At 41.8% G+C, this 144,179-nt stretch overlaps 1 protein-coding gene across 1 annotated transcript; it reads right to left on the bottom strand.

Annotated features, from left to right (window-relative positions):
• Window positions 1-82,885: 82,885 nt before the first annotated feature.
• On the bottom strand, window positions 82,886-119,220 carry CRLF2 (cytokine receptor like factor 2). Its single transcript, XM_032773314.2, has 8 exons — window positions 119,102-119,220; window positions 98,887-98,998; window positions 97,753-97,928; window positions 96,300-96,439; window positions 93,365-93,524; window positions 90,339-90,450; window positions 86,356-86,440; window positions 82,886-84,882 (listed from the first exon to the last, which is right to left on the bottom strand). Exons 1-8 carry the CDS (start codon window positions 119,175-119,177, stop codon window positions 84,625-84,627), a joined length of 1,119 nt encoding a protein of 372 aa, XP_032629205.1. The 5' UTR covers window positions 119,178-119,220; the 3' UTR covers window positions 82,886-84,624.
• Window positions 119,221-144,179: the final 24,959 nt, after the last annotated feature.

The raw sequence follows: 144,179 nt of genomic DNA, 5'->3' as shown, positions 1-144,179 counted from the left end.
AAATGAATTAGAAAAGTTTAAAGAGGGTAGGTCTATCAATGGCTATTAGTCAAAATGATCAGGGACACAACTCCATGGTTTGGGTGTCCCTAAACCTCTAACTGCCGGATGCTAGGACTGGATGACAAGGGATGGATCACTCAATAATTGCCCTGTTGTATTGGTTCCCTCTGAAGCATTTGGCACTGTCCACTGTCAAAAGACAAGATACTGGGCTAGATGGAACATTGGTGTGACCAGTATAGCAATTCTATATTTTTATGTTCTTACATATAGATAATATCCACCTAAATTATTCCTCAAATGCATAATGGAATTTACTGCTCTCTCCTAGATCTAAAAAATGTACCATATAATAGCAGAACAAGAGGGGGAAAATTAAAGCATTTTCTAATAACGATTAAGTGTGGTGATAATATATAGCTAAGTTTTTTTCTTTTCAGTCTTAAATTTGCATTAGCCATCCTTCATTTATGTGGTGACATTTTCAGATTGTTTATAGCCAATGGACAGCAGGATGAAAGGCATAAGTGAAATAAGAGGGGAAAAATTGCATAATTAACTTTCTAAATTAATTCATGACCCAGTTTAAGAGGACAAGGAGCGGGTTAGTAATTAATTACGGTGGGAAACCCTGTGGGCCTGTGAGATTTGGAAAGTTTAAACTTACCAGCCAGGTTAAAAGGCTTTCTAAGGGGATACTCAGCCCTTACTGAATCTGGAGTATAACTGATAATCAAAGGCAAAAGAACCAACAAAAAAACCAACCAAACAAAAAAAAACCATTTTAAATGGGTTTCAGAAAAAAAATCTCAAAAGCAGAAATGTAATTAGGAGGAATCCTAATGAATGCTTCCTCAGAATGCTAGAAAGGATAAACAATAAAGGCCAGATTCTTAGCTGCTGTAAAACCATATAGCTCTGTGGACTTCAATGAAGTTATGCTGATAAACACAGGTGGTGGGTCTAGGCCTGAATATTTAAAATAATATTACTTAGGCCCTATGAATTTCATAAAAACCAAATGATTATTAATTAATTATTATTATTATTGTAATAATAAAGTTATGTAAATAGAATTTTCCACTCTATAGAAACACTGTAATTGGGAAAAATAATAATTACATTTCCTACCCATGTAGATATGGATAGATATGGCTCATATTTCAGTCTCCAGAAAATCACTTGATGATGTTCACATGGAGCTCCCAACATTCCTGGTGTGCATGCTAGAATAAAGCAGCATTTGGAATGTGCTCGTCTATATTTGAGTCCTTTTTAAAAGACTCATTTCAGTTATAGTGGGTGCTCAGAGACTACAGAGAGGGGTGCAGTGTAAGAGCTCAAGAGAACTGAATAAAATAGACTTACTGACTTGTTTAAAAAAAATCTTAGCTTGTTGTTCCCTTTCTTCTAGCCTCAGCCTATTTGTTTCTCTGTCCTTAGACTGTCAAATCGTGATGGTTAGGAACCATTTCTTCATGAATGTCTGGAAAATCCCTAGCACATTGTGGGCACCAACATAAACAAACAAATAAACAATAACCCTCATCATATGAATCTGTGAAATAGAATGTTGTTACTGCTCACTGGCAGTATTATGTTTGAAGTGGAGCACATGGCTCACTGTTTTATTTAGTCAGTTCCATATTTGGATCATCTGTTGCTAGATATCAAGATTAATAGATTTCAGCTGACTTTTAATGCCACCTTCTTTTTGCAGCTGGTATTGGCTCTGTGTCTCTGTCTCTCCAGCATTTGGCAAAGTCTCAATCAGAGTTCAAATACAGTCATGTTGGCTGTAATTATACAGACAATCTTTACTTTTTCCCAGTTGTCCTCCCTGGAATATCAAAGATTTAAAAAAAAAAGTCAGAAGAAAGGAAGTGAAAGTGGTACTACAAACTTTTAGAAAATTAAGGGAAAATGAAAATTTTGATCACTGGAGACAGGCTTCTGCTAATGGAATTTGGGTCTTTTTTTTTTTTTAAGTCACGCTAGCTGCGTTCTATTAATGTTCCCTTCGGCAAGTAGCAATCTTCATTGCTTTATGCTTCTTTTTTTCTTTATCATACTGCAGCATTTTGGTGTTAGAAGTTTAAAATTAGATCTTCTTATTGTGCAGGCAGGATGTCCAGTTTTATTCTATCAAATGCCACAGAAACAAAGGGTACAATCCATTTTTCCTGATAGAAGCCAACAGTTCGTAAGAGGTTTGAGATGAGTGTGAGGATACAATTTGCCTAGAGAGTGCCTGAGGATCAAGACAACCTGACTTTCTACGGAATGAGTCTGTCAGCTGGCATCTTGCAGTAATTGCTTCCCATGGCAGGACCTTACTAGCCAAGGGAGGACTGCTCTCGTCAACCCAAGAATCAATTTCTACAGGAGCAGAATGATAATTGTTTGCTAAGGCTTGGGGAACTTGTTGCCAAGTCTGAATTGGGGGCTGGAGCTATGATTGGCACTCATTAACCTGGGATTTGGGTTTGATCATTTACCTTATTCAAAGGAAGGGGGGGGCAGAAGCTCTTTTGTTTGGAGGAAACAAATGAGATCAGCTACAGAATGGGAATCTGAATGTCAAGCCTGAAACCAAATAGCTAGCTTTATTCACTCAAATGGGACCAAATAGCATGCAATGTGAGGTGATTGCATGTTTTTCTTCAAGTATAAATAAATATGTCTTTGGAATTTTGTTCTGAAATATTCTATAGTTTGTTTGTTTTGTCCATTATGGTAACTAGATCATCACACTGACAGCCTGAAGTTGTATCACTTGGCTACATGAACAAAGAAAGAACTAAAAGACACGTCACAAATACAGAAGACTAATTTTAGGCTGCCATACACATACAACAAGCTTTAACTTTCATATACCTTTATTGTCTATACTTGTAAATCCAGTCCACTGCCAGAAATATTTACTATGTCTGAGCATAGTCATCTACAATCGTATCATCTGCCAGTGCTGAACACAGTTTGTCCTGGTGTAACTAACCCCCAAACTATGTTCAGTCCAGGATCAGTTAACATGATTGTTAATAATCCTGTTCAGACATGATAACATTTTTGTAGTGCAGATCAGACACAGGGGGGAGATTTTATGGTAACAAAATCTCTGTCTTTGACCTTAATATTATTTTCCTATTTTCTGGTAGAATGCTACACTACTTCTTGATGCCTCCAGGCTGGTACAACACGTTTTAGTTCTAGATTAGAACAATTTAACATAAATCTTTCTAACAGGTTTAAAGCAGGAGGAGGGCTGGTTATGTGGTTAGGGCACAGATGTGTGCTTTAGGAAACCAGCTTTCAATTTCCTTGCTCTACAAAATTCTTGTGTGACTTCAAGCAAATCATATAGGGCTAGACTTTCAAAGGTAGTTAGACACCTAGTGAGATTTTCAAGAGCACCCAAGAAATGTAGATAACTGAGTCCCATTTTCAACAATGTTTTAAAAAGTGTTAATTACTCAGTTTTGTGCTGCTGAAATCATCTGCATAGGGAATTTGAGGTCTACGGAAATGCATCCATTCAGACCTGACATTGAAGTCATACAGCACACTCAGTATTACTTAAAAGGATGGAACTAACCACACTATTTTGTGTTGCAACTTAAAAACATATGCCCCCTATTTCATAACTCCAATTTCACTGAAACTCTGTTCCTATTGCTCTTATATTCATATGCACTGTTGACCTAACCTCTAGCATTACACTATGACCCTGGAAATGTACCAACTTTTTAATTCGCTTGCTCATGGTTTGATCAAATCTTTTCATTTGCATTGTTTGCATGTGCTCTATTGCTCAACTTTCCATCTACATTTCATATGAATTTAAAATACAGTAATCAGAGCTGTTTGAACTGGCCCACTTGAACCAAGAAAGTTATGTGATTGGCCTTGGTGCAATTTCAAACTCACAAACCACTCATGATTTGCTCTAGGTTTTTTTTCCAGTCTACAAAATTTACCACACCTCACCACACCTTAAGTTGGAGGGATGTTGTCCGGGCTTGCCAGAAGTAGAGTAGCAGCAAGGAACGCTTGAAAAGTGGGAAGCCCAGATGAGAGAAGCCCTTTCTGTACACAGCAGGTGAGGCAGCACTCAACCTCCCTTCCCTTCAGGTGGTAAAATACCAGGTTTGGGCAGGATCTTCCATGGGCATCACGCTAGCTGCTCCTTTTAAGGGGAGCTGGGAAGGAAATTTTCCCTCACCACCAGATTGGCCTAAGTGGAGTGGGGGGTTTTCACCTTTCTCACAGCGGGTTCAGGGAGGGCTTGTTATGGTGAGAAGAAAAGGGGGTTAGACTGTATGTCGCAACTCATTATGTGAGTGTGGGGCGGATGTCCACTGCAGGTACGCCATAGTCATCCAGTGACCAGATAATGGCTTGGTAAAGGACTTTAAAAGAAGGTGTTGGTTAAAGGAACAGAATGGGGGAGAGGAGGTTTGGGGCTCCTATGAATGGTACAGCAGAGAGCCAACACCCCTTTCTTCTAGCGCACCTTACCCCTCTTATGGGAGGCAGGGGGAGTGTGAATGATAAGATCTAGCCATGGGTTGGCTGGGAGACCAGGATGAAAAATGAAGTGGGACTGGTAGAAGCCCCTCTGTAGTTATTGAATGAACATGGAGTTGTCTGCACTGTACACTTGTATCTGCTGGGTAGTCCCAGACATCTAATAGTAAAGTTGTGGCCTGATTAAATGCATATCAAGTGTCTCCTGTCCTTCTTTTGGTAGAGCCGGACACTTGCATAGTAGCTTATTGAGATTTTTTTTTTATATTAGGATAGTTTTTAATTTTATCAGGTTGCGATTCAAGATGAATTTTGAGTTCAAACCTGATTCACTGAGATAGATCACACGATGGAGGTCCTGTGGAAGTTTTCCACTTTCCTGTGCGCGGTGGTGGCTTGACACTCCAATGGTGGATGAGGCACATACATTTAGGGAGCTAGATTAGCTAGTCAACTCAGATAAGCAGAAGGCAGCTTAACTTGCTTTCTAGAGAAAAAGGCTGCATTTACTTGATCTCTGAAAATTCAGCTTAAAAATAATTGTTCCAGCCCCTTTGTCCTTCTGCGTCTGGTAGGCAGTGGCCAATTATACCACCAGTTTTTTGGAATTCTCCAGTTATCATGCACTGCTTCATTATTTATGTTTGAGCTCATGTGATAATTATATCTCAATTTGATATTATGGAAATTAATTTCCTCTTCTAAACATTCTGTTGTTGCATGAGAACTGCATCTTAGTCCCAAATCCAGTGATGCAGCAAGTTAGCATGAATGGACATGAAGTCACTTAACCCAAGCCTTGCCTATGGACTCAATAAGCTTCAGTCATGAAACCCAGCTTTGTTAGAATGGTTAACCTTTCTGAGTGTCACATCCAGCAAATCCATTTAAATTAATTTCACACCAAAAAAATCATAGCCCCCTTGCTAGCCAGTCCTGGAAAGAGTCAGAAATCTTAAACCAAAAGTTCATATTCTTTAAGGAAGAAGGCTTTCAGTCTAAATCATACTGTCTGTCTCTCAGTATATGGACAACCAAATGATGCAATGGTTTTTAAACAAACAATACTTTCTTATGTATTTACCCATATGTCATTTTCTACTCCCTCTGATTAGATCAATATATTACTTCACATAGGATACTGAAGATGACTGATTGTTGTTCCTTATTGTGGCAAGAAAGACTCACACTTAAATTCTTCTCAACATGCATTCAATGCTTCAGATAGTTTATATCAAACAATTAATGCAAAGTTTCCTTTCAATCTGAGAGATGTATTTGATACTTAGTGCACTAGACCCAACATTTTCAAACTTGGATCCTTGAAGCTAGGTACTTAAAATCACATATAGATGCCTAAATGATTATCTTCAAAGGCATTATGCACCTGCAGCTCCTACTGAATTCCAGTGCCTAAGCAGGGATTCAGGCACCTAATTGTAGGATCTAGACCCACAAAAAGATTTAGGCACCCAAATCCACAAATAATGTGATGACTTTAGGGCCTAAGTCCACAATTTAGATTTTCAAAAACACCACTCAGCTGTTGCCTATCCCACAGTTGCCTGAATTCCTTAGACAACTAAGTTTCCACCAGTACAGTCACCATGGCACCTGAAAATCTGCCTACGAGCATGCATACAGCCACCTAAATCCTGACCCCCATTTCTTGTCAAAGCCCAGTGAGCTCCTTAAACTAGACACTCTCCTGCCTATCTCAGCTGCAGGTCCTAATCCACGAGGCATTCTCCGAGGCTGCCTAATGGGCAGGGGGAGGAGGTGATGGTTCTATTTATACAATTATAAAGAAAGAAAAAGTTCTCATGGAATGCAAACTTCTGGCAGCTGAAAAAAATGTTTAACCCCCATAAAATAAGTGTTATCTTACTCCTCGTGGACAAGAGTGTGCAGGGCAGGAGGAAAGGATACATGAATGTATATCATCCTTCACTGCAGCCAGTGAAATGGATCAACTTCTGTAGGATACCACTATGACCACATTCCCCTGAGCTACAGGAGACACTATCTACATCACATGACATATGGGTTAAAGTCACAATGTAGCCTCAAATTAACATCATATAGGTCAACATTTTCAAATTTGGGAACCTCCCTACTTAGCATGCTGGCTTTTGCGAATCCCATTCTTGGGTGAAACTCTCCTCATGCATTGTATGCATAACTGGGTGCATAACTCAGGGCTGTGGATTTCCCTAGGTGGCAAGGCACCTAAAGTTAGGCACTACAATAGTGATTCTAAAGCACCCTTTGTGATCCAGACCAAATAGTTATGCAAGAGCCTATTTATGTTTCCAAATTTTGCATATGTGACTATGGATAGTTAATCTAATTGAATTACCTGCCATAGCTAATTTCTGTCTTGTCATTCTCACTGATACCTGTCCCCATTGGTATAAGCCATCAGCAGGGTAATATTGTAAGGACTGTAAAATAAAATAATATAGGAAAGACTAGGCATATAATTGTTTGTAAATGGCGATGGTCACCAAGAATTTTCAGGATAAAAAAGAGTCTCCAGATCTTCCGTTTTCAGGCTGCTTACTATTGGTTAGATTCTGCCCCTGTTATTTAAATTGAACAGTATCTTGAGTATTCCTGTTCAGAGCAAAGTACTATTCATTCTGAGTAATGGGAACAGAATCAGATCCTGCGTGACTAAATACATTCAGATAACAAGCAAGCTGGAAACTATGGAGTAATACTGCATCTACCCACTTTCCCCCATCACTTGCACAGGGCCTCTGGCTCTGTGACATCTACCCAGCCTGCTTTTGGCCCACCCACAACATCACCTCTAGTCCAACCTATGCTTGCCACACAGAGGGTGTGGCAGCTCTTCTGTAAGGCTACTGTACCAGTGTTTCCCCATCCCAAGGCATAAGTAGTGCAGAGCCCTGCACCCCTTGGCCTTCCACATTGGGGTGAAATCACCCACCGTGTGTTCCCCAGGATTAGTCAGAAAATAATGTTGTATTTCATTTTTAAAAAACAAAAAGTCAGACACTTCGGATACAAAGTATGTGAAGAGTATTTAAATGTTTGGGAAAGGTTTATTCCAGTCTATTTCACTGGAAGGCTGCCAGAGGCAGCTTGGAGCCTGTGGCGGGGAAGTGTTTATTGTGGTCAGTGTGGTAATATCAGAAGCAGCAGGAGCAAAGCAGGATGGAGATGCAGCAGAAACAACTTGATTATGGAAAGTGCAAAAGTCAAAATAATCAGCCTGTGAGAAGTCCAGAGTGAGATGGATACAGTTGGTCTTTGGATAAACTGAGAGCTAATTTAATGAGCTTGGTGGCTGTGAAACAATTTAGCTGTGGCATGGTCTTTGTGCCAGAAACATATAAAGAGGACATGGTGCCCCATCCGAGTACCAAAATAGAGGCTTAAAACATTGATGTTTCTGTCTTCTCTTCTTATATCAAACCTGCATAGTGTGCCAAACCTGTGCCCTCTTCATACAAACCATACGTGCCCTGCGAAATGGTCTTAATGCTGTTTTTCTGCTTCCTTGTAATTTCTTATTTTTTGTCTTATTTTCCTCTTTCACAATGGAAAAAAAAAAGGTTAGATTAGAAAACTTCAATTAAGCCTTTAAAAAGACCATCTGCTGAATGCTGACTGGGGTTTCATGTAAACAAAATGCCTGCGCTGGTTACAAACAAATGATCTTATCTATTGTATTGTGTGACAAATTAAAATTAGATTAAGCCACCTACATGGTACCTCTGCTGAATCTTAAATTTCTTATGGAAACTGAATGTTTGCTGCAAGTATTCATTCGGCCTGATGAGAGCCTCATTATTTTTGTACCAGCAGTACACACTGGGTATAGCATAATCAAAGCCTGGGGGTACGTATTAATTATCCTTTTGAATAGTGATGAAATTTTAAAAAGATCTCCTTTAGGCTCACATCATCAGCAGATGAAACAAAGCTTTGCACAGCTTGTGAGCAGTGGCTCACATGTGTTTTTACATCTGTTCAGGATATTTCAATTTGAAGCGCAACAAGCCAAGTCTGGGATTAAAGACCAGGATAAAAAAAAATCTGCAACAACAAACAGGCCACACCCCTTCCCATCTAAAAGCGGGGGGAGGTGGGAATTAACTTGTTAAAAATGCACAATTCCAATGTTTTGTATTAGTGTTATTTAAAAGAGGGATTTAACATTTAGAGTCTGTCATGTTGTCTACGTGCCAGGGCTGATTAACTGGTCACCTGTTATTGTTCCTTGATCGTTCAATATAGCAAGATTCTAGTTCTGTGCTATTAGCACTAGATGTGATCATGCTAGCACACTGCTGTTTTCCTCTTTATTATACATTACATTAGAATTAAAGGGAAAGGAAGCTTAGCTCTTCTGAATTTGTGCAGATCAGTGTTTTTCCTGCTTACAATAAGAATGAACAAATGATTGGGAGAGAGCAGAGCCCCTTTGCTGAAAGACTTTTATTATCATCTCTGAATTATGTTACAATTACATGGTAATTGCTTTGAATGAATATGAATGCATCAGATACAAAATATTTTAGTTGGCAATGTAGAAGCTGTGAGTGACAGAGAGCAACAAAATGCATGATTTAACTCCTACTGCTGTGATGGGGAAAAACCTAACTGTTCACTAAGGATTGAGATGTGTCAGCCTTTATCTTTGAATCTCCTGTTTGTTTTGAGTGTGTGATACAATCATAGGGCCAAATTCTGCAATGGTAGTGTAGACAAGTTCCACTGCAGGGAACTTTGCCTCTATAAGGACTGCAGGATCAAACTGATAATATTTTCAAGTCTAAATGTCCATTTTTTTTGTTTTCATTCCATTTCTTTCTCTCTCTTTATCACTTGAAAAAGGTGTAAATACCATTAGAGCCAAATTTTAATGAGGAATAAGTAGGTAGAATTAATGGCATTCCATCTGCTTACACTAGGTCTAAATTTGGATCATTATATTTACCTATGACATTAAAAGGTTCATTTACTTTTTGACAATACATAGGGCCAAATTCTACTCTTGTATACACATGCACAGTTCTCAACAGAAGTCTCATGATTCTTCCCATGGAGTTAACAGGATAAATTAATTTTTACTCATTGCCTTGAACAAAGGCTGTACACATATACATGAAGGTTAAATTTGCCTTTAAGCCTGGAAAAAAATACCTTTGAGCTCTTATGATATCAAAAGTATTTTGAAAAGGTGCACAGTAACACACAAACCACCAGGAGCCTGTAAATATATTATTTGAAATGCACAGTTCTTCAGTATGTTAGAATGTTTTGAAGCTGTGTAATATTTATAGATTTTTTTAAAGGCACATATAAGTCACCTGGTGGATTGGGCAAAAAGGAACCATTGCAATCAGGAGGGTAAAAATATCTAAATACATGATGCAAACAAACAAAAAGCATCTTCGTAATAATTCAGTGGACCATTTCAATCCATCATGCTAATGTCTATTAGTGTATATTCTAAAATGAGCAGGATTAATGGAATCATCTGATTGGAATCGGAACCTAAACTTAAGGCAAGGTGCTTTGGTTTGTGCATGGATCTCTTGTTAAAGTGAGTGGAAACCTCACAAGCATCTGAGGACAGAATTTTGCTCACAGGTTGAAATCTCAGGGCTTTCTCCTGTTCCCGTTGGTGTCACTGGTTGTTTTGCCCGAGTAAAGATTGAAAGGAGCAAGCCCATATTTAGTTATGATATATTTTTCATGCAAAGAATGAAGGCTGCTATTATTAAACATTTACAATGCTAATAAGTGGAATAACATACTCCAAATTGTGTGGTTATAGTGAGAGAACAGCTGTTGGCGTTTTTGCCTAGGTGCTGCAAGTCCTATCATTTACTGTTCTTCACAAGATCCATAGCATGAGCCATAAGAATACATGCTTAAAAACATGATTAAAAATAGTTACAACATATGGATAGTAGCCAGTCTGCAAACATGAATAAAAGCTAAACTATTTATTTTTTTTAAAATGTAGCACGGCTTATATAAAGCCTGTAGAATTGAATAATGAAACTTTTTCTGAGTTAGAAATGACAGTGTTAAAAACTGCTTTCCTGTAAAATAAAGTGACCAAAAGTATTTTTTTTTCATATTTATAAAATAGTGCATACAGGCTGACACTTTGCATGCCAAGTTTCAGCCTAAAGCGAATTTTAACAGCTGACTTATAAACCCCTAAAAATAGGGTTTTGTAATGGAAGTGCTGACACAACTTTATCTATCACAGTGAGAATAGCATAGCTATAATTAAAAGCACATAGTGTACTTTGTCTTTGACTAACATAAATAGCTACCAGGATCGCTTGCAATACAGTTTCTTCATGTTACATTGACTGCAGGACAAGGATAAACTAATTTTTATTTTTGCCCACTGCTGTGAATTATTAAAAGTTAGTGTGTCCATTAATTTCTCCACATACTTATATGCACACCCCCCTAAAAATCCCTACAAAGTGGTGGACACAATCCAGCAATTGGAATAGACCATGACACTATTTTAGCACAATACTGAGGTAGAACAGGGTTGGTTTACCTATCTGAATGATAAATTAGAGGTTTGGTTGGCTCCAATTGAAATTAAAATTAATGCCCATTGACTAGTCAAAGTCTTTGGAGTAAAGAAGCCATAAAAATGCAAAGCACTGTTGTTGTTGTTTTGCAGTGACAATTTTTTTTAAATTATATTTTACTCGATAAGTGCTATGTAATTAAACCGAAATGACCAATTTTGATTTCCCAACACATTTCTTCTTTCTTGTTTCTCCTTCCCTCCCCCCATCTACTATGCTTATATGTCCCTAGCCTCTTCCCTGGGAGTTCACTTCTCCCTTCCTCTACCTCACTCTACTTTGCAGGCCTCTCCCCATTTGTCTGCTTCCCCCCAAGTGCTTCCAGTATTTATCAGGTATAGATTCTGTATTCCTTGCACATCTAAAATTCCCATTGAAATCATTGAGCATTTTGGGTACTCAGGGGAAGCAGCATCAGGCTTTTTGTGCCTGTCTCTACTCTCCCTTTTCTGGGAGGCTTTGCAGGTATAAATTAGGTAGTAAAACAAATGTAAAATCCAAGGCCCTCATTCTGCAAACACTACATACATTAATAGCTTTACATGAGTTACTGTTCACTTGCATAAGTGCTTGCAGCATCTGGCCCCTATGTTATAAAGTACTTTTAATTCAACTATTTGGCAAAGACAGAGTAGAGATTGTGCCTGTCCCTGACATGAAAGTACCTCTGTGAGCCACTGGTCGACACTGCCATTTTCCAAAAGCAAAAAAGTGGGTTTTAAAAGACAATTCTTCCAGGAAAGAACATACTCCCAACAGAACATACCCAAGCTGGATACAAGGGGGATGATCCTCGGCTGGTGTAAACTGTCACAGCCCCATTAAATTGCCGCAAGGATTTTTGGAGAAGGATTTAAGAGAGTGAAATGGGAGGTACAGGAAGAAAAGACAACTTCCTAATCAGGATACAATAAAAAGTGGAAAATAGATAATAAAGAAAGAATAAAATAGATAATCAAAGACAGCCAAACATTTTTGGATGAAAAACACCCTTTTTCTAAATGAAATATTTTGTGGAAAACATTGTTTCTTTCTAAATGTCCTGTTTTTTTTTTAAATTAAAGACAAAAAAATGAAAATTATGGGAGGGTTCAAGATAGAAAACCAAATATTTTTCAGTTCATACTAAAAAAAGTTTGTTTGTTTTGTAGTTAAACAGAAAAATGTCCATTTAAAAATGAAAATGTTTCACTTCTTTTGAAATTTTTCATTGGAAAATATTTACCAATCCACTCTAGTGGAAAATAAATATGAAAAAAAATAATTGACAGAGGCATGTTTTTATTGCTTATAATTTAATTTGTGTACAGATCCTTTGGGGATTTTTTTAGGGGCATAATTCTTTTCTTGTATTCCTAATAATATTTACACAGGATAATGCTAAAAATACAATTTATGCTGGGACATCTCTTTTCAGGTGGCTTCGGTGCTTTTATTTCGGCCTCATGCCTAACACAGCCCACCCAAGGCACAGCAATATCCCAGTATAACACAAACTTGGTCATGTCTTGTTGCTTAAATAACACGATAAGGAAATTAAAAGGCTTGCTGGATATGATTTTCATTGTTATGGCATATGTAGCCCTGAAGATTTTTTTTTTCAGTACCTATAGCTGAAAAAAAATCCTCTTACTAAACTTCTTTTGATGTTAATACAAAATACTTATCCTTGTCCATCTTCAGAGATCTCAGATCATGCAGCAGTATAAGCACTTTCATATTTGTCCTAATGTAATACAGCAATAGTGTGCCATTTGTCAGTTCTAAGGCTGGATCAGTGTAAGTTTAATGCCCTCTAGTGGGAGAATCAATAGGTTAAGTGATTTGTCTTCAGATCTCTAATCACTAGTGTTGGAGCCTTAGAGATATGGTTACTACAGACTTAAAAATAAAAAGTGTTACTTAATTCACCAATTTAGTCCTTTCACCAAAATATAATGGGGGTGGAAAGAGAACAAGGCTCTAATTAATACCAAAATTCTTTCATGAAACTGCAGTGCCAGTAGCAACAAGAAAAGAATAAAGAGCACAGGATGCAGTTCGACAACCATGCTGTTTTAATGCAAAAGCATTCAGAAATAGTGAATAAGGCCTGAACCCTCAACATATCACTCATGGGCAGAATCCTGTCCATGTATGGAGCCTTACTGACCTCACTGGGAGTCTGCAGGAGTGCAGGAGTCCGAACATATGCAACAAGTGGTAGCATTGTGAAATTATTGTGCAAGTACTTTGTATGGTATCAATACTCATTGACTGAATATAACATTTCTGTCTGATTCCTTGAAAAAAATGTTGGTTACACATAGGAGTTTGCTTAGTAAATACAGCTTTAGAAATGTGCAAACAACCAATTTTTCCATTTGGGAAGAGAATCAAATAATCAAGAAAAAATTAAATTCAGGCCACTCTGAAATTATTTTTTTTTCAAATTTTGGAGAACCAAAGAACTCAAATCTTTTTTGTTTCAGGTTGAAAGAAATGCTTTGTTTGACCCAAAGGAAAATGTTTTGGCTTTGAGGGATTTTTCTCTTTTCTTTAAATGAAATTGAATTTAAAAAATTAAAATTTGAAATTAAAAGTTGATTAGAATAAGAAAAATGTAAAAACTTGGTTTTGAAAATGTCAGAACAAAACATTTCAGATTATATTTTTCTGAAACAATTTAGCAAATTCAACAAATTCACAAAATATTTCAGTCAACTCAAATTTGCAGTTTTGGGCAAAAAAGTTTTTTCTGACAAATTTGACCCACGTGATAGCCAGCAATAAAAAAATCTGCATTTAGTGGCTGGTGTAGGCAACACAATTGCATAGTGATCTCTGTATTGACATTCAGGACCTTCTTATATTCATTCGCAATTTGTCCTTCACTCCCCAGGCCAGGAAAGGTAAATAAAGTTGGGAAGGCTGACTGATGGGTTAGTTCCTAAATGGAAAAAGTGGCTCCCATAGTTCAGCAATGACCCTATCGAATAAGAGCTGTGGAGGTCAATGAGAGGTGTTCATTCAAATCCTTTAGCTGGGAGAAGGATGATTGTATGGCATATCAGAAGGCCACATAAGTGGAAGAAAAACATATGACAGGAAAAAAAGGAATAAAAAAATTGGGACGAGTTTCTTACACATTGAGAAAGGCAGTACAGCTTCACCTTTGCATCTTCACTCTTCACCTTGCAATGAGTTCAATGGGAGTTTTGCATGCAAAAAGTCTGTGGAATCTTTTTTTCCAAAACAGATTAGCATTAGGAATCATTAAGAAGGAGATCACAGATGAGAGGTTTTCCTTGTGGAATTTTCTGCTAAATTGTTTAATCAACTGGGGGAGGGGAAAGGAGTTGCCTTCTGACTCTGAAAAAGGGTGTGGGTTCCACAGAGAAACCTTAGGTATTCCTCTAGAATCTGAATGGATTCTGAGAGGCCATTTAAACAGGAAAATCCAGCCTTTGCACTGACTCCCTCCCTAAGTCAGTGCACTGTGCTATGTAATGTCTAGGCACTACTGGGTGGGATACAGAAACTGTTTCCACTTTACCTCTGAATTTGATCACTTGCATGGTCTTAAATTAAACCCATAGTGATCTGAGTGGCTATTTTGTGCTTTAATTCCCTTTGCTTTTCCACAGCGGTAATTAAATAAGAAAGAAAGAGTCAGAGATAATTGATTGAACTGATTCCAGAAGAAAATGTTCTCCTGTTCCTCTTTTGCTGTATTTGGTGTTAAAAATAGATCTAGGTGAATACTGCCAAAAACAATTCTATGAATATTCCTTTGATATTTTTTTAATGGATTAACTTCAGCTGTGTTCATTGCCCTTTTGTGTGCACTTTTCATGAACATTTGAACAATCTAGTTTGCTCATGCAAAGAAAACATGAAGCTTGTATGTTTGAATCGTCACAAAAAGTGAAGATGAAATTGGTTTCTATGAGCATTCATACCAGATGCATGTTTACAAGGTTTATGCATATCCAATAAGAGAGCAAGAATGGTGCCATGTGACATATGTGACCAATCAAAACTAAGAATATGGTTCAAGTTCACAACAGATTTTAGGGAGATATCTATTAGAACTGCTAAAAAATATTTTTTCAAAATTTTGATTTATTTTGACAAAAATATTTGCTGATTTTCAACCAGGTTATAGAAAAATTGATTTGTTTTTGAAAATTAGAAATTTTAACTTTTATATTTTTGACCAGCTGTACTATTTAGTGACTGGTGTGTAGTGAATACCTATTTGAATACTTGGTGTTTGGGATTGAGTGTGATTGTCACATGGTATGGCTTCTGTTCCTCCACTGAAAACCTAAACTTTAGAAACAGAGGAAGTGACTGAAGAAAACATTGAGATGTAGGAAACATATTAGTAAAATAGAGTCAAAAAGGAAATAAGCTAGCCTAAGAAAATTTTGAGACATTTAAAATCTTTTACTGTCTTGTTTTGCTCAAGACATAGTTAACAATATAACTGAGCCCCAGATTAAAAAGTAGCTGGTTCCTTGCACAATGGGGGATGGGATATTATTGCTAACCTAAAGCATTAAAAAATCATGAGTCGGGCCATATTAAATAACGTGATCTTTAAAAATAATAAATTTTAAGTTCAGTTTATTTGTCTTCTGGTTTGTGAGCTGCTAAAGTATAGTCAAGTCATGTTTTCAAGCTTTGCTCATGAATTATGAAGGCCAGAAACTTACCTATAAAATATGAATGCTGGGTTTTTTATCATAATCCTGGGAATCCAGGTCCTGGGGCGTTGATAAAAACACGAGATCATATGAGATAAAATCATGACAGCTGGTAGCACTGTGAAATGTGTCTGCAATGTGGAATGTTGTATGAGCCCTAGAATCCCAGTACATCTGCAACTGGCTGGAATGTTGGTGGGCAGAGCCAAGGCACCACCTCTTCCTTGTTGCTGCTCATTCTCATCCATATGAGCAGGAATGGAGATATACAACCTTGTACAGGTTGCTTTTTTTCCTCCCACCCCATGCAGTTACACTGTTCTGAGTAGGCAGCACAGAGGGGAAAAGGAGAGTCTCATATGTTCACTTCATCCACTGAATGGGCATGTAGGATGGGTCACACTCTAGTCTTACAATCACATGACTGATGGTTATTTCCAAAATGAAAGTGTGGCACAAAATGGTTACATGAATGTTTTCAGAAAAGTGAACGAAAAAGGGAGACCAAACATAGTCAGATCAAATCATGTCTGCAGTTTAGAAGTGATTGCTATCTTTGTCTGTTTGTCTGTCTGACTAGGACCTCATTATCACAATATCTGATTCCTACCTATGGGCTTACAGTTCTTTTGAGGCCAACGGGAAATACCGCCATATCACAGCCTCAATCTAAATAAGCATGGAAAACAATTGTTATTTCAGGTGGTGAGATTCCCTGGAGAAAATAACTTTAATTAGTTTATTTTTCTAATTCATAAAAATGCACCCAAACTGACCTCTAGGCACACATGCAAAAACTGTAAAATCAGCTTCCTTCATTAATGAATGGACACCGTGTCAACTAATATGGAGGGGAGGGGAAAAAATAAAACCTCCTCCCCAAATACAAGCAAAACTCAAACCACTTCTCAGAAATAGCCTTTGTAAATAGATAGATCTGGCAACATGCCTTGAAATTCATCAGTCTTGGATGACAGAGAGAATGGATTCCATTGTTGAGAGGTCACTGGCCATATACATTGCCATTCTTTTTTTTTTTAATTTGATTTTTTAGCCATATGTAGTCACTTTTTTTCTTCCTTTAATCTTACCTCCTTTTCTCAATAATTTAAATCCAAAATAATAACATTTTGAAAAGTTGATTGGAGAAGCAGTGTGGCCTACTGGAAAATGTGCAAGGAACTTTTGGTAAAAGGATAAATCAGTAAATCAGAAATGCACTCAGGATGGGAACATGCTGCTTTATTCAATTACTAACAGAGGGTGGGGGGAGACAGGGAACACCCACTAATAAAACCAAGGAAGAGATAGAGCCTGGCTCCAACCCATAATACTCTGAGTAACCAAGTTAACCCCTTTACTATCGCACTGGACTGAGAAATTGAGTCAGGAGACCTGGATTCTATTCTGCTTTCACAGGTGTGTTGCATCAGAGCCAAAATGCAGGGAAAGTATGGGTTCAGAGACATACCATTACAACAGCTAGCACCAATCAGAACAGGGTCCCATGATGCTAGGCCCTATACAAACACAGAGTAAGACAGTCACTACTGTGAAAACTCACATTACTTCCATTTTCATTCGTCTTGCCTTGTGATAGCCAGCTGTACTTGGAGAGAAATATTATTTTCAGCATATGATTTCTTATTCTTATCCACATTAAATTGGCCATTCTGTAAGATACAGCTCTGCAGCGTGCGTATTGAACTAATGCTTGATGGAGCATATGAGAGAACCATGAGTTGCTCACCAAACAACTGAGACCTAGGCTGAGGAATTACCCCATAAGGTCATTTCAAAACTGGACTTGGAAAAAAAATGCTTTAACGCCTGGACTGCACTGTGCTAACCCCGGTTCAACAGCACTGATGCAAGCTACACTGGTAGTCCTCCTATGGGCAAACTCCTAGCTGCTGCCAACATTTTAACACTGTGTTATGGAACCCTGCTCCAAGCAAGCCCAACAGAGAGTGTTAAGGCTGCCAGAGTCTGGCTACTCTAAAGCTCCCAAAATTACTAACACCAACAGTGGGAATTTATTAGAGGCGGCATAAGGAAGAGAGAGGTGACAGGTGAAGTGATCCATATGGACCCAGTCCATCTCCCATTGAAATCCACTGCAAAATTCCCATTGATATTATTCAGGTCAAGTCCTGTATACTTTTCTCATAGAGGTCTCAGAGCCTTAAATAAAAAGTGCTATAGAAGTTCAAATTATTATTATTATTATTTTATCAGCAACTGTGGGTTTTCTATTAGTACCTTCTTGTTTTGCATTAGAAAATAATGTAGCATGGCATACTTTATAAATAAACATATTTGAACATGATGGAATTTCAACTGCTATGTGAGCCAATTTTTCAATATTAAGAAAGAAAGTTTGTGTCTGGGCTTCCCATATAAACCCCTATTTATAACCCTGTGAGGAAAAAATATCCTTTGGGGCTGAAACCTAGTATACAAGTTTGAACAGACCAGGTTCTGTTCAACCTGGAGAGTTTCTGCTGAGATGAATGCAGATCAGTGCAAAATTTCTTTAAATTTTTAGGCTGGGGGGAAATCTGTTTTTCCCTACAATTCTGCTAAAATAGATCTGAGATAGTTTTTTCTTATTGTTGTTGTTGGCAAGGAACAAAAAACACAATGGGTTTATGTAGTTCATTTTTTCTTACTTCTATTTGAAAAAACATAGAAGAATTTTAAAAAAGTCTAACTTGACAAAATTTATGGCCTATGTATATGCATATGAGTGTGGTGGACCCCAGCTCCAGGATTGTGTAATCATATGCTTACCACATGGACAGCTATTTATGCTGTACTATCTCTCTGATCTTGTATTAGCTTTCACACCCTTAGTATCGTTCCCAGACCTGAGGAAGAGCTCTATGTAACACAAAAGCTTGTCTCCCTCCCCAACAGAAGTTGGTCCAATAAAAAAAATTACCTCACTCATGCTGTCTCTCTAATATCTGGGTCTGACACCGTTACAACAACGCTGCGTACAACACTGACAGCATGGCATAGTAACTTCCGAAAGGGAAAGAGAGATTTTATCTGTTATTTATATTTATCCCAAAATAAACATTTTTTTGTTAAAAACTAGCAACATTTGGAACTTAGTCCATCTCAGTGTCTTTTGCTGCTTGTTTATTAATAACTGAGAGACTGATATTGACGATCATTTTTTTCAGCTGTTGAGCATGTTATCTGTTGCGCGTGGGGAAAAAAAAGCATCCTCAAACATTGACATGCATTTTTGCATATGACCTGAATTTGCAGCTGCACGTCAAGTAAGTGCATGTATAAAGTGAAAGTCGTCTTGTGTGCACAAATGCAAGTGTATGCATACAAATTGTTTCTTCCTTAAAAAAGAGCTTTCATAATGGCTGCTGTGCAAGTTTAGTGAAGATATCACCGTATTTAAGGGTTTAAGGGTTGAACGCAAGAAAGGAACTCTACTGAATCAAGATTTCCCACAGATTTCACTGGGATTGGACTGGCACATTGCTAATGCTTCTCAGTTTCCTGCGCACTTCCACAGAAGCCAAATTGATTTGGAAAGAGAGGATCCAGTTTGAGTATGAAGACATCTGTAATCTACTAACATAATATAACCTGAGGACATGTATGCCCTAAAATTATATTAAACTAATATAGAGCAAAGAAATGCACCAGTAACAGGACAGTATATTTCCAGTACCAGCTGAGACCCAATAAATCTGTTCAGTACATGCCACAGTGCCTTAATAGTACTGGAGGAGATGCAGGACGTTTTCCCCCTCATAGTATACTTCTTTGCTGTGCATCACATTGTAAACACTCTTTTAAAGATAGTGGTTTGGTTTTGCATAGATAAGTAATTTTTGTGCCACGTGTCTGTAAATACATCATACTGTGTATGCTACTAATGTGCTACAGAAATCTCAGCCTATTCTAGCTCCCTTCTTCTATCGTGTTAGCATCTGTTTGTGGTAGGCTGAGATGATGAGGTGCTAATATGATACAGTGAAGGAAGTATAATCCCTGAACATTTTTGTGTCACATTTGTATAATATACTACACTGATCTGACCAGACTTTCATGTGCTAGTACACTAAGAATGCTATTCCAGCTCCCCCCTCATCAGTCCTTTGAACATTCGTGAGTGATTTCCTGTACGTATTCCATGTAAGAATGTGCACACATTCTTTTCCTGGTCAACAAAGGAGGGTTTTCTATGGCCATTTGTTTTCAGGGTAATGACATTCAAAAGTGAATTGCACTAAAGAGGGAAATATGTTCAGTGTTGTTCTTTTTTCCTGTGGGTCAGAGGTAGAAGAAATAAAAGGTGCAGACTCTCCAATATACTCAAACATCTATTCAAAAGGCTTTGTGCAGCTGTCGGGAGCAGATTTTTTTTAAATGTTAGATATGAATCTACAGATTGCAGAACAAAAACACAAACTAAGATGTCTGAGTAGTCTGTGGGACATTAATTATTCAAAAAGCTGTATGGACCAGTGGACTGGGTAACAAATTGAGTTGTGAGAAGGCCTGGTTCTAGTCTTAGCTCTGTTGTTGACTTGTTGTATTGACCTTTGGCAATTGTATGTTCTTCCTTTTCCCATTCCACACTTTCTTTGTCTTGTCTATTTAGAATGTAAGCTCTTCAGGACATGCAGGCAAATTATACATTTAGAGTGTATCACTTCCTCTGTGTCTGTACACAGGGCTTAGCACAATGAAGCCTTGTTCTTTCATATTACAGTAGCCTCTAGTTGCTACTGTAATATGAAAAAAACCCAGCACCCCAGCATCTAACAAATAACATAATATAAATAAACTGGATAGTATTATATTCATTAAGTGTAGTAGGCCTCATCCAGCAGCCTTTACTCAGGAAAAGAATCCCATCTAAGAGAGGCTAAAAGAGACAGGTTTAAAACTTCGGAAAGCTTCTCCTGATTCAATGCAGATTTCTCCTGTCTATGCAGCCAGCATGTAAGTTAGACACAAAAACCAGATATATAATTGTGAAAACTGACCTCACCGTAAAGGCTCAGTGGTGGCGGGAAGACACAACTCCATCATGTAGGTAATTAGGAAGTGCAGGCAGGAGCAGAGCGAGGGATTTTGGCACCCTAGGCGCAGGGCCGGCTCGCCGCTCCCGTGGCTCTGGTGGACCTGCCGCAGGTGTGCCTGCGGATGCTCCACCAGAACCACGAGACCAGCGGACCGTCCGCAGGAATGCCTGCGGGAGGTCCACCGGAGCAGTCTGCCGCCCTCCCAAATCCTGGTGCCCTAGGCGAGCGCCTAGGTCGCCTACATGGAAGCGCCGGCCCTGAGTGCAGGCACGATATCTCCCAGAGCTCTGGAGAGCCCAGCTTTCAGAAGGGGTGGTGTGTGCACCTCCTCCCTTGCAAGGGGTCGGGTGGAGTGGCTGGTGATGACCCTTACACCACTTTGGGGAAGCTTTCCTTGACCATTTTTTATTTTTTATTTGAACAACTGGAATATAATCTGCCTGCACGTCTGAGCTCGGAATCTGAACTCCTGCCTTTGTCCTTTAAAATTAAAGAACAACCTCTTTATGAAAGACTGTCATATGTTTACTTTGGACCTGAACCTGCAAGATTCTGAGCTCCTTCAACTGCCATTAAAATAGTGGCCTAGAGATCACTCTCTCTGACAAAAAGCCCCAGGAAGCAGGGGTCTAGCAAAGGAAATCTCAGTGAGGATCCCCCTTATCAAGAACAAGAAAAGGTGTGGCCCCCACCCAGTCTATATGCCCTCTACCTGGTTTGATCTTGTGATGTGCTTAGTATCCTCAACTCTCTTTGGGTAGAAGGAACATGGCATCTTGAGGGCTCCTCAGCACTCTGGAGCCTTAAGTCCCCTATGTGGATACCAGACCCCAGAGAGAGCCCGCTCTTCAGTTGGGAGCATCCCATTGGGGGCAAGGGGAAGCAAGAAGGTACAGAGTGGTACAGAGCATGGGACCCCTGCATGGCAATGAGCAGGGGTGGCCGAGGCATGATGATGGAAAGCCCGGTGAAAGGTTGGAGCTGGGACTGGGATAGGTTCTGTAGAGTTTCTCTACCTGTGCTCCATTGTCTGGGGAGGAAAATTCCTCCCTTTGCCTCTCATAGCTTCACAGACTTCATTCCAGATACTCAGGTGGCCTCTGGGATGTGGGTTGTAGTTGTACTGAATAATTCAAGGAAGGCTAGTGGAGGACTTTAAAGTGTTTTGGGGGGAGGAGATTGTTTCTTTTGATGTATTCAAGGTCATCCATTGGATACTGTGGAAATAACCACACTTTCTGAAACATGAGATGGAAATTAGCTCAATATCTCTGATAGTTCACTGATCATTTAATTGTATATTCAATGTATTTTAAGAACTTTGCTTTGAAATGAGTTTGTTTGCAAAGTCCACCGGTTACTTAATTTTAAAACCGGGGCCTATAGGGGGGAAAGGACATAATATAATTGCTGGGGGTAAACCCAAGTTCTTTTCTCTAACTCTTGCAGCACCGATTCAGTCCTAAAGGCTAGACTTGCTAATAAAAAGCAGTATCCACCTTTCACAACTCTCCTCTCAATGCTGCAATTCTGGCCACTTTGGGTCACCATGGAACTCATATATATAAAGTCCCAATTATTTAAAAAAAAAGGCACACAGAAGGCCCATACATTATACCCAGCTGCTAGATCTGACTTGAAAATACAACATTAATTAATTAAATAAACACATTACAGTGTAGCATATTTGGTAGCTTTAGACTGAATAATCAGCACTTGTGTTAGTCATTGAAGAAAGAGCATATTAATAGCTGGGCTACCTAAGGTGTTATTGTTAAATAATATATGGAGGGGGCTGGTAACATTCAGGCCTATGTTTAGACTGACTCAGAATACTGATATTGTTTAATGTACACACACAAAGTGACATTTACAGTAATCTTTGTTTTAAAAGTGTGGTATATGTTAAAGTTATTACCCGCCAAAACAAATTATCTGGTACCAAGTATGAGGGAGAAGCCATGTTAGTCTGTATCCACAGAAACAAGGAGGAGTCCAGTGGCACCTTAAAGACTAACAGATTTATTTGGGCACAAGCTTTCCTGGGTAAAAAACCCCACTTCTTCAGCTGCATAGAGAAGAAGTGGGTTTTTTACCCATGAAAGCTTATGCCCAAATAAATCTGTTAGTCTTTAAATAATCTGGTGTTACCACCTGTTGGGAGAAGTGAGCAGTGGACACATTTTTCCGTGTCCTGCATGCTGTTCTAACACAACCTACTATATTGTAAGGGAGAAACTAAATGCCAAAAGATACAAACTTGAAGTTTGATTATCCAAGCTAACTGGGGACAAAGGTTGTGTGATCTGTTTAGATAATCAAGTGCCAAGGAAATTACTATTCTAGTATAACAAGTCGAAAGTTTTCAATTTATATTCTGTAAATACATGCAAGACTTCAGAAATTGGTCTTATGTGGCCATTCCTATAATAGAGCAATCCAGATAATTGAGTTTGTGCAGTAAATGAAATACACTGTAAAGAGATAGATTGTAATGTATACAGTCTTTATTGGTGTAGATAATGTCTGCTTGAATGTCTGTTGATAGCTCCACACTGCCTATAGGAAAAGGGACTCATAATTGAAATTTAAAGAGACACAGTTCAGACACGATGTTACCATGGCTTCCCTTAGAGCAGTGTTTCCCAAACTTGACAGGCCGCTTGTGTAGGAAAAGCCCCTGGCGGGCCGGGCCAGTTTGTTTACCTGCCATGTCTGCAGATCTGGCTGATCGTGGCTCCCACTGGCTGCAGTTCGCTGCTCTAGGCCAATGGGAGCTGCTGGAAGCGGCGGCCAGTAAGTCCCTCAGCCTGCACCGCTTCCAGCAGCTCCCATTGGCCTGGAGCCGGCGACCGTGGCCAGTTGGGAGCGCGTTATCTATATATTTATACCAAGACATAAACTTGAACCAATCTGAGCTACTCACCAAGTTATTTCATGACCCATCTAACCTTCTACAGACTATTGTAATGACAAGAGAAAGGAAATTAAATTCACTTGCTTTCTTACGACTTTCTATTTTTAAAAAGCATGAGGGAATTAATATCAGATTATGGATCGATTGGTGTGTTCATGGATGCTAGAGATTTTTTTAATTACCACATAATAAACCAGGGGTCAGGCAACCTTGGCACGCGGCTGCCAGGATACGCACCTGGCAGGCCCGGCTTAGTTTGCTTTACTGCCAGTCGGCAGGTTTTGGGCGGACCGCGGGGCTTCCACTTGGCCGTGATCACCTTCCCAGGCGGGAAGCGCTAGGGCCAAGGGATGTGGTGGCCATGGCTTCAGCCTCCCACATTGGTCTGGGATGGCAATATGGCAGTGGGACCACAGTCAGATAACTGCCGATGCAGAGTAACGAAACTGGTCCGGCGCCAGGGTCGCTATACCCTGGTGAGCCAGTGCCAAAGTTGCCAATTCTGATATAGCTCTGCCTTATCATTAGGTACTTTTTAGAAATTGTCTTATTGAGCATTCTGTGCTGGGCATCAAGGCCTCAGTAAATAGAAATGCTTTCTTTTTTATTACTAAACAAGACTGAATTGAAAGGAGAGTTTTTGGGCTTGCTAGTTCACTCTTTACAAAGTAATCATATTTTTTTCATATACAACATGGTTGGTTTGTGTTGTTACGCAGGTCAGGATGAGCTGTACCCTGACATTGGTGTGATATGGGGAAGTGTGGGCAGAAAGTCTCGGAATGTGAAATCTCAAATATTTGCATAGGCACGCTACCCCATCCAGATGCCGAGCTGTGGGACTGCTTGGTGCAGAATAATGACTTCAACTAGTTGGATTACATTGCTAGCAAGGAACATGGGTTCCAAACCAGTGAAGGAGAGAGGTTGGGAAGGTATTTGTGCTCTGGTGGGTGCAGGCTTCTCTTGTGGAACAGAGCACCGTTGCACGCCTTCCTCTCTCCACTGTGGCATGTCCGAGTGATTTTTTTTTCCCTTAGACTTTATAGTGCTGAGCTGAACTCCTTTGGAGCTAGGTTGCACTAGCACTGGCTCCCACTGCTTATGTGCTGAAATCACAAAAAGAGCTGAAATACTGAGCTGGGAGACGGAGTACTCGTGCTATAGTGGGGGCCTGAGCTATACTGTGGAACAGAGCAGCTGGGTGGAGTGGGCAGTATTGTGGGATGGCTTGGGAGCGGACCACGGGGACGGCTGGTGGAGCGCGACGCGCCTGCAGAGCGGGAAGTAGCCTGTGGGGGTGCTTGGAGCAGCACAGAGCGAGCGGAGCGAGCAGTTTGCGGGCACTGGAGCGTCTAGGATGGCCGCTTTCGGTGGAAGCGGCAAGCAGTTTGTGAGGACGCATGGAGGGCAGTGAGCGGCTTTGGTACAGGCGAGCAGCTTTGGAGAAGGCGGAAGCAGAACCACGGAGAGGCAGGCATGGCCCTGGATCAACGTAAGTCCTTCACCCAGGCTGGGAGGGACTTAACTAGACCTCTTCGCTTCTGGCGTAGCATTGCCAGAGACTTTTGGGTTGTTGGACTTTGGAAGTGATTGGACGGTATAGACCTCAGGGATAAGGACTTGCAATTACTTGGAGGTGGTATGGTTTGTGCTATAATACTGTTTGTCGGTGTTTCCCAATGGATGCCGCATTTGATTCTTCCTTTAAAAAGATTTCGCTACACTCACCGGGCTGCAGTAGAGGGGACGTATGCCTCCAGGCGCCTAGCGAGTGGGTGTGTATGTAGTGTCCCAGGTCACTGGGGGGGGGCCGAGCCGTTTTAGCGATTGGTTATGAAACGACCCTGTACTGAACCTGGGCCTTGTTGCTGGCCACTCAGAGGCGGCAGAAGGGTTACTGTCCATGATACAAGGCAAATTGAAACGGATTAGTCTCGTCTGTGAAGTAACATGGCACATGCAACTCTGTGAACTAGGCAATATACATATAATAGTAATGCGTTTTTTTGCTTTTAGAGCTTATAAGGTACGGAAAATATCAGCCAGAGTACCATTTCAGAAGTATAATCTTTACAGTAATTTTTTATATTTTTTCTTTTCCCAAATTCATTATTTTTCTTTGACTGATAAATTATACAGACAACAGGGTTCAACTAGAAATATGGGGAAATCCTGGCATTCAACAACTCAGCGCAGGACAAGCTCTCTAGACTTTAAGAGATCTACTCCCTGTACATTATCAGGGATAATCCTGTCATGCTTTATTAGACTGTATACTATATAACTATTATAATTATATATATAGATTATACCAGATGGTTTGTTCCAGTACCATTATCGTGCAGTTGTTTTTTTGTGTGTTCTCGTTCTCACCACATCTGGCACGGACTTGTTAATCGGGAGACGTCCGAGCCGGCATGACTCTCTTACTTCGTGTCATCTCAATTGGGTGCAGGTGAAGCATTGCGGTCTTTTGCCCAAGGACCCTACTGGACAGTTGGGTACCACCAGGGGATTGACCCGGTCTCTTTCATATCAAAGGGCAGTTCTCCGACAAGCAGCTATTCTAGCACACACGACCGTATTCCAGTCACAATCCCCACCTGCAGCTAAACTTCACGCCACCTCTCTCCATATGCAGAGCACGCAGCTCATTATGAGGCACAAGATCATCGGAGAAATAGCTACAGCATCTCAATGACCATTACAGGCTCGTGGAGAAGTACATCAGAGTAATGTAGATAGTGCCACAATAGCGCCTCATGACAATCTACTTCACCATACAGCTCAATACCAGAACTGGTATCACGGCTTACAGCCCTGTATTCCTGGAGTATGCTTGGACTATACCGATCACGAAGAAACAATATGTTACCGCACCCGAATGAGGGTGAGGATACAGCAAGATGACTCGAGAGTTAGTCAGTGGTGGAACATCGAAGGGTGTAGAGATTAAGGATTAAGATCGCTACTGAAACAATACAAGGGCCTGACTCCTCTGAGCCACTCGACTGCTAACAATAGGCCACAGACTGGCTACAGGCTCAAGGAATACACTGAAGAGCATGAGGCTCAAAAGAAGCTACTGCCCTGTTCTCCAAAGACCACTCAAAGATGTACTCCAACTGCAGTGCACACCACCAATAGCAGCATGACGCCACCAGCAGCAGAAACTGAACAATACTGAAGACTAGTGGAGAGAAGATCTCAAACACAGTGCAAAGTGGGTGCGGACCTGAGAACAAGCACGCACTCTCCGAACAGTTAAACTAGTCACCATCAGTAGACACATCAGCAGCGGTCCAAGACTAGAAGAGCTGGACAGCACCTGAAGCCAGCTGATCCACACTTACTGCTAAAGGACTAACAGCAGTGCAGAAATCCTGCAGCACAGATGAACCAGCTGCTGGCATACCCAACCCTGAAACTGGCTAACCAAGGAGGACAAGTGCTGATCATTGCAATACCTTGCAAGGAACAGAGACTGTCCACAACTGCCTCCTCACAACATGGAAAGTCATTCAGGCATCATAGCCACAAGCTCCACGGACCATTGGGCCAGTACATGAGCACAGTTCAGAAGGGCATGGGGAACAACACCAGAGCTCAACAACACGTTGCTATAGAGATAGCGCAGCTCGCCAAGACTCAGATCTGACGACCAATCTGAGCACAGCTGGATGGACTCAGGACAGCCTATGACTTCAATTCGCACAGTGGATCTGTGAATGTCTGGCGCTTACAAAGTCAACAGCCACTAAGGACCTTCATCAAGAATCAAGAGACTATGAAAGACAACACTTGGCAAGTGACTCAAGGCAGCTTGCACAACGTGAGCCTCAATGTGGAATTACAAGGGATGCCACTGTCCCCGCTGCTGTTTGATAGGTCTAACCCCTCGGCCAGATATCAAGGACTGATAATGGGTACAGGTTTCAGGAGTGGAACGACCATCCAGCCACCTCCTCTCATGGGATGTACACAAGCTTATGCTAAAGCATGAACGAGAATCGACTCGCTATCCACCTGACGGGATCTACAGTGAGGATATTCGGGAGTGTCATTCGACTGGAGAAGTGTGGCTGGTGGGTACGTGAAGAGAGGAAGGTAGTCAATGAGATGGGGGGAACTTACCAGTGGGCCACATAGCCCATAAACATACAACAGACTAGCTATATAGTACCTTGCGTCCCCACAGTCACATGCGAAACCTACATGAGGAGGCAAGGAAGACAGCAAAATCCAAGTAGCTAAAGGATTAAGGACAGGTCTGAAGCAGCCGCATCAAGTGACGGAAACACATGATCCACGCCTATCAACAGATAGCCCTGCGGTCACCCTCAGATACCTGCGGTTATGCTGAGCTGCGCAATGAGACATTGGAAGCTGCCGATGTTGCAGGACCCGGAAGCTCTCGCATGCTGAGGTGCCCCCAAGTCCACACCCAGAGACTGTATACAGCCGAGAAGAGGGCGGGCTTAGTGAGCGTCAAAGCATTGTCCTGGACGAAACCGAGACATCCAGGAGCATTCAGTAAGATGGCCCCAAGATAGCGCTGAGAGATTGCGGAGGCACAGCAGAATGGAGGATGACCAAGCAAGGACAGTCAGCAAAGACAAACCTGCAATGGAGAGTACATCGACAGTAGTAGCGGTGCTGATCATTGGGGATTACATCTCAGGGCGGAAAGGGCTGATATAGACGCATTAGGACTGATCTAGCAGCCGGAACAGGCACTGAACCAGATCATTGAAGCGGTCTAACCACGACTAGAGAGACCCCAAGGTGCAGGACTGTTGCAGGAGAGCTCAGGAGCACAGCACAATAACATAGTGGGAGTGGGAAGATTGCACGGCACGGAACAGCTACATGACGGACACACGATGTCTGGCATTGTGTTACAGGAGCACTCGCAAGGTGATTGGGCCTACCTCTCCAGACAGACGGGAGTTCACAGAAGGTTGTGGAGAATAGCAGGCTAGATTCTAGGGATTCCAGATCCAGCATGGACATGGTAGGTACCGGACATCACCAGAATTGTGGTAATAGACAAGGACCAGCAAAGTCAGGTGGTAAAGATATAGCAGTGCCAAGTGAAAGCAACATCAGAAGAGGATATAGAAGCTGGAGACGTACATGGCTAAGAGGAACTCAAGAGGATGATGAAAAGTGCTAGGCCAAATGTGTCCAGTGGTTGGTAGGAGCACTTCGGGTGTATCCTAAGTCTGGTGAAGTGGCTTCCAACAGATCCCAGGAACAACATCAGAGCTCTCTGTCCAGAAGAGCGCAGTGCTAGGAACAGCTAAGATACTGCGCAGGACCCTCAAACTCCCAGGCCTCTGGTAGAGGACCCGAGGTTGAGGAAGACACATACCACCCATAGGGGTGAGAGGGGAATTATTATATATAGAGAGAGAGTTATAGTTATAGTTATATATATATAATGTCTGTATATGTGTATGTATATGCGTGTGTGTGTGTGTGTATAAATTCCCCCCATCTGATCTGTTTTCAATACATTATCCGAGGAAATTTATCTACCCAGACATGCTTGTGCTGATTATTTTTTCTTTCCTGTCCATCTATAAACATTTTATTTTATCCACTTGCCTAATGATTCCATTGACAGGTGACTTCAAAAGATTAGAATCAGTCTTCTTGTTGTACAGGATGCAAGAGGATCTGTCACATTCATCTAGCATCCCTGCCATGAGCCATTTATCGCAACAAAAGGCACTATGTTAACGACACAGCTCATCATCAGTCAGTCCTGGTGCAGGAGATGTCAAATCCATTGCTGAAGAACACGGATAATTTGGTCTTTGCTTTTTGAAATGGAGAGATGGCAGGGGCTGTGAACAAAGTCATTGGTAAATTGGTTGATGATTCCCTGCTTGTCTTCATAGAAAATCCCTACTGCTGACCTCTTTTTTTTGGAAGGCCCCTTGGTTTTAATAGACTTGGATATTTTAGTTTACTTCACATGTCAAATTTGAAGAAATTTTTATGTATATATATATATATATATAATTCCCTGTCCTACTGGGAGATGCTGCTTTCATGATGCTGAAGTTTAAAGAGCAGAGATTGGGGAAACTGAAGATAGTTTTATAGAAGTCTTAAAAAGCCTATGAGTCTGTCTGCTAATGACCTATTTCCTTTAATATTTTGGTCTTTCTATTTGTAAGTTTAACACTAACGTTAGCAAGAAAGCAGCTGTCAGTTCTACAAGGGGAATGATAGTTTTACCAAGTAAAAACAGCAGAGAATCCTGTGGCACCTTATAGACTAACAGACGTTTTGGAGCATGAGCTTTCGTGGGTGAATACCCACTTCATCAGTAGTTGAATTTCACTATGCTGTAACTAGAAGTAATTGTACAGAACTCTCAAGTACTTTTTGCTAGTCTTTTCCCTTAAGGACCGTATTTTTTTAAGGTTATTAGTGTCTAGGTATTGGCAACTCCTTTGTTAAGTCATGTGCACTTTCTTAATTGGATTACTGAACAAAATGGAACCTTATTCTCCACTGACTGCTCTGTGCATTTTTTAAAAAAAGATTTGAGGCCTGATGCAAAACTCATTGAATGCAATAGAAGTCTTTCCATTGACTTTATTGGTCTTTGGCTCATGCCCTGGATGCATTCAGCGTCCAGAGTTAATGGACTCATGCACAATAAGAACCCATGATTTATAGATCTGTTGTTGAATTACAAAATTAGGGCACAAACCTGCAAATGCTTAGACACATGCCTTATTTTAAGCATGAAAAGTCCCACTGACTTCATTGAGACTTAAAGTTAAGCATGTGTGTAAGTGTTTGAAGGATCAGGGACTTAATAGCTAAATAGAATAATGATAGATGCAATATATCTGCACTCTGCTATAGCATTTGATATATGCAATATAGTTGTAGCCGTGTCAGTCCCCAGATATTAGAGAAACAAGGTCCAATAAAATATATTACCGCACCCACCCTGTCTCTCTAAAGCATTTGATATGGAGTCTCATGAAAATTGGAAACTCAAAATTAATTCAGTTTGATTTGAATTTACATGCTGGTCTGTGGTTTGAAAACTGTTCAAAGACTATGACAAACAGTCAAGTTTCAAGTATCGAGGTTGCTTCACATGTCTAGTGAGGTTCCAAGGGGGTGTGTATTAGGTGTTATTTATTTTAAGTGTCATTAAAGAGATCTAGAAGAGGAATTCTTTCAGTGAAAGCCTATTAATGGAATGTTAAAGACCACATTTCAATTAAATTAACAGATGATACTACATTGGAAAAAGTTGCAAACAGTAGCTATCACAGAGAAATAATAAATAGGGGCATAGACAGAAAAAAAGATTCAACTTGCAAAAATGTGATACACATACCGAAATATATTGTAATGAAAAATATAGATAGTCAAGAAACCAGTAATTCAGAGATGCTTTGGAGTGACAGCGAATAGTTAAAAAGCCCTACATCACTTTGTACTACCTGCACAGAAATCATGTCATGAACCTTCTTTATATGTTATCTGTGTGATGATATCTTGCACATTTTATGCATTTACTGGAATCTCTCAATCAGAATGATATTGAATGATACATTGGATGCATGTCAGAGAAAAAGAACAAAAATTTTGTGAGGGTTGGAAGGCCTAGTTTACAAGAAAAGATTAAAAGTTAAATGTGTAAACAATGACTATAAGAGGAAAAGATAATGGTTCACCAATATCTGAAGGAAGGAGGAGTATTATTTTGGGCAGTAAAAGACAGCAGAACTACAGACAATGAGCTGAACTTAAAAAAGAGTAAATTCAAGCTGAAAATCAAGAAAATATACCTGATGGTAGCTCTTTGTGTCTATAGTATAGTATTCAAAGTAATGTAGAGAAAATCCCCATCACTTGGACTAGTTAAAACTCTAATCCTATATTACCAGGGAGATGGATTACATTACTCCCCTTTAAACGTTTATTCTGTTTGAATGATTCTACCTCTTGAGAGAATCTCACTGGTACCAGTAATATCTCTCAACAAAGAAGAAAGTTTTTAAGTGTGACCGTATCTTCTCCATCTCTAAGTTCTAGGATTCTTTGACAAAGATAATTCATTTTGTTAATCACTTTCCCCCGACGTATATAGAAGTGTTTCTCCTGCCCCCACCCTGATAGCTCTGAGGTATTCTTGGCATCACTTGTTCCATGGCATTGGGTAAAACTATACAGATTTTAACAGAAGAGGTTCATCTTAAATTCTGTTCAATAACACAATAATGAAGTCTCTCACTGTTGCCCAGTTTCCCCAAAGGGCAGTATGATTCCTGCAAGACATGCCCCTTGAGCTATAGAATAGATGCAGCTGAAGACAGTGCATATTGGTCACACCATATTTTAGAGCGATCAGGGAAGGACCTACCCCATTGGTGGGTAGACTGTCTTGAGAAGAAAGTATTCTATGATTGCCTGTGCCTTGCTAGTTGCAGTTGGAAATGGTATTAATGAAAGCTGTTGAGTAACTTGTTCAAACCCTGGAGACTGCTCTGTTGCCTGAAACCACAAAGAAAAATGAGCCACAATTTGAAAATAAACAGGCCATACCTGGGATGAAGGACCTCAGCAGGAGGTGAAGAAGATGACAAAACAAATTGGCACTTCTGACAGGATTCAAACAAAATGAAGGAAGACATGTTTTAATTGTTTAGGAACATGACATCAGCAAGAGCAGTGTTTCTTTAATAAGCTTCAGTCAGAGGGTCTGTATTGCTACCAGATGCTAATGGAGTAGGAAAACATGAGTTCTGTCTCTGCTGGTTCTGTGAAATTCCAAGTGGCCATGATAGGTGGCACAGAGACATCTGTGAGGCTCCTGATTGTTTGTGTTTGGATTGTAAGCTATAGCTTTAAATGTGGTGGATGTTTCATGGTCTTGGTTGCTGGCTAGAGGGCTCTGGAGCAAAGCATGTGAGTGGTCAGGATGGAAAGAGCCAGCTTAAAGCAAAGTGAGGTGAGTTATGCCTCTCTGCCTTAGGTGGCAGCCTGTTTTCTCTTTCACTGTTTTGGGATTCTTGTGTGTGTTATTGTTCTGAATTCTAAGAAATAAAGTAATATTACATGGTCACTTTCTAGCAAGAGTATTTATATTTTTTATCTAACTTCTGTGGGTGTATTCTGTCAACATAACACAAACTAAGAGCTTTCTGCTGAAACCTGTCATGTCCAAGGGGATGCTAGCACCTGGTGGTCATATGACAAACACATAAGCCAGCATTTATAGGACCCGATTTATCTAACCTAATTTTAATTAAGATAGATCTCTATTTTGCTGTCTGACATTTTCTGGTTTTCTTTCTTTGTATGTAATTTAATTATCTTCTTCCTACTAGGAACTTCTGATTGATCCATTACTATATTATCTATGATGCCATATACCACGGTGATTGGTGCATATATGCCACGTCTTCCCTCTGTGTCACCTAGAAGAAGACTGTGACGGAGTTCCCAGGATGCAACCTAGACTAGTTTGTATGTGCCTTAATCCAGCCTTGGCCATGTCTCAGGATTGTTTTAAAACATGGCATGCTGGGATCTGATAGCAATACTCAATGTAGTGTAGACCACTTTTCCTTACTACAGTAATGTTTTTATTAAATTAACACAAAATCAATATTGTTGTTGCACAGCGATAGGATTTAAAAATAGCAAATAGTAGTTTCTTGCTAGCTAGATAATGGTGGGTTCCAAAAAAGAGACAAAATGCAGTTGGTGGATTGCCTAAGTAAAAAGTTTGGGAACCACTGTCTAGGAAACATCACTATTAAAAGCACAATAACCAGTGCTGGTCACACAACTTATTGAGCCATTAAAACTGAAATGAATAGCAAACAACTAGACTTAGTAAAAGCATGCCTACAACTATTTTCTGTTCTTTTATCCCTTCTAATGTATCTGATGAGTGACAAAAAAATAGTGAGCATTTTCCTCATTATCCTTCTCTTTTCCTTTTCTTGGCTCAAAGGTCACCCCCAAAAACACAGTTTGCAGCTTATACATTATTAGTTCCTTTTTATGAACGTCAGCTTGACATCAACAGGAGAGGGATATTTTTCTTCAGTAAGTGACTACTAAGTAATCAGGAATTAGTGATGCCTGCAGTGATTAGACTGATTAAGACCTGCTAAAAGTAAAGATCTCATTGGATCTATACAAATAAAGACCTTGTCTACACTAGAAAGTTATACTGTTATATCAATATAAGGCACCTTTATACCAGAATAACTGTGTCCACACTAGGGCTTCTACGGGTATAAATATGTCAGCAATGGTATGTCTGCACTACGAAATTAGGTTGATTTTATAGAAGTCGATTTTAGAAATCAATTTTATACAGTCGATTGCGTGTGTCCATGCTAAGCACATTAAGTCAGCAGAGTGCGTCCTCACTACCATGGCTAGCATTGACTTACGGAGTGGTGCACTGTGGGTAGCTATCCCACAGTTTCCACCGTCTCTGCCACCCATTGGAATTCTGGGTTAAGCTCCCAATGCCTGATGGGGCCAAAACATTGTCACAGGTGGTTTTGGGTACATGTCGTCAGTCGCCCCTCCCTCCGTGAAAGCAACTGCAGACAATCGTTTCGTGACAGACAACAGGGTGATTAGAAGAGCACAGCAAAGAGTGTGGCGCATCAGAGAGGCTTTGAAAACCAGTTTCATGACTGACCAGGCTTCGGTGTAACAGTTGTGTGTGTTTCTCCTTGATGCAAACCCACCCTCTTGGTTGATTTTAAATCCCTATAAGCCAACCACACTCCCCCCTTCAAAATAAAGTAACTATTGTTTTAAAACCATGTATTCTTTCTTTATTAATTAAAAAAAAATGAGATAACAGGTAGCCTTGGTGAAGTGGGGGAGAAGGGAAGGACAAGGCCACGTTGCTTATTGTAGCCACACAAAAATCAAACTGTTTGAATGACAGTCTTCTGTTGCTTGGGCCATCCTCTGGAGTGGAGTGACTGGGTACCTGGAGCCTTTCCCCCCCGCCGCCACCTTCTTGGGCATCTGGTTGTGAGGAGGCTATGGAATGTGCGAAGGAGGGTAGGCGGTTATACAGTGGTTGCAGTGGGGGTCTGTGCTCTTGCTGGCTTTCCTGCAGCTCCAACAGACACTTCATCATGTCTGTTTGCTCCCCCATTAGCCTCAGCATTGCATCCTGTCTCTGCTCTTCATGCTCACTTAATTCTTTCCTTGCCTCTGCCACTGAATGCCTCCATGTATTAAGCTGTGCCCTATCAGCATGGGAGGACTGCATGAGCTACGAAAACCTGTCATAGCAAGTGCATTTTTTTCATCTTATAATCTGTGATAACCGCAGGGACGGAGATGATAGGGGGATTATAGAAACATTCTACGCTCTATGATTCTGGAGGGACTGTCTGGTCACCTGTGCTTCTGAGTTCGCCACGCTGACCAAACAGGAAATGACATTCAAAAGTTCTCGAGACTTTTCCTGTGTACCTGCCTAGTGCACTGGAGTTCAAAGTGCTGTCCAGAGCGGTCACAATGGAGCACTCTGGGATAGCTCCTGTAGGCCAGTACCGTTGATTTGCGTCCACACTACCCCAAATTCGACTCAGCAAAGTCGATTTTAGCGCTACTCTCCTAGCCGGGGAGGAGTACAGAAGTTAATTTTAAGAGCCCTTTAGGTCGACAGAACGGGGTTGGCTTTGTGGACAAATTCATTTTAAAATCGACCTAATGCGGCTAAATTCAACCTCACCCCGTAGTGTAGACCAGGCCTAAGAAGTCACATGCCTAACTGACATAGTTATAAGGGTATAAGGGTCAAGCGTAGGCCAGCCCTAATTACAATTTGCAAATTCATCTCTGGAGTAATTCCATTGACATCAGTGGAGTTGCATCTGTCATAAACAGATAGCTAAGGGTTAATGTCTCTTTTGCCTGGAAAGGGTTAACAAACAACACCTGACCAGAGGACCAATCAGGAAACAAGATACTCACAAATCTCAAGGGAGGAAGCCGTTGTTGGTTCTGGTTGGGTTTGTTCTCTCGGGTCCTGGACAAGACTAGAGTGCAATCCAGGTTTCTCATTCTCCCTGCTACAGTCTTATCTATTTCAGAATAGTGAGTAAGTAAAAAGGTGTTATAGTCTTTTATTTGTTTTTTTTCTTGTGTGCAAATGTGTAGTTTGCTGGAAATTTAAATTGTATTTTTTCTGGATAAAGGCTGTTTATCATTTTTTATAACTATAACCTGTAATATTTCTCTTGAATTACAGAGACAATTTTTTATGTTTTTTCTTTCTTTTATTAAAAGTTTGTTTCTTAGACTGTGTGATTTTTTTCCTAGTAAGGAACTCAAGGCGGATTGGTCTGTTGATTCACCAGGGAATGGTGGGCGGGAAGGGGAGAATCCTCTGTTATGTTAGATGTCAAGGGGTTTGAATTAAAGTATTCCAGGGTAACCTAGGGAGGGAAATGGTTTTTTCCCCTTTGTTGTGAGACTCAAGGAATCTGAGTCTTGGGGTCCTCAAGGAAGGGTTTTGGGGGACAGAGTGTACCAGGCACTGGAATTTCTGGTTGGTGGCAGCACTACAGGATCTAAGCTGGTAATTAAGCTTAGAGGATTCATGCTGGTACCCATTTTGGACGCTAAGGTCCAGATTTGGGAATTATACCATGACAGCATCAAGTATGAGTTTGGCCCAATTTAAAAAATATATAAATAAAAAGGTTTTAGTTAGATACACAAAAGGTTACGCTTTTCGCCCTCTACCCTGTTGTTCTCATTTAACTTCCTGAGAGCCTTTTTATGGAAATGAGAGTCAGAGAGCTTAAGGCCAAAAGGTATCACCAGATCATCTAGTCTGATCTCCTGTGCATCACAGGATTACAGTTGTAAGAAATTCATCATTTTCGTTTTGTGGAATTTTGTGGGGGAACTATTAATGATTTTATTTTATACATGTTGCAACTCCCTTCAGGTTCCAGTCAAAGAACTCTTTTTGCTTAAAGACATGTAAACTCATGAATTCTCATGTTTTCAATTCAAAAGCTATCTTGGCTTAAAAGAAACCTAGCCTATCTCATACATATTATCTAGCAAATAGATTCTATTTCGCTTAAAAATGAGGCCATTTTCTCTGGGAAAGAGGGCAGGTCACAATACTCATGACAATGAGATTCTCCATGCTACTGGGCCCATCTCTGAGGTCAAAACAAAATGCAATAAACCTTGAATTTAAACAGTTTTGCATTTAGCTATGAATATTTCAGCACCTCTAATGAGAACAATTGCATGTTTGTAGAACACTTCGAAATCCTCAGATGAAAGACATTAAGTGCAAAGCTTCATGCTACCACTAGAGTGTTAAAAATGTGGCCACTGAGGTAATTAGGAGTAGGATCAAGCCTTATTATTGTTTGAATAATCTGTTGGATTCTTAGAGGCAGGACTGTGCATAACAAGAGTACTATTAGTGGCTTTTGTTAGAAAGAAGTTGCCGGATGCCTGAAGCAGTACTGCAGAGCAAAGCCTCATAACTTTGACCTTGTTTAAAAAGGGCTCAGTCGTAACTTCCTCTGTGAAAAATCCATGGTAGGAAGAAAAATTTTGAAAGGTTCCTGTTGCAGAGTTTCCTCCACATTCTTTCTATGGGGTAAGGAGGGTAGACTTACCTCTCCTTAAATGAATTGGGGGGTTGACAACCAAGGATCTGCAGTGATTGGGGTGAATCATGAAAAAATCTGCTGAAGGCATAGAGCCACCAATGCGGAGTCCCTCTACTTCTGCACTGGCTCCTGATCTCCATTGGAACAGTGCTGATGGTGACTTTTCAGCCTGTAATTGTCCCAGGACCCATTTTCAGAGGGTTTCCCCTGAGTAGAGAAGCCTCAAAAGAATTTTAACACAGCTTCCTTTTTGAGCATTCCCTGTGAGACTGGTGGAATGAGGATGCAAATTCCCTTGATACATCTAGGCCAGCTTTCTTCCCTTCCTAATCATGGAAACCCAGACCTGTGAAAGCTCCTTCATGGTAAGTAGGGCACAGGGGAACAGTGGTAGTTGTTCCTTTTAGCATGTGTGGGATGAGTGGAGAATGTGTGGGATGAGTGGAGAATGTGTGGGATGAGTGGAGAATGCCTTGACACACAATTCTAGGGAGTACAATTCACCCAAAATTCCCTCCCCCTCCAAAAGAACCCGATACAAATACTCTTGAATTTTTATTTTTTAAATTCTGTATTTTGGGGAAAAAATAAGTTTCATGAAACATTTCCCTCTTAATTTAAACCCATTGTTTTCCAAGGGAAATTTAATTTGAAAAAGAAAATGTATTTCTTACTAAGTGGGAACAAGTGCTATGCAAACAAAGAATCCTGTGTAAAAGTAATTCTTGTCCTGCTGATAGGACAACATTGAGGATAATAAATAAACAAATAAACCAAAAATGTAGCATTCCAAAACATGTGTTTTGCCAGAACAGAAAGAAATTTGAACCTAAAGAATTTGTGGGCTAGATCCTCCGTTGGTGTAAATCAGTGTATTTTTTTGACTTCAAAAGAGTTACCCATGGCTGAGGATCTGGCCCTTATATTCTGTTTTAAATACAGAATTCATGACTTTCCAATAGGTTCTGAATTTGCCAATATGAATGAGCCATTTCCATTGCAGTCCATTTCCAATATGCTGAGTCAAAACATCCAAGGTACGACCTGAAAAAGGAATGTGAGTAAATGCATGATGTCTCTGAGAATAGGATGAAAAAAACCAAGTGCAATACATAGGCATGTAAAGGAGAGGAAAATGCTAGCTTCACCCTACAAAAGGTTGGAGAGAATCCAGTTCATGAAAACTGCCTTGTGAGTCAAGAAGTAGAGACACTAGAACTTGTCTCCCTAGTACATGTGTAGTATTTTGTATTAATGGACACATTATTAGGGCATTACAGATCAACTGGGATGGCCTTACACATACAGAGAAGTAATTTACTCCTTGACTGGTTCCATTCATTTCAGAAAAGTAGTGTAGCCTAGTAGCTAATGCGCTGGATGGAGACTCAAGAGACCATGGTTCTGTTCCCACTTGTGCTGTTGGATGACTTTGACCAAGTCACTTAATTTCTCTGTAAAAGGGGCTAATGATGAGATATACTGATTATTACTATATTGCAAAGTGGTACACAGAGTGAGTTAGGCTGTTGCAAATTGGCCATTAAGTTGCATTTGCTTTGCTGCTGCAGTGGGCACTCTTAAAATGTTTTCTTTTACCTTTTAACTCTTGGATAAAATATGACTGGTACTAGCAGTATTCCCAATTTTAAGAACAGGAAACATCTGCTTATGCCAGTAACAGCTTATCCCAAAGCTCAAAAGGTAAAAGAAAACGTGTAAAGGTTATCCACTGTAACTCATATGCCTTGCATGCCAGGAAAAATCATAATTATATTGGGCCAGATTATGATGCCATTATTCACGTTTGGTACTACTGTATGTTACAGTTCAGAAAAACTGCATCTGCATTCCCCCTCCATGATCCAGAAATGGCACCCATTCTCAGACTTCCAGCTCCCCAGCCATCACCTGTCTTAGGCAGAGACCTGTGTCTGTCTCCCTTCTGACTGAGATATTTCCAGGCTGGGCAGTTCCCTGCCTCCACTGAGAACTCCCCAGCAAGTCAGACTGCCTAAGCAGGCCTGCTATGCTTTTATCTTTTAAGGCTACAAACATTGTAATAGCCATGGTGATAAGTTACCACACAGCTCTTTCTAAGCAAGTACATTTATTGTTAAGATAAAAACATTACAGAGAAAACATATTAAAACAAACAAAAAAGCCTATATGCATGCTAGTAAGCTTACCAGAGATCGCCCCTCCACTCCCCATCTCCAACAAGGGTTCTGATCAATATCGTCCGTTCCCTTGGTCTGAAGGTCTTGTCCATTTGCTGGATCAGAACAAAGGCCCCGGGTCAATTTAAAATAAGGTTATTTATTCAAAAGTCCTTCCTTTTGTCTGTTGGTGTCTAGAGAATCCAGTTTGAACCAGTATATGCAAGTCTTTCCAGGTGGTGGGGCCACTCTGGAGATCTTACCACCTGAGTGAATTTGCCTAATCACCCACACTATTCTTAACTCCCAGAGTGCTGTTGGTTCCCCTCCCCCATGTAATTACATACAATCCCTGGCCCATAGTGACACATAAACTTAATTCAGTAAGATCTCCCAAAGATATTGCTGGATATTGCCATATCTGTCACTCTGTACTTTGTAAATACAGTATAAGCCCTATTATCCAAATAGCATGGGGGGATATGGAATATATTTAGATAATTAGAAGTTTGAATAATTGAACCATTCAGCAATGGGATGGCTTTCTATGTGCCCAGAGGCTTGTCCTCTTCCTCTCAGTCCTAGCCCGGGGTCTCTGCTGTGGGCTGCTCACTCGCTCCCATGAAAGCAGGACTGCAGATGGCTCCCTGTGCTGCTGCAGGGCTGGTGACACCCAATCCCTGCAGGTTCAAGGGGTGCGTGCGGCGGGGTGGAGGAGGCTGTGGTCCAGGCAGGACTGAGCAGAGACCTTTTGGTCAAGACTCTGCTCTGCCCCACCAAGACAGCAGCCTTCCCTGCACCTTGTTCCTGCAGGGATTGAGTGTTACCAGCTCTGCAGCAGCTCCACTTTCACAGGCCTACTCATTCACTCCTGTGACGACAGGGCTGCAGATGGCTCCTGGTGCCACCACAGGAGCCATTCAGCAGCAGGGTGGCCTCCCACTCAGCCATGGGCTTGTTCTCCTCCTCACAGTCCTCACCAGAAAAAGAGATCACACTACAGAGGGCTTGTATCTCACACTGGGGGACAAGGAAGAGATTTGGATAATGCAAAAGTTCGGCTAATAGAGTTTTGGATAAATGAGAGTACACTGTAGTCCCATCGACTTCAGTGGGACTTCATGTGGAGTAAGTTACTGCTGAAGAAGAGGACTGCAGTCAATTTTCAGTATTTCACAAATGTGCCAGTGCTCTAGACACAGGTAGAAGTAATTTAACATAACAAGAACATTTCAGGCCCTTATTTGAAAACAATAATATACTCTCCCAAACCTCCACCCTCTCTCCTAGGAGAAGCTTAGGAGAAAAATGACCCTTCCAATGTGACTTGAAGGTCCACAGATTTGGGCAGGAGACAAACTTTGTAATGGAAGATCCCTCACTGAGGCCAGGTCTACACTACGCGCAAAAATCGATTTTAGATACGCAATTTCAGCTACGAGAATAGCGTAGCTGAAATCGATTATCTAAAATCAATTTACTCACCCGTCTTCACCGCGCGGGATTGATGTCTGCGGCTCGCCATGTCGAATCCGGAACTCCGTTGGTTTTGGTGGCGTTCCAGAATCGATATAAGCATGCTCGGGGATCGATATATCGCGTCTAGATGAGACGCGATATATCGATCCCCGAGCAATCGATTTTAACGTGCCAATACGGCGCGTAGTCTAGACATGGCCTGAGAGTACCTCACTTCTGGTCACTTCAGAATTAAACCACAAGGTGTTATCTCAGGCATCTCAGATTATTTCAATGGCTATAATATCACATAAGGCAAGAGGCAAATTCTGAGGTAATCAGAACATTCCAGCGCTTTCCTACTTTCCAAGTCCATCACCCTTCAAACTCTGGATTTGGAAATCAGCACTTCAAAGGAACATTACCACATGCTGCCACAGCACAAAAACTGCAGTCATGAAAGAAATCAGTGCAGGTAATATGGCAGGAACCATTATGTTGAATGTCCTGATTTTATATGTGTAAAATCTAAACCATAATATGGCATTAGCATAGATTTAAACATTTAACATCCTTGCAATTTTTTCTTGAAGAAGAAGAAGTCTGATCTCACACTCTATGTAATCACTGAAACAAAATGGAGCTGTATTCAGTGTTGCAAAATTCTGTGATGTTATTGAGAGCCTTGTGATATCTGGTGTTTATCTGAGAGCCCCAGTTCCTGGAGTCAGGTGATAACAGGAGAATTTCAGCTTTTGTTTTTCAACAATGTCAGTTTCTAGCCCTATTGGCTCAGGAAAAGAGCCTGAAAAGACGAAGCCTCGAGGCTCAAAAACCAGCAGGCAAATAAACAGCAAAATGGTTTAATAATCATGAGGGGTTTTTTAAATAACACAATTTCATGATATTTTGGAGCCTGATTCATATTTTTGAATGCTTGGGGTTAGCAATACTATATTCAACCTGCAATGCTCCAGATTGATTGTGCGTACAGTGGCTCATACCTGCAGCATTACAGCTCATTGTGCTTTTCAAACGTTAGTAGAGTGCAGTGCAATAGGCTACTCCAAATGCTTCTACAATCATTATTTGTAAACTTTTTTTCCCCAAATATATTTTTTCACTAGTCCTCACTGAGGATTAAGCCTACAGCGAGCTTATATGTCTTGGGTCTGATTCTCATCTCTCAGTACTGTAAATCATGAAGAATGTGATTGGAGTAAATGGAGCTACACCCAGTATAAAACCAGTGTGAGAGCAGAAGCAGGCCTCTTATGTCTATTTTTTTGGATATGTCAATGTGTGTATATATGGAATGGAAAACAGATTTGCAAAATGTCTTAACTAGTGAAAAGTATAATCCCTTCCTCCTCCCATTCTAAACTGTTGGCTTGTGTTTTGTCTTTTTATTTGGTTGTCTTGTCTTAAGTATAATCTCATGAGGGTAAGAACCATGTATCTTTCTAGTTGTGGGAATTTGCTAGGCTCAGATGTAGAATACGACTATGATTCGTGCTTTTACTCAGATGTCACAGTGACCATTTCAGAAAGTTATTAATGCTTGAAAATAGGCTCTTGCAAAGGAAATGCTTTTTAGCCATAATTATAATAAAAGGAAATAATCAACATTCTCATAAACTTATACAGACATTTTGGAAAATGACAATGGGAAAAAGAAAAGGAATGATTATCATCATTGTCACTCAGGTCTGATCTGGAAAGGAGCAGAGGACTCTCAATTGCTATTGATTTCAGTGGGACCTGAGAGTGAGACACTGAACATCCCACACAATCCAGCCCCTAGCAGCTGTTTGTGTTTCTTCCATGCTCTGAAGAGATCTGTAACAACCCCAAAGCTCTTCTATTCCCAAGTCTTCCTCTGTTCTAGAATCTAAACTGTGTTCCTGGAGATATTCTCCTTTCCTGGCCTGCTAGCATTTTTGACCTCATAATGATGTTGTTTGCCCTAGTCACAACCTTTTGATTAAGAACAATCTTCTGTTAATTATTCTGAAAGGTTGATCAGTCTTCAACTACTGTATCTCTAGCGACTGACATTTTGCTTTGAAACCTCTGATGACAATTTGTCTATGTATAACTTTCCTGTCTGTTTTGGTGCTTCTTTGGGATTGTTTGCATTTTATTGAAGGTTCAGCTGGAAAATTCTCTCTGAATTAGTTTTTTTTTCCTCTAATATCATTTAGGATAATTAATACCAGATAGAATCTATTTCTCAAATATAACCACAATCAATTAAAATAAACGTTTTAACTGTACTATAATGAAATTAAAAGACCTCAGTATTAAAGGGCCAGTTTCTGTTCTCAGTTACCATATGGAATAACTCCATTTGAAGGAAGAGTTACCACTCCAGCTTATTCTAGTGCAGTGGTTCTCAACCTTCACAGACTGCTGTACTCCTTTCACAAATCTGAGCTGTCTTGCATACCTCAGTTTCACCTAATTTAAAAAATATTTGTTCACAAAATCAGACATAAAAATACAAAACTGTCACAGCACACTAGTACTGAAAAATTGCTTACTTTCTCATTTTGTACTGCCTTCGCTGATGCTTTTCATGCATCCTGTTGTAAACTAGGCACGGATCTAAATGGGTTGATGAACCCCCTGGAAGACATGTGCATACCCCCGGGTATATGCATACCCTTGGTTGAGAACCACTGTTCTAGTATAACTGAGAGCAGCTTCTGATCCAAAGGCATGCTGTGTGTGGGAAGACCAATAAACAAAGCTACTCAATATGATCGTCCTTCACATTGAGATCGATTTCTCTTATTCTCTTGAGTCAAACAAATTTATAAGGCACCTGTGACAAAGTTCTGAAGAGCAACAAACCAGGGCCTCCAAAATGTCCTGGTATTGGCTGTGTAGTAGGTAATAATATGGCTATGTACCATCACTGGAAAGCTGTGCCCTGCATTCTTCATTGTAATGTGCCAAATCCTAACTGACAAATGAGAAAGATTTCTTCTTTGCTACCTTGTCACCCATTGCTCTTTTGACCAAGATACAAACAGTGGTTCTTAGCTGTTGCTATTAGTCTTAACTCCCTAACACAATTCAACTGTCCCAAATCAGTTAAAAACTGGAAGTAAGATTCAACTTTTTAACAGTGAAGGAAATTAATCATTCAAACCGTTTATCAAAGGATGTTGTAACTTCAATATCACATAGAGTTCTTAAATCAAGATTGGATATCTGTTCCAATTTAACCATGCTTCTCTAAGCTGGGGAAATAGCATGGCCTGTGTTATGTAGCAGGTCAGACTAGATGCTCACAATGTACCCTTTTGGCCTTAAAAATCTATGAATCAACATTTGGTGAATTGGTTTATTTCAAAACAAACAAACCAACTCAAACAATCAGGAGCAGGCACTTCCCAGACAAACAAAGGAGGTTGCCTCACACACAAAACGTATTTAAAATATATTTTGACACCTAAGCCAAACCTAGAGAAAGAAAGCTTCCTTTCATAAATAATCTTCACCTTACACATAAAAAAAATCTAATCACAGATGAAAGTTTCCCTTTTAACAATAAACTATTTAGTAAATGTGGGTCCTTGGCTTCTCACCTTTACAACCAAATAATTAATTATGACCTCTTTAGTGCAGTTATTAAGGGTTTTCCCTCCCCTTCAAATTCTTTTCCTTTTCTAACAGTGTACCTTCTGTGCTGTTGGTTCACAGGCTGAAGCAGCTGTAACTGGTATGAAGCATCTACAGATCAAAAGGTGGGGAAAAGATTTAATGAAAAGGGGCAATGTGGCAGACAAAGGGAGGGGACAGAAAATTGAACTGGAAAATGACTTTTCTTTCTTTGTTGCTGTTGATTGAGGTTATTTTGTGGGTTGCTTTGCATGGGTAGACACATGGAATTTATCTAAATTTATGACAGGTTTAAATCGTGCAATCCTCTTCCTCCTTATGGTAGGATGTCTCTCTTAGCTCTGGTGGCACTATCACCTCTAGCTCCAAAGGGTGTGGGTTTGTCTCCAAATGCCAAACTGAAACCTGACGTAAGTGGGTTGCGATTCCCCTGAGATTAGCGGAGTTGCTCCTGCTTGCCACAGGGCTGCATTTGGCCCAAGGTTTTTGTGCAGTTTTAACACTGGAGTGCAGCAATAGGGGAGCCTGCACAATCGGGAGCCTTGCCCTGACGATGAGGTATTAAACTGTGGTTTTCTAGTGGCTGTCATGGTGAAAATTAAAAGATTGCATGAGAGGTTTTAAAGAATAAAGGGGAGAACATTTCCTCTCTCAACAAAACAGGAGATCCACGCAGAAATTCTGGCTGAAATTCCTACAACTGAGTGGTGCTCTTCCACCACAGGAAAAGGTGCAGAATGTGCTGTCTCCCATGCTGGATCCCCTCTAGTGCCACTTAGTCTAGAAAGTTCTTGTGCTCAGGGAGAGCAAAGACTACAGTTTGCAACCAGTCCCTGTACAAGCCTTCAGCCCAGTTTGGGGACTCAGCCAGGGCCAAACACAATCTGGCCCTATAGCTGGATAATCATCAATCCTGCCTGCTAATCTTGATGAAGAATTATTTTTAGTCCTCTGTGGATTCTCCTTGATTTTTGCTGAGGCACAAATGCTATTAAAATAATGATATTGTCATAAGGAAGCGATGTGAGATTCAGCCTTTTAACATTTGCTTGTGGGGTTAAAACTCAGCGATAGTGTCCTTGATACATTAAAGTTATGTACTTGTCAGATGACTGATCAGAGTCTTTCTTTTCTTTCCTAGCTATTGTGAAAAAAAGACTCCCCTTGGAAAGAAAATGAGGCAGAGATCTGCTGCCACCTTCTGGCAGTTACTGGGATGAAATGAAAATGTCAGCAAAAAAGCTCAAAAGTGGTTATATTTCGGGCAAGGGTGACAATATCCCTCTGTCTGGTGCATGTGCATGTATGTGTATATACATATGTATATGTATATATATATATAGTTTGTAATCAGTTTGTGAAAAAAGTTTGTGAGAACTTTTAGATCTTTGGATGAAGACCATATAAAATAATGTTAATGATGCTATTAAGAAATAGTGATTTTCATGTATGTAATCCATTTCATGATGAAAAATTACAAAATTCTATACAAACTGAGAATGCTCATTATCATATATTATTGTTATTTAGTAAGAAACTGCAGAATTTGTAAATCTTAATAGTTGACATGTCAGCGGTGGAAAAGAATGTGTGTCTAATGAGGTATTCCTGTTGATAGACTTTTTAATGTAAAGCACTCAGGATGCTGCCACTTTGCTGCACTGTAATAATTTTCTTTAGAATTATTCTGGAGTATAAATGCTGATAATAACTAATTATAATATATAGTGGCCATATACATATACATACACCGCAGTCATCAGTGAGAATAACTTCCAAAACCTTCATTACCAAAAGCACCCATCTGTCCCATCTGAGCTAAAGGCTCCTTGTCTACAAGAAAACAGCTAACTAAACAGACATAGCAAACATCAACAAGAAGGGCAGTGTTAAATGCTCCTCTATTAGATAACTGTATGGTCAACTGTTAAAAACAAATGAGGGCGGTCCCCCCAAAAATATGAGACTGGTTTAAAAATCATGGAGGCTCCCTCATCCACTGTTACCTGGAGGGCATTAGTAACAGGGCAGGAGTGTTGGGGAAGGAAAGGATGGGCTAGTGAGTCTGCTCTTACGTGGATCCACCAGCTATTGGCCCCTGTGGAATGGAGGCACTGGCAGCTTAGAAGCTAGGCAAAATGTCTCTGTAGCCTAGGAAGTAGGATTCTCTCCTTCCATCCCCAGCGAAGAAATCCAGTGCACAGCCATGCTGTTTAGGCTATGTGGTAATTTACATGATGTGGCTTGAATTGCAACAATGCCACGTGTTCTGCCCTGTCAAAATTAAGTGATAGTTCAGCTGAGGTAACTGCTGTTTCCTATTCACCCCAGTGGAAAAACACCTTTGGGGAACAAAATCTGGCACTACCAGAAAATGTACTGTGGACGCACACATCCAGGCTCCATACCTGAGGTTCAGCTAAATTGATAGAGACCTAAATTTTCAGTAATGATTGTTGATTTTTGCAGACTGCAATTTTTGGCCACCATCTTGAAAAATATCTTACAGGAGCCCAACTCTGATGAAAATACTGAGCACCTACCTTCAGAAAAGCAAGCCCCTTTAAGATGTCTCAAAGTAAGCGCGCCCCCACCCCCCAAATCACTAGTCACTATTGAAAATCTCAACCCAAGATTGTAATGACGATTAGCCTTATAACAAAGAGACAAATCATGATTTCCTATAGTCTGTAATATATGGATGAGGGTAAAGTAAATATTGCCTTTACAAAGTTACAGATTCAATTTCCTATCTCTTTTCACTAGGGCTATTGTAGGGAAACATTTGGGTAACCACATGTTTTACTGAAAAAACCCTAAACACCAGCAACATTTCCTTTCTAGGAAACTAGACATGTGAATGATTTAAAGCCTGATTCACAAATTGGCCCCTCCTTTACTCTCAAAAGCAACAGGGGGTTTTGTGGCAAAAATACATTGCACATTACCAGATTTCCAGGATTTTGCATTTTCTTATTCATTAAACTTCACATTGAATATGCATCACTTCTCCTCACATAGTTCCAACCCTAGGGAGTAGACAGTCCACATGTATTTTAATTACTTTATTTATTATTTAAATTAATTTAATTACAAAAAATAACAGTCTCTGCACATGTTTGAAAATGTCATGCTGTATAACTAAATCTTGGGTAATTGTTAAATTTCTTGCAGGCCTCCTGCTAGGAAGTACTGTTTTTCTTTAAAAGTGAGAACACTATTATATCCGTCAGTGGAAAGTTTACACATTGTATTTCTTCTTTCATATGCTGTTAAACATGAGACTCTTTCATTTCCCCCTTTCTTCAGAAGGCAACAGACCCATCTGGTAATATTCTGCAGATCAGCATTTCTTAAGGGCAGTATGATTTAAGTAGTGGTTTGTTGAAGGCAACAAAAAAGAAACTGACAAACCCAGGTTTCAGTACTATGTGACATCCTGGGATTAAAGTTATTCTATGCATATGCCATGCCAAAGATGAAGTTGTCTTTAAAATGCAGAAAATAAGAAAGCAATATCCCTGCTAATTATTCTCCAACTTTGTGTCAGACCAGCAATCAGTGAAAATATGTCCACAGTTTGTCTGGTCTCTGGGTTACAACAGTTACTTTTGATGTGAGAAGAGGAAAATTGATTTGGATGTAATATGTGTCTTTCCACATTCATGTGTTTGCCCAGTTTTAAAACAAAATTAAAACATACCTTTTTTGTGGTTCTGAAATTCATCCACAACTTTATTACTTCTATTTTCTGGCTGGCACTAGATCCACAGATACTAGAATATGAGAAGAAGGGTCTTTCCAGCTTCCTCCAGACTGAGAGACATCCCAGCAACTCTCCTTTTCTATTTGTCTTTGAACAATGTGCCCAGGATGAAGCATGTGAGAGCTGGGGACAAAGCTTTCTTTATTGGGGGATGTGGCTTTGGAGCAATCTGCTAGGCAAGATCAGGAGAATCCAAAGACTGGAAAAGTTGCAAAACCTTCTTCTTTGAGAAAGCTTTTCCACTACAAGTGGTAATCACAATAAAAACACCCCATTTTATTTCCAATCCGGTATGAAACCCCTCTTTCCAAAAAATAACCCCACTATCCATACCAGAGTTTTGATGCCCAACAGGGAGAATAACCAGAGACTTTGTGAAGTCTGCTAGGGACTTTGTTACTGCAACTGATTGGAACATGCTCAGATACTGTGATGATGAACAGCAGTATAACCTAAGATAGACAGAACAAAGTAATATAGGAATAGCTGTATCAGATCAGACCAGTGGTCTTTCTAGTCCACATCCTGTCTCTAACAGAGAACCAGATGCTTCAGTCTTGACTAATGTAATAATTATGCCATCTGCAAATTTTATCATCTCACTCTTCAGCCCCCTTTCTGGATTCCTAATAATTGTAATCATACAGAACACTGGTTCTAGACCAGAACCTTGGAGTGCACCAATCTTAGTCTTTCACAATGTTGAGCACTGAACATTTATTTTTACTCTTTGTTTCCTGTCACTTAGCCAGGTTCTGATCCATGATATGCTTTACTCCTCACTGCAAGACAACATGGTTTCCTAAACAGCCTTGTGTGAGGAATTTAGTCAAATGCTTTTGAAAATCCAAACCAATTCTCTTTACCTCTTCTCCTTCTATTATTTTGTTTACACATACATAGAATTCTACAGGACATTTATAGAGTCAGTGCTATTCATGTTTTGAGTTATTTCATTTTTACACTGGTGTAAATGCGAGGACATTCAAGATCTATGTGCCAAATTTATTCCTGGTGTAACTTCATTGACTTCACTGGAATTATATAGGGAATGAATGTGAGCAAATATATATTACATGGTAGAGTATTTATAGGATGTAAATCATAGAATCATTGAAGTGCAGGACTGGAATGTACCTCCATAGGTCATCTAGTCCAGTCCCCTGCTCTCAAGGCAGGACTACATAATAACTAGACTATCCCTGACAAGTGATTGTTTAACCTGTTCTTTAAAATCTCCAATGACAGAGATACCATAAACTCCCTAGGCAATTTATTCCAGTGCTTAACCACCCTGACAAGAAGATTTTCCTAATGTCCAACCGAAACTGCCCTTGCTGCAATTTAAGTCCATTGCTTCTTGTCCTTTCCTCAGAGATTAAAAGGAACAATTTTCACCCTCTTCATAACAAACTTTTATGGACTTGAAAACTGTTATCATGTGCCCTCTCAGTCTTCTCTTTTCCAGACTAAACAACCCCTTTTTTTTTTTCAATTTTTCACCCTAGGTCATGTTTTCTAGACATTTAATCATTTTTGTTGCTTTCCTCTAGATTTTCTCCAATTTGTCCACATCTTTCCTGAAACCAAGTGCCCAGAACTGGACACAATACTCCAGCTGAGGCCTTATCAGCATAGAGTAAAGCAGAAGAATTACTTCTCGTGTCTTGCTTATACTCCTGCTAATACATCCCAGAATAATGTTTGTTTTTTTTCGCAAGTGTTACACTCTTAATTCATACTTAGCTTGTGATCTACTGTAATCCCCAGATCCCTTTCCACAGTACTCCTTTCTAGGCAGTCATTTCCCATTTTGTATTTGTTCATTAATTATTCCTTCCTAGTTGTAACATTTTGCATTTGTCCTCATTGAATTTCACCCTATTTATTTCAGACCATGTTTCCAGTTTGTCCCTAGCATTTTAAAATTTAATCCTATCCTCTAAAGCACTTGCAACTCCTCCCAGCTTGGTATCATCCATAAATTTTGTAAATATATTCTCTATGCCACTGTTTCCCAAACTTGGGATGCCGCTTGTGTAGAGAAAGCCCCTGGCGGGCTGGGCTGGTTTGTTTACCTGCTGTGTCCACTGGTTTGACCGATCGCAGCTCAAACTGGCCGGGGTTCGCTGCTCCAGGCCAATGGCAGCTGCGGGAAGCGGTGGCCAGCACATCTCTCGGCCCATGCTGCTTCCCGCAGCCCCCATTGGCCTGGAGCAGCGAACTGTGGCCAGTGGGAGCTGCAATCGGCAGAACCTCCGGACATGGCAGGTAAACAAACCAGGCCAGCCCACCAGGGGCTTTCCCTAAACAAGTGGCATCCCAAGTTTGGGAAACACTGCTCTATGCCATTATCTAGATCATCTATGAAGATATTGAACAGAAAACCAGATGCAGAACTGATCCCCACGGGACCCTACTTGATATGCCCTTCCATCTTGACTGTGAACAACTGATAACTACTCTCTGGGAACAGTTTTCCAACAAGCTAGGCACCCACCTTATAGTAGCTCCATCTATTTTGTATTTCACTAGTTTGCTTATGAGAATGCCATGTGAGACAGTATCACAAGCCTTACCAAAGTCAAGATATACCATATCTACTGTTTTCCCCCATCCACAAGGCTTGTTATTCTCTCAGAGAAAGCTATTAGGTTGGTATTACTTGATTTGTTCTTGAAAAATCCATGCTTACTGTTACTTATCACCATATTATCTTCAAGATGTTTGCAATTGTTTGCTTGATTATTTGCTCCATTATCTTGACGGGTACTGAAGTTAAACAATTGGTCTGTAATTCTCTGGGTTGTCATTATTCCCCTTTCTATAGATGGGCACTATATTTGCTTTCCTCCAGTCCTCTGGAATCTCTTCCATCTTTCATGCATTTTCAAAGATTATCACTAAAGGTTCAGATATCTCTTCAGTCAGCTGCTAGAGTATTCTAGGATGTATTTCATCAGGCCCTGCTGACTTGAAGGCATCTAACTTGTCTTAGGCCATGTCTACATTACAAAATTATGTTGACTTACATTGGCATACAGCCACTACAGTTATTAATTGCTTGTGTGTGTGCACACATGGCTCACTGTGTCGGCCAGAAGTTATTGTATTGATTGTATTGTCAATGTGGAGCATTGTAGGACAGGTCCTGAAAGGCAGTGACAGTAAATGTAAGCAATGCAGTGTAGACAGCATAGGCACTGACTTTTCAAAGTGCCAGGGGGTGCTCGACCCCTAGCTCTGCCCCAGGCCCTACCCCCAATCCACTCCTTCCCTCAAGGCCTGACCCATGCCCTGCCTCTTCCTGCCCCTGCTCCATCCTCGCCCCCTTCTTCCCCCCCAGTTCCACCCCCTCCCCTGAGTGTGCCTGTCATAAACAGAGAGTTAAGGGTTAATGTTTCCTTTACCTGTAAGGGATTAACAAACAGTGAAACCGGGAACACCTGACCAGAGGACCAATCAGGAGACAAGATACTTTCAAATGTCAGTGGAGGGAAGTCTTTGTTGTATGTTCTTTTCTTTGTCTGTTGTTCTCTCTGAGTTCTGAGAGTGACCACACGTACCTACAGGCTTTCTAATCTTCTGTTCAAATTTAGTAAGTAAAAAGGTAGAAAGGCAGTTTAGTCTTTTTGATTGTTTTCTTTATTTGCAAATGTGTATCTGGCTTGTAGAGTTTTTAATGTGTATTTGACTGGAAGTATTTTAAATTGTATTTCTGCTGGAGGAGGCTTCTATCTAGTTTCTATAAGCTGAAAGACCCTGTAATATTCCATCTTGAATTTACAGTGATTATCTTTACTCTTCTTTCTTTTATTAAAAGTTTTTCTCTTTAAAAGACCTGATTGATTTTTTCCCCTTGTTAAGGCTCAAAGAAACTGAGTCTGTACTCACCAGTGGGAGAAGGGAGGGGGGGTGGGGCAGGTAATTCCTCTTTGTTTTAAGTTCACGGAGCTGATCGTATTGCTTGGTGGGGAAGGGGGGGAGGGAATGTGTTAAGATCCAGGGGGTCTGGGTCTTGGGGGTCCCCAGGGAAGGTTTTGGGGGGACAAGAGTGTATCAGGCACTCCAAGTCCTGATTGGTGGCAGCACTACAAGATCTAAGCTGGTAATTAAGCTTAGGGGAATTCATGCTGGTACCCCATCCTTTGGACTCTAAGGTTCAGACTGGGGAATTATACCATGACAGTGCCTTAACCCCACTCCTCCCCCGTCACTCCCAACCTCCCTGCACACCACAGAACAGCTATTTGCGGCACACAGGGGGCATGAGTAGCAGGGGAAGCGCTGATCCACTGGGCCTGTGGTGGGTGGGTGGCGCTGGTGGGATGGGGGGCAGATGATAGGGGGGCTGCCGGTGGATACTTGGCACCCATCATTCTTTCCTTGTGGATGTTCCAGCTCCAGATCGCCCATGGAGTTGGCTCGTATGGTAGACATTGTAGACCTAATTACCTCAGCCATGACTTTGCCACTCGGCGAGGTAGTATTATTACCTCGGCGTGGAGAGGCACTTATGTTGGCAGGAGCCAAATTTAATTATAAACACTTTCACAGCTAGGTCAATGCAAGGCAGCTTACGTCAACATAACTGTGTAGTGTCCATCAAGCCTAAGTAATTTTTAACTTGTTCTTTCCCTAATTTAGCCGCAGACCCTACCTCACTTTCAATGGCGTGTGCTCTGTTAGATGTCTAATCACTACAAACCTTTTTGGTGGAAACTGAAACAAAAAAATCATTTAGGAATGTTGCTATTTCCATATTTTCTGTATTATCTTTCCCCCCTCTCTGAGTAATGGGCTTATCAGTCTTCCTCTAGCTTCTAATGTATTTGTAGATTTTTTTTTTGTTTCTTGTTCTTTATGTCTCTAGCTAGTTTAATCTCATTTTGTGCCTTAGCCTTTCTAATTTTGTCCCTGTGTGCTTGTTTTGTTAGTTTATATTCATCCTTCGTAATTTGACCAATTCCCACTTTTTATGGAACTTTTTGGGGTCATATATAATTAGAAAACACTATTTATGAAAAGTATAAAGTTATTTGAAATGGCTCCTTGGCTTTGGTTCCTTATTTTACTCAGATTTTTTTTACTCCATATTCCCTTTCTTCATTTTCTATTTTCCCCTCTCTCTTCTCACGCTTTTTTATGTTCATTCTTTAGGACTTTTTATAAAGCTGGGTTGTTAAGAAAAGACATGAATTGGACTCCAAACATACAGAGCTCATTCTGGTCTTATCTGACCAGGTGTTCAGTCCATGGGCTAAGAATCAGCACAGAAAATGCTCTTGCTTCTGAATGTTTCACCTTCACATTGAAAGGCTGTCTCAGTGAGAGCAATTGTATGGGTGGTTTGCAGGCAGAGAGGTGACCTTTGTATAGCCTAGTTCCATACCATTAAGGGCTTTAAAGATTAGTAACAGGAGCTCCAGCTGGACCTGGACACCTCTACTTTCTCTCCTGATGATACTACAAAGATTTCCAATTCCACCAGACTTGCCACTCCTCCCCCAAAAGATGTCTGCACCCAGGCCTCCACCACATGATGTTAACAGCATACATGACAAGCTGGGTCCTGTTGGGGGTGACAAATTGTATTGGGATGCAGGGAGAACTAATCCTAAGTTTGGAAAGTTTATATATATTTTGGATACTTTTCTGAACCTAACCCCAAATTCTACACTGTGGAAGTTTATGTATATCATACTCCTTTCCTCTAGAGACTAAGTAAATGTAGATGTGCTCTATGATACATTTGGCTTCTGGGGAACATGGTATCAATGAAGTTACTGTTCATGTTAATCCAGGGGTGAGCAAACTTTTTTTTTGCTGAGGGTCACATCGGGGTTGCACAACTGTATGGCGAGCCAGATAGGGAAGGCTATGCCTCCCCAAACAGCCTGGCCCCTGCCCCCTATCCAGCCCCTCCCACTTCCTGCCCCCGGACCGCCCCCTCCAGGACCCCTGCCCCTTATCCAACTCCTCTGTTCCCTGTTCCCTGACTGCCCCAACCCCTATCCACAACCCCGCCCCCTGACAGCCCCACTGGGACTCCCACCCCCTATCCAACTGCCCTCTGTTCCTCATCCCCTGACCACCCCCTCCCAGGACCTCTGCTCCTAACTGCCCCCCAGAATCTCACCCCCTTATCCAACCCTACCTTGCTCCCTGTCCCCTGACTGCCCTCCTGACCCCTATCCACATCCTTGCCCCCTGACATGCCTCCTGGGACTCCCACTCCCAATCCTCCCTGTTCCCCATCCCCTGACCACCCTCCAGAACCTCCGCCCCATCCAACTGCCCCCTCCTCCCTGACTTCCCCCCAGGACCTCCCACTCCTTTACCCAAACCCTCCCCCATTCAGCTCCCTTACCAGCAGCAGGAGCTCACAGCCGCGACACCTGACCAGAGTCAGCTGCGTTCTCCACACTGCCCAGCGGGAGTGACGGGCTAGAGGAGTGCAGTGTGGCTGCAGGGGAGGGAGGACAGCAGGGGAGAAACCAGGAACTAGGCTCCTCGGCCAGGAGCTCAGGGGCCAGGCAGGATGGTCCAGCAGGCCAGATGTGGCTCGCGTGCCGTAGTTTGCCCACGTCTGCTTAATCCTATCAGATAGGACTGTACTTCAGAGGGAACTGTGTATTTGGCCTATCCCAAACAGAAGGAAAAAAGTCAGTGAAAGAGGCAGGGGAATGAACAGAAAAGAAAAAGTGATGACTCCACAAAAACTGAGTGGGGCTTTGCTACAATGAGACAAACCTTGGGTAACGTAATAAAAGAATAGTAACTTAAATTGATAAAATACCTTTCAGCATGCTCTCAAAGCACTGCACAGTTATTAAAATCTAATGCCAAATTTAGTACTACAGTCATAAGACAAAACAAAATCAGTAGAACCAGATACTGAAATACGCATAAAAATAATGCAGGAGAGTAACTATAAGCCCTGAAAGGTCTTTTTTCTAAGTTTGGAAATATGAAGTGATTCACAAGGCATACAGTCATTTTATGAAAGGGAACATGAAGAAATTAGGCAATGCCAGTTGTTGGGGCTGACTGTGGACAGAGAGCAAATTCATTGCACATGTTATGGGAATGTCCTAAAGCCAGGTATATAAGAAAATATGTATTCAGCATGGCTAGTAGAATATTGGTGCTTAAAATTAAGGTTACTCCAGAATTTGCCCTTTTGTGAGTAAGTAGAGGAAATGGATCCGTTCTTATGGAGTCACAAGTTATTGGGCTCGATGCAGGAATTACTGGGTGAAATTTTGTGGCTTGTTTATGCCAGAGGTCAGCCTAGATTATCACACACTGGTCGCTTCTGGCCTTAGACTATATGCATCTATTGTATAGTTACTGTTAAGACACTGGGACAATAAAAAGACCTTGTGGAGAGAATGGAAGAAATGAATGGCTGAGACGGGAACACTGTACAGTAATGGAAGGAAGATGTTTCTTTTTTACAGGAAGAATGGGCCAAATTCTCAGTTAAAAGACTGTTGATTTACACAAGTTGGCCATCTACAGGAGAGGTAAAATTTTAAGGCTTTAGGACTGCATATGAATGATTAATACACCAGGCAATACAGTGTAGACAATGTGATGAGATATGATTGAAATTCCTTCTTAAAAGGAAGAGGGGAGTGGAAGTTTTAGGCAATATTTTTAAACCTAAGGCACCTAAACAAAAGTCTGATTTTCAAAAGTGCAGACTACCCTCAAATCCCACCAACTCAGTGGGAGAGACTCTTTGAAATCATGCCAGTTATAATCAGGTACCTATGTTTTCAGAGTCTAACTTTAGGCACTCAGTTTTGGAAAAACCTGGTCATAGTTTTCTTTCTTCCAAAAGGGATCCCCATGTGAAGTGACTGATAAGTGTGTGACCACGTTAGTAAATGTCTGGATTCCAAAGATACCATCAGACAAATTCCACCTTTAATTACACCTGTGCATCCACAATGAAATCTGCTGTCCAAAATCTTCCCCAGCTTACATCTGGGGCAGTCCCACTGAAGTCGGCCAGTGGGAGCTGCGATCGGTTGAACCTGTGGATGTGGCAGGTAAACAAACTGGCCCGGCCCACCAGGGGCTTTCCCTGAACAAGTGGCGGCCCTAGTTTGAGAACCACTGGACTAGATGACCTCTTGAGGTCCCTTCCAACCCTGATACTCTATGATTCTATGTCTCCCTAAAATTCCCAGTGTAGTTAATCTTTACTCCTGTTCCTAAAAAGAAAACTGTTGCATACTATTGCTGATGCAGAATAGCTGTTGAATTCCACCCTAGAAATTAATAGGTTTTAGTTCTGGGTAAATGGTTAAAAATTACAGTGGGATCCTTCAGGATGAATAGTGTGATATAAATGTCCAATAGATTCTATTATTATTTCACATGCAAGAATTACTCATTCCCTGTGGGGGAAGGAGCATCACACAAGCAGGTATAGTACTCACTGAGGATGGGTAACCTGGATAAAACATTTCCTGAATTTACCAAAAATGGCTGAATAATATACCTGCAATCCTGTCTTATGCCACCAATCCATCCCATCCATCACCTTCTCTGTTAGCTTTTCAAGAACAATTCTGGAGCCTTAACATTCCTCCTGTCCTGCAAGATGAATTCCATTGAATAGCATTGAGTTCCAGTAGCACATCTGATAATCAGTGCCCACCTCGACCTGCTTCTGTCAGCAGTGTCTGACAGCAGCAGACTGGGGCTAAGAGCTTTCCAAGCACTGCTTTCCTGCCCAACAACACTTAAGCTGCCACCAACCAGCCAGGTGCTCCCCTTTTTCCTGTGTGTTGATGGGAGAGCACATATTCTGTTTTACCCCTCTGTATTCCATGCAAGCTACTACATACCCCAACAGCAGACCTTCAAGCCCAAAGGGCCTATAGATATTTAGCAAGAAGATGATAACTGGTGCCACCTATTTGCGAGCCTTAGAGGCCCAGGAGACAAAGTCCTTGCACCTGCAGATCAGATAAAGCAGAACAGCAGAAAGATGAAAAGGAAGTTTGGGTACATTGGTCCCCTTGGAGGGATGGATAGATTCTGGTTATTAGGACCCCCACATACATATATCATCTGAATCCACCAGTTTGCTCATCCTTGGTACCTGCTTTGCATCCTGTTTTCTTGGCAGCAATTGTGTAATTTTGAGAAGCAAATAAAAGCCCCTTTCCAATGGAAAAGCACGGCAACTTTCCAACTGAGAAGCCAATTGCAATAACTCCACCTTACTAGTATCAAATAATAGTTGGTATTGTTGCAAACTATTCAGTGATTGATGGGGGGTGCAATGATCTTGAGAAATACAGCTGCATTTCTAGAGCACAGATGTTGCACTTCAAACCCTGTTCACAACACTAAAGTTCCAAACAGATTCAGAAGACAGTTCCACTGGGAAGCAAACATCTTAAAGGAGAGGCCCTTCAAACAGCAGTATGAACATGGCCATAACATTGAAAGGAAATCCACAACAGAAAATTATAGCCTAGGGTGCTGTGTAATAACAACAATAAGACTGAAATTCCACGTCTGCTTCACATATGATATCAGTGAGTCCATCTGATCACTTTCTCCATGCTCTTAGCCTTAGCTTTCCCCTTTCTGAGCCAACCTGCCCCTGAAAGTCACTGGGCTACTTGATCAGATTTTAGCATTTCTCTGATTGGTTCTTCTAGGGAAAGCAACTCAAACGCTGCCAGTAATTTTTCTTTGTAGCTGTATCTTATAGCATTTGTAAGCATGCCAAGTTCTAAGCCATTTCTCTAACCTCTTACCCTCATCAGGGCAGGGTTCCTTGGTGACGTCTGTTACAATTAGCACTTCTGATCCCTCCCTAAAGTAATAGAAACTAATTCCACCTGAAGTAACAGGGGTCTTCTACTGGGATCAGAGACACTGGTCTGAGCCTAATAAACACTGACTCTGGAGCCTAATTTCTTCTGAACAGACCTGTTATTTAGGTTGATTTTTTATCACATCATCCATCACAAACGCTAGTTTTAGCTTGCTGTTGTGATTCAGTTTCACTGAGTTCAGGGACTGAACTAATTACATGGTTATATACGTACAACAGAAGTTTTGTCTTATTTGCCCATTGCTGAATGAACATTTTTTCAACTAAAACTCACTCACAGTCATCGTGTAACCTCTTGACAAAGGAAAAAATAATCCTATCCCCACTGCAAATTAGAAAATGGCTTTATTTAGAGACAACATGCCACTCAGTAAAGAATTGTTCAATAGATTTGTTTATATCTTATAGGGCGAAACGTCATATAAAACAGAAGTCCTCATAGTCTGAAGGGGGGAAACTCCACTCTGCACACTAAAGTGCGATTTAATCTGAGATAATTAGCTTAATCAGGAAACTCAATAAAAATTATATATTTCACATAGCATAAACAACATATTTAGCTTGCATACTGGCATCCCGTTTTGCAAGCTATCAGCATTTCAGCCCACCCTGCCTTTGTCACGTTTATATAGTCTTAAATCTATGTTGACAAAGGCCAGTGTTGGCCAAAGTGCTGAGAGCTCTCAGTATGTGAATACTAATACATAAAATAATGGTATTGTTTTCCAGTATAGGCTGGGTAAGTGTTATTAAGTTTGATGATTAAGTGAAAAAGTTATAGGGTGAAATTCAGTTGTGCATATTTTCTTTATTCAAGAGTATATCCATTTCCACCCAGGCAGTGAGGTAAATCATGCAAAGAGATTTTTCTAAAATGAGCTACATTAGATTGCCAGCAAAATAATTACATTTCTCAGCAGTATAAAAATTTAGGCTAGAATAGAATGGGGGTAAAAATTTCCAAAATAACTAAGTGAGGTGGGGGTCTAATCCTATTTTCAAATGGGAATTAGGCATTTGGGGGTCCCAAAAGATATTTAGGTGCCTAAAGATGCAGAAAGGCACCTAGAGGGATTTTCAAAAGTGCCTAAACAGGTTAACTCCCATAGATGCATTTGAAAATCCTGCTAGCCACCTTTCTGTATCTTTAGGCACCTAAATACCTTTGAAAATCTAGCCCTTAGGAGCCTAAGTCCCAGTGACTTTCAATAAAAAAATTATCCACAGTGACACTAGGGGGAGCTGTTTGAAAACCAAAAGAATGGTTGCCAGGCTGAATTAATTATTCAGAAAACATTTCTGCCATTACTCTGATCTATCGCTCATATTCCTCCCACCTTGAGCTCCTACTTGTGCCTCCTATATTTTTAAAAGTTCAGACAGAAGTTATTGGCATGATGCATAAATTATTGGATGAGGCTCTTAGGCTGGAGTTGCAGAGGAGATCAGACAAAGATGTTCATAATCAGTGGTCTCTTCTGGCATTAAGCTCTATGAATGAATGTATCTTTAGCTGGAAGCTTGCCAGTTGTGGGCCTGATCCGAAGCCCATTGATGTCAATGGCAGTTTTTCTATTGATTACAATAAGCTTTGGATCACGTCCTTTGAGAATTTCAGGTAGCTGCTGCTGAGCAGTCATGCTGGGTAGGAAGGACTCTGTAAAGGTGATTAGCAGCAAATCAACCACTGACAAAATGAGTCACTGACAAAATAGCTACATTTTTTTAGTGCAAGATATACTGATGATCAATGTATAAGAGATCTCAAAGTATCTATAGAGCTTACATAACTTTCACATTACAAGATTGCCTGACTCTTTCCATTATAAGCCCCTGTTTCCAGTGACTTGTAGCTTTGTCAAATTTTAACTGCTCACCCCCATCAGTCTGGATTTTTGGAAAGTTTCAACAAAATGGTTCTGCCATTTCTGAGAACAAGGTTAGAGAAAAATGAGGTGTTTTGCCCATGTCAAATAAAAATTACAACTGTTTCTTTGAAGAGCAGTTGCATCACCATATTTTGAAGCAGGGACTTGATATTTACTAAGGATATATTACTAGGTCTAAGGAGGGCCTTTTTTATTGTTCCCAAGAAAATTCACTCAGATCTGGCAAAGTTACAGGTCTCTGTAAATTTACATTTCAAAATGCTCGGTAGAATTATTCAGAAGCCTGCTGCTAATATCTCTGAACAATCCATGTGCTCTGTGCATGCTCCAATGCTGGAGAGCTCTCTGCAAACCCACTACACTGAGCGTGATCAAGCACTACAGAGTTTCCTATGTGCAAACTGAATTTAGTATGCTCGCAACCCAATGGAAACATAAAGATAGTGTCTCTAAATACTACTTGTGCTACAGGATCCTTGCTTCATTCAATGCACAAGATAGACAATGAATGAGACAGGGGAATTCAAGAAGTGAATGATGTTTACTTGTGCTTAAAACGCTAAACTGAGGTTCTACTCCTGACTCTACCTTGGACCCTCTAGGTGATGCCAGGCAAGACTTTTATCATGGAAATAGTGTTGAAAGGGCAATTGTAATTTCCTGTCTTCTGAGTGCTGGACTTTGCATTCTTAACATTCTTCTAACATAGCATTTTTTCATCTTACATATAATTACATCTGTGACGTTCTGTACTTCGGGGGAACACCCAGCACCCCCATGTTCATCCTTGTAAAATGATTGTGTGGTATCCAATGCAAAGTTTGTCACATCAAGTGTCTTAGGAAGACTCATGATGCACTGAGCATTGTTGTTATAGTAATTGTTGTTTTAGTAATGTTATAGGTTATAATTTCATGTATTAGTTATGAGGTTGAAAATGTATCCTCGTGGCTTAAAATAAGCCCAGGCAAAAACTCTCCAAGAGCAGAAAGGCAGTTCACACCTCATCAGGACAGGTATGGGACAAACCCAGCCCAGCCCTACAGGAGGAAAGGACACTGGCCTAGGCAGCAATAAAAGAATCTGTTGGACTTCAAGTGAGTCGCCCCCTTCCTTTGGCCACTTTGAGACTGCGATGAGGTAATGCTCACCTGACTCTGGGAGGGGGGGCAAAGACAAGAGGGAAGAAAGGACATGATAAAAGGGAAAGACATTTGCCATGCTCTTCCTCTCAGACACCACACCAAGTGATTGAAGTGCTGATCAAAGGAGAGAGCCTGACTGAAGAGCAACCAGCATCTACATTTGTAAGGGTTTTGAAACTGTTAAGATCAGCTTAGAATGTGTTTTGCTTTTACTTCATTTGACCAAATCTGACTTGTTATGTTTTGACTTATAATCACTTAAAATCTATCTTCATAGTTAATAAATCTGTTTGTTTATTCTACCTGAAGCAGAGTGTTTGGTTTGAAGCGTGTTAGAGTCTCCCCTTGGGGTAATAAGTCTGGTATATATTACTTTCTTTCTTAAATTGATGAACTAATATAAGCTTGTAGCATCTAGCGGGCATAACTGGACACTGCAATATGGAGGTTCCTAGGATTGTGTCTGGGACCAGAGATATTTGCTAGTGTCATTCGATTGCACAATCTAAGGAGCAGCTTACATGCCAGAGGCTGTGTGTGAATAGCCCAGGAGTGGGGGTTCTCTTAGCAGAGCAGGGTAAGGTTGGCTCCCAGAGACAAGGATTGGAGTGACCTTGCAGATCACTGGTCCAGATAACTCCAGAGGGGAATGTCACAACATCCCCAAAACCTCTGTTAAAAGAATGATAAGCTTACAAAGCCAAGCACTCAGAAGTTAGGAAATGTCAGAATTAAGGTGGCATATTATTTTTATTGTCATCATTCAGTATGTGGTCCTAGGTCTCATTTATTGCATACCATTTGAAATTTGCACTGAATATAGAATTATTAATTTCCTCATGAGCTTTCTTGTGGTGCTCTCATTGTACTGTATTACTGCATTACGGACATTAATGAATGTATCTTCACAACACCCCTCGTAAAGTGAGGGCTATTACTTTCCTTATTGCATACATGGGGAACTGACGCACAGAGATTAAAGCCAAAATGGGCAATTACAGGCTGGTAAACCTGACTTCAGTACCAGGCAAACTGGTTGAAACTGTAGTAAAGAATAAAATTGTCAGATGCATAGATGAACATAATGTGTTGGGGAAGAGTCAGCATGGTTTTTGTAAAGGGAAATCATGCCTCACCAATTTGCTATAATTCTTTGAGGGGGTCAACAAGCATGTGGACAAGGGGGATCCAGTTTTTTAGAAAGCCTTTGACAAGGTCCCTCACCAAAGGCTCTTAATCAAAGTAAGCTGTCATGGGATAAAAGGGAAGGTCCTTTTATGGATTGAGAACTAGTTAAAAGACAGGAAACAAAGGGTAGGAATAAATGGTCAATTTTCAGAATGGAGAGAGGTAAATAGTGGTGTCACCCAGGGATCTGTACTGGAACCCGTCCTATTCAACATATTCATAAATGATTTGGAAAAAAGGGGTAAACAATGAGGTGGCAAAATTTTCAGATGATACAAAATTACTCAAGTTAAGTCCCAGGCAGACTGTGAAGAGCTACAAAAGGATCGCTCAAAACCAAGTGACTGGACAACAAAGTGGCAGATGAAATTTGATGTTGATGAATGCAAAGTAATCCACATTGGAAAACATAATCCCAACTATACATATACAATTATGGGATCTAAATTACCTGTTGCCACTCAAGAAAGAGATCTTGGAGTCATTGTGGATAGTTCTCTGAAAACATCCACTTAATGTGCAGCAGCAGTCAAAATGTTAGGAATCATTAAGAAAGGGATAGAAAATATCATATTGCCTCTATATAAATCCATGGTATGCCCACATCTTGAATGCAGATGTGGTCGCCTCATCTCAAAAAAAGATATATTCAAATTGAAAAAGGTTCAGAAAAGGGCAACAAAAATGATTATGGGTCTGGAACGGCTTCTGTATGAGGAGAATTAATAAGACTGGGACTTTTCAGCTTGAAGAGAGACGACTAAGGGGGGATGTGACTGAGGTCTATAAAATCAGGACTCGTGTGGAGAAAGTAAATAAGAAAGTGTTATCTACTCCTTCTCATAATACAAGAACTAGGGGTCACCAAATGAAATTAATAGGCAGCAGATTTAAAACAAACAAAAGGAAGTATTTTTTCATACAACGCACAGTCAGTCGGTGGAACCCTTTGCAAAAGGATGTTGTGAAGCCCAAGACTATAACAGGGTTCAAAAAAGAACTAAATAAGTTCCTGGAGGATAGGTCAATCAATGACTATTAGCCAGGATGGGCAGGGATGGTGTCCCTAGCCTCTGTTTGCCAAAAGCTGGGAATGGGCGACAGGGAATGGATCACTTGGTGATTACCTGTTCTGTTCATTCCTTCTGGGGCACCTGGCATTGGCCACTGTCAGAAGACAGGATACTGGGTTAAATGGACCTTTGGTCTGACCCTATATGGCCACTCGTGTCAACTAATTTTGGGCACCCAATATGAGAAATGTATGGCCTGGTTTTTCAGTATACTTAACATTACATAGTACTTTATATGTTCAAAACACACTTCCCATTAACTGAAGTTGTAGCTGTCATTCAAGTGCTCAGCACTTCTGCAAATCAGATCACAAGTGTCCCACGTTTGGCATGCAGAAAAAGAGGAACATACAATGGCCACCTCTGAGAACTATGATTTATGTGATTTCTTCAGAATCACAAAGGAACTCTGTGGCAGAGTTCTTCAGGGCAGCATTCAACTGCCTTAACCACATGACCATTCTTTCTTTTCCTGAAGTTTCCTGTCTCATTCATTATACACCTTTAAACTTCTGCAAGAAGTGAGGCTGGGGTCCTACAGACAACAGCTTCATTCACAGCACAAGCCTGATTCATTCTCTGAGCACCATCTATTCTGTGCACTGAATGAGGCAGGAGTCCTGTGGGGAAAAAAGCATGTGATCATGTTATTAAAGACTATAGCATAATTCATACACACACAGGGACTGAATTACGCTTGCACAGGCACCTTTAATTCTGGTATTTCCTAACTGTGAGCGATTGCCTTTGCAACCTTAACATTCTTTTAACACAGTTTTTTGGAACATAATTTCTGACTTAAAAACAAAATAAAAAACAGAAAATGTGAACCCTGATTGTCCTCTTCCCCTCTCCCCGTCATCTTGAGGACATTAGAACCACAACACAATCCTCTAGCACTTGAAATGAGGACTAAATGGTAGCTGAAGAAAGCTTATTTTTTGTTTGGACCTGCCACTAGAGGGGGACGGAGGCACACAATTTCCCAGGAAGTTTCATAGTTATTTGCTAGACAGCAAAGGAACGCTGAGACTCTGGAATAATGAGCTCTCTTCCAGGTTCTGGAGGGGAGTGTTCTCTAGTGGTTACAGACCTTTATGCCCCTCTCTCCTCCCATCTCTCCCTTTCCTCTTCTACTCCAGCACCCTTACCCAGTTCCGGTCCTTGTCTTCCTGCTCTATCATCCTGTCAGAGATCCTGCTCCTACCCCTCCCCTCGATCCTGCTCCCTCCATCTGTGCCTATCCACTCCACCTTCCATGGGTCCTGCCCTTCTCTCCATCCTTGTTCCTGTCCATCTTCTGACCATCTCTGCTCTTGTCCACTGTTCTTGCTCCTGTTTCTAACTGCCTCCCTTCCAGATCCCTATCCCCACTGCCTCCCTAAATTTCCCCCTCCTGCATTCAAATCAGGCTGTCTCCTCCTTCTCTGCGATGCTTCCTGAGTGCCAGCAGGATGTACTGAGCACACAAGAGAGAAAGGCTCTCTTCTGTCAGTTTTGATGCCTTACGCCACCTTGGCCTGCAGCAGTCAGGAAGAACAATAGCTGTTAAAGTTTTGCTAGGCCCCTGGGATGGATTATGCTCAGCTGCTCTATGGAGATGACCCATACTGTTTGGTCAGTATGTAGGAGCTGTGAGAGGATACCACATAGTCAGTGCAGACAGAATCTTTGGTGAACTTAGTTGCCATGCTAACAAGTCAGCATATGTGAACTGAGATAATTTTCAGTTCTTATAACTGAGCCAAATTTTGGCATATTTTCACATAGATGGAAAAAAGGCACATCCCTGACATGAGGGTGAGTCTAGTGCTAAATTTTGAGGCCTTGTATCAAAGCATGGAGGTAGATCTTCTTAAGGTAAGAAATTTTTTCACATGGGCAAGTTTAGTGTAGTTAGTATATTTTCCCCTAACCTTAGTCTCATAAATGTCTGAACCATTTTAGCTGAATTTAAAAAACAAAAACAAAAAACAAACAAACAAAAAAACAGCCTAAGCTGACTCCCAGCATAGAAAATTTCAGCCCAAACAGTTTTAGTTTTGCAGAGTTATAAGCAACCAAAAACAGGGTCTTATAATGGAAAGTGACAGGCAACCTTAACTAGCAGTGTTGCTACTGTACTGTCTATATTAATGTAACTCAAAGGTTATAAAGCCTTTTGCACTATTTTATATGTACAGCCAGAGCTCCACTGGGCACCGAAGAAGGAGAAAGAACATTTGATCTTGTCTTTTATCTTTTTAGTTAAGTCCACCACATGGCTGAGAAATGACACAGTATTATGACATACTTGGAAGCCATACATTTTGAATATTATAAAGTACTTATGCGCCTTTCTCATGAGAACATAAAAATGGTCATACTAGATCAGATTAATATGGTCCATCTAGCCCAGCATCCTGTCATTCTGCCATCTAGTTTATGCCAGGTATTTCAGAGGGAATGAACAGAACAGGACAATTATCAAGTTATCCTCTCCCTTTCATCCAGTACCATATTCTGGCAATCAGAGGCTGAGGCCTATCTCCTGTCTGTTGATGTTATGCTATTTGTTCCCACTTTGAACATTTTTAATTCCAGTTTTTATTTTTACCCAGAACTCTGCTTTCAGATTCACATTATTCAGATGGTGAGAATAGTCATCTCAGAAACATCTTCAGGTTGGGGTCTATGCTGTCCCATGCCAGTAATTTGCTGTTAATTATAATAATTTCTGCTGTTTGACTTTATTTAAAGTTGTGAGTGGAAATTGTCTTCCTATTCTAGACTTACTCTAGCTGCAGGAGCCTCCCAGAGCATACTATTTAACATGCAGAGAGAGAGAATTCTAGTGATTCTCTGCAACAAAATGGATAGATTATAATTAGAGATGGGTCCAAACCAAAACCCTTGATCCAACTTTATGAAGGGTTTAGAAGCCACATTCAAATCTAAATCCAGATTTCACATCTGCCCCTCACCTCTATTTTTGAGATGACTCATTAACCTAGAACCTGAACTTGGAGACATTAAAATCTGGATCTAAGCGACAACTTTAGTTCATCTATAATTTGAATATTAATATGCCCATGTGCACATTGCTCTATAGGTATTTTAATCCTAACTTCATGTCCTGCTTACCCAGCCCCATATGGGGAAGACTCTCCATTCTCACTTTTGGGGTTTGCTAAGCATCTTGTATGTCAGGACAGGATCATTAGAAGTTGTATTATATATTTGGTCTCAGTAAAATCCCAATTCCCCTCAAGATTGGATTCTTCAAGACATTTATAGACAATAATTTCTCTTAACTTTTGTTTGTACTGGAAAGTTATGTGGCAGCTGCACCAGTCCAGTCAGTTATGCTAATAACATTCTGCTCCTCAGCAAATTCTCCCACACCACAGCTCCAGGCATCTCATGGAATCATTCTGCTTTTGTTAGTTGGAAGTCCCTTACGAAGCTTTCATGCTCAGGACTTGCTGCAAGTTACTTAGTGTGTAGCCATGTACTAAATCAACACTAATAATTAACTTATACGTAGTGCATGCCTGATTACCTGCCTCTGCTTCTGTAAGAAACCAGTACTCTCGTGCTAGCTATCCGCATTTTCTTTTCTTTTCTTTTCTGCACATTTTTGTTCAAGTTACAAGATGTTTGAAGTCTGTTGTGTAAGTCCTGATTTTAGATGCTTTTTCATGGACTTCGACGCTAACTGTAGGTGTCCATCTTTAAAAAGTATGTGTAGAGATGTAAAAGCTTTGAAAGGAAAATGCATTCAGATAAAAACATTTTAAAATGAATAAATAAGGCCCACAATGGCATATAACCTGTCAGGCCAGAAAAAGATGTGCCTCACATGATACAAGTAAAACAGAACACGCAACCTCTCAACCTACATTTAAAAAATCATATTTGATACATTTCCATTTACTTTTATCTATGAAATCTTGTATTAAATGTTTATAATGACATCTTATTGTGTGAGATCAAAGGAGTCTGTATTTAATATTTTCATAGGGGCAATTGCCCATGTGGTCTGAAATTATCTTATTGGAACATCAAAACTTGTTTTAAATTTCCTCAGGTATCCCCCTTGAGCAAACCCTATGTTCACATGGAAACTGTTTGCTGAGAATTGGGGTTGGCTTTTATGCATGTGAGAGAGAACATATCCTACCTTCAGATGGACCACCAGGAAATATTTTGAAAGAGGAAATGCAGCAAAGGGGAAATGTGCCACAGAATGAGAATGGTTACTGAGAAACTCCTATTATTTGATTGCTGGGATATATACATAGGGTGTCATTTATAATATGGGTCTTTCTCATCCTGGTTGGGAGGCTTGGGAGAGGTTTAAAATTTCCTGTTGCCAGACTCTTTGGTTTCGTGTGAGTTCAGGTAACATTTTAAAGTCTACCAATTCTTTTTAATGGGTAGCTATTGTGTATAGGAACGACAGTATGCTTTTTAAATGATTTGTGAGCCCTCTAGTGGTGCTCGCTGCATTCTGTACTTTAGAAACTGCTAAAAAACAGTATGTAGCCAGACCTTGCAAGTTTGTGCATGTTTAGCAAACATGTTTATTTGGGACCCAACTGTATCCATGTGGTTGCTACATGTTATTCTTGTTCTGTAAAGAGCAAAAGATGCAACAGGAGCAGTTGACAGCTATATTCTTGGACACTTTAATAGCTAGGCATTTATTGGAGGGTCTGCTAATAACTTCAGTACAAAATGATTAAATACAGGATGGTAACCTCAAGAGATCAATAATAATGAGTCAGGCTCTCAAAAACTATAAGGTCTAAAAAATCTTGAGACTTTTTTAAAAAATCTAACCATATTTTTAACTGTATTTTGCATTTTTAACTCCCCACTATTCCTCTGTCAATGCATGTGTGATAATTTCAGGTTGAAAAGTCAGCCTTTAATGCACATAAATATGCACACTACTCCGTGGCTGCCCAGAGGGAGACTGTACTTATCCTCTCCTCACTCCGGAGATGGCAGTTCCCTTAGTCATTTTCTATACTGTCTTGACACAGCAGCCACACTTCTCTGCCTTCTGCTGCCCTGGGACTTCTCTACCTGGGCCCCAGTAGCGCCACTTCCTCAACTCCCCAGCTTCCTGCTGCCCCAGAGCTTCTCCTCTGCCAGGGTCCCAGCAACAGTTTTTGATGCAACTCCTTCTTTCCTTGCCTTTCTGTGCTATAGGGTCATTCCTGAAGGCAGGACTTAAAGGCAGGGCTGGTCTCTTGTCCTTAGCCCCAAAACTCCCACACAGAGCTCTACCCGCATGCCCAGCTCTGAAAACTGTGGGAACAGAAGAGTTCTCATGCCTCCATAAATATTGCCTATGAAGAGATTTCTGGGGGCATCAGGGTGTGGCTTGCCTCAATAGACTCAAAGACTATTTGCCCTGAACCCTATCAGTGATTCTTATAGTTAGTGACAATATGGAACATCCAATAAATGCTGGTCTTATTTAATGGGTTTAAAGCAGAGGTATCATAGATCCCAGTTCAAAGGCCATTGAAGTCAGTGGGAGCCTTCTTACTGCCTGCAAAGCATTTTAGCTCAGGCTAACAGTGCATTGCACTGTTTAATCATCAGTAGGCAGCTCATTAGCTCATTTACTTGTTTATGGTCATTAAAAGGATAAAATTGTACAAGGGATGCTAACCTTTATTCTTAAGGACATAAGGCAAATACTGACTACCTTGATTTAGGGAGAACTTCCCCCATGTTCTTGCTATTGCTTCATTGTCCATTGAGAAGGTTTTATACCTTCTGAAATATATGTCATCAGCCACTGTGAGAGAATACTGGCCTAGAGAGACCACTAGCCTCATCCTTTCTGGCAATTCCTGTTTTCCTAAGTTTCTTTTCAGGACACCACACACTCTCCAATAGTCTTCTAAATCAGGGCCTCTTTAAGAATGTTGAGGGAAGCCAATGAGATCATCTTTAACCCCCATCTCAACCCCAAATATGTCTGTTTCATTCATAACAAAAAGGGGCAGTTTTTGGATTGGCAGTTGCTTTGTTGAGGTGCCCTCCCACCCTGAGGTTAGAAGCCACAATGGCAACTCAGTAAAGGATCTGAGCCAATTGTACCTGCTCAACCCCTAAGCCTTTTAGGGGAGGAATTGCAGGTCCCAACTCTTACCAAGATTGCTACCTGCAACCCTTATCAACATTTGTCTGTATTTACACATACAAGTGGTCCCATTGATACTGTATGTCCCTCAGTAGGACTGCTTGTGGGTATGCTCATGAGTATGAGTCCGTTACACAATAGGACCCTCTTTGCTGATATATTTTTTGTATCTTACTTCAAATGTATTAAAGCTTGCACTTAAAGCACCATCTAAATAATTATAATAATTTTTAACAGTAACAGAATCCTATGAGGTTGAGGAATGTCACCTGGGATATTTAAACCATGCCCATCTAGTGATAATAAGGGTTTACTTCAAGGAGAGGTGAGTGGCCCTTATATACCTTTAGGTTGTTCAGCCACACTATATTTATGACAGATAAATCAGTCCAGAGTGTCTTTGATAGATTTTATTTAGAAGCATAAGCAAGCAAAGATACAACTAAATAAACATTTTACAAACTGAATGTACTATAACTTTCCTAAATCAAAGATGGAACAAAAACAATCAGTTTGAAATCTCAATCAGAAACAAAATTAACATAATGCATTGATCAAATCTAGGTTACAACTGAAATAAATCAATGGTTCAACTTTTCAATATGTGCAATTAACACAACAGCTTTTTAAGATAATTATAGAATTCCCGGAAGAATTACTTTGACCCAGGAGAGTTAAGAGTCTCAACCAAGGGACACTGCCAAAAGCTAGGAGTGATCTCCCTGGCTGGTCCCAAGGAAACATAGCTCTTAGAATAACTTCTTTATTACATTAGCACTTCCCCTTGAGTCCCACTGAGGAAACTTCTATTTCACTGTACTTACTGTACTTATTATTCTGCCTCTACACGCACAGCCTTTATGACAGGCTTGCACAGAGTTGATCTTTAGATCATTACATCGTATTCTAGCAACTTTAGAATGAACACTTCTTTCTACCTGGGGAATCTTTTACTAATTAAACAACAGACTGGGGTTTAGTGTCTGCCTTGAAAGATACTTAAAATTTCCATGAAACACACATATATACACAGAGACATTTACACACAGATGGAGCATTGGGCATCTCTGTATGCCACACAAAAGTAACAAGGAGAAGTCTTACTTCTTTTTCTTTCTTTCTTGGGATCTTTAACTCATGTGATGGAGAGTTTGTACTATCCTATGTGAGGATAATCTACACAGAAAATGATTTATTTTAAATATTCCTCTAAGGAAAGCATTTGTAATGTACTTCTCTAATTCATTTGGGTCCAAGTCTGCAGCTCTTTCTCAGGCAAAACTCCCATTTATATCAATGAGAATTTAGCTTGAATAAGGACTGCAAGATTAGATGCTACACCAGTGCAAGGAAATGCTCTGGCATAGTGAATAACTGCTGCCAAACCTTGACCAGGCAGAATTCTTGCACTGAAGACATGATTAAAGTCAATGGAACTATTTACATGAGTGAGAATTACTTGTATGAGTAAAGTTCTAAAGGGTCAGACTCTGAGTGACTTTTGATGTCCTCAACTCTAACAGGAGAAATACAAAATCCTAAAACCTGGTCGTTGTAAGGAAACAAAGGAGGAAAAAATTTTCTACTTGATGCTATGTAATTTGTAAATCTGTTACTGATTTGAGATTTTAAACAGTTCATAACAAGAACTGAGAAACAACCGACTTTCCCATTCACCTTTAAGGAGTTCATGAAAAGTTAATTTTTGACTTGTCATTAGGCTCCTTCAGACCTACTGGGCTCTTTCATGTCCCCAAACACTCAGCGCCTCTTACATTTCCATAGACCTTTTGGTTGCAACATGTATGCTTGTGTTCTGTGAATCTAAGAGTCCTTAGAAGCTTTTTTTTTTAATTTAAAAAATGAATGTGTAGATGCAGTAAGCTGAATTTCCAAGCAAATTAACCTGGGGCATTTTTATAATGGTTCCTTTTTCCAAAATACCTAGAGGCACTTGACCTGTATTACTCAAGTAGCATGAGTACAGAAACACATCTGATACTACTAAGATTTATTTTGTGCTTGTGTGTGGTCTGATAGCCTAGACATATCTAAAGGGATATTTTCCCCCTAAAATTGCTAAACAGTTTTGCTCTTCTGGCTGATTTTGTTTGCAAATCTTCTGCCTAGACTTATTTTCATTCTTCAGAAGACGAAATTATAAACCTATGCAAAAGCTGACATGGCACTGATGCTGAAATGAGAGTTATGTGAATAGCATCAGTGAAATTATTATTCTGTCTTTTCACCGTACTTCACTTATGACAAAACCTTCAGACTAAAGTCATAGCTTCAAGAAGATAATCTACAACTATTACACTTTATATAAGAGGTGGCTATTATTACTATAATAAGCCTGATTCTCTTTTGTCCTACAACTTGTGCCATCATTTACAGCAGTGCAAGCTGGGTATTAAATATCCGGATCATCTTACACACCATTCCCACTCACTTTTAAATTACATTTTTGCAAAATAATTTGTTTGTCTTTAAGCAGCATGTTTCCCATCCCTCTAAATGAGGCCACATTACCCTGAAACCCAAAGAAAATGAATTTTCTTTGTGAAAGAAAAACAAAAAGGAATATGTAATCATATTATATACCCTTTAATTTTCTTTTTTTAGTTTCTGCTTTGTTATTCTATAGGAATGATGCTTAAACATCTCTCCTAGACAGTGCTGAATATTCAGAGTGCAGTTTAAGTAATTGTACTGATTGTGGAGGATGCCTGTATAATATTGTCTAAATTTTGAGACTCTTTGGCTCAGTTAATGTGTAGCTAAGTTCATAACAAAGTCAAGTGGTAGCTGCTTTAAGTGAGGTTTTTAATCATTGAAGAAATGTGTCCTGCAAGTAAGAATGCTCTTCCTTATTGAAAGAGGCATTTAATTTTTCTATGAATTTTCCTGTTATTGCATATGCAACGTTTGTTCAAAAGGTTATGTAAGTTCTCTGTCTTTCAACTCCTTTGGTTTCTGAGCTTCAAAGAGCCACATCAAACTATCTAGAAACAGAACAAACACCAACTGGAGTTTCCTTGAGCATTCAACAGTTGTCAAATGGTGTAGGTGTAGGTTGCCCAGTGGAATGCTGGGAAGTGCAGACAAATTCTTCCCTAACATACACCTGAGCCTGTTAAAGTAGGAGGTAGGGGTGTTTCTTGAACCTTGCATTTTTTTTAAATGATACTTTCGCATCAAATTGGTTGGTGCATGGGGGAAACTAGCTTATATTGTTTCAAAGTAAAAACATACTCTTTGAAACATTTCATTTGGTTAATATTGTAAAACAAAAAGTTTCATGATACATAGGGGCGCTCACTTTCTCCAAACCTCCCTGGAGTGCACTCATGATTAGAGAAGTCCTATTGATTTCAGTAGGAGCAGGAGCAGACTGAACCCAGGGTGTTTTACTGGGTAGCGGCCTTTGAAAACAACTTTTTGGCTGATTTCAGCCTAAACTGGAGAATGACCTATCAGTCAAGGATTTAGCTAAAATTAATGGAAAACACAAAGATATCTTCCACTACTTGTTTTACCTCTCATCTTTAATGGACAACATATTACCCAGGCTACTTATGTCTGCCTGCCAGTGTGCTCAGCTTTAACAGACCTTTCTGATGAGGAAATATCCATCAACAGCTGGGCTTTTGGATCATTTTCATTGCTGATTGTGATCTGAAACCTCCTGCAAAGTAGCATGCAAGAGAGTTTCTTTCAAGATGGTTGCACGCATATAGATGCCATAAGAGATAATCGTGAACATCTGCTAGACTCTTTGTGCTAGTGTTTACCACTGTACTTTATGCTGCAGTTCAAGTATTCTGAAGTGGAAAAACACACACACACAAGCATCAACTTTTTTATTAACAACAGCATGAGCAGAATATGATAAGGAACAAAGGCATGTGTTTTCAGTAGCTTTTTTTGTATTGTTCTTTTATGGTAGGTTGCACTCTGACCTGCTCTATGTTGTCTTATGCTGTTCTGTCTGTTGTTTCTCCTAAAGTAAACGGGGTCGGGTAAGCTTGGTATTCAGGTAGGAGGCTGCAGAGGTGCTGCTGAAGTGGTATTAGTGATCCACTAACAATAGGACTTTTTGAGAGCTGACAATCATCTCAGCCCCATAAAGAAAATGGAAGTTAATGAGATGCACACTCTTCAGTGCCTAAATCACTTTTGAAAACAGGATCTAGGTTCCTAAATCACTTGGGTGCATTTGAAAATTCTACTTTTACGGTTAGATCCACAATGGGGTCTTAGTCTCAGCATTGTGGCACCTAACTTTAGGGGTCCTGCCTCCTGGTGCAATCCACCACCCCGAGTTAGATGCCCAGGCTCCCTATATAGTGCCTGGGGAGAATTAGGCACCTAAAAAAGGAACAGAAAAAGCAAACAAGCTGAGCCAGGAACAACCTAAGCTAGCCGGTAGAGAATGCCAAGGTGAGAGACTGGTCCTAAGTCCTGCCCCTCAAAGGGAGTTAGGTGACTAAGCTGGGGCCAGAGGGAGGTGCCTTCCTCTGCTTGGGATTTTTACTGTGAATCTTCTCCTGGAGTTAGGTACCTAAGTCCTTTCTCGTAAACAAAAGAAGGAGAAGGAGGTGCCGTCCTCCACAGCCTATAAACTTTAGCCCCATAGTTGGGGCATTCAACTGTCATGTGGGAGACCCATGTTCCAATCCCTTCTCCCCATCAGGCAGAGGGAGGCATTGAACCTAGGGGTCCCACATCCCAGGTGAGTGCCCTGACAAGTGGGCTAGAGGTTATAAAAAGGAGCACTGCATCCTCCTTCTTGGGCATTATTTTGGGGGGCCTCGTACTGTTAGCAGCTTCAGCGAACACCCGCCAGATTGGATCCCTCAGAGGAGATAAACAAGGGAATGCCTAGTCTGAAGATCCTGCGGGGGTTTAGGCATGAGATGGGCTCCTAGGCTGATGCTGCTATGCACATGCTCACTGTCAGATTTTTAGATGTCATTGGGGACTTGATTGGCAGAAACTTAAATGCTTAGGGACTTGAATTGCCTCCAAAGTTTGGCAGCAGCTTAGCAGGGGGTTGAGGATCTAAATTTTGGATTTGAGGGCCTACAGTGACAATTAATTGCCTAAATCCTTTTGTGAATCTTGTCCTTAGTCTCTCTGTGCTTTGGTTCTCCAATAATGGTTAAAAGGGATGTTGTGGGGCTTAACAAATTAATTAATTCTCAGATAGTGTGGTGATGAGGGCCATATAAGAAGATGGGTCTGCTAATTTCCCCCTGTTACACATAGATCCAAGGGGCGTTTACTCCTGTTGGTGAACAGAAAGAGTCTTGTCTCCACTTTCCAGCTAGTGGGGCTTTGCTCTAAGAAAGGATATGACAAGTGGCATCATGGGAATACATTATGAGCTTGCTGAGTGGAGATTCCGACGTGCAGCTTTTCTAAACAATAGTGGCACTATGTGATGACATTTAGACCAATTCTCTGTGATAAGTCACAGTGGGAAAAATTTCCTGAAGTACTTTCTTTCCAACAAGTAAGGCAGTAGGTGGGTTGTTTGCTTTTTGTGTTAAGAGGCTTCAGACCCAGAGATGCAGAAGGCCATTTCTATATCCTAGGCTTCCTTTAATGTTCTTTCCCCTCTTCCTTTTGCGGACAATGTATCTTTTTTGCCAGGAAGTTGTGAATACTGCTTAAGAACAGTTCTGCTAAGCCATATCCACAAACCAGGCATTCCGGGGGTACTTTTCATCTGAGGTCTTTATAGGGCAGCACAGCGCAGGGAGCCAGTACTGTCACACAATGGTTTTAATTACTGGGCGTACATATGTGAGAAAAGATAGAAGGAAAGAAAGTAAGGTAGAGCAGTGTGAGGAAAGTTATCCATTGTACCAGGTAAAGGTAAAGCCTCACCACCCGCTACTATTTCAGAGCAACACAGATTGGGTATTTGGTAACCTAGATAATAGAAAATGTCTGATACTTAGTTATTTTGCTTTGTGTCACTATGAGTCATGCTAAGAAATAAGCACAACAATCACAGGAATCCATTGTAAAATCAGTGTGTGGGGATGATTATTCTTGTTAATGCTCCACATTGCAAAATAACCATCTATTAGGTACTGGTTTTCAAGGGAAAAAAATCATGGTTTCAGATTACTGTATAAGCTTATCATTTTCTATAAATCAGCTCTGCACTGTACTAGCTGTAAGATACATACCATCTGTGGTAACTCAGCGACACAGAGCCTGATTCTCCATTGCACATCCGCAAAATGACTTCAGAATCTCTCCTTTTGAAACTGTTCTACTTTGTATGAATTATATAATAGTCGCTGGACAAAAGACTGTGAGAATAACTCTATAGCTCAGTGGTTAGCGCATTCACCTGAAAAGGTGGGGACCCAACTTCAAATCTCTGCACTAATGAATATTTAATGAGTTATACAAAAGACAGCAGCTCCAACAGGAGACATTGAGAAGTACCTGCGCCAGTGGTTAGGGCACTCTCATGGAAGATGCAGGAAACTCCCTGCTCCACATCAGGTGGAGGAGAGGGGTTGAACTTAGGTTCCCACATTGTGGGTAAGGGCTCCAACCACTCCAACTGGGCTAAAGGTTATATAGAAGGCACTACTACCTCCTCCCCCTGGCTTCCATAGAGCACTCAATCTGGCAGATGTGTTATAACAAAGCAGTTGAGAATGTCTACCAGATTGGGCCTGCCAGGTGGGGGAATGCCTAGTTTGTGAATCCTGGAGGGAATTAGGGATGAGTTAGGTGCTAAGCTGCTCATTGGCATCAGAACTGAAAGGGCTGTGCACATGCTACTGACAGAAATATAGAAGACTTTACCAGGGGGAGCATCAGGTACCTAAGGAGTGGCTACAGGGTTAGGCAGCAGTTGAGTGTGGATTTTGAGTATTTAAAACTTGGATTTAGGTTCTTAAAATGGCAGCTGGGTGCTTAAATCCCTCTTGGGAAACCCACCCTAACCCTTCATATACTTATGCATGTGAGTATCTTTAGCATCTTGTGTAGAACCCTTTGCTACTTCCATTTCTTGCTTGCCACAGTTCACTTCTGATTCAGGAAGAGCAGCAGTGGGAAAAGGAGATTTGTGTTGTACGAGTGCAAACAGTTACTGTAGAAATGTAAGCTGCAACCAATAAATGGTTTAAAAAATGGCTTTAAAAGCTTTTATTAGTGTAGCCTAGTGATCGGCGGATCATGGGGAAGGACCTCTCTGTCACCATCTATTGATGACCTGGGGAAAGAGAGAATCAAAAGACCTCATTTGCATGTGTGCCTCGTCTTTTGCCAATGTGTACCGTTTGGTTGTTTTGGTTAAAATTCTTTAAGTTTTGGATATAGGGGTAATGAATTGCTATCTTCACTGTGTCTCTAAAAGGCAGCAGAACTGTACATAATATGACCTAAGTGAGGGAATCACCAAAGTTTGCCATGTGCACTGGGCAACAGAGCTTGACATGTGTAAGGAAGAAAGCTTTCGTTTTGTAGGGAGGACTGAATTTCTTGTGGGAGGAACCCTTCTCAGTAGTGTTATAGATTATTGACTATGGATTATATGGTAGAGCCTTGGAACTGGTGTCATGGTCAGAGATTATAGTAGCTCTCCCCTGAAACTGCAGAGGACAGCAACAGGGCTGAGTGAACTCTAGTGATGGTCCCTCTTTGCCCTCCATTCACAGAACTGAATTCACTCCGGTGGTCGGGGGGGGTTGGTCATGCCTTAGGACCGGGCTCAGTTGGTTTAGACATGGTAGTATTGTGGTTAGAGGTGGCAGCACAGTGAGAGACAACTCAGAGGTGGCAGCAAAGTGTCTCTTCATGGAAGCCAGGCAATGCTTCCTCCTACTAGTTGAAAATGGACCTGCCCTGAGTGAATTCACAGGTTCTGGAACTTCACTAAACAAATAAATGATGAGTGGGTAGCACCAGAGGGGAAAAATCAGGGGGTGGCGAATGAGGTATCAAATGGGCATTTGTTCATCAGATATTCACAGTGATAGATGGGGAAACTGAGGCAAAGATACTGTTGGGGTGGATGCCCAAGAAAGTGAGAGTGTGTACTTATATTTGTATAAACATATGGTTGATTTACTGTTGTATTTCCTTAATGGTTTGTTCCTTTTCCCCTATATATCATTTTTGTTATTTTTATACACAGACTCAGGCCTTGAGAGAAGCCTACTAAGGGGCCCCAGGGGAGGTATTTAGTTTTCCCAGGAGGGGCTTGAACCAGTGCATTTGTTAATTTTAGAAGACTCCTTCCTCCAAACATTTGAACCCAGACCTTGGCACTGACAATATCTGGCAGAAGGACTACAGAGGACATTGTTAAACAGGCTTTTGTTTGTTTCATTGCAATAGAAGCAAGCAAGTTATGCTTAGACAAATGTATTTGCCATATAAATAAACTTATAAATTTTGAGGAAATTATACAACACTAACATAGCCACAACTGAACACAAAAAATGAGTGAAAATAAAAGCTGCAAACCAGGTTCCAATAAATCCTCTTATCTGTTTAAAAGAGCTGTGTGGTTTCCTCCCACCCTTCCTTTCACTGGAAATCATACATCAAAAACAAAGCAAACAATATAGATACTACCTATATGAATGCAAATTGGCTCAGTATAGATATATCTAATGCATACATTTCATGAGACGCAAATATACAGTTTGCTTGTTTGTTGTGAAAATACAGTTCAATTAGTCTGTACAGCTGCATGCCTGTTCAGTTCTTCCCTTCAATGAGATATAATTAGAAACGATGTACTATTTGAGGGACTCATCCCTTTGAAGAACATGTACACAAATCAGATATTGAGGAATGGCAATATACAAAAACCTGTAGCCGAGAGCCCACTCACCACCATCCTTGGACAACCCACAGCTATTAGTCAGACCCCTGTGGGGCCCCACCCTTAGGGTCCATTCTTGCAAAAAAGCAAAAAAAACTTCAGGACCAGACTCAAGAGAAACTGGCTAGGCTTCAGTTCATTCTGAAATTGTGAGACCATCAGCTCAGGATTTAATACAAAGGACTGTGCAATGGCTTTGCCACTACAAAACAGTTCTCTCTCCTTGGTATTCTCACAGCCTCAATGTTAGAACAGGGCCTTCATCTTTCCCTGATTGAAACTAACCTCATTATCTCTAGCTTGTTTGCATATATATACCTGCCCCTGGAAATTTCCACTACAAGCATCTGACGAAGTGGGTATTCACCCACGAAAGCTCATGCTCCAAAACATCTGTTAGTTTATAAGATGCCACAGGATTCTTTCCTGCTTTTGAAGAACATGGTAACTTTTGAATAAATAAAAGGGAGACTGGAAAGATGCTATGTTACCCTCCTTCTCACTGTGGGGAATTGAATATGCCTTTTTCTGACTGGTTATTTAATTTGCTCTCACATAACTAGGGGTGTGCAAATCTCTCCTAACCCACTCTGATACTTTATCTCAATGGTCATTTAACCATCCAGCCAAATGATCAGCAAAGATAGGAGGTGACTGATCCTTTCACTGCTGCAGGCAGAAGGGAAAGTGACAACAAAATGTTAGGAAATGGCCCACCGGGAAATGAAGTTGTAAGGAGAGGCTTCAGCTCTCGCTAGTCATACTCTGTCACTGCTTCAGAAAATATCTAAAATAGCAGGCCAGGGCTGGCAGCACAGCATATCACAAGGCCTCCTGATTTATGCTACAAGACAGTGCACAGTTCTGCCACAGCATAGGCACTGGGCAGTAAAGCTAATTGGTTACAATGGCGTTTCTCAAGCTAGGGTCTGCAAGACTACTCCAGGGGGTCAGAGGGCCCCGCCGATCAACTTCTCCCCCTTCCTCCCTCAACTCCTTCTGCTCCCTCCCAGGTCCTCCTGCATGCTGCGAAACAGCTGTTCCCCAGCATGCAGGAGGTGCTGGGAGGGAGGAGGAAGAGCCTGGGGCTGGGAGAGAGGCCTGGGGATGAGCAGGGCAGCTTGGTGGTCCGTGAAAAATTTTAAATCAAAATGGGGGTCCTTGGGTTACTAAAGTTTGAGAACCACTGGGTTACAACATCATTTGACAACTTCCAGGTTCATAATCTGAAAAATGCATCACAAAGTGGAATTGTAACTAATGCACAATGTTTAATGGCACTGTCAGAGGTTGGGAGGATCTTTTTTAGACTGGCAGAAGGTGTCAACTTTCTGGGATTCCTGACTGGCTCAGGAATACAACTTTACTCCTGCTGAGCTGCCGCCTTCTGCAGGACCGGCACTAGTGTTTTTAGCGCCTTAGGCGCACGGCCATTTCGCCACCCCACGCGCTGGTCAGGTGGCTCCGGTGGACCTGCCGCAGTTGTGCCTGTGGAGAGGGTCCGCTGGTCCGCAGCCCGGTGGAGCTGCTGCAGCTGTGCCTGCGGGAGGTTCACTGGAGAGGCAGGAGCAGCAGACCATCCGCCTGCGGCAGCTCCACTGGAGCCACGGGACCAGGGGACCCTCCACAGGCACAACTGCGGCAGGTCCACCGGAACCACTTGCCGCCTCTCCGCCCTGGCAAAATGCCTCCCCCCAATAATCCTGGCACCCTAGGCGATTGCCTAGGCCACCTAAATGGAAGCACCGGCCCTGGCCTTCTGTAGGCTTCCATGTGCTCCCCACCAGATAGCACTTTCTGTTCTCCCATCCCTGAGTTGGGCTCCAGGAGTCCATTTTGTCCTGAATCACAAAGAATCTCTTTTTTCTTATCTGTCACTCAGTGCAAAAGCAGGGGCGATGAACCCACTGTTTTCCACTCAGAAATGCATTCAAAAAGAAATAAACAGGCCTGGAGGAAAAAGGTAAATTGACAAAGAATCAAGTGGAGGAGTGGGATGACAGCAGGAAAATGGTCAGGCCTGCGGATCTGTGCAATTCAGGTAGAGAATTGTACAACATCTCTTTTTAGCCACTGAATCACATTATACAAGTTGCTTTGACAAAAGACAGGGCCTGGTACACTGTGGACAGCATGGCATCATAGCACCAGCAAAGGGGTGGGCTCAGTTAAGTGTGCTCTGCATGCATAGAACTAGGGCAAGGGAAAACAAAGGTGTGTCACATGAATGACCAGGAAGAAGGGACATCACTACATTAGTTACAGTGGCAGCCCTACTGCTTGTAATCCCTTGATTTAAATTTAAAAAAACCAACCAACCAAACAAAAAATCATCTTGCTGTAATGGGCTATAAATTATCCTGAGGTGACAAACCATTTGTACTGAAAATACCAGCAGGTGTGTGGATAAGAAAATCATCTGCATTGGTCTGGGTAGGCCCTTACATAGCATTAGGCCCCAGCCTTGCATTATGATCCATGCAAACAGACTACAGTGCCTGTGTGAATTGCAGTATGAGAAAGCATAAAAATGTGTACTGCTACAAAGAAAGTTGTTTGTTTGCAAAAAAGGGAAGAAAAACTCAAAGCTCTGAAAGTGTACACATAATAAACTACGCGAAATGGCCTTCTAGTCCCCAACTAGAGTTGCCATGCGTCCAATTTTCAACCAAACAGCCGGTAGTAAAGGGACCCTCCCGAACCCTCCGCAGACTAGTGAAAATGAGCATGTGAGTGAGGGTGGGGAACAGCGAGTGATGGAGGGAGGGGGGATTGAGTGAGCAGGACAGGGCCTTGGAGAAGGGTGTGGGCAAGGGTGTTCAGTTTTGTTCAGTCTGAAATGGCAATCCTATCCCCAACACAGAGAAGAATAAAATATAAAAAGTGGATTCCAGATTTTCATGCCTACATTTTCAAATGATTTTAGGTACCTCCAGTGTGCGAAGGAGGGCCCAGGGTTGAATGCTCAGAGAGTGCTAAGCACCCACCCACATGACATCAGACCCCTTTTAGGTATCTCAAGTCTGGCACCCAAAAATTCAGCCCCCCCAAATTATTAATCACTTTCGAGAAATTTGGTTTTAAAATATGAAGTCAATTGGAACTGGGGAGTCTAACAAAAGAACTCTTAAAACAATTGTTCTCTAATCTGCTGTATAAAAGAATACCACATTTTTAAATTAAGTCTCTTAAATTTCCTTGTATGAGTCTTTAAGAAAATAAATTATGATAAAATGATGAGATTGCTGACAATGGCGTGTAGCTAATCTGCATTTGCTAGCAGAAAGTATCTCCAACAGCCAGTGATGAGACACTAGATAGGGAGAGCTCTGAGTTACTACAGAGAATTCTTTCCCAGGTGCCTAGTTGTTGGGTGTTGCCAAAATGCCCCAAGACCAACTGATCACTATATTTGGGATTGGGAAGGAATTTTCCCTTGGGTCAGATTTGCAGAGACCCTGCGGTTTTTCTGCCTTCCTCTGCAGCATGGAGCATGGATGACTTGCAGGTTTAAACTAGTGTAAATGATGGATTCTCTGTAACTTGAAGTCTTTAAATCATGATTTGAAGACTTCAGTAACTCCGCCGGAGGTTATGTGTCTATTACAGAAGTAGGTGGGTGAGGGTCTGTGGCCTGCATGGTCTGACTAGAGGAGCATCTGTCCTTAAAGTCTATGAGTTTAAGATACTCAAATCTGTACCTTAAGTTATAGGATGACCATAGGAAGAACTTGGAAGGTTATCGCAACATCCTGTTGGTTTTTGTTTTTCCCACTACATACAGGGGGGCAGAAATGAGATCTGATTCACTTACTCATATAAAAACATCATGGAAAATAAATTGTCCTCAGAAGTATATTTGGGTTTGTAATAATATCTGAAGTACCTCAGACAGTCTTAGCATAATAAGTTGCATATCTTGAACATCTGATGTGGCAATAATTTGGTTATGATAGCAGTCAAGGGATTTTCTGAAATCACTGAACCATCTATATTTCAGTTATTAAATGTCACACCTCTTTATCGGTATAGTACATTTTCTCACTTCCCCTCCCAAACTGTACATGTGTCACATTTTGGGCTAGATCCTCAGACACCAAAGAATGACTAGAGCCTTATCACATGTAACCACAAGAATCAACTTCAACACTTGTAAGAAAACATTTTTTTTATTTCTTTAATTAATATTTTTAACAGCTTTGAATACATGTGTCTAGATGCATGTGGAAGACAGAAATTCTATTTTGAAAAGAATTTTGAGATTTAAAGGTTTGGCTTCATTCTGAATCAGAACAAACTCCCAAATGTATATTCACAAAGGTCCAAAAACAACAAATTGTTCCAATTGATCAAAATGTTTTGTTTCTGTTTTGACTTTTTATTTTATATTATAATATATAATATAATACATTACAAATTTAAAATGAAAAGTTATTTCAAAATATAAAAATTGATCTATTTTCCTGAAAATAAGTCAATGTGCCATTTTGACATTGTGGCGACTTTTCTTTTTCTTTTTCTTTTTTTTCTTTTTTGTTTGTTTGTTTTTATTTTTTATTTTCTCCACAATGAAATTTTGGTAAAATCAACATTAGTTCATAAAGCATTTCTATTTCAAAGGCACTTTACTCTCTCACAGAAAATGACTTCATCAGTGGTTTTTCTGACAAGCTTCATTTCCATACACTAATGTCAATTTACACTAACTGAGAAGCTAGACTGACATATTAATCCTTGGTGTACCTACTTTGCCTTAAATAGACTTATGCCAGTGATGAATTTCATCCTAGATGTTTGACTACAATGTTTGCTTTCAAGAAGCATGCACATTAAATGATGTAGGAAGACATACAAAACACAGTCTGGATGAATCGAGCGGGTTTTCCCGAGTCTGCTATTTAAGAGAACAAAAATATGACATATTTTAGCTGAAGTTGGAATACATACAATAAAAGGCTGATATATGAACAGCAAGTTATTAATAAAATCTACAGTTGCTGAATATGCTAAAAGAAGATTTAAAATATCAAGCAAAGATGAGACTTTCTCAGTCAAATCAATCCTGCATTGAGGGTAACTTATCCCATTTTTCTACAAGAATGTGTCTACTATATGAAGAGAAAACCTTAAGGACATGGGCATAACTAGATGCTAGGAGCCTGATCTTGCATTAAGGTCCGCATACACAGACTTCTGTGCCTGCATGGACTCCCTGCTACATTTGAAAGGGCTGCCCAAACAGATCTCATTGCAGGATCAGGACCCAGTGTGATTCTGTACATCCTCACTATCATATTCCTGGAGGCAAATTCTGTTTTTTTCAGATCCTAGCTCCATTAGGTGCGGTGTAAATATTCACCCCACCCATGCTAGAAGCATTGTGCTTGTGGCAGGAAGGATGACTTCTGGAGAGCAGAGAGTGCACAGCTCCTGCCATCCCCTTTGGAAAGGTGTCGCATGTACTCAACCATCTTCTGCAACCGGGTGAGAAGGAGAAGGCAAGTCGATGGCACTGCCTTAATTCTTACATTTTCTGCCCACTCAGGGAGGCTAGGGCTATTGTTTTCATTAACTGCACATAATATGTGCACTCCTTCAGAGCAAGAACTGTGTTTGTGCCCAGCTCTTAAAAGGCATGCAGTGAGTGAGAAGGGCTCCTTGAACTCTCACCATGCAGGACAGGGCTCGGTTTAGCCATAGAGATGGGCCACACTAAATTCCGAAAACCAAATACACCTGAATTGCCATGCCCTCTTGTTTCTCTAATGGGCCTGCATAGGTTGCCGCTAAATTCTGGGAAAGGTGCAATCCAGATCCAGATTGGATAGCCTTCTATGTTATGCTACATAAGCCCGATCCTAACTTTTTACTGTACTTAGATGCTCCTTTAAACTCATTAGGATCCTGTGTACCTTTTCCAGATACCATATGTTCCTACTGCATTACACAGTTTCATAAGATGACATACTTGTCTTCATTCATACAAAACTTAAAACTCCTGAAAGAAACTGTATCACTGGCTGCTGGTGGCAGGCAAGTGTTATGAGCAGAACTCAGATAACCTCCTTCATTCATGTTTGACAATTCACAAAGCTTTTCACTAGCTTCCGTCTCATCTTTCTGCTCAGTTCTCTCCTCAATGATGCACTCATGTTCTACACATTCCATCTTGGTTTGGCCCATTGCATTGTCAGTTTTGTCAATCCATTCCTAGGAGAATGAAATGTTGGTGTCAGCACACGCCCTAAATTCATTTGAAGCAATCACAGGCTACAGTGACCTTCACCATTGCTCCAGTAATGGCATGAACCCAGGACCTACACAAGTGAGGGATGTCATGTTGGAAAGAAGGAAATAGCAGGCAAGCAGGAAATAAGACAAAAACAAAAAACATGAATGCACATAAAGAACAAGGAAAACTTCAAGAAAATTACCACTAAGGACCCTTCAGTGTTGAATTTAATTATTATATAGCACTTACAGTGACAGGTGCCTTCAAAATACACTAGATGAATACATTACATCCCTCACCCCCCTCCATTTGTCATGGTTTTGCAAATTCTTTAAGCCAAGTCCTACCTCAATCAAAACTCAAATTGACTTCAGTAGGAGATTTGCCTGATTAAGGATCAGGCCCTTTATTATTATTTTGCATTGTATTATTAATTATTATTAATTTGTATCTTTTCAAACTTACCTTGGGCAAGTACATTTTTGACTCAGAAGTAAAACATTATTATTGGTTTTCATTTTCATTACCATTGTAATGGTGGCCCACTAGCTGTTATGCAACAGATAGCGGATATTCCTAATTATTTTGCCAGGCTGCTTTCAGCTACAGCATAGTCTAAATGGTAAGGTGCTGGGCAGATTCAAGAGTATTCAAATAAAAATGCTCTTCATGTAAGCTACATACATTTCAGCTTAACAGGAAACAAACACTAAGTTCGTTCCTCTGTCAGACTGTCTGAAGATTTGCTGTTTCACTGCAAGCCGTGTGCTAAAGGATTGGAGGGAATAGTGGTTAGTCAGGCAATTTGGGAAACCATGGTTAGTTTTGTAAAGGATAAAGGCTTGTGGCTTTTTGTGACAGGAGGTCTGGAAAGGAGATTGTACAATAATTTGGCAGGCTGTGATCTCTGCTTTTGATACTGACCACCATTGCTTCAGTCTCACCCTGTGTGTCTCATAGCTATTATAGAATATAAGGGTTACAAGGGACCTCAGAAGATCATCTAGTCCAACCCCCTGCTAAAAAGCAGGGCCAATCCCCAGATTTCCTAAATGGCCCCCTCAAGGACTGATCTGACAACCATGGGGTTGGCAGGCCAAGGCTCAAACCACTGAGCTATTCCTCCACATACTGTCTTTCCTACTTTCACTACAAATTCCCCTGGGCAGGAACTCTCTTTGTACAGTCCTTAGCACATTGAATCCTCTTCTATGATTGGAGTCCCTATGTGCTACTACAGTGCAAATAAGTAATAATAATCATTCTTCTGTAAGACCAGGTGGTCAAGTAGTAGAGTGAGAGGCTGCTTTTGGATCAGAGAGCACTTAGTTTAAACTTCAAAAGAGACCACAAAGGTAGGCTGCATTTTTTAAATTATGTGCAAAGTAGGACTGTTGTGTTGGAATGAATGCAACCTCACCAAGGAAGTTCAAGAGTGCTTGGATATTTACCTGGAAGTTTCCATTATGTTCATTAAAGAGATCAGAAAATATATGCTTTGGGTCAGGTATAACAGGCATGACTGACTTCTGAAATCTGTAAATAGAACAAAACAAAGGAGGGTAAACATTCAGCTGCTCTAAACTCTGCCAGCTGGTAACTGTCCCAAAGGAACTATCCACTGGCAGGGAATTATCTGAGCACAACATATCTGGCCATGTCCCCTCCGTTGTGGTGTAGTGGTTGTATGCCTGCTGCAGAACTGAGGCCTTTATCTGCTATTCAGAGTAGCATAAACAGAGTGCATAGGAGAAGCAATTCTGGGCCTATAACATCCCTGGGCTTTCCAGTAACACTTATCTCCAATAATGTAACTGTGGTACAACAGCATGGCATTTTTCAGAGAGGAAAAAAGCTAATTCTGTGATTTTGGCAGTTGGCAGCTTTTGTAGAGCTGTAATAAGTGTACTGTAGATCTAAAATGATGAACACAGTCATGCAAACCATAAATCTTAACAATGGCATCATCTTGTATGGGCTGACTTTGCTCATCAGTGCAACAGAGACTGATGCCAAGATCACTGGTGCTTTGATCTTGTCCAGTACTGAAGCAGGCAGGTGACAGAAAAACAAAGGAGTGAAAGCTTATCAGTAATAGGCAAAAACAATTGGTTTTAAAAAATTAATTTGGGCTTTACAAAGGAGCAATAAATAAAGTGGAACAGACAACATTTTGCCCTGAAAAACTGTCTTTTAATTTCCTCTGGAAAAATACTCTAGTCCTGGCCTATTTAGGCCTCATAGGACTGGAAAAGTCACCTCTGCAGCCTCACAATCACCCTAGTGATCCCTGAAAATGAAAGGAAGAAAAATCTGGGGAAGTACAAGAAAAGGAAGTTCCACGGTGCGGTATATCTGGAAACCTGAATTAAGGTGTTGGCTTGCAGCTCCTCAGCAGCCATTAAAGCTGACTTCATTATCAAGTTAGTAATTGAATGCCAAGTAGTGTAATCTTGAAGTCAAATCCAGCAATAGCATGGGAATTAAAAGTAGCTCCTTCTTGGCAGCCAGTGTTCAGATGAGATTCTACACTTGGCAATCTGAGAAGCTTCAAGAACAAATCAAGAGGAGCTGCAAAGCCACTGTATGGAATTTCATAGTTACTCTGGAAAAGACTGAGGCTATGTCTACTCTACAGACCTTACAGTGGCACAGCTGTATCGCTGTAGCTGCCAACTGTAAGGTTTCTTATGTAGCTGCTCTGTGCCTACAGGAGAGAGCTCTCCTGTCAGCATAATTAAACCACCCCCCAAGGAGTCAGTGGGAGAGCTTCTGTCGGTGAAACTTATGTAAGTCAGGGGTATGTTTTTTCATACCCCTGACCGACAAAAGTTTTACCAGCAAAAGTGCTAGTGTAGACTGACCCTTAGCTTTCAAGAGCTAGAGCCCTCCCACAACTCACACATTGTTGGAAGGCTGACAGAAATTCAGCTCGAAGAGACTGTCTCTCTACTTTATTTTTAAGTCCTATTGATGTTTGGAAAGCGATGATTTGTTTTATACTAAATGGGCAGATGTGACCCTTTAAAGTCAAGCTTTCCAAAATGTAGCCATTAGCTGTAGTATTGTTTTTTGTATTACTGGAGTGCCTGGGAGCACCAGTTATGGATCAGGACCCCATTGCACTAGGATAGAAGTTTCCAAACTTCAATTGTGGCTTGTTCAGGATAAGCCCCTGGTGGGCCGCGAGATGCTTCGTTTACCTGAGCATCCGCAGATACAGCCACTCGCAGCTTCCAGTGGCTGTGGTTCGCCATTCCCAGCCACTGGGAGCTGTGAGTGACCGTACCTGTGGATGTTCAGGTAAACATAGCATCTCTCGGCCCACCGGGGCTTAGCCTGGACAAGCCATGAACCAAGTTTGAGAACTCCTGCACTAGGACAAACATGCTTTCTTTCATGTGGCCTTCATGCCCAGAGGCCCTTTTCCAGGCCCACCTGCCATGCTTCCACTCTTTCCTGTTCTACTGCTTTGTCAACCCAAGAAAGTTGTACTCATTTAACTTAATATCAGTTTTTAAAATAATTTGCCTGAACCAATGCAAACCCTTGTATGGATGCTCTTATTTGAGGTTAAGGGCGGCTTATTTTGGTTTAGCTTAAACTGATTTCTAACTCATTTGAGCTAGACCAAAATAAAATCCCTTGCTAGCTTTAATCTAGCTAGTAGAGCTAAAATAGCAGTGAAGACCTCACAGTACACACTCTGCCAGGGGCTAGCAGTGCCAGTACACATTCAGGATTCTGGAGGCCTGTACAGCCTGTGCTGAAGCCCATGCTGCTGGGTCTATACTGCTATTTTTAGCAACCTAGTTAGATTAAAGCGAGCATGAGTATGCCTACCTGAGCTGCAAATCACACCTTTTATTGCAGTGTAGACATAGGCTGAGTTACTTCACAAAACATACTTCTTCAAGGAGAATTTTAGTCTATGGTCACACACACACACACACACACACACAATTTCTTTTCTTCATCCCCTCCCCTCACACATCCCTGCCCTATATTTGTCCCCTTATATTGTGCCTGTCTTAATTTAAGTTGCTAATCACCATGCATAATGGTTATACAATAGAAATATACAAACAATAATGAATATTCTCAACTGCAGCTTCTTTAAACACCATTCAAGTTCCATACTAGCTATCACTTTTGCAACATGCACCCTTTTAATATTTAGTACTGTAGCTCAAAAAATTAACAGAAACAGCCTAAATTCTCCTTGGAACTGCAAGCCAGAAGGACTGTTAACAAGACAGAATGTTCATAAAATGGATTTTCTCTTGCGTGCTCACAGCTGTTACAATTATGTTATAACGTGCACGTCGGTGCCACAAAGTTTCAGTTTTTGTTTCTCACATTTCATTTGTAATAGATCAGATGGGGCAGGAAGGCAAGTGAGGGAGCTGGTAAGAAGAATCTAGTGCCAATGTTTTATAAACCCCAGGCAGGAGATGCTATTTTTAAACTATCTTTACAATTGATAAAAGAAAGAGAAAAGCAAATGCAGATGTCTTGGGGCTTTGATCCCAAATTTGCCATTCGAGCAGTAACATAAGTAAGAATTATTACAATAATACTATTTCCATCCAAGGGGCCCAAAGTGCTTTCCAGGTACTACTGACAGAATCTTCACAACATCCCTGACGGTTATGGTAGTCTTGTTAAGGACATTAAACAGATCAGGAGACTGCCACTCTCTTCACTTCTCCTATCCCCTGCTCCTCTACCACTATTTGAAGCCCTCCCATGTAATTACCCTTTACATCTTTTCATCTTTTACCTCCTCCTTTTCTTGCTCATCCGTTCCACCACCACCTCCCCTATCTTCCCCTTTCACATCTTTTGCACTCCTCCTCTTTACTTTTGTCTTCCTTTCTTCTTTGTTACCCTGCCTTTCTCACCCTGCTACTCCATCACCCTTCCAACTGTCACTCTTCAGGTAGAAGGAAATTTTCACTTTCTGTTCTTAGCTCCTCTAGTAGAAAGTATGTGTCTGCAGCTGCAGAGTTCCCTGCTTCTATGGAGGTGAGGGTTGGGATCTCTGATTATAGGCACTCCAGAGACGTGCTCTGTACAGGGATGGCAGCAGGAAACTAAAGAGTGAATGACTGGGTCTGCAGTCTATAGACTGTAGGCTAAAGGTGCCAGAGATTCTTTGGTTGGGCAATGATCCCATGGCATCATAAAGACCAGTGAGAGTGTATTAGGTTGGGGAGCATATTTAATATTCTTTGTTTTCCAGTATCACCTACAATGTGCGAGGCACAGGACACAACCACAAGGAACACGCAATCCCTGCCCTTGAGAATTTGCACTTTAAGAGGACAAACAACACTGGATGGTGGGAGAGGGAGAGAATCAAACTATGCACTTTTTTAATATATTTTGCATTATCATGACACAAATATCAGTAGGGACCAGTAACACTTACCTTTGGCATTTGCACACAAAACTCTGAATGAGGACTATTACTAGGATTGCCAGCACAGAAATTAAAGGGATCACATTGTCTGACAGAGGCTTTATATCATCAGCACAAGAATCTAGGAGTAATCACAAAAATAATATTTTAAAATGTCATGTTTCTATAAATGTAAATTTATAAATGTCCCTATTGTAGATGTTCTCTTTAAAACAATAGCAATGTTAAGGAAGAAACAAGACAAACTAATCTAACTCTGCAAAAGAAAACCACAGTTCCTTCACTCTTGCAATTAAATGCCTTCTGGTGGTGTTGGAGAGACAAGGTAGGAAACGTAATATCTTTTATTGGACCAACTTCTGTTGGTGAGAGAGGCTATGTCTACAGTACGGACCTTACATCAGCACAGCTGTACCACTATAGTTCTGCCGCTGTAAGGTCTCCCATGTCAAGGGAGAGCTCTATGCCAAGGGAGAGCTCTCCTGCTGGCATAATTAAACCACCCCCAAGGAGTGGTGTTAGCTACATCAGCAGGACAGCCTCTCCTGTCAGCATAACCCTGTCCACATCAGTGCTTTTGATGGTGAAACTTATGTCGAGGGACGGGGGGTGCCAACAAAAGTTTTACTGACCAAAGTGATAAAGTAAACAAAACCAGAGACAAGCTTTTCAGCCTACACAGAGCTCTTCTGCAGATCTGAGAGACTACGTTCCTATAAAGCCTAGTGAATGGCACCTTGTGGAGATCTGATCTGAAGGTGTGGGGACTGAGTGACTGCCTGTGTTTATGTAACTACAGCAACTCTCTCTATTGGTTCATGGTACTCATTGCGAGTATTGCTTTCCAGCAAAGCAATAAGGGATCATCCAAACCTACTAAAGCTGATGAAAAGTGTCCTGTAACTTAATGTGGTCTGTCTTTGAAACTGTATTTAGAAGAATGAGGCACAGAATGGCACTAGGGGTCTTGTTAAATCCAAAGCTTCTACTTGATGTTCATGTAGCAGCTGCTGGCAAGAGTGCCATTTTTTAAATTGTTCTTGGCGAGGAATGTGCAAAAGAAAAGGTCAGAGGCAGACGTAGCCAGAGATATGATTTTCTGGAGTGCTGCATCTTGAGAGGCGGCTGCATCTTGAGACCACAAAACACTGAAGCTGGTGCAGCAGGTAGTTACTTGCTTATTGATGCTGTAACACTAGTGATCAGTCAGCTGCACTGTCTGCCTGTTACTTTGTAGATGTAACACAAAGTGGTGATTTTAACTTACAAATCCTTGAAAGTGAGCTGGCTACTTGGGAGACACCTTCTGTCAGCCTACACTGGTAGAGTTCTCTCATTTTAAACATGATGGGATTGCTGGCGTGGCATTTTCTATGAAGGCCACTCAGCTCTGGATTATATTTCCACCTTTGGCATGCCAGAACCTGGATCTGTTAATCTTCCAGACATGCTGAAAAGCCCTTCTGTTTTTGGAGGATGTAGGGAATGGTTGGCTGATGGTTAAAGGCATTTAGTCTTAATTGGCTCTGGGTATTTCAATTTTATTTTTATTGGCAGTTATTGTGGTATTCTATTTTATTCTATTACTATATTGCACTACATTCTTTGTATTATCTCATAATTATAGTGATTATTGAATGTATGAACTATAACTAAATTTCCCAGAGCTATGGATGGGAATTTTGCACTTATAAATCAAAATAAATAAATAGCTGCAATGAACCCTGAATAGTTCTATCAAACAGGTATGTCAGCACCATATATATCTTATAGACTGGCCAGCCAAGGTAGATAAAACTGTGGGAGACAGGAAAAGGTATTATCTAGACCAAAACCATTAAATCATACATATGAGATCTCAATGGCAGAGGCAGCATCTTTTCCTTATTTATCTCCGTCATTGAAAAATTGCACACAACATTTGAACAATCTATGAATCAGCTTTGTGTATAATTATCAGTGTCACTGTAATTCTGAAATTGTGCAGTGACAAACTTCCCACTTTAGAGAGAAATTGTACAGGGCCTAGCACAATTGGAAACTAATTTCATTTAGGGTATCTAGGTGCTACTGTAATACAAAGCCTGTTTGTTACTGGCCAAATCAGTACTTGCTTGAGACAGCTACAGCAATATAGATATGAATTGAAGGATCAGGCCACCAACCCCAATTTGCATTCATGAATTAAATTATGTTTGAAAGGGCTATGAATTAATCTGATACATCCATCGTCATGACGGCAAATTGCAAAGGGACATATTCTCCTTGCAGATTGAGCACCACTCACATCAATCTCTACCAGGTCCTTTAAGTGGTCTGGCTACATAGACTTATAGACTCAAGGACTGGAAGGGACCTCGAGAGGTCATCAAATCCAGTCCCCTGCCCTCATGGCAGGACCAAATACATATTCAGTTTATGTCTATTGCTGGGAAATTTATTGTGCTACCAAAGCTTTTGGTGAACAGATGATTGTCAGCTGTGTAGCAGCATTCCTTGATAAACATACTTTATAATTCATTGGCATTCCATCCTATTAATATCTCTGTACCAAGAAAGCCACTGAAACCAAACCATCATTGATCAAGGTGGCTGTCAGTTTCAGTTTCAAATATCCTCATTTCTGATCTTGTCCTGCCACTTAATATGGAGCAGTGATCAAGTTTCACTGCCATACAACAGAGTCAGTATAACCACAGTTGTGTAGATCCACAACTTCGTAGCGAAATTGATGTCACGACCACCCCACAGAAGTCACTGAGGAGCTTGAAACATGACAGCAACTGTCTGTGTCACTTCCCCAGTATTTGACAGATTTGAGGGAAATTCTCCACTTCCGTGTTATTGTCTTAAATCATTGATGCACTTCAGGGCAAAGGCCAGAATGCTCAGTGCTGCTTTAGACTCTGTTGTTCCATTGTTGACTAGATTTTTACTTTGAATTAACCTGATGCACCTCCTGACATCCCATCTCCCAGCCTCCCCTCCTCTGATTGTATGTCCAGCTAAGAATATGAATGTATCTTAACATTTACCTAGTAAGCTGCCACTTCTCCAAACTGTTACCTCTGCCCATTCACTGGCATAAGGAATTCTATTGCAATCGGGTATTCTTTCCAGTCTGACCCGGAAGGAGTAGCACTTTTCAGGATCAAACCCTTGCTCTTCAACTTTGCAACATGCAGATTTTCTAGACTGGACAGGAAGATATTTGATCATTAATTATTAGTTCCAACATATATTTGTCTTCTCACCATATTATATATATCATTGTAATAACAAACATGAGAAATGGGCTGACACTGTTGAGATTTTGTGGTTCCCAATGAGTCAGATGCTCGGTAGAATCAAGGGACTTCGATTTGATGCGATGCGATTCAATTCGATGCAATGCGATTCGATTCAATGTGATTCGATGTGATTCAACTCAACAAGGCTTTATTCAATGTGCACAAAGGAGAGCCCCTGGTACAAAAATCAGACAGAGTCCCTCCAGCAAGGAGCCCCTCCCCTTGCTATTTTATAGCACATGGCACTTACGTAACAAGTTACATAACATAAACCTTTAACCAATAAGAGTTAACCTTTCCATATGGATTTGTTTATCACATGCCTATAGTTCTCCACTACCCTATGCATAAACACCCTGCTGAAGGGTATAGTTGTTTTACTTTAGATAAAATGTGGTTTACAGGGTGCTTATGCATAGGGAAGCATGCTGTGGCTCACTGACCTAGGAACATTCTGGAGAAGGCCAGGGGAGGGGTATGAGCTCAGCATGTGGACTGGAGCACTATAAGCATGTGATAAACAAACCCATATATGGGTATGTTTAACTCTGATTGGTTAGTTCATATTATGTAAATTGTTATATAAATTGTTATATAACTTGTTATATAAGCACCATGTGCTATAGTAAGCAGGGAGGGGCTCCGGGCTGGAAGGACTCTGCCTGATTCTTTGTCCAGGGCTGTCTTGTGCTCATGTTGAATAAGTTTTATTGAATTGAATTGCATTGGATTGAAGTCCCTGATTTCTACCCAGCATTAGGCTCAATGGGAACACCAATCCCACACACTGCAACCACATTTTATCCAAATGAACAAGCATACCCTTCAACAAAATAGAACATTGTTCAAAAATTTTAGGAGATCTAGACCTTGGATGGATTTCCTCGTTCAGGACCCATTTCTGGCATTAAAGATGTTACAGTTAAGTTAAGTATGTTCTTTGTTACATTTATCCTCAATAATTATTTGCAGTGAAACAAACAGAATAAGCTTTGGTCCCAAAGCATACACACATGTATGAGCCTAGGAAGAATTACATGAAATTGTAGAACTGATAATGAAATTGTTTTTAATTGTTCACTTTATTAATGTACTCTGTTCACCATTCACTACACTTGCTGCATTGTAACTTCTGTTCACTGTTTGCCATATTGTAATTCAAACCCCATTTTAAATGCTCCTCCTTTTGTAAAGCTTCTCAACCTTCATTTTGCAAACCTGCTGTAATCTTATTAGTTAGTTTAGATGTGTGAATTGATGCATGTATGGATGATAATCAACTCCAGCCCCAGCTGTCCTGAGAGGTGAAGGTTCAACTACCAACGGCTGAAAACCTAGACAACAGTGAAACAAAGTAAAAAGCATCCACCCTAAAAAGAAAGGACAAAAAGAACAACAGAAGGAAGATCAAAGCCAGGTGTCAAGGCTGAAAGTCACGCCTGCAATTAACGGTGATCAATCCAACCAAAGGCAGCGTGACACGCAAGACCTATGACTTTGAATCCAAACTAAAAGTGTTGTTAAAGAAGGGGGATAAGAGACTTTGGGTAACATTCTGCTGCCAACATGGAGCCAGCCACCTGCTGATTAATTTAACAACAGCAGAATGAAGCAACTCCCATGAACTAACATAGGGAAAAATCCCTATAAAGCTGGACTCTGAAGACTGAGGATTTTGAGTCTATGGTTCTGCTGCCAGCCTCCAGGAGCATCAGGTGCACCTGACCCGGACTCGGCTCCACTCTTGTGTACAGGATACCTGGCCAGTATTCTGTCACAAGCAACTTTAGGCTGGTAACTATAATATCTACACAGAACTTGTATAAATAATTGTGTAAATGGATATATAGGAATAAGCAGCCAAACAACGTTGTTTGCTGTTATCTTTTATTTTATTATGGTATTTTAATAAATGTGACAAATGTCTTGTCCCCTTTAATGAGATCCTGCTAGTTTTTATTGGTATAACAAAATGAAATGTAAAGCTGGTATTTATGTTCTAGATAAATAAAATGCCTGGAACATTGTCTCTTTCCCATCTCCTGTTCTCTGTTGTTTTTCTTCTTTCTTCAATTTTTTCATCTTCATTTCCTACTTATGATTCCCCTCCTTGCTCCTATTCTTTATATTTTGCCTTTCCTCTATGTCTTCTTGACATGTGCATATGCAGTGAAGTGTAACTCCCTTGAAATGTGGTCATTTACTGGAATGCTGACATTCAGCACACGCTAGATATCCAGTAGTCTAGCAAATGTTAGGGCTTGCCTTCACTGCTAAAAAAGATGTGTTTTTTACTGGGGGTAACTAACACTTCTGAGCTATTCTGAGGTAAAAATACAGTGAAGACCAGCCTCTTAGTTTACCATGAGGTAAACTCCTCAAGGCCAATCCCTGGAGGATGTATAGGACTGTTTTGCTTGACAGCTTTACCTTTCTTTAAATTAAAGTGTCTGGCCTTCAGCATGTATTTACCTCAGGATAGCACATGTGTGTTCGTTACCCCAAAGGAAAAAATGCACCTTTTTTGCACTGAAGACTAGTCCTTATTCTGCTGCCAGTCCATCAAGTGTATGTTAATGGGATGGGATGGGCCTGCTGGGAAAACCTATGCTGTCTGTTCTGTGAAGGTGCCACTCCCATCTCTTTCATATGTTAAGTGAGAATTGCAAACTCTACCCACCTGCCATTCTTTGTCATATTTGCTTGTATACTGAAGTTCGAGCTGCAAGCACCTTGCTGGTGTCTTTGGTTTATTACATTCTATAGTAACTCTATCTCCTTTCCAATGGAAGGTTACGTTTTCAGGTGGATTGGGTTTTACTGAGGAAAAAAACAGATACAAATTACCCAATGCCCTTTTAAAATGAATCACTACATCTCACTTCAAACCACCGCCCCCACCCACAAGCCTTCCTGGAATTCTTTAGACTGTTATTCAGTTCAGAGCTCCTGAAAGGTTCAGTTCTCCAGCTGGCCTGTTTTCTGTGCATCAAAATGTAATTCAGACCCATGGCATCATGCATTTGTGCTGTTCTAAATTGACACATTGTGTGCAGATGGTCAGCTGTTATGGGCACAATATTTTGAACCATTTGGTTGTTTACCTCTTAGCAGTGGAAGTTGCATCTTCATGAAATTTGGAGCATAACACCCCTTCCTAAAGTACATTAGTGCACCCTCTCTTTTGATCCACCCCACCTGCAAAGAAATCTAACTACTTCATTCCCATTCTTGTAGTATCTGAGCACCTGGTAAATATTACTGAACTTTCACAACACCTCTGTGAGGTCTGAAGCACTATTATCTCTGTTTTAGGGATGGGAGACTCAGGCACAGAGGTCCAAAGTGACTTGCCCAATGTCTCACAGGATGTTTGTGACGAAGCTGGGAATTAAACCTGAGTTCCTGAACGCCACTCCAGTGCCTTGGCCATAAAACTACCCTTCCTCTTGGGAAGCTGTCCTAACTTTAGAAGACATGCTCAATGATGTTCTATAGCTGGTTTATTTTATTTTATTTAGTATTAGTTCCTACTATTATGTAGATTTCTTTGCAATAATAGTCATTACATGTTGAACCCATAAGACACATCTACATACATAAAACCAATAAAAGTGTAAGAGAAATGGAAATGCCTTTCTCTTACTCTTCCAGTGCTTTCTTACTGTAACCTGTTGTCATTTTGGCATTGTGATATCATATATTTACCCCTCCACTATGAAAATGGAACCAAGGCTTCCAGTTGTTGCTACATGTATGTTTACATGTTTTACATAGTCGACTATACTAAATATTTCAAAATCCAAACATACCTACATTTTGAGTGTTCAAAACCCAGATTTCGATCTGAATTTGGGGGGCCTTTATTCAAAACAAGTAGCCCCAGTGAAGACAATGTGACTACGGAAGTAAGTGTTGAAGAAGCAGCCTCAGAATACCCAAACAGAGAACAATATTCTATTTTGTCCTTCCTGATAATATTTTATACACTTAACTAATTCATCATCTTCCTTGATAATATTTTATACTCTGAAATAGTTTTCTCTCTTAATCTCAGACTCAATACAAAAAAAGATCATTGAAGGCACTAGCATTGCCAAAGAATTTGGTAATGTCATTGCTCACTCACTTACTAAAGAAATCAGATTTTAGCATACAATTGAAAAGCTCTTCAGTTCCATTCTTATCCTTAAAAGAAATGTTAAGAGTGGGTCCCTCTGTCTTGAAGAGACAGCCAGAATTGTAACCTTGGTCAAGTATATAGTTGGGGCATTGCTTCCAAGCTCTGTTTTGAAGAGCTGTGCCAAATCTACAAGTAAAAACAAAATAAAATTAGTTAATGCAGTTATTTTGTTATCTATTGAAATGAGTTAGCTGCTTTTTGTCACTTTAGCTTATTAAAATACTTCTCCCAAATGATATTTGCATGGGAGATTTATAGATGGGATTTTCAAAGCGGAGAAGGGGAGTCCAGTACCCAATTCCTATTGCCTCTCCAGACATCTGTTCTTTACAATTTGAGATTGTGAGGTTTCTTTAATATTGTCTTTTCTAAGAAGGGAAGGGTTTGCTTTAACAGCTGTGTCAGACATTCACCCTCTGATGACATGTCCTATTTCTACATCATACTACTGGAAATGCTGTCTCAGATACCCACTAACAATTGAGTAAACCTCCTACTGACTGACTTGTCATTGACCCAAAGCAATTATAAAGGTTTCATTTCCATTTTCAGCTTCAACTGATTGTGGCACAGCTCTTAATTAAACACCAGCTAAAGCTGTGAGTGTGTGTGAAAAATGGTTCCAAATGTTCTGACACACGGGTGGGAATCACAAGAATGGACAAAACTGTGGCTGTAACGATTTGCATGCCACTAAGTGTTCAGCAGATCTGATGATTAGTTTGGAAAATAGGGTTGTGGTGTGAAGCAAACATGAACAAGTCTGCATATTGATCTAAATCAAATATAAGCTTCTCTTTCATTTGCGGGTGTAGCTCAAACACAACTTGGACTGAGTGAGATGTCTAAAGGTAGGTCTGCATTGCAATTAAAACACCCACAGGTGGCCCATGTCAGCTGACAGGCTCGCAGGGCTTGGGCTACGGGATTGTAAAATTGTGGTGTAGACGGGCTGCCAGACCCCCACAAGCCCAAGTTAGCTGACACAGGCCATGGGTATTTAAGTGCAGTGTACATATACTTTCAGAATCACTAAGCAAAACCATTAACCAAGGAGAAGAGGATAGCCATTGCCAACACTTACCTGTAAAAAAAAGTCACAGTCCTGTCAGGGAAATAGTCTTTAGCTGCCCATGTGATCTGCATCCGTTCACCATTGAAATTGACTGCTGTGATTTTGATGGTTTCTTTCAAACCTGTCATTGCAATGACAGACAAAACAATTTCAATCCCAGATATCAAGGACATGACCATACATTTGTTAAGAGACCAGTACTTCTGATTTAATTACTCCACAGTCACAGATAACAAAAAAATGAAAGGGGATGTGAAGACTTGCAAGGCAGGGAAATAAGACTAAAGAACATGTAGAGGTTAGAAATATGGGTGGAAAATAATAATGGTATTGAGATTGGAAAAGTGCAAAACAAAGCCTCTGCAGAAATATAATCTGAAACATTTGGAAGGAGAAACCTGGAGAACAGTAGTGAATGAACTACACCTAGGAACTGTTAGGTCTGGTCTCCACTAAAAAATTAGATCTCCCCAACTGCATTGCTCGGGGTGTGAAAAATCCACACCTCTGACCAATGTAGTTAAGCTTACCTAACCCCCTGTGTAGACAGCACTAGGTTGACAGAAGAATTCTTCCATTGACATAGTTACAGCATCTCAGAGAGGTGGATTACCTACACCAATGGAAGAACCCCCCGGCTGTGTAGATAAAGTCTACACTGAAGTACTACAGCAGTGCAGCTGCAGTGCTGCAACTGTGCTTCTGTAGCATTTCAAGTGTAGACAAGTCAATAGTGTACAACAATAGATATGAGTCTGCAAGGCCATGTGGCAGCACAATAGGCCCATAAATATATGCAGAGACATCACACAGCAGAGCAGGTTGATGTCAGTCCCTCATTGTACAACTCCAGTATAAGCGCTCTGGAATATTTCATTTTGTTCTGTGCAGCAAAATAACAGAAAGATGTCAGCAGATTAGGAGGAATGCAGAGAGTAGCAAGAAAAAGTGATTAAGTATTTGGGAAAGAAGAATGATGGTCCTGATTTCTTCTCTCACACCAATTTTGAATAGGTGTAACTCCAGTGTCTTCAACAGATTTACTGCAGATTGGTAGCAGTCTGAGAAAAGTATCAGATCTGAATTTGGAGCTTGTGGGGCTATACTGAAATTCAGTTTTGAACAGCTCTTCAGAGGAAATCTAGCCAACTTTCTGATATTTGGCTTCAGTCAAATAATATTTCAAATACCTGCTTGAAGTAGAATCATTAGAAAGTGTCACTGCCTCCATATAGTATATGCAGCATCACTGATCTGGCCATTTTTTATCCCTCTCCTTCTGAATTAGTTTGGCTGGTGTCCCAGATTTGGATCAGTGGATAAAAAGGAATTTTATGGTTTCTCCCAATGGACCTGGCCACTTCTACCTACCTCCTTATGGCCAGGTCACCTCAGAGCATCATACTATCCTCACATCCTCTTTCCACTCCCATCCTCCTGCTCCCCTCTACCAGACTTCCCTCTCGCTCAGATTCTAGGCATCTGATCAAAGCCAATGCTGCTTCCAGTTATTCAGGCTTGATTAGAATACCACACTGGTACATCAAGTATATTCCTTAGAGCCTGACTAACAGACAAGATAAACAGCTACAAATATTTGAAGGGTGCATATATCAAGGAACCAGAGGAATTCTTCTGGGTTATACAAGAAGCATAACTATAGGTAGTGGAATGAAATCAAGAGTAAGAAAATTTATGCTGAATATCAGAAACAAAACTCCTAAAAATGAGCTTTATAAATTGTAGGTTCCAGTTATCACGTAATACAAGAAAAATTACTATAGGGAACAATTCTTTACTCGCAGGATACAGGTGATTGGGCCTGATTCTTATTAACACAAAGGGCACTTTACACATCTCTAGCAGTGTGAAAGGGCTTTAAAGTGGGCATAAATTATATCTGTGAATAGTTAAACAAATTTACTGTGTGTTTTTCTTACTTTCCAGTCCCATCTCTTCTTTTAAATAAAGATCCCATATTATTAAATTTTTAAAAATTGAAGCAGAGAATCCTGTGGCACCTTATAGACTAACAGACGTTTTGGAGCGTGAGCTTTCATGGGTGAATACCCACTGCGTCTGACGAAGTGGGTATTCACCCACGAAAGCTTATGCTCCAATACATTTGTTAGTCTATAAGGTGCCACAGGACTCTTTATTGCTACCATGTTAGGCACATATCTGGCAGTCATCACCAAGGTGGACGTAGATGTGGAAAGTGATGTGTTTTTTCTCTAATGATTAAACATTATTGGTTATCCAATCTGAAAAAAATTAGAAAAATCACAAAAATGGCCACAGCTCATAAAAAACATTTAATTTTCACCACAAGTGGCAGAAATCTTCTAAATATGACTGATAATGTAACTACATACTCAAAATAACACTGTTTTTTGAAAGTTTGAGAAATACTTAGACCCAGGTGATAGATTGTATGTATTTTCCTATACTTTTTTCCTCTGGTTGAAGCAAAAGTCTGTAATAATAGAACAATGTAAGCTTGTAAACTGGATTGATCTGAGAACAGTTTTTATGTCTGCAATTTTTATGAAGATATGCAGACAAGAAGACTCCTACCCCCTAGTTATAAAGTGTTTTTGTTATTACCACTTCAGCTCTGTGGCCATCAGGGATAACATGACCCCTCCTTCTCAGAATTCTGCCAAATCACAAAAGAGGAATCCTAGAAACACTAGAGGAAATCTAAGCCTCCACTTATGACTCTGATCCTTAATTCTTGGAGGCTGATGAAGGACAGTAAGAGCACTTAGAACACCTACAAACAACTATTATCACCACCAGTGTTCCCTCTATTTTTCCCCTTCATGTGTGGAATGAATTTTGTTATGTGCACCAATACGGAGGTGATGTGTTACAAATCACCTCCATATTGGTGCACATAACCAAAATTAATGAGGTGGGTCCGAAGGTTTCAGAGTGTGGGACGGGCTCAGGGTAGGGCAGAGGACTGGGGTGTGGGGGATGAGGGATCTGGCTGGGGGTGAGGGCTCTGGGTGGTGCCGGGGATGAGGGGTTTAGGGGTGTGAGATCAGGGCTGGGAAGAGGGTTGGGTTAGATCAGCTCCTCAGCTGATTACATCTGATGCCACATTGCATCAGAAGATATGTGGTTTCTCAGGTAGCCATCACCCAGTCCATTTAAGATTTTACAGATGAAAAGGGGACCTCTACATTTTGCATAACACCAGTAGGAAGCCAGTGCAGACAATACAGCACAAATGTGTCAATGTTCTACTTTATAACCAGGCATCTACAGTCTAACTTAGCTGAAGTTTCTGAATTGTCTTTTATGATCTCTAACAGAGCTCACTGCAGTGATTCAATCTCAAGGGGATAAAGGCCTCCAGAATTGTGGCTAGCTCTGCATCTGAAAGGAAAGGTTGGAAACTTTTTGACATGTGCAGAGGGGGAAAAATAAAACCCCACATTCTTGACTACTGCCAGATACAGTGACCATCTTTGACACTGACAAATTAATACAGGGCCATGGGCAAAATAATATAAAGCTATTGGCAAATTAATTCAGGGCCACTGATAAAGCTCCTTAGTGGTATTTAAAATCAGAACTAGGGTAAAAGGCAATGTAGGATGTTGTCACTTAGTGGGGGTCGTAGTATGCCCCCCGAGTACCCCAACTGTCCCCTTGGGGACCCCCAAGACCCAGAGCCGGGGTCTCCCTCTCTTCTCTCCCAGCTTCCCCCCCTTTCCTGGGTTAGCGGTGCGAGACTAGACTTCACTCTTGATCAACCGGAGAGGCAATCTAGCGTCCCCGAGGCTATGCATTCACAGCTAATCACAGCTAAGCACACAAGGAAATTCCCCCTCCTGAGCTCGTAGCAGTAACTAGAGGTAAAAAACTTCACCATAAGAGAACAGAGGTGATTCTTTTTCTCTTCCCCGTAGGCCTGCTCTTTCCCTTGAAACAATAGAAAAAGCCCACAGCCTGGCTTTTCCTTCCCTTTGCCCCCTAGGAAAAGAAACTTCACAAGTTTTAAAAGAAAGCTTTATAAAAAAAAGGAAATATAAAACAATAACTTGCATTAAAAACTCAATACAGCTCTTGCTTATAAGAAGATATGAAGAAACAGTCGATTAAAGATAGCCCAAAATTAACCAGTCCAACAAATCAACATACATGTAATTACAACACAACAAAGCTCTCATAGCCGAATACTTTGCTTTCCTTTGATACTTCCAGACTTTGTAGTAATATTGAGATAAGAGAGAATTAGAAAGGAAACCTGTGTTACTCATAGCCGAGAAAAAAAAAACGACCCCGAGTATACACATTCTGCCCCTGACTTAAACATCCAGTTTCTGATATGGTCCTCGGCAGGTCAGGGTTGGTCTACTTTCCAGGTAAAAGAAACTTAACCTTACTTACATATTACTTATGACAAGATGGCTGAAAGACTTAAGAAGTAATTCCCTTGAGAGACTCATGAGCCCCCGCAGGTAGCAATTGGGCTTCGTAGGTAACTCCAGACATTTTGGATCTTATACGGATCCTACATATGAGAAAACATTCTTTACTGCGTGCCATTAGGTTTTACCATCACTCAGTGCATTTCGAGAGCTTGATCTTGCACTATCGTTTAAACCAAATTTGCAGTGTTAAACAACTTAACCTCACCCGTTCACAACAAGCGCTTATATTGATATTAAAGAGCTCTTCCTAAACGATTTCGTACTACCCCTGAAGAGTAGAGTAGCACTGTGTCATAAATAGATATAACGAAGGTTAAGTTTCTTTTACCTGGAAGGAACCAACACTCCCGATGACCAATCAGAGAATGGATTGTAAATCAGGTGGCGGGATTTGGGCACTCGGGGTCTTTTTTGTTTCTCGGCTGGAGGAAAACAAGGGTTTCTCCTTAACTCCTTTACAAATCATTATACCAAGTCGTGCATAGTATACACTTAAAGGAGCACCTCCTCCATAGGCGCAATGCTGCGACTATATTGAGACTAAGCGGTACCAATTAGATGAGTGAATGCTTGCGATGCTTCCCTCTGTTTGTTGTACTCCGTCCTCTTATCGAATCTCTATTGCTATGTCCCAGTTATAGACGTTGTGTGCCCCAGTCACGGCGCGCGGCGAACTCGACTAAGCAAAACCAAAGAGTTCCTTCGCGAACTTTCCATCTGCGGATATAAAGATCTGTCCGCCATTCGATCTGAGTAACACACCCATGGCAATGATTTAAGTTACCCCTCAAAAGGGAAGCGGGCTAAAAGCATAAGTACTAGAGAGTTAGAAGGCTGATGGTTCGCATGGTCCGATGTAGACGACTATAGATTGACAATAATGTGAAAGTCCATAACAAGCACAGTTGTTGGTATAGTATTGATTCGAGTTGTGAGGACTTCAGTTCCAATCATATGATCATTTGTAAAAAATATGGGACTGGTTTAATATTTGTGGGCTACTTTTCCTTATTAAATACAGACTTATTTTCCTTCTTCTTTAATATATTATAAGGCATGCCGTCCTCCTTTGCCACCATGTCTCCAATTCGTCGACCCTCGGCCTCTCTCACTGGGCATCTTGATTCTCCTTCCCCTTGCGGCCTTGCTCCGATCGATATATCGGAACTTCGCTTGTTTGTGGTCTTTACGATGTCGTTTGCTAATCAGGGGTTGTTATTTTTGGGAGTTTTGTTTTAATTCTTTTTTGGTTTAGGTTTCTTGTGTTGGGTGGTCCAGATTATGCTATGGGTCCTCCATTTTTGCTGTCTGCCATCTGAGGTGAGGTGCTGGCCGGCGCTTTCACAGCTCCATTTTGTGACTTCCACCCGCAGCACGTGCTCCTTCCGAGGGCGTCTTACATGCAAGTCTCTGGGCTTCTGCACCCGCTGCTTTGGCAGTGGTTCGTGTATGGCTCTTTAGCGTAGCGCGCTGCTCCCATAGTGCAGGCTGTTACTTTGAATGTACCTTAGCGTGTGGTGTTGTTTTCTTGGGGCGGCCCTTCGTTCCTCCAGTGGGCTCAGCAAAAGACTAAGAGACCACATAGACGTTGTCCTGCTCTAGACTCACTGCCTCCGGTGCATGTGCCCTATCCTGCCCCAGTTGGATGACTCGTCAATCCGATCTCTTGGCCTCTACTCGTTGTTCACAGCCCAGGGCTGAGTCTCTCCTGTTGCCGCGCTAGAACTCATCATGATATACTGTGCAAGGTGAAGGGTTCACCCAGCTGTTTGGTGTAAAGGCCACACCTATCCTTTGCAACTTATGCACTCAAGTTGACTTAAGCCATGTGCCGGCCAGGTAGAATCAGGCCCAGGGACCACCCAAACTTTGCTTACAAGTGACTGGTCAGCCCCACTACACCTACTTGTGGATGAGATCACGATCCTAGTGATTTATCGGGAAGTGGAATGGGCATGTTGTCATGGCAAAGTGGGGCTGCCTAGGTCAGCTACGGATCCAGAACAGAACCAGCTACTCCTCGACTCCTCATGCTGGGCCTTAATCACAGAAATCGTTCCGGCCCTACAAGGTTTTCCATGGTCGTTCTGTTCTGTAGCTATGCTGGCTTTTGCCCTGGCCCTGTGGTAGCTGAGAGCAGGCTTCGCGGGAGGGGTTTCACTGATTACACCATGGTGTACCGATTCGTGTCTTATGATATGAGTGAATTGGGACTGAAAACTGCTCAGAGAGCCGTCTCCGAGCTCTTCATACTCTGCGAGATTGGGGCGTAACTCTGCGTTCTCTCTCATTGCCAGCATTCCGTTGCCTTTCACCGCGCCAGGTGTGGTTGCCTGGATACCCTTGGGCAAAGGGTGGGGTGAGAGGTGGCAGGTGCTGTTCTGTGTGGTTGCACATTTGCATAATCATATGGTGTGGCTGCACTGCCTCTATAATTAGCCGGAGAGGGAATGCGGACCGCTCAGCCGCTCTGGCACCAGCGCTTGCTCTTATACTCCGGTGGTCCCTCCTGCGGGCTGCTGCCCCCATGTATGGCAGTGCTCTGGGCCAGTGAGCACCCCATTGCACAAGTTCCCTCTCACTGTCAGAAGCAGTAGCAGGGGGTAGGCTTGCCAGGAGGGGTTTTCAACAGAACCCAGCTCAAAAAGGGACCCTGGTGGCCTCCAGTCAGCACCATCCAATGGCCGTTAAAGTCCGGTCGGTGCACAGCAGGCTAAGGCAGGCTCCACTGCTGCCCTTGGCTTTCCGCTCAGCTCCCAGAAGCCAGCAACATGTCCCTGGCAGCCTACTGCAGGAGCCAGGGGTGCTTCAGGCGCTAGCCCCGCCCCGGCACCAGCTCACACCTCCCATTGCCCCAGGAACACGGCCAAATGGGAGCTGCAGGCAGCACGCTGACGGTGTGGTCAGCACAGGGTAGCCCCCTCACCATTCACACCTGAAGCGCCTCATTTCCTGGCCCCGATGCTGGAGGCCACACACCCAGCTGGAGTCCTCAACGCCTCACCGCACCCCAACGCCCGTGAAAGTGAATGAGGTGGGGAAGAGTGAGCGATGAGGGAGGGGGCTGAGTGAGTGGGGCAGGGCCTTCAAGAGAAGGGGCAGGGTCAGATGGGCTTTTTGGTAAGGGGTGTTTCGGTTTTTGTGCAAATTAGAAAGTTGACAACCTTGTTACATGGGAGGTTCCAATCTCAATGGGCTGCAGCCGGGCTCTGGGTAAAAGGGGTGGGCAATTGCCGGTCTGCATGAGCTCCTGGGGTGGGGGGAGGAAATCGCTCATGGGTGGGCGTGAGCCCCCTAAATTTGCCTCCTGTGGGCCTGGGGCTCTGTGCCACAGCCAGTGGAGTCCCTGGGGCCTGTCTTGCATTCCTCGCTCCTGCTGAGGGAAGTCCAGCTATATTCCCTTCCTTCCCTGGCATGGGCCCCTGGCAGCCTCCTGCTTGGAGCACAAGGGTGGCCCAGCCAGGGCCCGTGCCCGACACAGTCTCTCTGTTGGGGTCCTGGGCCTCTTTCCAGGGCTTCCTGCCCCTGGGGTTTTGGGTGGGATGTGGTCCCAGAACATGGAGGGAGGTTGGGGGCAATGAAGTTGTTAAGGAACAGGAGATGGGTGTTTCCTTTTTGTGTGCACCTGATGCAGTAATGAGTTGGGAGGTGAGTTGAAACCAGGGCGCCCCTGTAGCCATTGGACTTGACTGACCTGGCCTTGCTGGGAGGGAGATCCAGCCTATGTCCTGCGAGGGCAGGGGGACCCCAGGGGCTGAGTGAGAAGCAAAAGTATGTTCCCACACCTGGCCCATCCGCAGAGGGGCCAGGGCCAGGCAGATTCCTGGGCTGGCGGGGGCCAGAGCCGCAGTGTGGGCCGGGGCGCTCCCCAGGGCTGGGAGCAGAGAGGTCACAGGGGGAGGGGTGAGGGGCAGACGGCCGGAAGATGGGCCATGCAGGGCTTAACCCGTGCTCTTGTTAATGAACTCAGACCGGTCAATGGTGTTCCCACCGTGTTTAATAATCAGAGCCTCACAGTTTCTCTCAAGGAGTCGCTGGACAGGTGAGCTGCCCAGCAGGGGCCAGGCGAAATAAGAGGCCAGGGCGTGCCGCGGGGGCTTTCCCGCATCAGGGTAGTGACAGCTGCCCTCTGGGCGGTTCTTGGCAAACTCTGCAGGGGTCCTGGCTGGCTCCAGAGGCAGCTAATGGTCCCGCTAAAACGCACCTAGGGGGTGCATTAACAACTGCCAGGCACTCAGCCCCCAAAGCCAGGCGTGGGTCTGCTCCTCACTAGCCTGAGCCAGTGCCTGGGTGAGCGGGCAGCCAGGCAGAACATTTAAGGCACACGAGATAACGCGACCTCCGTCTCCCAGGGCAGCCCTAGAGCACGCACGTTGCTCAGGCCCACGAGGACAAGTCTCTCGCCCATTGAAAAGTGCTTGCAGACTCAACCTACTTTCAGTGCTGACCTGCGAGGTCCCTGACACCCCCCAGCCCTCAACACTCGGATCCCCCACACTGGGCAGGCTGCCCCAGGCCCAGTGAAATGGGTTGGAAGGGAGGGACCTATGTTCCTAACTGGTCTTCTTGTCGCCCTCTGATCTAATGTGAGAGAGATCCCATATCCCTTTGCGGCGTTGTCCGAGGTGGGAGGGCGCCTTTGCCACTGTCCTACAACCAGGCGTGCCTTGTTAAGGCCGACCTAACCCGGTGTAGAACGTGGATGGGTGGTGGCAGAATTCTTCGTCATCCTGGCTAACCACCTCTGCGGGGTTGGAATTAACCACAGAGCTGGAAAAACCGTCTTCCACACTGTATGGGTGTGTCTGCACTACGGAACTGCAGCGGCAGCCATGGCGCTGCCACAGAGCCTCTGGGGTGGCAGACTAGTCCACAGGCTGCCTGGCGGCAGAAATGCAGTGTGTTTATCTGACCCCTGCTCGCAGTTCGCACTCCCAATAAATCTCTCTCAACACCGAGGAAGGGAGAGGTTTTTGAGGAGGTGGCTGGGGCGGGTCTGTGCACTGCTTTCCTGTGCGCGCCTGTGGATAGTCTGCCCGGCTGCTGTGAGCGGCTGGTGCCCGTGCGTAGTCCGTAGTGCAGAACACCACCCTACAAGTGGTGGAAGAGGTTTTTCCAAAGCTCTGTGGTTATCCACCCCCGCGAGAAGGTTGGTAGCTCAGGATTGAACGGAAGAAATTCTGCCACCACCCCATCCACGTCTACACCGGGTTAGGTCGCGCCTTAAACAACTGGCACGCCTGGGTTGTAGGACATGGCGGGCCAATGGCGCCCTCCCCTCACCTTCGGACAACGCGCAAAGGGATGGGATCATTCTCTCACATTATGATCCAGGAGGGCGACAGAAGACCAGGTTTAAGGAACATTAGGTCTCTCCCTCCACCCAATTTTCACTGGGACCTGGTGGCAAGCTGCCCGCAGTGTGGGGATCCGAGTGTTGGAGTGGTGCTGTGGGGGTGTCAGGGACCTCGCATGTCAGCACCTGAAAAAGTAGTTGCTAGTGCTTTGAAGCACTTTATGGGCGCAGCAGACTTGTCCTCGTGGGGCCTGAGCCAAGCGCGTGCTCTTAGGGCCTGCCCGCTGAGGAGACGAGTTCGGGCGTATCTCGTGTGCCCTAAATGTCTGCCTGGCTGGGCTCAACCCCAGGCACTGGGCTCAGGCTATTGTTGAGGGAAGCAGACCCAATGGCCTGCTTGGGGCTGAAGGTGACCTGGCAAGTTGTTAATTGGCACCCCCTATGCTGCGTTTAGAGGGACATTAGCTGGCTCTGGAGCCAGTCCAGACCCCTGGCAGGAGTTTGCCAAGAACCGCCGCAGAGGCAGCGTCACTACCCTGCATGGCGGAGCCCCCCAGCGGGGCACTAGGCCCTGGCTTCTTATTCGCGCTGGCCCCTGCTGGGCCAGCTCACACTGAGTCCAGGCCGACTGCCTTGAGAGATACTGTGAGGCTCTGATTATTAAACACGGTGGGAACACACATTGACCTTGGTTCTGAGTTCAATAAACAAGCGCACGGTGGTTAAATCCCTGCATTGGCCCATCCTCTCCGTGCCGTCCTGTCCCTCTCACCCTCCCCTTGTGACCTCTCTGCTGCCCAGCCCCTGGGGAGCGCCCGGCACCCACACGCTCGCTGCCCCCGCCAGCCCAGGAAATCTGCCTGGCCCCTGGCCCCTCTGCGGTGGGCCAGGTGTGGAACATGACTTTGCTTCCTCACTCAGGCCCCTGGCGTCCCCCTGCCTTCGCAGGAACATAGGGCTGGGATCTCTCCTCCCGCAGCAGAGCCAGTGTCAGCCAAGGTCCATGGCTACAGGGGGCCCTGGTTCAACTCACCTCCACTCAATTACTTGCATCAGCGTTGCACACACAAAAGAAACACCCATCTCCTGTTCCTTAACAAACCTTCTTGCCCCAACCTTCCCTCCATTGCCTTCTGGACACATCCCACCCAACCCCAGGCACCAGCTTGGGCAGGAAGCCCTGGAAAGAGGCCCAGGACCCCAACAGAGAGACTGTGGTGTGGGCACGGGGGCCCCTGGCTGGCCCACCCTTGTGCTGCTCCAAGCAGGAGCTGCCCCAGGGCCCATGACCAGGGAAAGCAGGGATATAGGCTGGACTCCCTCAGCAGGAGCGAGGATGCAAGACAGGCCCAGGGACTCCACTGCTGTGAGCACAGAGCCCCCCAGGCCACAGGAGGCAATTTTAAGGGCGGCTCACGCAACCAACAACTGACGATAGCTCCACCCACCCCCAGGAGCTACTGGCAGTCCGGATGCCCACGACCTGCCAGGAGCCCGCTGACAGCCCATTGAAGATAGGTAACCTCCCTGTAAGTTGTTGCCAACTCTTAATGTGCACACAAAACCGAACACCCCTTAACCCAAAAAGCCCCACATCTGTAACCCTGCGCTCCTCTCTGAAGGCCCTGCCCCACTTCACTCCAGCCCCCTCCTTAATCGCTCCGGAACGCCGAGCGGGTCTTACGCCCACCCACATTCACTTTTCACGGGGTTGGGGTGGGCGGGAGGTATGGGTGAGGAACTCCAGCTGGGTGTGTGGCCTACCAAGCATGGGGCCAGAAATGAGGGGTTCAAGGGTATGGGAGGGGGCTCCCTCTGTGCTGGACCACTGACCCGTCTAGGTGCCTGCGCTTTGCAGCTTCCCATGGCCGAAAAGGGTTTCCGGGGCAATGGAGAGTGTGGAGGCTGGTGCCTGGGGCGGGGACTTAGCCGCTGTGACATGCACCCTGGCTCTCTGGCAACGTAGGGGCTGCAGGGACATGTTGCTGCTTCTGGGTAGCTGAGCGGAAGCCCTGGGCATGCAGGGAGGCCATGCCTTAAGACCCATAGCTCGTGGCCACCCGACCGGACCACTTCATACGGCCCACGTTGGTGGTGCATGGCACTGTGAGAACCACCAGAGGGTCCCTTTTTGAGCTGGTGTTCTGGATTGAAAAACCAACGCTGCCTTGGCAAGCCTTACCGACCCCTTGCTAGCTCTGCACTCTGGCAGCAGTGAGAGGGAGACATGTGCAATGGGCTGGCAATGCACTGGCCCAACCAGCCACTGCTCAATACATGGGGACAGCAGCCAAGCAGCGAAGAGGACCACGCCGGTCGGTAAAGAGGCAGTCCCGCTGGTACGGCAAGCGCCTGAGTGGTCGCTTCCGTCTCGCCGCATGGGGGTTGCAGCCACACCTTGATTTGGCGTGTGCAACTCCACACAGAACAGCCAACCTGCCACCTTCACCCCCCTTTGCCAAAGTGTTTCCGCCTGGCGGGTGGCAAGCACGGATGCTGGCAAATGGCCAGGAGCAGAGGTTAACGCCCCAGCCTCGTTGCAAAGAATGGAGCTCGGGGGCTCTTCTGGAGGCTGTTTGTCAGCCCAAATATCACTCTATTGACTCACGTAATCGGTACAGCATGCACACTGGTCGAAATGGGATGGGAGATAGGGAAGGTTCCCAGGAAGAGTGGGCGTCTCAGGAGGGTTAAACAGATTTATGTATGTCAGGGATCACATACCAATTCAAGAAACCCGCTTCCTCCCGCAGACTGCTCTCAGCTAACAGGCAGGGCAAGGCCAGGTACTCAGAGCACAGACAGCCCATTGGAAACCTTGTAGGGGGCCCGGTAGTTTTGGGATTAAGGGCCCAGACCTGGGGGTGATGGGTAGTCCTGGGTTCTGTCGCTAAGGATCTGCTGCCTGAGGGCTGGGAAGCAGCCACTTTGCTCATGACCACTGCCTCAGTTTTTCCCTCCCCGTAAGTACTGAGGAATCGTGATCCTTGATCCAAGGAAGTGGTAAGGGGGCTGAGCCAGTCACTTGGTGCAATAGTGTCTTGGGGGTCCCTGGGGCCTGATTTCTGCTGGGGCCGCGGAACCTTGGCTGTGCACTTATGCTAGTGCAAGGTAGGGTGTGGCCTTTCCCAACCAGCTGTGGTGGCACCCTCACTTTGGCAAACAGGTGTTTACATGATGAATCTAAGCGGCTGGCACAGGAAGAAGACTCAGGCCCTTGGGCTGTGACCACGGAGGCCAAGGGATGGTTGCGAAAGTCTGCCATAGGGGTTGATATGGGGCACGCAGGGGTGAGTCCTAAAGCAGCAGGCCAACGTCGTATGTTTGGTCCTTAGTCCTTTTGCTTTGAGCCACACTGGAAGGGACGAAGGGGCGGCCCAAGAGACAGAAGAAGGAAAATAAGTCTGTATTTAATAAGGAAAAGTAGCCCACAAATATTAAACCAGTCCCATATTTTTTACAAATGATCATATGATTGGAACTGAAGTCCTCACAACTCGAATCAATACTATACCAACAACTGTGCTTGTTATGGACTTTCACATTATTGTCAATCTATAGTCGTCTACATCGGACCATGCGAACCATCAGCCTTCTAACTCTCTAGTACTTATGCTTTTAGCCCGCTTCCCTTTTGAGGGGTAACTTAAATCATTGCCATGGGTGTGTTACTCAGATCGAATGGCGGACAGATCTTTATATCCGCAGATGGAAAGTTCGCGAAGGAACTCTTTGGTTTTGCTTAGTCGAGTTCGCCGCGCGCCGTGACTGGGGCACACAACGTCTATAACTGGGACATAGCAATAGAGATTCGATAAGAGGACGGAGTACAACAAACAGAGGGAAGCATCGCAAGCATTCACTCATCTAATTGGTACCGCTTAGTCTCAATATAGTCGCAGCATTGCGCCTATGGAGGAGGTGCTCCTTTAAGTGTATACTATGCACGACTTGGTATAATGATTTGTAAAGGAGTTAAGGAGAAACCCTTGTTTTCCTCCAGCCGAGAAACAAAAAAGACCCCGAGTGCCCAAATCCCGCCACCTGATTTACAATCCATTCTCTGATTGGTCATCGGGAGTGTTGGTTCCTTCCAGGTAAAAGAAACTTAACCTTCGTTATATCTATTTATGACCAGTGCTACTCTCTCTTCAGGAGGTGAGTACGAAATCGTTTAGAAGACGCTCTTGTAATAGTCAATATAAAGCGTTGTGTGGAACGGGTGCAAGGTTAAGTTGGTTTACACTGCAAATTATGGTTTAAACGGATAGTGCAAGATCAAGCCTCAGAAATGCACTGAGTATGTAACCTAATGGCACGCAGTTAAAGAAATGTTTTCTCATATGTAGGATCCGTATAAGATCCAAAATGTCTGGAGTTACCTACGAAGCCCAATTGCTACCTGCGGGGGCTCCTGAGTCTCTCAAGGGAATTACTTCTTAAGTCTTTCAGCCATCTTGTCATAAGTAATATGTAAGGTAAGGGTTAAGTTTCTTTTACCTGGAAAGAGACCCAAACCCTGACCCCGAAGGACCAACAGAAACTGGATGTTTAAGTCAGGGCAGAATGTGTATACTCGGGGTCGTTTTTTTTTTCTCGGCTATGAGTAACACAGGTTTCCTTCTAATTTCTCTCTTATCTCAATATTCTACTAAAGTCTGGAAGTACACAAGGAAAGCAAAGTATTCGGCTATGAGACTTTGTTGTGTTGTAATTACATGTATGTTGATTTGTTGGACTGGTTAATTTTGGGCTATCTTTAATCAGACTGTTTCTTCATATCTTCTTATAAGCAAGAGCTGTATTGATTTTTAATGCAAGTTATTGTTTTATATTTCCTTTTTTTTAAAAGACTTTCTTTTAAAACTTGTGAAGTTTCTTTTCCTAGGGAGCAAAGGGAAGGAAAAGCCAGGCTGTGGCTTTTCTATTGTTTCAAGGGAAAGAGCAGGCTACGGGGAAGAGAAAAAGAATCACCTCTGTTCTCTTATGGTGAAGTTTTTTCTCTAGTTACTGCTACGAGCTCAGGAGGGGGAATTTCCTTGTGTGCTAGCTGTGATTAGCTGTGAATGCATAGCCTCGGGGACGCTAGATTGCCTCTCCGGTTGAATCAAGAGTGAAGTCTAGTCTCGCACCGCTAACCCAGGAAAGGGGGGGAAGCTGGGAGAGAAGAGAGGGAGACCCAGGCTCTGGGTCTTGGGGGTCCCCATGGGGACAGTTGGGGTACTCGGGGGGCATACTACGACCCCCACTAATCCTAGTTGGTGGCAGCGAGAATATCCAAGCTGGTAGTGAGCTTGGGGGAGTTTCAGGTAAGCCCCCAGATTTTGGACGCAAAAGTCCAGGTTTGGGACAGGACCAGATTTTGGACGCTAAAGTCCAGATCTGGGACAGGAGGCTATTACCACACAGCTATTGCTCTAAGAAACTGTGAGACATAGCACCGTACTTTTTTTAGGGGAAGTACTGGCCTGAATTTCTTTATATACATCTGAGAAATATTGTGGGTGGCCAGATGTGAACATTTTTGCATTAATTCCCCTTCAAATCTGTGGTGACTATTAGTACATATCTGGAAGTTTCCTCCTACATATCACAAGGACCTCTCAACATACTCATAAAAGATAAACCATAATTCCTGTCCTTTTGAACAAGTCTATAATTTATTTGTTTTAACAAGGAATAACTAATCCCTGTGGAAGATGCCAGATTGACATTTAATCCTTGGTCTCAATGGTGAGATTACCAACAAGGATGCCAGCTCTAGGGCTAGTTGTGATGATGGGATATTTTTGGGATCTGGACCACAAGTGCACTGAGGAAGGGATCAGAAAATGTAACTTATTTTACTTTGAACACCTTATAGCCATCATATGCTAAGAGCATTTGATCACTGCTGACCTCCTGTCCATACTAATCAGTGACTAAGAGGTGAAAGGTTCTGTAATCCCATTATCAATCCCCTGAACCAACCCTTCCTCAAGACCAAATCCTGAAGCTCTTGATTAAGATTCTGCCTTTCCCTTCCATGTGCAAAGGGGAGTCTAAATGGAAAATTCCCCCATAAACTTCCCACCCCATAGAGGCCTCTCATCAGGAACTATGAACTGTTCCAAGATCTGCAGACTCTGAGTGGACACATCAGGGAAGCCACCGGGGCTCTCTGGATTCCCTTTCAAAAGAAAATAAAGGCTGCCAGGGAAAATCAGGGTCAGTTTCTGCCTATTTAGAGAGAACACCCACCCTTACACACCCCTCATAAGCACAAGGCAGAATCCCAGGTTCTGTGATCACTTCCTTCTGACATCCCAGAGCAGTTGGAAAGGGATGGGGACGAGGTGGGACCAGGGGTTCTCATCCTCCAAGAAAAAGCCAATAGAGATGATTGGTCACAAAGGACAGAGTAAGTTGCTTCCCACAAAGAATGCCTCCTGGTTCTTCTCCTGTGGGAGGATAGCTCCATACTATCCTATAGTATAGGCTGTGCCTTAAAGGCTCAATCTAACCCTGGATAAAGACCTTATATTGTGGCTTTATATGCTTTTTGTTTGACCTTAACGACTATCATTTTTATTCCAAGCCTGCAAAGACTTACCCATATGCTTAACTTTACATTTAGGCCTCTTGTCTTCAGTGGGACTATGTGCATTGTGTGAAGCTAATCTCATGCAGGAATCTTTGCAGAATGATGGCCTTATTCTGCACATAACTATAGGCCAGCTGCATATTATGGACTGGAATTCTGGGATTTTCACATCTGTATTTGACATCTAGCAAAATGGTCACTGATGTGCACACCTTGTAAATACGTTAACAATACACAGTGATTAATTAATAGAAAGAGAGTGGGAGGTTATAATAAATCATCTGGTGAGATAGGAACAATCTGACATACTTTGGTTTCTAAGAACTTCATAAGAGGTAACTGATGACATAACCTGTTAAAGATTTTAAAATAATGTACTCAATTACAGAGGACTTATATAATTTTAAATACATTTTATAATCATTTGATTATTAAAGTATGCTTTGCTGTTGAGGAAATGAACATCAGATTCTGCACTTTTTGGGTTTGATTTAGTTTTACATACACATTTCACAGCCCTCTCCAATACAATATGTGTTCCAGAGAAGGGACCAGGGACCAGATCCTCAGACTCCCCCTGGATTAATGAGAATAAAATACCTTTGAGGATCTGGACCAACAGCAGCTTCCAGCACGAGCGCTCCAAGAGCGTGCCTGGGACGGCAAGCCATGGGGAGTGCCCTTCCAGTCCCTGCAAGGGCAGCAGTCAGACAAAGGGCTGGCTCCAGGCACCAGCTAGTGCTTGGGGCGGCATTCTGCAAGGGGCAGCAGTCCCTGTTGTTTTGTCCTCAAGCAGCGCGCGGAATTGCCGCTGCCAGTGATGGGGGCAGTCCGTGTGCCCTTAGGGCAGCAAGCGTGTTTCCGCAGCTGTGGCAATTCGGCAGCAGTTTCTAGGTTTAACTGAAGCCGCCCTGGACAGCTAAACATAGAAGCTGCCACCGCATTGCTGCTGCCGTGGAAACGTGCCTGCCACCCTAAGGGCACACGGACTGCCCCCACCCCCCTCGGTGGCAATTCCGCACGCTGCTTGGGGCAGCTAAAACTGTAGAGCTGGCCCTGGTCAGACAGCCTTCAGCAGTGTGCCTGCGGGAGGCCCGCCGGTTCCACAGATTCAGCGTCAATTTGGCAGCAGGTACGCTGGAGCCGCGGGACTAGGGACCTCCCACAGGCTTGCCGCTGAAGGCAGCCTGCATGCCGTGATTGGGGCAGCAAAAAAGTTAGAGCCGCCCCTGATCGGGACCCATGCTCTCTCCTTAAGTCTTGGGACAGTACTGTGTGCATCTTTACAAATAACAATATAAATAAAGAAAATGTACTATATAATATTTTAAAAGGTTGACTCAGATCAGCATCCAATAGTTTGGATTCTTTTCCATAGCTTATCCGAATGTTGACAATCCCCTTTTATGCACTACACTTCCTGCCCCTTTTGCTGCAGGGATGCTTATTGTTCTCTATGGGCAGACACTGCATTTTTGGAAGGAGAACCATCTTCTGCCAGTGGAAAGTGGCTTTCATGGGAGTTAAGTCAGATAATTTTAACTTAGGGGTTGAGGGTGGGAACAGGGTAGAGTGATACCATGGGATATTTTCTCCCCCTTACATAGGCTTCATGATTCCAAGGAGGATAGGTGGGATGGTCTCAAACATTGAACTATCCACACAGACAGGATCCTTACAAGCCAATCTGGTGCCTCATTTCATAACAATTGTAGCCCTATTTTGCCCACTGCCCTACAGTTGCACAAGAGCAGGGAGGTCACATGACAACCCAAAATGACAGGGAAGAAGCAGGGTTATTAATTAATGATCATTATAATTATTTGTTACTGTAGCATGGCTGGAAGCCAAGGCCCCATTGTGCTAGGCTTTGTACAACCATACAGCAAAAAGACAGTGCCTGCCCTGAAGAGCTGTTCTGGATCCACGCCCTGTGTCAGCCAGCGGACATGGCCAAGAACTCAGTCAGGAGCCTGCTGCAATGCTGGAAAGGCCACAGCAAGGTCAAATGCTTCCAGCTCTGGGGAGAACTCTACTTTTGTTCTCTGCGGGAAAATTCTTGCTGGAACTCCAACAGGATTGATGGTGCACCACATGGCCCTCAAAGACAGGGTCTTATCAGCACAGTTGAGCACTGAATGCACCACAGTGTGTAGAAACATAAATACATGAAATACGTGATCTCTGCATATGCAGTAAGTCATCTGATAGGAAAAATAAGCAGAAAATGTAACTATTAGTTGAGCCCACCATCCTCAATCATTTATGCAAGTAGAACCCAGAGCAATTAGGTAAGCAGCAGAACTGAGAACCACAAGTTATGTTTTTCTTTATTATTGAACAAAAAGGAATACTGAAATGTAATGGAACAGACAAAAATCACATATCTACAAAGATAACAGAGTGGAACACAATTGTTCTTGAATGTTGCAGTCTCACCAAAACAACAAAACAGAACAAAAAAAAACCCACTTCTGATTTCCCCAGACTGATTAAACCTAATAAGCAACCACACATGCATTAGCTCCTAGCCTCCTGTATTGAACCAACCTGAGAATGATACTCTGCAACTGATCCTGCAGCCACTACTTGCACTGAATATTACTTATCCATGACAGCAATCTCATCTAAGTCAGTAGAACTACATGTAGGAAATAGTGCTACTCAACATAAGCATTGAAAAGCATGAAATGAGCTCCCATGACTCAGAATAAAAGGTAAATGAATCCCTGTCTTAAAAATGAGAGGGAGTGAGATGGAGAGAGAGTGCATATGCCTGGGGGAGATGTATTCCTTATTACATTTACTGGGCTTCATAGCAGGTGGAAGTGGCCCACAATTGGTAGGATCAGCAGACACTGCAGTACCTAGGCACTACTAGGCTGATTCTCCACAGCCTTGCATCTTGTGAGGTCATTTATGCTTGTACAAATTGGATCTAACATGTGTGAATAGTAGAGTGTTACATCCACTTTGTAAATAACTACACCTGGTAATTAGCACTGGAACGTTGGTCCTTGTGTCACTGAGTTGCCATAAGTGATATGTTTCAGACATATCATATAATATAGAACAGTTTTATAAAGAAAATGATAAACGGTTGGAAGAATCTTAAACCATGATTTTTTTCATGAAATTCAGAAATGAAGAACAGTAACTTAGTGTTAACAAGAATGAAGGTTAAATTATCACCCGTGTGTCCTGGGTGGGTTTTCTTTGTGGATTTTTGAGTCAATTTGTTTATTTCTTAGCATGAGTAATAATGATACTATGCAATATAACTAAAATCTCAAACAGATATTCTAATATCCAGGTTACCAAATATCCATTCTGTTACTGTGGAATAATAATAAGTGAGGTTTTTCCCTCTGGGAAATGTATAATTAAGTATATACTTTTTCAGTATCCACAGGTCAATGGATAGCTGCATATTTTCCCACATACTGTTTAATATGAAAGACTGTTAATTAAGTCTTACTTTAATCTCTGGTTTTTAATATGAATGTCTGGCCAGAAGATTGCACTTCTATTTTTGTACATGATCCCTGCTAGCATAATTCATAACTTTGGCAGTGTGTACCACTCCTCAGAGTTTTAGGAGGCCCTCCCCTTATTTCAAACAAAACTTTACACAGGTCTTCCCTGAATGTTAACTGGAAGAAACCATTTTAAATATTTCTGTTATATCCCTATACATTTGTAAAGAAACAGGGGTCAAATTCATGCCTGGTGTAGCTCCACTGAAGTCATTGTGACTTGTTACACCAATGATAAAGCAGGCCTTATTTTTTTAAAAGGTATTATAGTGGATAAAACATGAAGCAAATAAAGCATCCACATAAATAATGTGAATCTGCACATAACGTTTTAAACTTAATATCTGGAAGTTCAACTTACTTTGTGCAAGCGGTTGAGAAGCCACTAGGTTACCCAAGATAAAGATTGCTGCATGGGCTTGAAGGACTAACTCCATACTTGCAAATTTTCATTAGTCTATGATCAGATTACCACTGGAAGCCTTGATGGCATTTCTTCATGAGTAATCTTAACCTCCAGAGTTCACCGCTTAATATCAGAGACTGGAAGGAACTAGAGGAAATGACAACAGGAAACAAAAAATTAAGTTTCATGTAGATACAAATGTATGAATGAAATATATATTACTACAGGACTGCAACACTTCAGGTGTCTGCCTATGTTATTCACATTATGTGATACCACTATTAGGCAGAAGAATAGTAATTGAATAATAATAATTACTAGTATAAGGCTTAATCATGCCTATTAGCCTCTGGTCTGCATTGGGGCAATGGGTATTTTTAGCACTGAAGGCACTCCAGGACCCAGTGCACCATGACACACTCCATTACTTGGCTCTGTTACTGACCACAGTTCCACAAGCAGGGGGAGAGCGGGATCCACGAGTAAGCAAAGAAGAGAGGGCAGAATATTCTGGCATTCTCGGGAAGCACAGTAGCTGCTATAGCCCCGAAGAGGATACAGTATGTTTTCCCCTCTGCAGCTAAGTGGTCCCCTGGTTGCTGTACAAGGGCCATAAGATGATTTTTTTTTTCTTGCCACACTTTCTATTGGCTAAATCTCAGTTGGACTGCAGCTGTAGGAAAGAGGTCAGGTGCTGCTGTTATTCCAGGCCGGAGTGGGAAGGAAGACACAAGGAATAGGTTCTTTAGGACTCCTCTCACTAGTCCATCATTACTAAAGAAATACTTTGGAAAGGATATATTTTAAGTCAAAGCTACTAGATTCCCCTTTTCTTCGTTCAGGGACTTACACTGACTTCAGAAACCAATCCCCATGTTAAGACATTGGGGACTGTAACCAAAGCCCCTTAAAGTCAACAGAGAGACTCCCACTGATTTCAGTGGGTTCTCAGACAAACCCTAAGGAAGGGACCTCCTTGAACATGCCTAGGTGACAATCCGACTGCATAAAACAAACTGACTCCACAGAGATGCTGCAGGAGCCAGCAGGGAAAGTTAACCACTGTTTCAGTTAGCTTGGCAATTACCTGTTTTTATATATTTTTTCACAGATAAATGATCTTCAGTCTATGAACTAAGATGCTGTGAGCCCTGAGATGTGTTCTGCAGTGCAGCCACCTGTGAATCAAGGAGTAGCTCAGGTTTAGGGCTTTGTTGGGGGATGTATAAATGATTAACTCACTCTCACCTTCTTGGTCTTTTTTCCCTTTGCTCCTGAAACTGTGCCACAGCCAAGTTAGCTTGGAGCTTCTGATCCAGCCCAACACCCCAAATGCCTAGCTCCATGTCAGGATGGAGAGGAGAGTCCAAACTAACCTAGCTCCGGCACAGCCTCCCTCAGGCCCAAAGGGAGCAAAGACCAAGAGCAAGTTAATCATTTATAGGCATGGGTGCTGAAGGAGGCTGAGCTGAGCAAGACTGTAAGCTGCCAGGTGGCAGCTGCTAAATAATTACCCAGAGAGCAAGGGCAATGCCTTCTTTCCTAGGGCCTGACTCAGCACTTATTAAGTCAATGGAAATATTCCCTTTGAGTTCAATGATCTTTGTCTGATAAGCAGCTCCTGGCCCTCTGCCAGCAATTGTGTCCTTCACCCAGGATTAGCTGCTTTCAGAATTGCTCACCTATCTCATCCTGCAGCATGTGCAGCTGCTCTCACAAGCTTCCTTCCTCTCCTTTTCATTCCCCTACCTCACCTTCAGTTTGAAAAGGGCCTTTGATCATCGGATAGCTCAGCAAAGTAAATTGCCTCAGATAATTTACTTGTTCCTTCTTCTAGGGACCCAAATAAACAATAGCCCATGTATAACGTCTTCTTCTTCTTCTTTGTTGTTTTGCATTGCTACACATTCCATGGAACAGCTGATGGAAATGCAAATGGAAAGTTCACACTGGTTGTTCCTGTCTGCAGTGCAGAGCACTGTATATTTATTACCAACACAGCACTCTCACTGTGTTCTGTGCTGTACGAAGTGGAGGAAGACACATTATTAGAGAATAGTAAGGTCTGATGCTCAGCTGCTCAATGAGTTTATCACTTTAAATCAGTTTAGCTCAATGGAGCCAATTTGCACTAGTCTGGCCTTCATTTTGTACTACTCTGTGAATGACATGGCCTGAGGGCTCTAGTGTACCTGTACAGCACACCCCTCATTGCAGGCAGAGTGAGAGCTCTAGGTGGCATAGACACAATGTCTCCAGAAGCTCTCAAAAGATCCAGAAGCTTCCAATCATCTCTTAAGAAAGTGTAGTGTACTGGTGCAGATACATGGTCTGCATCTCACCAACGCCCAGTGATTCCCCACCACCTTTGATGTAGAGAGTGCCCCACCAGTGCTAGTTTTGCATTCTCATTTTGTTGAGAGATATGTAAAGACTGTGCCCGTGCAAGCCTGGGTGAGATGCAGTGGATGGAGGCAGAAAAGCAAGAGATATATCACTGATAGTATCAAGTGAATAAGACTTGTTGTGACAATATTTCTGTGCGCTCAGACAGAGAGGAACTAAGGAGTATGGTCAGTGTTAGTCAGCCCAGGCAGAGCACAATGAGGAAACAATAGGAGTTAGTATGCCTTCACACATTTTAAGTTCAGAGGGGACCCTTATGGCCAGCTAATCTGTTCTCCTGTATAGCACAGGCCATAGAATTTGACCCTGTAAATCCTGCATTGCAGCCCAGCCATGGGAATAATCCATGACTGAAAATGAATATTGTGCATGGGAAGAAGGGCAGAATGGCAACATTCAGATTCATGCCGTGGGTGGAACGACTCAGACTTACATCTGTTCATCAACCATGTGATGTCATTTCAAAAGGGGCAAATGCCATTCTGGTGTGTATTTATAGGAGTGTCATATGTAAGTCACAGGAGGTATTTGTTCTGCTCTGCTCAGTAGTGATGGACGCCACAGCTGGGGTACTGTGTCCAATTCTAGGCACACACTTTAAAACAGATGTGGACAAATTGGAGAGAGTCCAGCAAAAAGAAACAATAATGATAAGAGGTTTAGAAAACCTGACCCATGAGGAAAGGTTGAAAGAACTGAGTATGTTTAGTCTAAAGAAGAGAAGGTTGAGAGGGCACATGATAACAGTCCTCAAATATGTAAAAAGTTGTTATACAGAAGGCAGTGATCTATTGTTCCCCATGTGCACTGAAGGTAGGAAAAGAATTAATCACTTTTGAGAAGAGAAGAATTGCTCTTGTACAAAGAGATTTAGGTTGGGGGATTAGGCAAAATGGTCTAACTGTAATGGTGGCTAAGCATTGAAATTGGTTACCTACAGAGGTTGTGGAATCCCCGTCCTTTGAGGTTTTTAAGAACAGGTTAGACAAACATCAGTCACAGCCCTGCCCTGGCAAAGGGGGATGGACTTGATATACTCTCAAGGTCCCTTCTAGCCCACACCTTGAATACTGCATGCAGCTCTGTTTGCCCCATCTCAAAAAAAGATATATTAGACATGGAAAATGGGCAACAAAAATTATTAGGAGCATGGAAAAGCTTCCATATGAGCAGAGATTGAAAAGTTTGGGATTGTTCATCTTGGAAAAGAGACAACAAAGGGGAGGGAATATATGATAGAAGTCTATAAAATCAAGAACAGCATAGAAAGAGTGAATAAGAAAGTAGTATTTACTCCTTCACATAACACAAGAGCCAGAGGTCACCCATAGGAATTAATAAGCAGCAGGTTTAAAACAAACAAAGGGAAGCACTTTTTCATACAACATACAGTCAACCTGTGGAACGCATTGCCAGGAGATGTTATGAAGACCAAAAGTATAGCTGGGTTCAAAAATGAATTAGGTAAGTAACCTCTGACTGCCAGAAGCTGGGACTGGATGACAGGCAATGGCTCTTTCAATAATCGCTCTGTTCAGTTTATTCCCTCTGAAGCATTTGGCATTCACCATTGTCGGAAGACAAGATATTGGGTCAGATCAGTGGTGGGCAAGCTACAGTTTATGGGTTGCATGCAGCCCATAAGGGTAATCCTCCAGCGGTCCTCCAGACAGTTTGTTTACATTTGCGCGGCTGCATGCAGCTCCCAGTGGCCGCAGTTTGTCATTCCCAGCCAATGGGAGCTGCAGGAAGCAGTGGCCAGCACGTTCCTGTGGCCCGCGCCACTTCCCGCAGCTCCCATTGGCCAGGAATGGCGAACCATGGCCACTAGGAGCTGTGGGCAGCCATGCAAATGTAAACAAACTGTCTGGCGGACTGCTGGTGAATTCTCCAAGACTAGGTTAGATAGACCATTGGTCTGACACAGTATGGCCGTTCTTATGTACATTTCTGTATTATTATGTTCTTCAGAAATCCCTGCAGATTTCCCTTATGCAGGGTTTATTCTTGAGCAAATGATTTTTAATTTTTGGTGCGTGTGCAAGAATGTTATCTATTTAACTTTAAGCTTGCCATCAAGCATCATTTTTGTCTGTTGTAGATTCTGCATGTGATTACAGCATAAACATTTATCACCACTGGAAGTTTCCTGTTGCCTCTCAGTCACTTGCATCATATCACTATAATCTGCATGACACTAAAGAACTTTCTGACTTGATCTTTCATTCGTAGTTGACAATTTATCATCACCCTAGTGTTCTGACTCTGTTTGCTTCCATGTCAGCAAGTATGATCCACAACAAGCAACAGCTGAAAGTCTATGAACAAACGTAAGGCCAGGTCTACACTACAGACGTACATCAGTGTAACTACATCACTCGGGGGATGAAAAATCCACACCCCTGAACAACACAATTATACAAACTTAACCCCTTATCTCTCATGTTGACATAACTACGTTGACATCACTACATCTCTTGTGTAAGTGGATTAACTACGCCAACAGGAGAAGCTCTCCCGTCAGGGTAGTAGTGTCATCACTGAAGCGCTTCAGCAGCACAGTTGCCGCAGCGCAGCTGCGCCACTTCAGCCTATTAAGGGTAGACCCGTCCTAAGAGACTGCAGCAATGTACATCAAATATAATGGCCTGAGTTTCCATCATCTGGCACCTTGTGCAGCCATTGGCACCAGTGCAAAGTGACTATAAAATGCTGCCATTCTGAACTGCGCTCTTCACACTCAGTTTGCTCTGGATTCAATGACTATCTCAATGCAGACCAAGTAAAACTATATTACACACAAAAGCTAAATGACAAGAGCATTATTAAAGTTGCAAAGTCAAGCACTCAAAAATTAGAAAATGCCCGAGTTAAGGTTCTTGTGAAACCTTAATTCCTCCCCCTTGTATGTATGCTTTATGACACAGTCTTTAATTACATGATCATGTGCTATTTTTTCCAACTACAGGACTCCTGTCTCATTCACAGGATGGGCAGTGTTCACTTAAACAGCAGCTATTCCATATTTTACTTACATAAAATATTCAAGGTGTGGCTCCTGGCCTTATTTCCTACACACAGTTCAAACTCTGCTCTGAATACAGAATTATTCATTTTCTCATGGGCTTTTCTATGGCACTCATCAATATCTGAATGCTTCAAAACATTGATACATTTATTTTCACAATGCGCTTCTGAGGGGAGGGCAGTGGGGTGTGTAATCCCTATTTTACAAATGGGGAATTTAGGCACACAGAGATTAAGGTCAACAGTATCCACTTATTCTAGGTTTCCAATCTGAGATGTTTAGGACTTGATTTTCGAGAGTCCTTAGCATTAAACTGCATTTTATATGTTCAAGCTCAGTTGCCACTGATTTCAGTGGCTGCTGTGAGTGCTCATCTCTTTCACAAATCAGATGCCAGATGTCAAATTGGGTATGCAGAAAATAAGGAACACATAGTGGCCAACTGTAAAGTCTTTGGTTTAAGTGACTTGCCCAGAAGGGTTGCCAATTTTGGCTGGACGTATTCCTGGAATTTTCATCACACAACGTAATCTTTTATTAAAGATTAATCTTTAATTCCTGAAGACCAGGGGTGGCAGGTTTGTAGAAGTTTTGGTGGTGCCCTGAACGCCCAGAGCCCCCCCCCAACTCCATTCCCCACCTGCCTAAGGCTCTGGAAAGGAGTTTCGGTGGGGGGAGGAGGTCTGGGGTGCAGGCCCTGGGCTGGGGTAGGGCACTGGGGTGCAGGCTCCGGGAGGGAAATTGGGTGCAGAAGAGGTGAGAGGTTGGGCTCTGGGAGGGAGTTTGGGTGGGGGAAGGAGTCTGGGGTGCATATCTGGGATGGGGCAAAGGGTGGGTGTGTAGGAGGGGTTGAGGAGTGCAGGCTCTGGGAGGCAGTTTGGGTGCACGTTCTGGGAGCGAGTGTGGAGGGCTGGGGTACAGGCTCTGGGATGGAGTTTGGGTGCAGGCTCTGGGTTGGCAGTTCAGGCTCTGGGTGGGAGTTTGGGGATTGGGGAGGGTGTGTGGGAAGGGAGTGGGAGTGCAGGCTCTGGGATGGAGTTTGGGCACTGGGTGCGGGTTCCTGGCTGGGGGTGAGGATGTAGAAGGGGGTGAGGGGTTCAGGCTCTGGAAGGGAGTTTGGGGATGGGAGGGGTGTGGAGGGACGGGGTAGAGGCTCTGGAAGGGAGTGGAGAGTGCAGCACTTTCCTGGGGCTCCTAGGCAGGGTGGGCTGGGGGTATCCGTGTGCTGCTACCCCCAGGCACTGCCCCTGCAGCTTCCTATTGATCACAGGAGCACTTGGGGCGGGAGCAGCAGGCATGGACACAGACCCAATGCTGCCCACACAGAGGCTGCAGGGAGGGGCTGGCAGCCATGTGGAGTGTGCAGGCAGGAAGTTGCTCAGCTCCACTGCGCTGCCGGTGGTGGGTGAGGGCCCCGGGCCATTTTAAATCACCGGGGGGATGCATGGGGGCAGAAGGCAGGGCCAAGGGAGAGACCCAGCCTCAAACATTGCTGGAGATGGGCCCTGGGCCAGGAATATTCCTGGTGCCCATGCAACATGAGCCCATAGAACTCGCCTACCATGTTGGAGACTCCAGGACAATCCTGGAGGCTTGGCTACTCTATTGCCAAGCATCACCCAGGAACTCTGTGGCAGAGACAGGAATAGAATTCAGTTCTCCAGGGAAGCATTTCACTATCTTAACTATAAGCACATTCTTTCTCTTCCCACAATCTCTTGTCTCTAGCCATAACTTTTTTCCACCTAAAAATGCACACTTTGGTTGGCCGAAATATTTTGAGAATTTATACAGTTTTTGCTTAATTATTTTGTCAAAATAAATGGGGGAAAATGTGAGGCTAGATTCAGAAAACACAGGAAGTGGTGCTCCTTTGTATGCAATAGCCCACTCACTGCAATCCCCATTCTGCAGCAGGTCTTCTATGTCCCAGTGAGTGTCCTAACCAATTGGCTATTGGGTATAAGTGGGACACATCCTCCTCGATTTTGTGAATCTAGCCTGTAATTTCAGTTGATTTTATAAAATGAAAACTTAAAAATGCCTGGAAAAAAAATGAAAGAAAACATTTTGTTAAACCCAAAACAAATAAACAAAGTCTGACTTTTCAGTTCACTGAAAATCTTTTACAAATTCAGGTTTGGGTGCCCTGAAACATTTTTTTTTTGGATGAACTAGAATGAGCCAAAAAAAATCAGTTATTTGCATAGCTGTAGTCACTCTTTTCTGTAACAAATGAAGATAGGGACCTACAGACAAGTCTCCTTCATAGTATTACCCTGCTCCATCCCCAGAGCAGGTCCATCCTGTGTACTGAATGAGATAGAGTCCTATGGAAAAAATAGTATGTGACCATGTAATTATAGACTGTATCAGAATGCATACGCACAAAGATACCTCATGTCTGACATTCCTAACTTCAGATCTACCACACAGGCTTTTCACACCTGAGCTACTGGCAGAATGATAGCAGTAACAGGTTGTCATCCTCTACATGGACAATCACTAGAGGAGGATGAGAAACACGCTTTGCTTGGGGGTTTCACCAACATTTGCTGAGAGCAGATCTGGATACAAATTCTGCTTCTGTCCCCTTTGTCTAAAACTGGCTGAGCCAAAACCTTGAATGCAAACACTGTAGATCTTTGTGGTATTTGCAATCCAGACCAAAGTGTTGCAATTTAGTTCTATCTCTAGATAAAAATGCACAATCAACATATTAAATACATCTGACAATGTTGTTTTAACCACAAGGTCCTCTTAGGAATTAACCTATGAGAGAGAAAGGAGTAATTGTATAAGTGTATTCATGATGGCCTTTTAATCATATAATCATTGATGTTGGTGATTAAGAGTACCTGTTGGGTCATCCAGTTGCTCTGTTTGCTGAAGCAGGATTTTTTTCACATCAGTTGCTAGTGCTCTGATACAGTTTTAAAGTTTCCAATTCTCTGCCCTATTCTTTTCCAGAATAAGGAATTCAGATAGCTTCACTTGTTCTGTTTTTGTGAAAGATGTAGCTTCCTTCTGACCCCATGTGACACACCAGAGGGCTTGTAAGAGAGACTGAACTTTATTCACTTTTGCAAGGAACAGTGTAAAGGGGTTAGAACAGGGGTTCTCAAACGGGGGGGGAGGGGGTCATGAACCCTCAAGGGGTCGCAAGGTTCTTACATGGGGGAGTCGCCAGCTGTCAGCCTCAACCCCGAACCCCGCTTCACCACCAGCATTTATAATGGTGTTAAATATGTTTAAAAGTGTTTTTCATTTATAAGGGGGGGGTCACACTCAGAGGCTTTCTGTGTGAAAGGGGTCACCAGTACAAAAGTCTGAGAACCACTGGGTTAGAAGGAATGCTGCCCAGAATAGAGGCTGATCTGTTTAAAATGGACTAGGTGATAAATCACCAAGCCATATACTTATGGCACAGCAGCTTCATAATAATTTTTGTTTTGTGATTGTGTGGCAGAGAACATGAGTAGGAAATAGTTGTGGGAAAGTATGACAGACTACTTGGGAGATGAAAGGAAAGCAAACAACGTGAAAAATCAGCGGCAGTCAGGGAGAAGAAATGTACTAACACTAACTTAATCCATCTTCACTGCACCTTCCCCCACATCTTAAAAACTAAGAAGAGGAAATACATAATGTGAAAATGGCAACCAGTGTTTCCACTATCAAAGGGAAAGAACAAATGATAGCGCAAGATACAGCAGCAGTAACCTCTCTTTCTTCCACTCCACACCTATTTCATCCCCTGGGGGCTCTGATATCTATCTCCTTGGAGTCATCCCTTCCCTGAATTGTGCTAAAGAATTCAGCAAAGGGGCATTTAAAAGCAGCATTTCTTATTTGAGTTCTCAGGTGGTTATTTCAGGATACATAAAACAAAACTGATTAGGCCTAAAGGGGGTGATGGAATCTATAACACATATTAGAAGGAAGAGAATCTCAGCAATTTGAAGTCATGGGGGTTAAATAGATATTTGAAGGTGACTCGAGGCTTGCCACTTTACAAAGATAATGTATTCCATAGAAGCTATTCATTGACTGAAGCCCTGTTATTAAAATCTTGGTATATCTTGTAGACAATGAGAGAAATCAAATTGATTTTGAGATTATATATTTTTCCCCACACCTGGGGAAACTGTAAAACATCAGGCATAGCTGTGTTAGTTAAACATTATTATTTATTATTATTTTACTTCAAATCCTGGGGTCCTCACTGAAGTTCAGTTTTTCACAGACTTTGCTCACCCAGAATTCCTACCTTATCAGCTAGTGACTTTAATGAGAGGTTTGCCTGAGTAATATCTGCATAAAAATGGAGCAAAGATTTCAAGATTCAGCCCAATAATAAAGTTATGATCCTCTTTTGTTTCTTATAAAAAGATGGTAGACAGATTAGTGAGTTATGTCATTGTGGAAGGTGAATGCAACAGAATTATTAATGCTGTCATTTAATTATTTAGTATTCACATCTCATTCTTTTAGAATCACCAACTTTGAACTTGAAGAATATATATGCCTCAGCTGTTTCCGTGGACAGTTCAGTCTCAGTCCATACTCAGTTAAGAGGAAACAGCCCATCTATTGAAGATCTTTCAATACCATTTTCCAGGATGCAGAGCCTGGATTGCTGCTTTCCTGATTGTTTTTATGAAGATTGCTTTCTTAACAGCTTACATGTTCCTAGTGTCTGGAACAACTTGTTACAACAATATACAGGACAAAATACTCTGTAATCTGCTCTTCGGTGGATGATCAATTTCTATCTGGGATGTCATGACAAATAGTTAGCTGGGTTGTCCTTTGAACTCTGTGTCATTTGGTATAGCTGCAACCAAGAGACCATAGTTCTATCTGAGCTGATAAGCTAGATGCAAACAAGGTAGCTGAAGATTCTTTCTAGTGCTTCGTGATCAGCTGAGCTCTTCCCCTCTAACTGCTTGGATACTGCTGGAATCTATAGAGGGATACTTCTATATGATGTGTACAAACTGACATGGAAAGGATAGGATTCTCTGTTCCTTTCTATTGGGGATTAGAGTAATTTCTGCAGAACTTTATTTAGGGCTAAATTGTGGCTTTACAGGCAGCCCTGTGTAAATAACAATGCATAGCTGTACTACCCCAGGAGCAGTCCAGAGAAAGAGTTCTTCCACTACTCCCCCTTGCTCTGCCTTACTCTAAAGCCCCTTACCAGAAGCTGATTATATTCCTCACCTGTGAAGACTCCACTGGCTAACACACTGCAGAGTGTAGGGGAGTCAAGGCTTCACCCTCTCCTGCCTCTCTTTCCCCCTCTACTCTCGCTTACTCACACAGCCTGTTCACCCCCTGATTCTGGAATGGTGATCTAGGGAAGCTGCATGACCGAGGGATATAAAGCTGGGCCACAGTTTGCTCTTGTATCAAAATAGGTTTTTAACCCTACATTTCATGAGGAGAGGGAGGATAGGAAATGGAAGGGGTGAGCCCTACAGGAGCATGTGATGGTGATAGGGTAGGGCATAGCTATCAGGAGAAAAGAGGAGGGGAAAGAGTAAAAGGAAAAGCTACATGTGGAGAAAATCATTAATCTGATTGGTTGTTTGGAGGCTCAGTCACATACTGCTGCACCCATGATGGGAAGGAAACTCCATGAAGTTCACCTTGGAATTTCCAGTGGGCTTTTCTTTCTTCTGTGGGCCCTACTTCTAGAGAAACTTATCAAGGAATATATAGAAGGTTATAGTTTAAGAGCTTTTCCGGAGAAGCCTCTGCCTATTCAGTTAAATCTGAGATACTGAAACTAAGATAAGAAAACTCAGAGATTTTTTTCCATGCTTTGTTTCATATGTAGAAACTTTGTACATTCATTTTCTCACACTACAACTTCACAGAAATTTTTGCTGCTGGATTCTTAATTAGACTTCTGCGTCAAAGTATGTTAATGAAATAAATTGTAGCCTAACCAGTACTTCCTGCCTCATAGCAAAAGGCCAAGAGACAGCTGGTGCTCGCTGCAATGTCTACACTGACATCGGCAAGAACAGAAATCATTCCAGCTGCAAGACCAGCTGCAATAACCATGGTATTTCTCCTCCCTCAAACCAGCAGTTCACTTTAAATATTGGGGGTGAAATCCTGGCTCTGTTGTAGTCAATGGATATTTACCATTGATTTCAGCTGAGCTAGGATTTCATCCTTGGACTCTTTGAAATGATGGAGTTGCCCTAGCAGCTACGTAGTTAATATTGTAGTGAAAGTTGGACTTGAAGCAGACTAAAATCCCTGTTCTTCACACTATAATGAGTGAATCTTTCCTCCACACACTATAGGCCAGATTTTCAAAGAACTTGACTTGCATTTAGGCACTTAAATGAAGTGGCCAGATTTGAAAATGCCAAATTGATGGTGTGGCACGCTGTGCCTCAAAGCAGCACCCTGGTACCCGTGTATTCATCAATATCATAAAATTTTAATATGTTTTATACAAAGTATGCCTTGTCAGGTATGATTTTAAAGTCTTGATCTGTTGAACATTAATACCCTGTTGGATTGTATGTGCTATCATTGTATGTGGAGTTATGAAGTTTTGCTATGTGTGTGTTACTGAAATATGTTGTGAGGTTGGGAACATCCACAACCAGCCTTTCAGGTACAACAGTGAAGCAGCTAGATGCTGTTGAGGGCCCAATAAAGGAAGTCCACACTCATAAGGACTATCCAAGAACTATATAAAAGTGGAGACTTCTCAGAAATATCACCTAGACGATGGAAACTGCTTCATAGGCCAGCTGAATGCATTGCTCTTCACAGGCCAGCTGAATTTCCCATAGTATTTTAGACAGTTTGTTATTTTGGTCAACTTGCTAACTTTGGCAAAAAGAACATTTTGAAATGAGTCATTTTTGAAATTCACCCTGAGCTGCTGTGTAGCTGTAAGTAACTGCTGTGGCCTGAACCCCTAAAGAAAAGGGAGCTCACTAGTGACTCCTGTTGGTGAACAGGGAAAGGAGCTGCCCAGAGCTGCTCGAGAGTTCCAGATGGGCCGGGGGTTTGCTGGGGAGGGAGCTCTCTGCCAGCATCTGTTAGTGAGCAGAGGGAATGACTGAATGGGCCAGGCCCCATTTGCATTACAGTTGTGGGACAGTTTGGGGCATTTTGCATAAAATACAGTTAAGTTTTCAGTTTGGGGGCAATAAAATGTTACTGTTTCTAGTGGGAAGGGAAGGGAAAAGAGATCTACATTAACTATGCTTGGGGGAAAGGGTCACCCTGACTGACCATGATCAGATTCATTTGGGTAAGTGAGCCTGGAGATGGCTAAAGAAACAGAGAAAGAAGAAAGGGGCTCTGACCTTTTTCTGGGAGTACCTCCCTGCTGGGAAGGATTGTGTCAAAGGTCCAATATTCCATCAATCCCTCTCTAAAGAGCTATGATGAGGCACTTACAAAATGGAGGACAGAGTAAAGCTGAGGTGGCTTTGGAAGCAATAGGTGGCCCAGATGCAGCAGTGGCTTAGCGACTGTTCTGAGAAAGCTTGGGCTGAAGCAGCAGAAGCAAGGCACCCTACTCCGGGGACTCTGGAGCAGACCTCCCTACCCAGCAATTAAAGCTGAAATCCTTCTTAAATCAAATCTTTGGTCCCTGTCAGTCTTCCAGGCCCATATGACATATATTAAAAAAAACAATGAGCAGCTAGGAAACTCGGAGCTCCCATTTCTCTCTTTAAAATGCTGTTACTAAAACAAAACAAGGATGCAACAACAGTGAAATGAACAATGAAATTAGCTTAAGTGAACCAAAACCTAATTTGAAAAGTCCCTGTCGTATGGTAGTTAGAGCAAGTTGAGAATTAGACATGCCACTAATTCTATAATCTCTATTCTAAAAGTTGTCTTCTTAAAAAAAGAGAAGTCCCAATAAGCCCATCAACATTGCTAGTTTCCCCTTTTCGGGCCATGATTGTTTGTTTGGGGCTTTTTCCAACTGCTGATCCAGCCTTTGGTTGTGGCACTCCTTTAGTAACCACGGTACTTACTCAGCACAGGAGAAAACCAAAGTAGTAGAGATGGATTTAATGGGATCATATGCAGGTAACAACAGCATTTATCACAACAATGGGTTTTTCCAGTTGAGGCTTCTGCAGTCAATTCATTTCTTATAAGCAGCCTTGCCACATCACTTCCAAAAGCCATACAAATGAGTTCCTCTCTTGATTGGCTTGTATGTGGGATGCTAACACTGGGACCTTCCTTAGCCATCTTCTTCAGGCTGCTGTCATATTTTTTTTTCCTTTGGAAGACACTGTTACCTACTCTGTTTCTGCATTTTTTCATCCATGCTACACTATAGCAGTAGCTAAGTTTCATCCATAGCAGCTTGTCTCCTGTTTGGTTTGAAAACTCTTGGAGCAGAGTATTGTAACAGCTGGCTGCCGACAATATAACAAAACAGTCTTTAAAAATGAATCACTACTTTAAATAAAACATATTGAGGATGCAGCCCCAGTGGTGAATTGTTTATACATCATACACGATACTGCAAATCCATCATAGGCACAAGAATGACAGGAAGGAAGATAAAGTACGCACCACTCTCATAGTAGGGTGTTAAGGATTTTAAAAACAACAAAATAAGGCTCGGGGTGGAGGGTGGGGGATGGTACATGCCCTCTTCCTTATGAAGAATTTATTACATTGTTTCCTACATCTGGAATGTCAGCTTCCTCCCCGCACTGAAAATGGTAGAAAAGAAAGAGAATGGCAGTGCTAAGAGGTAACAAAGAGTATTGATTACAGAGTAATAATCTACAGAATGGCCTTTGAAGCACAAATAGGCATTTACGAAAACTAATCAACTCCACTAACACCAGTTCACATGAGTTGTCCGAACATTCCACCCTCTCTTCAGTGAACAGGAGTTGCACAGATTTAGTGGCACTCTGACGCTGCCCCTCTACATTTGGAGATAAAATATTTCTAAATGCTTATATCATTTCTAATATGGCTCATTATTGTTAGTGCAGACTGAAAAATTAAAATATGATTTGATTTAAAAATTCAAAAAAGTAAGATGTTTTCACTTTGAAACTGCTTTTTGTTGTTGTTGTTGTTCTGTCAAACATTTTTGTAATTGTTATCGTGATTTTTTAGAATTTTTTTTTACCAAAAATATCAAAAATGTTACCAAAATGGGTATTGAACGATATTATTTACCAGCTACTCAGTTTTTGTCAAATTAAAAATTTTCATTTCCCTGAAACCCCTTTTTCAGTGAATGAAAAATTCCATAGCCATTTCAGTAACATTTCTGGTAAGGTTTTTAATAAAATTTTAATTGAAACTGTCAATTTTTAAAAGAAAAACTTCAGTAAGGTTGACAATGTTCAGTGAAAAAAAAAACAAAGGCATTTTTGAGATCAAAACATTTTGGTCATGTCTCGTTATTTTGGGGCCTGTTCCCACACGCATAAAAGTAAATGGAAAGATTCTAGCTGGCTTCAGTAAGCATTGAATCGGGCCTTTAGAGAGAAGCATTTGCACCATCGCCACCTGCAGCCTAAAGTCCTGATTATGGTAGAGTGGTTAGATATCCCCCAAGGGTCCCCCCCCACCCAAAATAATTACATCAAAATGATACAATTGTATCTTAAAATTAAGATAAGAAAAATAAGAAAAAGAAGTAATGGATAAAATATTATTCACAAGCATATATGAGAAAATGTTGCATCTGTTTTTCAAAAATATTTTAAAAATGTGCCATGCTTGTGTGCATAATTTGCAACGTACAGTTACAGTGATTGTGCATGCAAATCAGGTAATTCTTAGCTGAATAAACAATTACCTGATTTGTATAATCATGTTAATTTCTGCATGCACATTAGGCACATAAATACTTCCATTTAATTCAGAAAACCAGACTCTGTAGAACTTGGCACATATCTTGGTTTTACCATACATTTTTATCAACTTTCACCCCAAAGTCATTTAGAAAATGATTTAAGCCTTGATAAAGTTAAGCATCTTCTTAACTTTAAACAAATGAGAAGTCCCCTTGACTCCAGTGGGACTACTTCCACACTTAAAATTTGGCATGTGCTTAAATATCTGGTGGAATTGGGCCCATGGAGACTACCCTTGGGGATCATTTAAATCCTCACTGAAATGCAGTTATTCCTAAGGTAGGTTAACCAGCACCACTTTCTGTACAATTTAGGACAGAATTTGAAGAACCATATAATCAGAGGAACATAGGACTACAAGGAACCTCACAAGGTGATCAAGTTTAGCTTCCTGCACTGAGGTAGGACCACGTAAACCTTGACCATTTGTCCAACCTCTTCTTAAAACCTCCAGTGACGGGGATTCCACAATCTCCCTTGGAAGCCTGTTCCAGAGCTTAACTACCCTTATAGTTAGAAAGTTTTCCCTAATATCTAACCTAAATCTCCCTTGCTGCAGGTTAAGCCCATTACTTCTTATCCCGTCTTTAGTTGAAGTGGAGAACAATTGATCCCTGTCCTCTTTGTAACAGCTATCAAAATATCTGAAGATTGTTATGAGGTTCCCACTCAGTGTCTTTTTCTCAAGACTAAACTTGCAGTTTTTTTAACCTTTTCTTGTAGCGCAAGCTTTCTAAATCTTTTATTATTTTTATTGATTTTCTCTGTAATCTTTCCAATTCATCCACATCTTTCCTAAACTGTGGCAGTCAGAATTGGACACAGTACTCCAACTGAGGCTTCACCACTGCCAAGTAGAGTGGGACAATTACCTCCCATGTGACACTCATTTTAATACACCCAGAATGATACTGGATTTTTTTCACAACTGCATCAGAGCTAGCCAGGTATTCCTCACTTTGTAGTTGTGTATTTGCTTTTTCCTTCCTAAGTGAAGTACTTTGCATATGTATATATGTAGGTATGTATGCATGTATGCATGTATATCTTAAATCCATATAAAGAAAGATCCAAAATAACCTCTAATTTTCTAGGTGTTTTAAACTTGTATAAAGGAGAATTTAGTGTCATTTAAGGATTCATCAGCTGAAGGTCACAGAGCCAACAAAAGGAGTACAAGAAATTACTTGCAAAATGACATATTAATTTTTCCATGATGCCCTTATTTTTAAAGAGCCTGATCCTACAAATCCTTACTTGCACAAGCAAAAAGTGTCATTGGTTTCATTGGGTGAGGATTACTAATGTCAGTAAGTATTAGCAGGGTCAGGCACATAGGAAAATGTCTGGAGGGGTTAATCAGAACTGAAGCATTGAGCCTTTTGAAAAAGTTATATTTTTCATATTTGTGAAACCAAAACTATAAAGTGGTAAGAAATAATTCTGTGGAATTTCTTAACTGTAAGGAATGAAGCCTGAGGATGAAAGGATGGAGGGATTTTTTAACAGTTTTTGGTTTGATTGTTCAGCTCCCATGCAATCCTGAGTTTAGGAGAGCTGAAGTGTGTTATTTAAGCTGTCTTCAATTCTGCCTCAGGTGTTGGTAGCGTATGTTCTGAACTGTTTCAATATTTAATTGATGAAAGCTGAAGCATTGTTTTCAGACTGTATAATTGTATTTGGAACACTGGTGGAGTCCCAAAGATGTGGAAGCAATCTAATTCTCTCTCTTTAAAAAAAAAAAAAAAATCCCACCTTGGTTCTAATTATCCTAAAGCCTAACTTCAGTTGTAAGTAAAGCTGAAGGAAACAATGAGTCATCATTGAAGGACATCAAGAAGGACATCAAGAAGGAAACAATGTTACCATCTTTTCAGAGAAAGACTACACAGCTCACTCTGAATGCTTTTAGTAGCCAACTTATTTTATTAGTTGAACTAAGAAATTCACAATGACATTAAATATTACAGTGTAGAGCAGGTTGAAATTTTTCATCAGAAAACAATTCCTGCCAAAAAAAGGAGTTTTGTTGAAAATGTCATTTTCCACAGGAAAATGTCATTTTCAATTACATTTTTCTAGAGAGGATTAATAAATTAAAGAAATATTCATTTCATTTTCAATTTAAATGTTAAATATTTGGTTTGGTTTATAAAAACATAACAATTTTGGAAATTTAAAATATCTGATTTGTCCCTGTTTCTCCCCTTCCCCCTCCCATCTTTTCCCACTGAATGCAATAGGGGGAATAATTTCTACAGTCTCAATCCTGAAAAAGCATACACAGGTTCTTACCTTTACTACTATGATTAGTTTTATTGATTTCAGTGGGACTATTTGTAGTAATAAAATTACTCCTGTGTGTACTGTCAAGATCAGAGCCCAATTTTTGAAAAAGCTATGAAGCAATGAAAGGAAAAATGAAACACTAACATTGCCATTCTGTACATTTTCAGAAGTTGAGGAAGTTTTGAAAAGTTACAGAATAGCAGAGTTACAGATTCATTTTTTCTTCTTGCTACTCTGTAAATTTTCCAAAGTTAGGGAAGGTTTGGAAAGTTAGATTGGAAAAAGAAAAAACAAAAACAAAAACACCTACATTGGACATTAGTAATTTTTTTGCATTCAGTGGCAAAAAAAGGGAAATTTCAAAATTCATTTTTTCTAAAATTATTGGGGGGAGATTAAATAAAGTAAATATTATTCCATTTTGAACCCTACAAAATGGAAACAAATTCAAAAATTTGAAATTTTATGTGGAAATTGTTTTCTCATTTTTCAACCAGCTCTATTACATTGTCTTTTCATGATTTTTAGGATGATACAGCGGTTGTCTACCAATTTTGTATTGTCTTGCTACAGGTGCGATACAGTATCAAACAGCATAAAGGGGAAATAAATTTTGACTTTTAAAAACATGTCTGCAGGAAAGCTAAACATATAAGTGGGTTTGACAGAATTTGATTTTTGTGTGTTTACAATTTCAATGGATAGTATCAATGTTTATTTTTAAGCGTTTTTTATTTTTATTGATTTAAATTTCCACCGTTGTGGGAAATTATAAGGGGGCTAGCCTAATTATTTAATGACAGTAGAAGTTGAGATTCAAAAAGTTTAAGCTTTATAACTATTACAACTCAAATTGTCAAACGCACATGGTAAAATATACAAAGTAGATATACTTAAATCAAACTCTCAGGGAGGTTCTTTTTTTCTTTGCCTGTCAGTTTTGATTATCGAGAGAAATATTTTTTTATCATTTTGTGTCTGAACAGTGAAATCAACATTTACTGATACAAATCAAATCCTTTCAACCCTACATATAAAATGCTGCCTGCAGCTTTAACATGCTGGACTGTGATAATACTGGACCTCATGAAGTGTGCAGGGTTTGGGGCTTGCCCAGTACTCACTTGGATGGGAATTCTACCTGCTGCAGGAATAATAGTGCCTGTGAGTCAGTAGGCAGCATTCTTCTCACTGAACTACTGACTTCAGTAGACTTTGGATCAAGTCCTAAGTAGTAATTGCCCTAGCAGAGTAAATATTCTGCTCTTAGAGTTTCTAAACCTGCTGCTCTCTTGCCCTGAGTAATCATTTATACCAGTGCATAGGGAGTTGAAAGTGAGGGGAAGCTGGTTCATTGACCACTTAGAGTGCCATGTAATCTATACTATATGCTGAACATATTCTCTTAGGCAGAGTACATGTATAAATATCCTAATGAGAGGTGGAGAAAGAAAACATACTAACTGGTGGCATTAGTTCCATGCCAGTAAGCAGATGAACCATCAGGTCAACATCACCTTGGCCAAAACACATGCTCACCATATACAAGGCAAACCCTGCCTAGGGAAAAAGGGGTTACTTATCTTTCACTGGAATATCTAATGAGGATACATAACTGGGACCCAAAGAGCTCCTTTATGCCAACTGGCACACTCAACATACTGTTGTCAGTATATTTAGCCAAGCAATGTCTTAAGGTATCATATAAAAACTGGTGACACACTGGTCATGAATGTCACTCCATGATGTACATCTGCATTGTGTATGAAGAGTTATATGTGTGCTGGAAGTATATTCTTATACTGTGTTCTGGAGGCAATGAATAAACAAGTATGCTGTAGTCAAAGAAATGTGGATTTACCCGTCTGCCTATCCAGGCAATGGACAATGTAACAATATATACATATACTGTAAACAAAGCCATCAAGCTAACAAGCTATGGTGGAAACACCTGGTGAGCACATCGGGGGACCGCACCTCCAGGAGGTCTTCCTGGCTCTTGACACAAAGAGAATGGACTTTGGGAAATACAAGAGGAGCACAAAGATATTCTTCCTATCCATCACTAAGGGGATAGCACCCTTCTGCTTCTGTGAATGTTGTATCCTCCTACTGGAAGGGTTGGAGATGCTGGTAGCTTGATGCAAACAAGAAAGCTGTTTAGCCAAAGGTTGTAACTTGCTACAGCTTATGTCTTAGACATTAGGAAGCATGTTTTATTTTGTATTATTTGTAACCTTTTTCTGTTTCTGTTATCTCTGCTTAGTATGACTTAAATTTCTGGTTTTTATTGATAAACTTATTCTTAGTTTTACTACAAGCTATCTCAGTGTTGTGTTTAAGGTACAGAGTGTCCTCGGAGAGCCAGCAGGATAATGTCTCTTTGGATATTATCTCTTTGGAGGCAACAACCTTAATAATTTCTATGAGTGTCCAGTGAGAGAGATTGCAGAGACATCTCTGGGGAACTCAGGAACTGTGGTTCACTGAATGTTACCTGCAAGGCAAGGTTAAGACTGGCAGAGCTGCTTGGAATTTGCTGGTGAGGTGCGCAGACTGGTGTTTTAGGAAGCTGACACACAGTTTAGCTCTAGCAGAGCTCTCCCATGCTTGATGCAGAGAGATAACACAGTGGTTTACCATTCTGGGTTCTCTGAGCAGAGTATCACAATAACACAGCTTAAAATGACAAAAGATTAGGATGTGCAGCAAGAGTGATGGTAAGCACCCTGCATGACATTGTAAAAATCATGTGACATGAAATCATTATCTTGCACTGTATTTAAAAAAGCTACTTTCAAGCAATCTTATCTTTGCTGCCTCGAACCTTGGCTGAAGACTTCATTTTAATCATTTCTACCTGGTAAAACAATGAAATAAACTGAACTTATATAACCAAAAGAGATAAGGCGATAAAATGAGATGAGAATGGGAGTTATTTTCTTAGTAAATATCTTCAGGGCCTTACATTCTAGGGCAGCGGCTTTCATGAAAATAGTAAATAGCAGACTTTGATCCAACAGAACATTATAAGAGGATTGTGTTCCACAGGGCTATTAGATTTGAACAGACATATTTTTTTCAATTGTTCACAGATTACAAATTTAAGTGCTTACTTTTTGAGAAGTTTACACTGTGCTTCTCTCAATATAATCAGCAGAAAAGGTTGAACTAATCCTCATGAGCAAATTATCTCTTGAATTTAGCCTTTATTTTTTCTGTTAGCAAATCATTTGAAAACCAACCCTGATTTCTGTGTCTATATTAGCAATACATTAGCATTAACTAGATAGTTTGGACAAGATGTTGAGCCTATGGGATGATCACAAACTGTTTACTTTGAGTATTCACTCTTTGCTATTCATTTTGCATATTTGGTCACCTCATTTTCATGGGATTGTTTGGACGCTGTTCTTTGGCAGGATTTGACCAACAGTAATAATAAATGTGATGGGGGTTCCAATTATTATTATGGTAGTGCCCCAAGGTCTCACTCAGATAGGCTAAAGGCCCATTGTGCTTTGTCTTGTACAAACACAGAGAAAGAGACATTCCCTTTCCCCAAAATCTTACAGTCGGAAGCCCTAATCCTTCAAACATTTATTCATGTGCTTAAAGTCCTATTGAGTACAGTGTAGCACACACATGTTCACATATACCTGCATAGGCTTTGCAAGATCAGGGCCTGGTTTTATGACAAGAGACTGCTGCTAAGAAGAAGTAGATCATAGATTCTAGATTTAGAAAGAACTCAAAATTATGAGGCTTGAGCTGTATCTTGTCTCTGGTAAAATGTGGATTTGAACATTTTGGTTTGGTTTGGTTTTTACTTTGTTCTCTGGTAGCCCTAGAAAGAGGATAAGAATTATTCTCAATAAGAATCTTAAAATTTTTTGCATAGTATTTGTTCCTATTTGAACAGATACATATTTATTAATTAAATGTTATTAAAATCTAATGGTCTAAATAATGGGAGACAAATATTTTATGAAACTCTAAAAGCCTAGGAAACTTACTTCTCTTTTTTTTTTCAAGTTCTAGAGGTTTTGTAAAACCCCAAATGCCCTCTTCCGTGCTTCTGGTTAAAGCAGAAATATTATAAGATCAAAGTCTATCTTGTGATATTTTATCACTTCCTTCTATGAAAGCAAAAACTGCAGGGAAAAAAAATCTAAACGTGTTCAGTCGTTCAAATTGATGTAGTTCAGATGTAGTTTGAGAATTGGGCTGAGAAATTTGAATTTGATCTGACCCCATTTATCCATCTTGCTTCAATCCATGGTTGTAAAATGTCACTTCTATACCAAGAAAGAAAATGTTGTATCAGAAAATTTAGCTCTAATATTTAGCCACTAATTATACACATCCTGACTGAGGATGAAATCCCGGCTCCATTGATGTCACTGGGAGTTTTGTCACCAAATTCAGTGGGGCCAGGATTTTACTCTGAGAATTCTGAAAGTCACAAAAAATTGCAGTATACTTTATTCAAGAAAGGTCATAGTCTGAAGAACTTATTCAGTTTTGACTCAGACTGAACTCCATCTGATTTCAATGAGAGTTTTGCCCATGAAGCTCTTTAAAATTTCCCATCAGAAAATGTTCATTTCATCAAAATCAAAACTGTCCAAGGGAATGTGTCACCTTTGGTGAACTTTCATTTTGAAAGAACTTTAAAAAATAATTTTGATAAGGTTGAAATGGAACATTTTGATTTTTCACTTCAAAATGAATTTTTATTTTGAAATTTATTATATGATAAATTATAATATAAAAAGTTTAAAAAGTCAAATCTGGAATGAAATGCTTCAGTTTTATCAAAACGGAACATCTAAACTAACCTGAAACAACAAACTGTCATGAAACTTTGAATGGTTTTGGTTTTGTTCCAATTTGGAATTTAAATATCAGAATTTCACATCGAACAGAGATTCCAAATTTCAACCAACTCTTTTTGCCTGAATAAAAACTTCTAGGCTTGATATAAATTTGTAATGACCTAATGCTAAATTCTCACTGTTTTTAAACTTAAGCTCCAACTCTGCAAACACGTGTGAATAATTTTATATACTCTGAGCCCCCTGCTGTCCCTCCTTTTGGGCCTTTAGAGGCTAGAGAAAGACCATGACATTTTAGCTATTTGCCATTATGGCATTATGTCATGATGATGCTGACCAATGACTCTCTCACTGCAACTAACTCAACACATTGCTGCTCCCTCAGTCCCCCACCCCACCCCATACACACACTAGCAATATTTCAGGCAAATAATTTTACATACAGTGAAGTTGAAAATATAGTATTTTGTTGCTTCTGAGATGAGTGGAGACCAAGAACAATGGAAAATAAAGGTAATCCAAGCTTCCTTCATTAACAGTCTGTGATGAGACTGTAGCAGTGCTGATAGGGATTGAGATTTCTGGAGGCTGAGGATTTCTGCTCTGCCTTTTATTGGGTCTGAGCAGAGGTAGCCTAAGAAAGAATGCTCAATCTGTGTTCTGCCCTTTGTATCCTAATAGAGGTGAGGCTATAAAAAGAGGCTGTACCAGGCTGAAAGTTTGGTTAAATATAAACTTGGTGAGGAGGAGAATTAGGTTGAGGGAAGGCTTATTTGTCTATTTCTATATAGACAGGTGCTAGCAAAAAAAGATTATTCCTGTAATCATGACCACACATCTGTGGTGCTAACTTGAGTCCTGAAGATTTAGGATTACCCACAAATAACCAGTGAAAATAATTCAGCTTCAATTATCTGAGCCTTTACTAACCAAATTGCCTTATATCCTGTGATGGCTATTAATTAGACTGAAAATTCCCTTGATTATCAAAAAACACAATTACGTGAAATTATTCTACATCTCCAAAGAAGTTTCAGTAACTGAGGCTGCACAGTATATTGTACCAGTGTGAGTTTAAGTGTTGCTCATGTGTTTTTTTTACTTCTACACTTCTTTCAGATTTTTCACATAAAAGTCACCATGACCTGATCTCTGTTTTTGACAGCTTCATTTCCAGGGGCAGCTCCAGGCACCAGCATGCCAATCGCGTGCCTGGGGTGGCAAGCCATGGGGGGCGCTCTGCTGGTCACCGCAAGGGCGGCAGGCAGGCTGCCTTCGGCGGCATGCCTGCGGAGGGTCCTTTGGTCCCGCGGCTTCGGCAGACCTCCTGCAAGTGTGCTGCCGAATCTGCGGGACCAGGGACCTCCCGCAGGCAAGCCATCGAATGCAGTCAGCCTGCCGCGCTTGGGGCAGCAAAATACCTAGAGCCGCCCCTGTTCATTTCATATCCTCTGCTCCACATTTCCCTCTTCCTCACCACCACAGTTTATCTGCAACTGTCTAAAGGAATGAAATTCCACACTTCAGATCATAAAATGGAGCTCACGTATTAAGGTAAGAAGAGGAATACATAGCTGGCAAGAAATTATGGCCAAGAAGAATTGTTAGAAGGCATTGGAGAGCTAGTAGTATTCAAGACTCGTAGGTTGGCCTCCAGCCTTCATACTACCTGTGTTAGAAGCTAGAGTATCATTAGCAGGTTGGCATTGCCTATACCCACTGACAGGCCAGTCAGCTCAGCTGTAAAACCCCATCACCAACATTTGAGCAAAAGGTTTTTGTGCGTGGAGGGGACTTGGGTTGGGGCGACATTTGAGTGAGAGCCTTGATTAATTATGCAGTGAAGAGAATCCCACAAAGACTGTAGGGCAGATTCATCCTTGCACTAGCTCAAGTTCTGGCACAGCCATTGGAGTGGAGATAGCTTAGACCTCCCTTATTCAGATCACAGCAAGGGGCCAGTGCAACCCTTGGTAGGTGTTGAAGCAGCTCTGAGAGCTGCCCTATATTGTACTCCTGTTTCAGTGACCTCTGTGGGGCTGATCTCTGAGGGAAGTCCTCCCTTGGCCATGCCTCTTCCTACCTACCCTTGATCCACCTTCTCCTTCCTCTTGCCTGCCCACGCCCTTCCTCCATTCTGCCCCCGACCTGGCCTTTAACATCCCCTGAACCTGGAGCTGCTGTAAGGGGTCATTCAGCACTGGCAGTCTCCTGCAGAGTGGATATTTCCTGAGTGAGGTGGCCCAAAATGACTCCAGAACAAAGATGAATTGGGCCCAACATTTTTGGTGCATTGCCAAGTTGTACATTATAAGGACACATCTTCTGAAAAGGATGGCAAGGCTTGCACCCATGCAAGGCTGACTGGAGGCAAGGTAATGTGCAAGATTAGATAATAGGGTACTTAAAGGGAAACTCTTGGAGGGGAAAAAAAACCTACAGACATCAGCTTGTGCCAGCACCAGCCTGTTCATTTGCTTGACAATCCTCATTATGTTACAGCTTTGGTATTTACGGCATGTCATCTTTTGCAAGCTGATTGAAAAAGGAAACAGGACCCACCTCAAAACTACACAACA

Source organism: Chelonoidis abingdonii, chromosome 1 (genome assembly GCF_003597395.2).
Source record: "Chelonoidis abingdonii isolate Lonesome George chromosome 1, CheloAbing_2.0, whole genome shotgun sequence".
In the NCBI taxonomy this organism is placed as follows: Eukaryota; Metazoa; Chordata; order Testudines; family Testudinidae; genus Chelonoidis; species Chelonoidis abingdonii.
This window is presented reverse-complemented; position numbering and strand designations above follow the sequence as displayed.

Excerpts from the sequence above, each read along its gene's own strand:
- CRLF2 (XM_032773314.2), bottom strand. The coding sequence starts at position 119,177 with ATGGAGTTAGTCCTTCAAGCCCATGCAGCAATCTTTATCTTGGGTAAC. Across the intron at positions 96,440-97,752 it reads GCTAAAATCTGATTTCTTTA|TAAAACCCAATCCACCTGAA; the intron begins GTAAGTGAGTGA and ends TTTTTTCCTCAG. Across the intron at positions 86,441-90,338 it reads TTTGTGTGCAAATGCCAAAG|ATTTCAGAAGTCAGTCATGC; the intron begins GTAAGTGTTACT and ends TTCTATTTACAG.